This window comes from Zosterops lateralis (genome assembly GCF_965231275.1).
Source record: "Zosterops lateralis genome assembly, chromosome: 15".
NCBI lineage: Eukaryota > Metazoa > Chordata > Aves > Passeriformes > Zosteropidae > Zosterops > Zosterops lateralis.
In genome coordinates, this window is record NC_139775.1 from 8,164,923 (window position 1) to 8,308,265 (window position 143,343).

Genomic DNA, 143,343 nt, shown 5'->3' on the forward strand with positions numbered 1-143,343 from the left:
AACAGGTGGAAATGCTCAGATTCACCAGAAAGGTGAAGCATTAAGTACACCATTAATTTTTCAAAAGGGCTTCACAGTATAATAGTCTCGTACTATTGGCATCCACGGTGAGAAAGAGAACTGCTTCTTGCTGCAACTCTGCCTTTCTCTGCAGTGCAGTACAGTGCACGCCAGCTCTGCTCCACCACTGTGCAGCATTTCACAACGTGCAATTGCTCGTGAGCCCCGATTCAGCTTTTCCCTCTTGCAGGATGCAGTGCTTTTCAGGCTTCTGCCCAGGCTCTCAGGAATAATGCAAGCAGCACAAATCTCCCCACAGCTGCCTGAAGAGCCAACTCGTGCAGCACCATGAGCTGATCTGCAGCCACACTTGGCTTGCAGGTAACAGAACATCTCAGGCAGGACGGAGCTGTCTCACTGAGCAGAGGAGAGGGAGCTGCTGCTCCTGGAGCACCTTGCAGTTGGTGTGAGTAAAAGCACACTTGATCCTCAGCCAGCACTGTCTACACATCTGACATTCAGCTGTTCCATGAAGTTTGATTTTCAGAGACGTTGAAAAATTTTTGTGACTGAGTTGTTACAATGCTGTCAATTTAACTACGTAACACACTGCAGGCAGACTGTGACTTTCCTCTAAGGAGCTCTGTGTGGATTCCAAAGCTCAGAAAAGGATTGCTGCAGTTCCCACTCTCCTAAAAGCAGCATGGACACTACTGCTTTAGTTTATCTCACCATTTTTACCCTGGCTGATATTTAGGAGATATGACTGTTTGTATTGACAAAAAAAAAAAAAATTATTCTCCTGCTATTTTTCCTTGGACTTTCAGGACCTAAATATTTAAAAATCTAAAACTGGTTTAGGTAATGTATTTGTCAGATTGAAATTACTGCAAAACCTACTTGTTTAGAAAGCTGTCACTTAAATGGAAGTGCTCAGTTTGTATGTGATCTATGACTGTAGTTGGTAATATGTAAATAATATCTAGGACATTTAAGGAAGTATACACTTAATAAACAGAAAAACATACTGTCAATAAACAGAATATGAAGAAACAGCTTACACACACAAACAAGGACTAATGTAGCCCACGACGTAATAAATCTATGACAGGATGATATCTCTGACAGGAACTCAGATATTTTACTCACATACTGTACATAATGCTAGGAGATGTACATCTCACCTAGGAGATGTAAAATGCCTTAAAGATGTAATAATCATAAGGAAATTCAGGAGAGCAAGTTCTTAATGTCTTATATTTGTTGCTCTGTTGTAGAGGAATACTGTTCAGGAAAAGATATCCTCTAAAAGACCTTGAGGAAATGGAGCAGATGGTTGCACGTACTATCCCACTTAAATTCAAAGTGGCTTTATAAATACTCAGAAAAAATAAAACAATGTTTCCTTACTCTTTTATACGAACAAAAAAAAGTAAGGTAAAACAAGGTAAAAGATTATTTTTGTTGATATTCAAACTGGAATTCCAAAACAAAAGATTGACTTTTTTACACTAAAATGATTTTCAACGCAAAAGTGGTGGTGAACTAATGGTTCAATATGCATTGTTATTAGAATTATTTGTATGTTGGATTTCTGTACCAATACACCTCATAGGATAAGGAAAAATTCCAGTTTGGGATGAGACAAGGTAGGCCTCAATAGGGGCTGCAGCTTTTGTTGCTGATGGACAATGTTCCTGCTGGGCAGAGATCTCTGTAGATCCTTGCACCTGCCCACATTTTTAATGAAGAACACAGCGGAAGTCCCACGGGAGCTCCCCTGGGGGCTGTGCCTGAGCTGTGAGTACAACATGTTCTGGACACCCCGTGCTCTCAGTGCCTGCACAGATTGGCCACACGTCACATGTGCTCAGGAGCTGCTATGCCCAGAAATTAGTCTGTGGGGCCATTCAACTGAAAATTTTGTTGGTTATTGAATAGAAATTGGATTCTGCCATCAAAACAGTAGAATTTGGCAGGTATAGAGAGTATCTCCTCTAAGAATCCTTTCTAATTTTTAAGAAGCATACATCTGAAATACACAGACTACAGGATCTTGGCGACTGGTACTTCTCTGTTCTAGTTAAATACTGCTTTGCTCCTTGGCTTCTTTCCTATTTCCACAAGAGGAAATAGCATCTCTTTCCCTCTCATTGTTGGTGATTGTTTTTCTCTCAATCTGTAGCTTTATTATGGATCAGAGAGAGCCAAGGGCCAGGAGTGACTTGCAATCCTCAGCACATGCTGGTTTCTCCAGACACACAGCTTAGTTAGGAAATAAATTAGCGAGGGGTAAAAGACGCAATATGGTGCTTACCACCCTATTTCGGCACATTAAATATATACAATCTGCACTTCATTCCAACTAAAAATAACACTCAGATTAATGCAGCTTTCTTTGAGATATTAAATCGAGAAATCATTAGCATGAATTATAAAGCAGGAAAAGTGTGGTTCACAGTGTCTGTCACTCCAGAGTTGTGCATTAGGATGGTTGTAGGCAGTTTGATGGAGTGGACTGAGCATATACCCAGGAGTGAGACAGGGCATGTATCTCCACAAGTGTCATCGACTCTCTCTGAAGTTTAAGGCAGGTCTTTTAAGTATACATATTTCTATTTTGAGAAGGTCTGTATTGAAACATTTTATTTTTTATCAAGACTTCAGAATGTAGAGCTCCAACTGGTGTCTGTGCTGGCTACTCAGTATCCAAGGTCCAAACCAGAGGACTGAAATTTAGAAGGCAGTTTTGAAAATCCTGGCCTCAGCTTCCCTGGGTTTCTTAATTCCTAGTGTGATATCTGAATGACCTTATCCATCTTTGGCTGATTGAAATCTGCTACTGAGAAAATGCTGTAGGAATAATTATTACTCTATCTCACAAATCTTGATGAGCTTTTTAACTAATATCTTTAATGCTATTCAGACTTCACAATATAATCATCTTTGTAGAAACAAATCTAGAATATCTTTTATTTGGCAGCTATATAATATTTTACAGCATTAAGGCTGTGCACAAAAGCAGTTTAGAAAGCTGAACATCACTGATCCATTTTATAAATGGAGACAACTGCACTCTGAAGAGGGATCTGCATTAGACCACACAGACTGCAGCAAATTCACCACTAGAATACAGGATTTCTGATACAAAATTTACTCTACTGAACGCTAAATCAGTGGTTCTTAAACTCTCGGTGGACACAGGTAGTTATTGGTCTTAGTATCCAGGTTGCTTTCTTGCCTCTCCTTGCTAAATTATTTTGAAGTGTAGTTAAAAATACACTGCTAGCATTATCTTGTCCCTCAAGTGATTCATGTTGTTACCACTGAGATGCTACTCAGTAATGAAACTAAAAGAATCAGCTGCTGCATCACTGGGGCAGAGGATCTGCTTGACTTAATTGGGAAGGGTCAGCAAATTTGCAGCAGGTACTGTTGCTGTGCTTACAGAAAATAATTTTGTGGCATACTGTGTAATTCTGGATGTCCATCTCAATTATAAAGGACGGTAAAAAAATCTGTCATGGCTCACAGAATTGATTGGTTTTGCAAAATTAATTCACTTAAGATACACAAATACACATCAATTGAAACTCAGACTGATGGACAGGGGTCATTGCATGAAAGTGGCATTTTACTGTGATGAAGTCTTGTGGTACAATTTTTTTTTCTTTTTGTCCTGAAATTGATTTTGAAATCTCTATGTCTTGCAGGCATTGCTAACTGGCTGCAAGGCCATAGGACTGTATCAGCAGGATGAGGGCTGCCCAGCAGAGTCCAAGGGAGACGGCAGGATGCCATCTGTCTGAGGGAACACTCCAACAGAACTGTGGCATGTTAGGAGGGTTTCTAATATGGAAATAGGCACAGGAGAGATTCAGAAATCTCCTCAGCTCTTGCAGTAGTCTCAAGCCTCGGATATTGCAATTTAAAAAAGATTTTGATCTACTCATGTCTCTTTGACTGAATATCTGACCAAACTATTATGATTTTTCATAACTAAGGAATATTCTGCTGTCAGGAATTGGACTTAACAAATCAGCTAAATGTAAATTTCCAGGCCTTGCAGGAGAAATAAAAATATGCCAGAGGCAGTGTGCATATCTTTTTTTGGAGAAATGTCCTTAGGACATCTACCAAATGGAGGCCACCTTTTTTCTATCCTTAGAATCCTCTGCCTTCCTGGTAACAGACAGGCTTTGCCAACAGTGGGCACCAAATGCCCTTCCAGCAGCTGTGAAGATAGTTTTGGAGGATAGCATGGATAACCATGGTGATACACAGAAACGTATCTGGTCTTAGAAAGACACTATTTTGCTTTTGAAATGCATTTTAGAAGCTTCCTGTGAGGAAGATGGGGAAACCTTAGGGGTTCAGTTAGTGTTTAATGTGGGCCTGGTCAGCTTTCTGCTGACGGCCGCTGAACATCAGACTCCCTGTCACTCATGCAAGGGCAAATGGGGAGAAGCGTGGGGATGTGGATCTGGTCAATTCGGAGGGACACAGCTCCCTGCAGGCTCCAGCGAGGCCCGTGCAAGGGAAGGGGGGAGATGGCAACAAGGCAGAGTCTGCCCTCCAGCCCCGCTCAGGTCCTGGCACCCTCGGCTGATCCCGGGGCTCAAGGGCCCCTGGCTCCCCTCAGGACTCGGGGTCTGGGATGCCCCGGCTCCCCTCAGGACTCGGGATCTGGGATGCCCCTGGTTCCCCTCAGGGCTCGGGGTCTGAGGTCCCCTGGCTCCCCTCAGGATTCGGGGTCTGGGGTCCCCCGGCTCCCCTCAGGATTCGGGCTCTGGGATCCCCCGGCTCTCCTCACAGCTGGGGACTGGGAACCGCCGCTTTCCGCCATGTCCCGGGCACCCCGGGGCTCCTCAGGGTGCCAGGGTGCCCTCGGGGCCCGGGATACCCTTATCCTCAGGAGGGGAGGACATCGTCTTAAACTGTGCCCAGGGAAGGTTTAGGTTGGATATCAGGAAGAAGCTCACAGGAAGGATTAAGACACTGAAACGGGCCGCACAGGGAGGCGGTGGAATCACCGTCCCCGGAGGTGTTGAAGAAAAGACTGGACGTGGCACTCGGTGTCATGGTACAGTTGACGTGGTGATGTGTTGCAGAGAGGTTGGACTCGATGATCTCAGAGGTCTTTTCCAACCCCAGGGATTCCGCGATCCCTTCACGCCGGTGGCGTTGGGATGCCCCGGCCGCCCTGCCGCGCGGGCTCGCCTGACAGCTGAGGGGCTGTTACCGTCTCCCCGCAGGGCCGGGGGCCGACACCGCTCTCACCGCCCGGCGCGGTGCCGGCCGCTCCCGGGGGAGGCGCGGGCTGAGCGCAGCGGGGACCCCCCGGGCGGGGATCCCGTCCCGCGGCTGCCGGAGGCGGAGCCACCGCCCCCGCGCCCCGTGCCCGCCCTCCCGGCGTGCCCCGCGGAGGGGCGGGCGGCTCATGTCCGCCATCCCGGCGTGCTGCGCGCCCGGGCAGCAGCCGGAGCAGCCGCGGCGGCCGCGTCCCCTCCCTACGCTGTGAGACAGCAGCACCGCCTGCGGAGCGCGAGTGAGGAGCCGCCGCCCGCGCCTCTCCCCCCGCGTCCTCCTGCTCCTGCTGCTCCTCCGCCCTGTCCCGCGCCGCTGCCCGGCCGGCCATGCCGTCTCGGGCAAGGTAATGAGCCGCAGAGCCCCGGGGTCTCGGCTGAGCGGCACCGGCAGCAGGCAGCACTACCACCCGCGGGGCTGGAATGACTGGCAACCCAGGTAGGCAGGGCCGGGGGCCGGGGGCGCGGGGGGTCGGGGCTGCGAGAGCGGGGCGGGCGGCTCGGCCGGGCCCCACCGCCGGGCCTGGGGGAGCGGGGCGGCGGCGGAGCCACTTCCTGGCGGCCGGGCCTAGCGCGGGAGGGCGGGCGGGCCCAGGCGGCGGGACGGGGCCGCGTCTGCCGAAGGCGGGACGGGGACGGGTCTGTCAGCGCTCGGCGGGGTGGGAGCGCGCCGGGCTCCCCCCGGAGCCCCCGCTCCCGCGGCCTGTAACGTGTGCGGCCGGTGGCCGGTGTGTGGCTGCGGGCGGCGCGTCCCACCCTGGCGGCCCCGGGGCGGGCGGGGGGCTGCGCTGGCGGGGGAGCGGGGGTGGGCTCGGGTCCCGTATTTTCGGCCTGTTTTTCAGCTGGAACACGGCCAGGGAAGACCTGAGGCTGCAGGAGTACTCGTAGTTTTTTTTTTTTTTTGAGGGTTAGCAACATACTACATAGGTTTATTTTGGGGTTTTGATTTTTTTTTTTAATTTTTTTTTTTTTTTTTTTTTTTTTTAATCTGGGGAGAATTGTTGATCTATATAAGCTCTCACCTCGGCCTACTTAAAATGTGTTGTAAGGCCTTAGGTGTATTTACATCTGGCAGGTTTTTTTAGTAAAATTCAAAGTCTATTCACTTTCGTTAGATGTAGGGAGTATATTTCAGATCTTAATTATTCCTAATGTATCTCATACCAGTGTATTTGCTCTAGTGCTCAGCCTTGCTGTTTTCAGCATCAAAATTGTCATGTAGAAATCTTAAATTTGGTGTTTCTTATATTTTTTAAAAGTATGTGGATTTGAGGCTTTTTTTTAGTGTTTTTGAAAGCTTCACACAGCATGGGACCCTACTTACAAACTTTCCAGTAGAGAACAGACTGGCCCGTGCTTGGAAATACATTGACAAGTGATGATCCCAGTCCCATGTGGTTTGGACTAGAAAAGTTGTGTGGATGTGAAGGTCACTTCAGCAGTTCCTGTGAAAGAAGCTTTCCTTTTGCTTGAACAGCTAACAGCACATCCTCTAGGGCCAGTGCTAGAAGCTGTTCAATTTTTAATGGTGCATGGGGCATGGTTATTTAAACTCTTAATTTCTTCTGTGATTGAAATACTTGGTCACCTAACTTACTATTTTTTCCTCACTTAAGAACTTCATTGGCGACATTTTCTTAGAGCATCTAGATTTTTTTTTGGGAGAGGAATAAGAAGACTGCTTTTTAACTCCTTACCTACTTCTTCACTTCAGTTTTCTGGGCCCTAACTTATGACCTTTCCATCTGGAAGAAATTGGATGTTTCTTTGCAGTGGATGACTTTTATAAATGCATTTTGGTTGGCTATATGAATTTGTCATAAGTTCTGTCTTTTTATCTAAAAAATAACATCTTATGAGGGTTAGGAAGCTGATTTTATCCAGTGTGGTATTGCCTACAGTGGGTTCAGTAGTGTTAGGGGTGAAAGTAAAAGTGTAGCTGCAGAAATGCTTTTCCTGGTGTTAAGGCTGGTTTAAGAAGTTACCTCCAGGTGTGGCTCTGGTGTGTTCCCTGTAGTTTGGTGCCTCCTTAGCTCTCAAGTACATCTGTGTGACCTGGGCTGCTAAAATAATTATCCCCAAAGCCACAGCAGAACCAAAGCTCTGAGAGCACCAGAGAAAGTGTGGCAGCCTAAGGGAGCCTCAGCATGGATAGGGCCTCGATCTGTTTCCACCACACTGTGTGATCAAGAGCTTCTGCTGAGAAATAACCAACACCTCTACACTGGTCCTCACACTTTTCAGATTTTAACTTTATGCTTTCCTTTAAATATTTTTTTTAAATTAAATTTTGGTGGGGGATACCAGGAATCAGAAATGTTCACACAGTCCCAAACAGTACATTTTCATCTAGATGCAGTGCTCCATTTTTTTACATTTCAGAAAGATTGGTGATGGGAAACCTGAGTCCACACTATGAATTTAAGGACAGTGCAGAGATTAAATCATAAATCAGTCTTTGTCAGTTTGGTGTTAAATATTTTTTAAAAGTGATTCACCTGCACGGTTGAAAGGAGATATGTTATATAAAACTGACAGTCTGTGTTTCTTTCATAATTTGAAATACAGTCTTGGACAAATCCCACAACACAAATATACCCTCATATTCTTTCCTTCCCCTTTCTGCTGACTGTTGGTTTCATTTACTTCAGGTGACACTGCTGGTAAATGCTTTCTTGCAGGGCGTGGAAGGGGTGAAGGAAGTGACCCAAGTAGTGAAAGCTGTAGTAATTGTAGTCATTTCAAGTTCCTAAAGGCATAAAAAGGAACTGCTGGTACATGAAATTGTTTTCAAATGCACTTTTTTTGTGTGTGTAAAAGTGACTAGATTGATTTTCATTAGTAGATTCCTCTCAGTTTTTACTTAAGCTAATCAGCTCTGGGGCTTGTGGTGACAACAGTATGAAACTGAAAGTTGGAGCACAGAGCTTTTTTTAAGGAAAAGTAGCTTTTAACTAAAATTAGACTTTTTTGTGTGTGGATGCAGTCCTACACCAGATTCGCGTGGACTGTTTTTCCAGCAGTGTGTGTACAGATAGCGCTGTCTGTGTGTGCTGTTCTGTAGGGGTATATTAGTTTGTGCAGTGCTGTGTACCAGACTCAAGTAATAGCAACACAAAAACTTTGTAGACAGATGTTGGATGGATGTGACAGAGAACAGTGAAGGGTTTTTTGAGAAGGCTTGATAAGATCTTGTTCCCCCTTCTCCTAATCTGTGCAGCTCTCTAGACCTTTGCTTCTTTTTTCTTTTCTCCTTGTTTAACAGATCTCACTGCATTTTCCCTAGTACAACTCTTGGGGCAAAAAATAAAATCATTTCAGTGTGCAGGCCTTGTGTGTGAACAGAGTTAATTTGTTGGAGTGCTGAGGGCTAATTATGTACTGAAAGAAGCAGTACTGCCCTTTGGGAGGAAATGCAGGAGTGTGAGTGCAGGGAGCACCATGGCATTCTTAGGTGAAAGTGTGAAAAGGAAGATAAGATTTTAATTAACAGGACCTCTCTGTCTCTCCTATCATAAATGTAGGTTAGGAGGGGAGGATGTGAAAAAGTGTAAAACAACATCCTTCACATCTGAGCAAATTTCCAGAAGTGTTCTATTAGGTTTTAGTCCTGAAGTCATGAAAATGACGTGTGTCCTCCTCCCACAACATCAGTGTTACGAGTTACTAATTTATATTAGCATGGTGCTTGCCAAACCATGTTACTGCTTTGTCCTCATGGGTCTAGACTTGATGAGACAAGACAGTAAAATATGGTCTCCTTCCAGGTAGCTTGTGGCCTAAGCAGGAGAGCATATTGGCTGGAAGTTTGTAACTGAGGACAGTTAAGTACCTTGTCTTTAATTACAGACAGGTTGGGAGATATTGGCAGGGAGCAAAGAAACCCATTAGACCAAATGGCCCAGGAAAGTGCTGTTCAGAGCAGTGCTTTTCACATGGCTGTGAAGGGCAGAGGCATGTCTTTTACAAAAAGCAAGCAGTCACTGTGATCATAGTGCTGGATCCAGGCAGTGAATGACAAACGGGTGATAGTAGCAGGTGCTGTGTAAAAGGAAAGTTGAAACAGAGACTTTGTTTCTTCTGTGCTTGCATGTACAACTAAATACCTGTAAAACATTTGTTAGAAATAGGTTGAAACCTTAGTTGGCACAGGTGAGAGACCTGAAAGTTGGCAACGTAGAGTTGTTTGAGGATGTTGCTGTGATTACCTAAGAATGGGTGTAGAGTCCTGTAGGGTGAAAGTGGATAACGCTTCCCTGTCTTTTCAGAGGTAGCTGAGAGAGAGGAGAGCAAAGACTGAGATAGAGAGGGAGAGAGAAAAGTATTTGGTGATGTTGAAGGCAGCTTGAAAAATGAGATGCAGGATCAGTTGTAAGGTGCCATTGTGAAAACATCAGTGGAAACCTTGGGAACAGATTCAGTGGACTGCATGTGGGAGATACTGAACAGGAATGGATTCAGTTCTGGAACTGCAGCCATAATTCTTGATCACCTTTCACATTTGTGTTAAATATGCTAATAAGCTTGGGAAAGTTTGAGATCAAAGAGGTATTTTTGGGTTTTGGTAAAATGGAGGAGCTGAAATTTGTAATGTAGAAACCTTTGTTTTTAATGTGAAGACAGAGGAGAATGAGTTGTGAGAAAGATGAAAGAAGATGAAAGTGTGTCATTGGAAAGCAGAAGAAACTTGGAGTGCAGATCATTTTCCATACAAGAACAGCCATACTAAATCAGACCAAGGGTTTAGCTGGCTTAACATCCTGTACCCCAAAATGTCTGTTGGGATATACCTATGGAAAAGAAGAGGATGTGTATATGTGATACCTCTCCCTGACATTCCCTTCTAATAATGTCCATCATGGAGCAAAATGAAATTGGTGAGCTACTGTCTAAGAAGGGAGTGACACAGAATCAAGAGGTGATTTAAAATGCTGCTGTGATGGCAGGTAGATGTCCAGCAATGGAGATTGCAGGATTGCAGTAGGAAGATCGTTAATTAGTTATTTCATGAACAGAAAACATGACCACTTGTATTTTGTCAACACAGGAGAAGAAGCAAAAGTAGGCTTTGGGGTGTGCTCAGCCGGGCTCTGGCTTAGCAGGGTGGACCAAGTGATGAGAGGATCATGGCAGAAGGAAGCTCTGCATGCCAGTGGCAGAACAGTCAGAAACTTGGTGGGAAGCTGTTAATTTGGATGAATACAGTGACTCTTTTAACTTTTATATGTTTTACTGATAAAGAATTTCAGTAATGAAGAATTTATCTGCATTACAGCAAATAAACTTGGCAAACAGAGCAAATAAGCAAGTAAAATCAGCTGACTTGAACAATAATGGAGCTTACATAGTAGAGCTGTCTTGGAGTAAATCTTACATGTATGTCCTGTACTTGGAAATAAAATTAAATAGAATAATTAAGTGATTTCTGTCTCAAAATAATGTCCATATGGCAGGGCTTTCTGAAAAAGCTACACATAATGAACAGTATACACCAGATTGTAGCAAGTTTCTTGGACAAAAATTGTTAAGGCTGCCATATAACTAAAGTAACAATATATTTTTGATTGATCAGTTTTTCTTTTTTTCTAGATAAAGATTTTCTTTTAAACTAGCTGCTCTCAGCCATGCTCTCTTCAGTCAGACAAATTGGCAAGTCAAATATATACTGATACATTTGATAGAATGAGATAATAGACTTCTTCTTGAAAAGTCTGTTTCCTTCTATATGCTAATGGAAAAAAAAATAAGCAGCCTTTTTGGAGAGGGAGGACACACTAGTGGCCATTTCTGTTTATTTAGGTGGGTGAACTATTTTCTTTTTTTGATGGACAAAGGCAGGTTTAAAATCACCCTGCAGAATACTGAATTCAGTCTCTTCTGTTTAAGTGGTATTGCTAAAACAGTGTCTGCAGCCAGTTGGTGTTCATGGGAAATCTTCCACCAGAACCAGATACAGAATGAAAATTCTTACATGAGCTCTTGAAGTACTTTGCTTAGTTTCCATCAGTGAGCTTTTCAGGTAGAAGTAATACAGTGTAGTCTCTCATAAAGAGCCAAATAAACTTTGGAAGCTGCAGTATAAGGTAATCACAGTCATGTTCATCCTTGCAATTTCCCATTTTGACTTTGTCTAATACAGCATTTGTTTTTTTACTTTTGCTTACATGTTGCTAACATTGTACATTAAAACTATTAATGTATGGTGTTTGTTAGGTCTGTGTCAATGTCAATGCATGTAACTTAAATTTGTTGTTACGTGGGATAGTGCTGAGCATTAGGTCTGTCATGTAACCTCCCATCTGCTTGGTGCAATGCAACGTAAGTCAAAATATCACCATGTGAGCAGGAACAGTTCCCTTCTGAAAAGTAGGATGAACTGAGGCAACCAGCAATAAGGTTCTGCCCCTTTCGTGGTGAAATGGCTGGAGGGAGGCAGAAAAAGTCATTATTTGTAAGACTTTGGCAAGTACCTGAACACAGTGCCTGGCTTTGAGCTCTGAGGGGCTGTCTTTCAAAATAATGACCACATTCCTGACATGAAAAATGGTATCTTTCAGAAATGGGTTTGGAAATTCGGTGTCTCTGGCTGTGCGTGCAGCGAGTGTGCACAGCTGTGCCCGGTGTCACCCAGGTGTCTGGGCTCCTGGGGCAGGTGACAGGCGTTGGGGTCACAGCCCCAGCTCTTGATGAGCCCTTGCTACAAGTTCCCAGAGTGGTGTTGCAGGAAGCTACAGTACAGCTCTGGAATTCCCTGCCCACCTGAGGAGTGGCGTGTGTCACTGGGCAGCTGGCACAGCTCCATCAGGTCCTGGGCTCTGCTCCTGCTGTGCATCTCCATGCAAGCTCCTTCCCATTCAAAATCCTCCTTCCAAGCACTATGGACCATAGCAGTCAGTTGAGTCACAGAACATCAGCGTCTTTCTAGGATGGTTTTTGTCTCTGCCTCATAAAGATAGCCAGGAGTTTCTATCCTATCTAAGCTACACGTTTATTGTCGTGGGAACAATGTTGTCAGTGGGAATTTTTGTCTCTTAAATTGATATATAGGAGAACAATTACATATTTTTTACTAAAATTGGACTCACCTTTTAGTTGGTGATAAAGTGTGAGCAGGTTAGCTTGCAGATAGCTGTTCCAGAAGCCAGAATGAAGTGAGTGTGTGGGTTTTCCTGGGGAAACAATAGACTCATGTATTTTACCACAATGGAAAATTTTACAAAGCGTTCAGAGGCTGTCCTGTGGGAAGTGGGGTTAGCTGAGAACACGTGTAGCCCTTCAGTTGATAGGGATGCACAGAGCAGTGCTAAAAATTGTACATTTAATCAGCTTTTCTTCAGACGTAGGAATTTCAGCCTTAATGGTTGACAATTGGAGATGATTCAGTTTACAGCACATTGCCTTAAAAAAAGCGGTGCCCTTTGGGAAGGTAAATGTAAGAAGCCATCAGTACTTAAATTTGCCAGCTGAAAATTTGTCAGCCTGGTTCACTGAAAGGTTAAGGTAATTGCTCCAAGTGAACTGGGAGGTTTTAGGGCAGGGAGAAGATCTGGGGTCTCTGTGTATCTCTGGAAATTTGCGCGTGATTTGGGCACATTGGAAGTTCATACCGTGTGAAGGTACAGTGCAGAATTCTCCTGTTCAGCATAGCTGGGTGAATGATGATGGCACAATTGTGTGAAGATTTTTACAATCCTAGTTAACTGTCATGAATAAAGACTTTGAGTATGGGTTTACCTCTTGTGTAGCATAGCCTATTTTTTAAATAGTCCAAGCAAGTGTCCAACAAAGCAGTAGATGTGATGGCACAGTGAATACAGAATGAGGAAAAGTGTCTTGCTGTGTATGTCTAAAAATGAACTTGCTTACAATGCAAAAGGGAATAATACTTGCCAAGCAAATCTAATACCAACTTGCCCTGTGAGAACAGAGAAAAAGCACAATTTTCTTATTGTTCCAAATTGATAATATAATGTCTTTTTAACATTCTCAGGAGAATAAAATGTGTGTCCAAATTCCAGCTGGTTTGCAAGTGTCAGTGCTCACGGTATTCCTCTTCCAGTTGAACTGAGGCCAAGCTGTATTGGACAGTAGCAGACCTTTAGTACTTAAGTAACAACTGCTTATCCAAAGTTTACCTGTGTTTTTTCCCTTTTGGCCTTGAGATATATTTGACTCTCTTTTCCCTGAATTTGTCTACCAGTTCTAATCACAATGTTCTTTTGAAAATGAAAAATGAAAGACTTTTTCTTTAAGAAGAAAAATGTGGTGTTTATCCTTACACACATTGTAGTTAATTTACAGAAATGGTTGGTCTGTCCTGCTTTTTTGTTAAATGATAAAATGAATTATCCAAAGGCTTTAAGTAAAAATAGCAGATCTTTAGAGTTTGTGTAGGGAAAGCTTGCTGTAAATAATCTGAATAGTCTGATTCCAAATACACTTGAGTTGAGTGAAATTCTGCTGATTCTCCCTTTGGATGGGTATTGCTTTATTTGTTTTAATGTCAACCCTCTGTCATTGCTTGTAAGAGTGCATTTAAAGTGATTGGTTGAGTTTACATTCTGAAGTCTCATGAACACAAGTTTATTAAAGTCCTGTATTTTAAAAAATTAAACCACTTAGTATGTCCAGGGAAAAGACTTGATTTCATAATTTTAATCTTTTTCTTTAGAAGTTTAGTCTGAGCTATATCAGTTTTCTGATATGAGAGTGGTTTAAACCTAGTGCACTTTTTTTAACTCGCCTTTTATCTGCAGACGTTTACGCGTAAGGATCACAGCTCTTAATTTAATTTTTCACAGTAAAACCTGCTTTCTTGCTTTGCAGTTTTTCTTTTGTAAAAACTTAATATGTGATTTTTTTTGCTGATCATGCTTCTGTCTAATAAGAGGGTTTATGTTGCTCAATAAGGCCCGTGGCATATTACGTAAACATTCATCTGTGGATTAGTGATGACTTTCACAAATGGTAGGCACTGCATCATCCAGCTGTGGTACATACCTGGACCTGCTTGTGTGTTATTCATCACCTCTGGGAAGTAATTTTTTCCTTGTATAGACATCCAACTGAAAAGAGACTTGGGAAGGTCATAAGAAAAGGCAGTGGCACGCTAGAATGCATTTCCTTTGCATGTTGCTGTGATAATTAGTCAATTGCTATCCCAATGTGAATTTAAGGTCGCTTCCTAAGCAACAGGTTAGACAAACAGCTTTTTTGACACAGGGAAATACATTTGGGATTGTCATTTAAAGATGTATTTGTAAGGGACTGTGAATCCCACTCCTGTTATATCCCTACATAAAAAATATATATATTTTTCTCTTTGTAGAACTGACAGTGCATCAGCTGACCAGGACAATTTAAAATATTCTTCATCCAGAGATCGGGGCAGTTCTGCCTCCTATGGATTACAACCCTCAAATTCAGCTGTGGTGTCTCGGCAAAGACACGATGATATCAGAGTCCACACTGACATACAGAATGAAGAAAAAGGTACACAGATTGCTGTTTCATGTATGATTGTGAGGGGACATGCAGGGAAAGGCAGTAAACTGAAATGGTGGAGAAAATTTTATTTTGTTTTGGGATTTTTTTCCTCCCTCCCCCCAAAAAAAGGCAGCAAACTGATTTGTCTCGTTGCCACAGTATCGCTGTTTTGGGAGATTTGTCAGGGATCAGAGAAATGTTGTGGTTGATGTGAATACTGAGAAAAATATGCAGTTGCATTAGGAAAAGAATGCAAGAGAAGACTTGATGTATTAACAGAATAAGTACTTTTTTCTGAAGAATAATATTCTGGATGTATCTGGTCTTCAGGCTGCAATTTCTTCCTAATTAGTCTCTAGTATTTCTGGTATTGGATTAAATGGGCTACCAGACTGATCTATTGCCTGTTGTAGCTTTACTGCACCAAACTGGAATCTTGCTTAGTAATCAGATCTATATTTTTATCATTAATGGCAGTTTCTACTTTCATGTACCTCAGTCTGACTTCATATAAATCATATGATGTGTGATTCATACATTTTTACTGGTTTAGTTTTTTTTTATTTTTAAGATGGAAATACTATCTCTAGAAAATAGCCAAACAGTTCAGAATCATGTCTTTTCTGTAATTATGAAAAATCTATACTGTGATTTTTCTTTCTTTAATTGCCAAATACAGATAACAAATTGCATATTCTTATTTGCAGAGTCACTTTTTGACTGTGTAAATCCTCAGGCAGGCCAGACTCAAAAAAAAAAAAAAAAAAGTCACAGGAATAGTAATGTGGGAGTTTTTGTTCAGGAACCTAAAAAGTATTTGTATTTCCCCCACTTCTGTGGCCTGTAACTGACTGTAAATAATTGCTGTATCTTAGGGGAAGTTACAGCTGGATGCAAATTAATTTTTTTATAAATAGCAGGTAGTGTTAGAAGGTGGCAGGAGCATGAAGCATGTTTATCTGCATAGTTTGAGAACCTTAAGATTTGTTTTACTTCAGTAGAGAAACTATTAAGGAAGTGAGTGTGTTGTCTATCTGCTAATGTGGAATGTTGTACTCTGTTTAACACATTGGCATAGGAGGCTCTTATAATTTGAAGAGTGCTAGTATTTAAAGAATGGCAGCACAGTGAAATAGTAAGTTTTGGGCAAATTCAGAAAGGTAGTTTGTGAAGTTGCTGGGAAAGCACCATTTAAGAAGAAAAATGTACCTGGCTCTCCCTCCAGTACTGTACCTTGCAGGGCATGTCTCTGCTAGCTCAACACTGTTTTGCTCAGGTGTGACTTGAAAAGATATTCTAACTAAATAACCAAGTTCCAGGTATCTCTAGTTCATTTTATTATTGGAGAAATTTGTAAGCTTACAGATGCAGAGTAGTTTTTTTGTTTGTTAAGATTTTTCAGTTCATCTGTTGGGTGTCTGCCAGCATGGAATTCTCATTTGAGATTTTCTGGCCTGGCTTCCTTACACCCCCTACTCCCCTTCCCACAGTTTCTGGTGTTGATAATGAAAATTACTTACAAATTTATAATTTCTGGAAGTTTTTCAGGTTTGAAAACTTCCAAGGATGTGACTTATGTTTAGGCTCAAATGCATTAAATGCTGTTAGAAGTTACTTCCTTCATAGGACAGTGTTGGTTTGTTCTGACAAAATAATGTCAAGGTGGCATATTTGCTAGTTTAGAGCTGTAAAAAATAATGTTGTAAATCTAAATAGACACAAACTATCTTTACTGTTGTTGTAGTTATCTAATTACAAGTGAGACTTTGCACAGGGTTTTCTGTAATGATAGGGTAGCCCCATATGTATAGGAATGCACTGATGTATACTGATAGTTAATATCTGCTTTTTATCAAAAGCTTTGCCTTAAAGAAACATTCTTTACATCTACTAAGGTCCAGGTTCACCTCAGCATTTGAACTTACTCTTTTTATCAATCCTTTAGTCTCAGTAGGCAGCCTCTTGTGGGGAGCCCCCCCCTCCTTTTCCCCAGACCTTTTTTTATACATTGAAGCAGGTGGACTTGTAGATACCTCTTCTGAAAGAAATCTTGCATATTTTTTGTCGTTCTGGGTTTAATTTTATTAGTTGGTTCTTCCCTGTCTTGGGCAGGGAAGGCACTTTAGAAATCTTCCTTGGAAGTGAGCTCTAATACCCTGAGTGAAGGATTGAGCAGGCTCAGGGGACAGTTTCACTTCTGGACATTATTGAGGGGATGGCCTTGTCCCTCAAAGTGGTGTGGCAGGCTGGAAAATTTCCAGTCTCAACATTTGAGTATGTTTATTCTTGTGGATCTAGGAGCAAGATCAATTGAATTACTCAAAATTATGCTTTTATTTTCATTTTATGTTGTTACCAAAGATGTGTCATAAATGGGAGAATGTAGGATTGAGTTTAATTAGAGACAATGCTGGTATTAGTGAAAATGTTGACCTTTTTATGTTTGAGGAGAGTTGTTCAATCTGTGCAAACAGATAATATTTGTCTTTTCAAAAACTTTCTTTTTTTGGCCATTTTACTTAGCCTGTGTGGTGGATTCATAGCAAAAACAGAATGGAAATTTCATGTGCAAGTAAGTGAAAGTATCTAGCCATGGGTACTAGCAGTTTGACTTTGTATTTTACAAAGCCTTTCATGTCAAAGTAGTAATAAGAAAACATTACATACAGCACAATTGATGTTAAGCTTCATGGCAATAGTGTTTTTTTTCATGTACTTCAAAAAAAGACGGATGAGATTGTAAATCTGTGACCTGGAAACTTTCAAGATGTAACAAAACATTGATGTATGTGGAAGTGAAAAAAGAAGCTAAAGGAGGTGGTGGTAGAGGGTAGAGCCGCTAATTTGCATGTGAATTGAATAATTTACAACTCGCTACTTTGCTAAATATGTGGTCTGAGAGCCTGTTTTAATGTCCCATTGGTTTGTCCACAGGTGGCTACAGTGTCAATGGAGGATCTGGGGAAAATACTTATGGTCGGAAGTCGTTGGGGCAAGAGCTGAGAGTTAACAATGTGACCAATCCTGATTTTACCAGTGTTCCGCATGGGAATCGTGCTTTAGCCACAAAAGACATGAGGAAATCACAGGGTAAGGACATGGCTGATTTTCAGGGGGTATCTCTTCTAGCAGCGTTTCTTGTGTTCAGAATATGAAAAGAAGTTCACTATGGTTGGGCAGTCTGTATGGATTTTATTTTTTGTGATACATGATGGTGTTGATGGAAACTTGTTTTGCTTGTTTTGTCGTCTTGTTTTACTGTTCCTTGTGCTGAGGCTTCCACCATAGGTTGGGCAGATCTCTCAACTGCCTGGCTTAGGCTTTCAGTCTTTCAGTTTCCTTTAGATGGCTTTTGAACCCTTACTTAGGTTAGCCAGATTTGGCAAAGACATCTCTAAAAAGGAGAACTTCCTTTGGATTTGTTACAAATTGATGCCTGAGTAAAAAGTTGGTAATTAATGAGCCCCAGTGTGGGAAGAGCAGCAATGGTTGGGAGCAGCTCAGCTGTTCCCTGTTGTCCCTGGGCTGCAGGACCAGCAGTGATCACAGCCTGCCAGCTCAGTCCCTGTGTGTCCCCCTGAGCCTGCCACTGCTTGTGCTCCCTCTTGCTCAGCTGAGGAACAGAGACCAGGGAGGAGCTGGAGGCATCCTAAGAATGTGGGCAAGGTCTTGGGAGATGCAGCAGGAACAAATTTGGAGTTTCAAGAGGATGCAGGAATGCTGGGTTTGTGTTTTTGAGGAAGAAGGCTTCACTCTTCCCACTGTTTGAGGTTTGAGTCATAGTTAAAAAAAAAACGAAAACAGAACAAAAATAAGTTATTGCAAGCATTTTTGAATGAAAATAGAAACTTCATGACTAAGCACTGTCACTTATTGCATCACTTAGTCTAAGTAGTAGTTGAGGCACTGGTAAGAACTGCCTGCTTTATGCCAGGCACGTTATAAACAAGAGGACAGGCTGTTTCTTCTCAAGGATTAATATTTCAGAGGTGAAAAAGGAATGTTCAGTGTGCTTTGCAGGGTGGAAGAACTGAGGTGTAAGTGGTGACATGACTTGTTTCAGAAATGTGATTTTAGGAATGGGTTAAACTCAGACTTTATAATCCCATTCTAGATCCCATTCTGGTGTCCTGATATAAAATTATGTAGTCCTTTTAGTGTCTTTCGATGTCTATGTAGAGGATATAGAAAACTCTTCAAATAAAGAAGCTTTCTGCCATACTAAGTAATAGTTAATTCAGACTCTTCTCCTGGTTATGTGAGCACTTCTTTAATCCTTAAACAGTTAGGATATATAATTCCTAGAAGACAGAAGTTGCTGCCTGTGACTCGTATGTTTTCTCTCCTTGGGATGTCAGATTTCAAGAGTTTCTCCTTTTGAACTTGGCTGTCTTTGATTGTTGTAGGTTTCAGCAAGTCATTTTGGTTTTTCGTATCTTTAAAATACAATGGGATTATGTTGCAACTAGATTTTGGATTTTAAGTTCTATGATGTTTTCTTGTTAGTATATTCATTAAACAATATTAAGTACAGTCTTCTGTGAGTTAGCATGCGGCTGAGACCTTGCTGAATTTTCACAGAGTGGATGTCACAGGTATTAAACTAGTGCTTTGATTAGTGTAGCTTCAGTCGTGTTCTTGGTTAGTGTTTTTTGGTTCTGTTTTTTTTCTTAAAGTTGTGATTGTGACTTGATAATTAGCTGACACACTCGGGGAATAATGCCAATGTAGATTAACTATTAACTGAATAAAGACAAAGCTGCTTTAGTCACATCAGATGACTGATGTCTAGCAGAGTAGAGCAAAAAGCTGTCTGTAACTGCCTTGGATTTTCTCATTAAAGTCATGTTGACTAAGGAAACCTCATCCTGTTCCATGAGTCCTTTGCTTTGAACCACCATGAAGCATCTGATATTAAATTTATTGAAAGAAATTTTGTTTCATTTTTGCAAATCAGGGCAATTAATTATTTGTATGAATTCATAGGTAATTTGTCCCTAAAGTGGGTGAACTGTATTGTGACCTTCTCTGGTATTGAGTGCTGTTGGCCAAGTTTAATGAAGTGTTTTTTTAGTTCATTCTCCCCCATTATGATCTGCCTAAGTGAACAGCCAGGTTCTGTGGGTGTTCTTATTATGTTTTCTGTACTGTCAAAGTTCTCTGTACCCCAGTTCTCATTATTTCTGGGTGCTTTTGTTTCTCACTGAAGGAAGAGCAGATCTATTTTCCTTTTCTAAGCAGAACACTGCTACCTATCAGAGAGAAAACACTGTTTCTTTGTAGTTCCTTGAACTTAAATCTGGTTCTTTGCTTCAGGAAGCAGCTTGTTTTTTCCACAGGGTTTTCTCCTTGAATATTTTGAAAAAAATTCAAAATATTATTTGTTGAATTATTTTTGTTTATTTAATCAGAAATCTGATTTAATCTTAGCTCACACCACTTTTTTTAAAATTCCATTTATGTAGAAGGGAACTAAGTCCAGGTTTTTGTGTAAAAGTAAGATAGTTCTGCTTAGTTCTGAATGAGTTCAACAGAGTACTGGGCTGTCCACATGAAGAAATTAAATATTTTAATAGCTAAATTAGGTTTTACATTTAACTTTCTTTTTATGAAAATTTAAAACCAGTAAGAATTTACTTTTAATACTTTTCTCAGACAACTATTATGACTTATTGATTTCACACATACTTGTGTTGGACAATACTTGTACTGGACAGTACAGCTATTGTTGAGAAATGCTTTAGGAAAAAAGAAATAATTGCTTTTTTCAGAGCGACCGTTGTCTTATTCTGACGAGTCTCGACTGTCAAATCTTCTTCGGAGGATTACTCGGGAAGACGACAGAGACCGAAGACTGGCTACTGTAAAGCAACTGAAAGAATTCATTCAGCAACCAGAAAACAAACTGGTCAGTAATTCTTCCTTTGCCATAACGTTGGGTATTTCTTGTTTTATAAAACTGTCTTTTTCAAGTCTGAGTATTGGGACATGTCTGCAAGGATTGTCTTGTACACAAAGAATTTCATTCCAAAAGAAAGGAGAGTGTGTTCCTGGATTGTCTGTCTTGTTTCCATAATCCAGGAAATGTTTTATTAGGATGTGTTGCCTTAAACCAAACTTCTGAACACCTGAACTGTAGGAATTAACATGGCATGTGTGTGGCTTTCTTTGACTGCTCTTAGGAATAACCTCTGGATCCCTCAGAAAGGAAGCAGAGGGAAAGGGAAGTCAGGTGACGTTCTCTTGTTCAAGAACTGTTTCTGTATTTTAAATTAAAAATAAACAGATGTTCAGTCTTGTAACAGCTCACCTTACAGGTACTCAGCTTTCTAACTAAACATCTCTATATGTGGATTCCCTTCCATGGGAAGAGAACTAAGTAAATCTTTATTTTCATTACATCTTTAGGATTTTTAGTAGTTTGCTGAAGTCTCTAATGTCCTCAAGTGTTTTTTAAGGATATGAGGATGGGAAGGGAAGTATCCCACTGTGGGTATAAATTTTTAATATTACGTATTTTGAAATGAAATATTAAAGAGCATATTGTCTGACACATCTCTGCCACTGTTTCGGAAAGCTTAAGAGTTCTCCAAGTATTGAAAAAGCAGGAAGTGATGCTTTAATATCCTGCCACTCATTTGCAAGCAGTGCTCTGATACTTAAGCTGTGGGCTCTGTGTCTGTCCATATTTATAAGAAATTGCAAGCCTAGTTAACACTTCAGCTTTCCTCTTGTTGCTACAGGGGTTTAAGCAGTAAATGCTTTCCACAGTTATTCTGTGGTTATTTTTTTTTAGCTACTTCCATTATTCTCCATGAGGTTTTCCCAATTTTTAAATTCATTGTAACTGCATTTTGTTTAGGTTTATTGGTATCTCAGAACATACTGAAATTGCCATTCTAATGTCTAACTTGATGATGACAGACTTTGTTAGTGGTCAGAATGTTGAACGTCTGTCACTGAGAAACTTTTGGTTAGGCTTATCTGAACTCACTAATGAGAATAAGATCGATGTCAAGTGATATCAAGGCCAAAACTTTATATTGGGCAGTGTTTACCCCAGCAGTAGTTCCTACAGGTCTTGACACTACTGAGTGTAGTTTAACTGAGTTCTTTTCATCTTCAAGGTTGAAATATAAGTTCAAAGTAAAGTAATGAAGTCAATAGTCACTTGTCATCTGATGGAGTCCCACTTTAGTTTCTAAATTAATTACATAGCTGCCCTTTCCTTTTTAGCTTCTCTTGCAGATACCAAACACATTTTCAAAATGCCCTTGTGAGTTCTGAGGGGTCAAGCATGTGGATCTCTGTCCCTTCACCCTCAAAAGCATGATGTTGCTCAAAACTTACAACAAAAACTGGGTACCATTCACTGTGTTAAAGAGGAATGTCTTTCTGAAGAAAAGAGAATAAATATTTTTATTATTTTTATTAATTGTCAAGAAAACTTCCTGTTAATGTTATGCAGTTGCAGCTAATGTGTGATTTTTCAATCAGATCATTAATGTGGCAGGGGTTTAGTGCATATTAGGAAAACAAGTCTTTCTGGTTATGTTTACTGAGAAGCACTGGTTCATCAGTAATGCTTCATCCCCAAAATTGTATTCCATTTCACTGAAATGCCGGGTTGCCTAAGTAGAAACTTTAATACTTCTGATTATATTATATGTTCCATAAAAATTTTCAGTGGTACAATTGATTTATTAGTATGAAAGATTTGGTCTTTAGTAGATGCTACTCATGAGCTGTGTTGAGTCTTCCATGGTGATGTAATGTTATCAGCAAGAACTAAGCTTGGAACAGACCTTGACAGCAAGCTGCCAGTATTTTCATGGCTACTGTAAATAAATATCAAATATAACATCTAGGATAATATTGCAGTGTTGCTTAATATAGTTCATGCTAGTCTGCAGTGGCCATGGAAAGCATAATGGCATTCTCTTGGCAAGGAGAACTGGCAGTGTTGTCTTTAATGTGGGTGTAAACAGGACCTATTGTGGAGGCAGTATTGAGCAATTACTGTGCTTATGCCTTTTATTTGTCTTATATTACAGGTACTCGTTAAACAGCTGGATAATATCCTGACTGCCATTCATGATGTGCTCAATGAAAGGTAAGTTGGAAAAATGATGAGAGCATTAGGTTTGAAATAGAGAGGGGAAAGGTTGAGAGAAATTTGTTAGTTTTGTATCAGTGTCCCATTGCAGGAACAGAATGAAATTTGAGGGGAATAAAGACTCTTAGGCATATCAACAATACTGTTGGGCTGTGTAGAGTGCACCTGCCTTGGAGAGAATGTGAAGACACAAGTGTGGCTTGGATGCTGTGGGTTGTATGGAGTCTGTCTCAGGTGTGTTCACTCAGCTGGTGGAGCTGTGCACTGCTCTGGTGGTGTAGCTTCCAAAATGAAGTAAGTTTTTTACAAACTGACTCATTTACTTCCAATTAAGAGTGTTTGTAGAGGATACTGAGGTTTGTGGGGACTTTTAGGTGCTTAGGTCAGTGTTATTTCCCAGAGTCAGCTGCATATTAAGAACTATTTCTACTGGATAGTGTGTTGCAAGTAGAACAGCACATTTGCGTACTTTTATTCAAGTTGACTTACTCCATAGAAATATTTCTTAGAATTTTATTTTAGCTTTGCCACTGCTGCCATTAAGTAGGAGAGAAGCAGCTTCATTTCTGCATATATTTTCTTTCGCTTTAGAAAATGTTCTATTTTGTTCATGCTTCTGTTCTGCTGTCATGGCTGGAGATCTGAAGTTTCTTTTTTTTTTTTTTCTCCAAAAATACAGTAGCAAATTGCTTCAGGAATTGAGACAGGAAGGAGCTTGCTGTCTTGGCCTTCTTTGTGCTTCTCTGAGCTACGAGGCTGAGAAGATCTTTAAATGGATTTTTAGCAAATTCAGTTCATCCACAAAAGATGAAGTTAAACTTCTTTATTTGTGTGCAACCTACAAAGCACTAGAGACTGTAGGAGAAAAGAAAGCATTTTCATCTTTAATGCAGGTAAGACTACAAGTTAAAACATGATTATTAATAATTTTCTCAGTGCAGGGCTTGAATAAACTTTTTAAACTGGAATGAACAGCAAGTAATGCTATATTGACATAAGTAAATATTACTGTGGCTGGGAGGGAACTTTCTGACTGAATGAGATTCTTTGATTCTGGTTATGTTAGAAAAGAATGGCAAGTCTTAGTAGGATGGTACATGTTTTGATGCAACTTTCTAGTATTTATGGCAGATCCAAGAAGAAGAATCTTGTTGAGAACAAAAAGAGAACTTAAGTGGAATTGTACACAAAACCCAGCCTTTTGATTGTTTTGTGCTATCTCCTGTTTACAATTTCTAACTTGAATTATGGATAGATCTGAGAAAGGAGTAGGATGTGTGCAGACAAGATGAGGTCCCCTTGTTCAAGTTTTAGGGTTTCTTATTTTGGGTAGAACAGCTATAGCCAGGTCTGTGCTCCAATTTAATAGTTAGCTTAAGCAGGAGAAACAGGACTTAACTCATAACCCATAGTTCTGTGGCTGAAGAACTAAAGAAAAGTGTTCCCTGAATCTGCCATGTATCAAGCAAGTGCCCCCTTGAACTGATTGTTTTCATGCAGTGTATGTGATGCTTTTTACATTTTGTTCCTGAAGAAAGAGTAGAGTTTTGTTGATTGAATCAAAGTAGTTTGTTAAAGTGTGTTCTCTTATGTTCTAATGAAGTGAAATGTGTTTTGTGCTTTGCTTTACTTTTCAGCTTGTAATGACCAGCCTGCAGTCCATCCTAGAAAATGTTGATACACCAGAGTTACTGTGCAAGTGTGTCAAGTGCATCCTCTTGGTGTCTCGATGCTACCCACACATTTTCAGCACCAATTTTAGGGTAAGCTTTCTTTGTGGTTTGTATTTTCATTCTACAATAGAAATGCTGGTGCAGAAAAATTGGGTAATGACTCTGTTTTCACAATTGCTTCCCAGGACACGGTGGACATACTGGTTGGGTGGCACATAGATCACACTCAGAAACCTTCTTTGACACAGCAAGTCTCTGGTAAGTTTGGCCAGAGGAGCTCATGGAGAGTCTCAGAGCCTGCTCTGGCTTGCAGATGTTGGGAGTTTACTTACATGGGTTTGGTGCTACTGATGTGGAAGTTGACATAAAACCAAATTGAGTTTCTGGTTATATAGCTAGATACTTTGTTCCTAACTTTTTAGTAAATTTGCATTTGCTATTTCATGCTAATTCTGGAAAAATGGGATACTTTATTCAGGGTACATTTAAACACCAATTATTCTGTGCAATTTTATAACAATCTTTAATAAATTTATAGGTCTTAGTATATCCTCTGTGACAGGATGTATTTTTTCCTACGTACTTTTAGAAAATCTTTGTGGTAAAGATACTGTACTGGCATTTAAAAATAGGGAAAGTTTTTCCAATAGCTTTATCAATTTTCTTGGGAGTTATTCACAGAAGTTTATTATATTTTTGTGTCACAGTCCTAGATTCTGTCCTTGGTATGTAACTGCTGTGGGGCAGTTAACATGATTTTTGCAAAAGGACAGAAGAGGGAGATACAATTTATATTTACTTTAAAAATATCTAATGTTAATATTTTCATGTAGATGATCTCTTAGCTCAACTTTTCCCTCAGCAATATGCAACTAAAATTTAATGATTGTATGTCACTCTGTATTAATTGGCTTGGTATTTTTATACAGGATGGCTGCAGAGCTTGGAGCCCTTTTGGGTGGCTGATCTAACTTTTTCTACCACGCTCTTGGGTCAGTTTTTGGAAGATATGGAAGCTTATGCTGAGGTAAACAAGATTTTATGGTATATACCAGAGTTAACTGTTACAGTTTTCTTAATAAATCTCCAGCTGTGATTTTTATGGCTGTATTACTTTGGTAGAAAATAAAATTACATGGCTTTCCTGGGGAAAAGAGAACCAAATTATGGAGTATGCTTCAGTTATTTACAATGACCAACTGCACAAATACTCATTAACTATTTAATTAGTATCACAACCAGGCCTTCAGCCATTGTTGATTGAGAATATTGTGTTATAATAAAATATAAACAATTGACCAAACAGGAATGCCTTTATTTTTAAAGTGCTGATGTGAAGACATTAGTGTTTTCTTTAATTGTCCAATGTCAGAATGTTCCAGAACTAGTAACTGTTGGGAGGAGAGAGGAAATCTTAATGCTTCAAAAAATGGATGATAAATCTGTCCTTTTAAAATAAAGCAGCAGATTATATAGTGCAGGAAATAATGCAGCAGGAACTGATGGAAAACTAGATTATATTCATTTAATGTACTTAATTTTGACTTTGCAACCTTTGCTTTGTTAACAGGGCATAGAGTTTATCTGATGCTGTCATTAAAGGAAGAGCTTTGGGATTGGGGGGGAGTGCTGTTTTTTGAATATGAATACATAACTTATAGTAGATTATACTGTATGGTGTATGTTAATATGCAGGTCCTGTAGGTAAAATTGTACTTGGAGCATAATTTGTTTCACTCAGAGCAGAACCAATGATTTGGTCAGTGTCCTCTGTACAGCAGGGCCTTTGCTGGGGCAGCTTTGGGATTCACAGGGCAGGGCAGTAAATCACTGCTTATCAAGCTGGCTGCTGCTCTGGTCAATGTGTGTATTCTTAGTCACGGAAGAGTTTTAAGATAACGTGTGCTAACATGGAGGAGGTGCCTCCAGCCAATGTGTTTATCTCACAGTGGGGTAGACCAAGGCTAATGAGATCAGCACTTCTGGGAATGTTCCCAGGCACTGGTGCCAGCTGGCATGGAGTAGGCTGTTAGTGAACTCTTGGTCTCCAGATCGACGTAGTTTGCATGTGTGATGGGAATGGCCAGTCAAACATCTCGACTCCAGTTTGGGGATGGGAATTTTTGGAAGAGTGGTAAAAGTGTGCAGACAATTGTTGTAACAGTGCAGCAATACAGATGATCATGTTACATAGACCAGGAACTTCATAAGCCTCAGGCTTAATTTACAAGATCTAGTCTTGTACTTTGTGACTTCTCATTGCCATTGTGTGCCTGTATCCCACCTTTGTATGTGTGTGTAGTTAAGAGATATTGGATAAATCCATCTGTAATTGGATTGTCCAGTTTAACGTGTGGAAAAGAGATAAGTATTTTCAGTCTCATATTTTGATGTTTTAGCCATGTGTAATTAAGGGTGTGTGCTGATACATAAACCTGGTGTGCTGCAGGACCTCAGCCACGTGGCCTCTGGGGAGTCAGTGGACGAGGACATCCCTCCTCCCTCGGTGTCGCTGCCCAAGCTGGCGGCGCTGCTGAGGGTGTTCAGCACAGTGGTGAGGAGCATTGGGGAGCGCTTCAGCCCCATCAGAGGACCACCCATCACAGAAGCTTATGTAACTGATGTAAGAACCCAGTTTGCTGTGGTTTTCTTTGTTGTTCACCTGTTCTGTCACCATACAGCACTGAATTTATTTAGGTTTTACGAATGTTACATGAATATGTGTACTCTCAGCTTTGAGTAAATCTGTTTTTTCCAAGAAATATGCTGCATTAATTTTATTGAAGTATAGATCATGATAGTGGCACATGAGAATTGTAGCAGAAACTAACTTTTTTAGGCATATTGACTTCATGTGGTTAGGTTTGCTTGTTATGTTTGAAACCGTGTTACTGTTTATTCAGATAACTATGCCACTGTAGAAAGTTGAATTCCAATTATGGGATTGATTTTATAAAATGTGATGGTTTTTATTCCTGTTGAAATTGTATCTACTAAATTGGATAGGAAACCTCTCTATGTCTATAGTATAGGATGGTGTAAACTCAGAATAAATATTATATAATATGGTAAGTAGCTGCTATAGTTCTGTAGTGGGTGAGGAGATAAAAATACCTGCAGTCAAAGTCTTGTGGCTGCTGGGATGACCTGCACAACTGGAATTTATGCCCTTGCAGAATTTTCTGAGGGACACAATTTCTGGGTATATAAGTGTATGGATTTCCCAGCTGAAGACAAGACAGTTATGTAACTTCTGCCTTAATCTGCAGAGGATTCTTGTGAGAGAAGCTCAAGAAAACTCATCTGTCTTTTGCAAGGGGAGTTTTCTTGACGTTAGGTGGAACTGAACAAAACTGTGAACAATGAACTTGGGTTTTGTAGGTCTCTAACTGAATTGGAAACCAAGCAGTTGAAAGTTTATTTTTTTCTTGCACTTCTGAAGTGTAATGCCAATATGACATTATTCAGAGTAGAACTGACCAAGCTGCAGAGCAGGTGATGGGACAGATACCAAATGGATGTGAATAGAATTAAATTGCATCTCTTTTTAATGGAGTTTAACTCAGTTGTGCTTTTAATTTTGCAGGTTCTGTACAGAGTAATGAGATGTGTGACTGCAGCAAACCAAGTGTTCTTTTCTGAAGCTGTGCTTACAGCTGCCAATGAGTGTGTTGGGGTTTTACTTGGCAGCCTGGATCCCAGTATGACCATACACTGTGACATGGTCATCACCTATGGATTAGATCAAATGGAAAATTGTCAGACCTGTGGCACTGACTATGTCATTTCGGTCCTCAATCTGTTGACACTGGTTTGTACATGTTTTTATTGTTGTGGGGGAATAGAAAAACAGTATTTTGATTAATATTTAATAATTAGTAAAAATTAGTAAAGTTACTTGTTTTGGTTTTTATCCCCAGATTGTTGAACAAATAAATACAAAACTACCATCATCATTTGTAGAGAAATTATTTATACCAGAGTCTAAACTACTTGTTCTTCGTTATCATAAGGAGAAAGAGGTAAGAGTAACTTCTACAGGTATATTCCAACAGCCTTCATGCACTTCCTAGAATATATTAAGCTGTAAAACTTAGCTCATCTTAAATATGGATTTTAGTCTAACTGAATATCTGAAACTTCTGAGAAGGTGGATACAGCTACTTCTGGTTTTAGCATTTAGATTTGATAAGAAATTAAGTTTGCCACCATTCTTGGTACAAAAGTGCTTAGTTCATTTGCTTTGATACTTAGTGTGTTAGGTGGATGATCAAGAAAATAACTCATAAAAAATTAGTAGATTCTGTAAGAGGTACAGAAAACTGAAGGTAGCTGTGGGTATCAGACTAAGCTATTCATAGATAAAGAAGAGTGATTTTAAATTCTTTGTTGCTGATTAGTGTATTTTATCATCTATTCTAATCAGTTACTGCTGTAATTATGTTCTCAAGGTTGTTGCAGCAGCCCTTGCTGTATACCAAGCTGTATTGAGCCTGAAGAACATTCCCGTTCTGGAGACTGCTTACAGGTTGATTCTAGGAGAGATGACCTGTGCTTTAAATAGTCTTCTCCATAGTTTACATCTTCCTGAAGCCTGTTCTGAAATCCAGCATGACTCTTTCAAGAAGCTTATATCCAATGTGGATAATGCCAAGTTTGTTGTTATATTTGACCTCAGTGCTCTAAGTACTATTGGAAATGCTAAAAACTCATTAATTGGGGTGAGTAAAAGCTCAACAGACAGTTCATGCAATAAGTGTAAAAAACACTTGATTACTTAAAATTAATGTATTACACCAGTAGGGCACATCTGTATAACTAAAATTATCATATTTGAACTTCCTAAGTTTTAGAAAAACTTCCAGTATTAAAACTGAGGGGAAACAGTGGGTGGGTTGTATCTCTAGTTGATGCATAATGAAAAACAGTTTATGGTGAAGAGCATCCTATCAGGATTATTAAGAGTTTAATGCTAAGATCATCATAATAATTGCCTTTGAAACTCGAGACAGATAAAAGCAGCTGTATGTGTCCTTTGGTATAATATCAGCTGTATGAGAACACTTGCCACATCTTTCCCTATAAAAATAGGAACTACTTTTAACAGACTTCTAAGAAATGAGAAAGAAAATAGTTAGTTAGAAAATAAGAGTTACATTATTTCTTGTGGGGAAGAAGGAAAAAAACATTAATTAATGGTATGAATATTAGAGTTAAAAGTAGATCCTACTTTTTATGTCTCTGTGCTTGTGTTGCTATTGTTTTATAGATGTGGGCCCTTTCACCAACTGTGTTTGCACTGCTAAGTAAAAACCTGATGATTGTTCATGGTGACATAGCAGTTCACTTCCCTGCTGTCCAGTATGCAGTGCTCTATACATTGTACTCACACTGCTCCAGGTAGGAGGCTTCATAATTCAGCAGTTTTTTTCAGGGCACTAGGATGGACTGATTGGAATATTGTTGGAGGGATGAAATTTAAATAAATAGACTGTTACAATCAAGCTTTCTCCCAAACTTCCTTAATTAGTTTTCACTTTCATTAATTGCAGGGAAGCTGTATCTCAGCCAGGAAAGCATATCCTGGCCTAAAGTTGGCCTTTTATTCAAAGACAGATTAGAAGTGTTGTGTTTGAATAGAGATAACTGAGGCAGAACTCTACTGAAAGTAAATGAGGAAAGATTATTTACTATTTAGCTTACTGAGAGATCTAGGAGAGGTAATGAGATGTAAACAACAGATGTAAATGTTTTAGACTTTATTAATGCAAACTGTTGTTAAAGTAAAGGAATATACCAGTTTACCTGTTTGCATTCTTAGTTGTGGTGATTTTTCACTAAGCATATTTATTGGATACCAGACACATTTGAGAACTGGTTACTGGCCTGAATGAACTGATGGCAAATTGTAGCTTTGTTCTTTGAGGCTACGGATCAAAATATTTGGATTTTGGCATAGTGTGGTTTGTGTGTGAATGTGTTAATTTAATTTTTGCTGCTGATTGTTGATGTCTTCTCTGCTCCTGTAAACTTCAGGGAAGTATCTCTAATCTTGGAGTAGTTTTACAGTTTGTTTTTCCTTGCCTTTTCAGGCATGACCATTTCATATCCAGTAGCCTCAGTTCTTCCTCTCCCTCTCTGTTTGATGGAGCAGTTATAAGCACTGTAACTACGGCAACAAAAAAACATTTTTCAATCATACTGAATCTTTTGGGGCTACTCCTTAAGAAGGATAACCTTACTCAAGATACCAGGTAAGGAAAATCTCCTTAGAAATTGGGAAATATTTTTTTTGTCCAGTAGTATACATTAATTCAGAAACCAGGGTAATTTGAATTTGTAAAACTTGGGGTAAAATTTACCAATCAAGTATTTGGGGTTTTTTCAACATTATTAGTGAAATTGAGGAAAAAAAGTAGCTGCTTGTTTTTATACATGAAAACTAAAAAAGTTTTAACCATCCTAAGATCTATCCAGTAGAAGCAGAGTTATCAGAGTTTACTGAAAGAAAGGGTTTGGTCACTGAAAGGACCCTTTTGCAATAGTTCCCATCCTGTATTACCAAAATGCTGTGAAAACTGGGGACATATTTAAAGTTAAGAAATACCTTGTTTATAAAAGTATGAGTTACTACATGAAGTAGTTCAAGTTCTGTCAGAAAGTACCTCTGTAACTGTGTAGAGTGACTAAACTCTTGGTTTTTGAAGGAAACTACTTACAACGTGGGCTTTGGAAGTGGCTCTTCTGATGAAGAAATCAGAAACATATACACCGTTATTTTCTCTCCCATCTTTTCATAAGTTTTGCAAAGGACTTTTAGCAAACAGTAAGATATTGCATACTTTTACTTAACTGTCTTTACATTTCAAAATTAAGTACCTAAATAGCCTTGACCCACTGATAGTAGCAACTGTACTTGTTTCATTTACTTTAAGGATGCTTTAGGGTTGTATTGTGCAAGAACTTATATTCTTCTTAGGAATTTTTTTTTAAGTGGATACCTGCCTGTTACTTAAACAATTTGCTTAAAATAAATTGCAGTCTTAAGAGACTGGACACATTACTGACATTTTTGGTAGATAAATTTCCCAGTCACAAACCATTATTTATCAAAAGCAGTGGAACAGTTCTGTGATGTATTCAGTTACAAAATCTGTAAATAATATGGGAACAAATGTGGAGCAGTGCAGAAGTTACCTAATTCCAGCAAGAATAACTTATTTTTTCCTCCTTTCAACTCCTTAATTCAGCACTTCTGGAAGATGTGAACATTTGTCTTCAAGCATGTAGTAGCCTCCATGCCCTGTCTTCCTCCCTTCCAGATGACCTTTTACAGAGGTACTTGCACAGAGTTCTGTATATTACTTGAATTATGCTGATAATGGAGATATGAACACCTCTTTCCTTTTTGGTGCTGCAGGTGTGTTGATGTGTGTCGTGTACAACTAGTCCATAGTGGTGCTCGTGTGAGACAAGCTTTTGGAAAACTTCTGAAGTCAATTCCTTTAGATGTTGTGTTGAGGTGAGTTGCTCAGACCCACTTCAGTGTAAATAATGGTTTCGTTTCTTCAGAGATACTTAACCTGAAAAATGATGTCAGGGGACTGTCATCATATTTAGTTCAAAATCAAAAAGCATGAGCTTACAATGGGTAGTTTTGGGTTTATGGTTGGGCATGATGATCTTTAAGGTCTCATCCAACCCTCTATGATTCTAAGTGTCTTGCTATCTCTCCTATGCTTTTACAGGTCTAAGAACAGTATGTAGTACACAAAGTAATAATTAATAAATTCTATAAGCTGTGCTTCACTTCTTGAAGCAAACACTAAATACTTGTAAGGTCCATGTTATCCAGAGCTTCAGCAGTATTATGTCCTATAATTTGTCTTGAAGACCTGAATGCTGAAAGCACTTGGTATTAATACCAAAGTGTGTAATTAATTCTAGTCATTAGGTGTATATATATAGTGTGTGTGTGTTATTCTCTTACACAACATCTTTTGGTTTGTTCAAGTACGTTATAGCATGGGTTGTTTTCCCTCTCCTCCTGCAGTAACCGTACCCACACTGAAATACAAGAAATTTCTTTGGCTATAAGAAGTCACATGAGCAAAGCTCCAAGTAACACATTCCACCCACAGGATTTCTCTGATGTCATTAGTTTTATTTTGTATGGAAACCTCCACCGAACTGGGTAAGAAGTCCTTGTAGAACTGAAATCTATGAATGTTGAATTTATAGCAACCAAGTCCAAGTTATATTTAGTTTAAAATCTGTAATTATCATTACAAACTACATTGCTTTACTTTCAAACTTTTTTTATACTTTTTAGTATTTATAAAAGTCTTACATACCTTTGGGCATATTTTCCTATATACATTACTTCTTGGAAGTTAATTTTGTGAGAGATTTGTCTGTGAACAATAGGGAGATGAAGTGTGTACAGTATAAACTTGTTACCCTGTGAACTTAATGCACTGATGTTTCCTTTCAGGAAGGATAATTGGTTAGAAAGGTTATTCTATAGCTGTCAAAGACTGGATAAGAGAGATCAGCCAACCATCCCTCGGAACCTGTTGAAGACGGATGCTGTGCTGTGGCAATGGGCTGTGTGGGAAGCAGCTCAGTTCACTGTTCTCTCAAAGCTACGGACTCCTCTGGGGAGAGCCCAAGATACATTTCAAACAATTGAAGGTAAAGTAAAAAATACACTCTATTTTAATGAGATTTTTTGGTAAGATTGTGAAGCCAAGGTGTTCATATCTAAGGCAAGAGGAACAATGGCTTTATTTTTCAGTGCTTATAGATTTTAAAGGTGCTGCATAATTACTGTTAACTTGTGATAGATTTTGAAAGATAGCATTTCTATCCCTTTGCACATTTAAATACAATACCATCTGGTAACTCTTTTCTCCCCCCATGTTTTGTAAAATGTGTAGGTATTATTAGGAGCCTTGCAGCCCACACGTTAAACCCTGATCAAGATGTCAGCCAGTGGACTACTGCAGACAATGATGAAGGACACAGCAGCAACCAGCTCAGGCTGGTTCTCCTTCTGCAGTATTTGGAGAACTTGGAAAAATTGATGTACAATGCATATGAAGGATGTGCCAATGCCCTTACCTCTCCACCAAAGGTTTGTCTGTCTTGCAGTGCTGATGTGGCTTGGAACAGTCTGTTGAATGAAGAGTGTTTTCAGGATTGTTCACTTCTTAACCATGGAATTTCAGAAAAACCGCTCCAACAAAGTTTGAGACTCTTAAAAAACCTCTGGCTTTGACTTTGGTGTATTCCTACAGAGCATGTTAAACCAGGCTTTGTTTCTGGAGTACCACCTTGTATAGTGGTACAAATCCAGCAAGCCTGTACTACCTCTGATTTGTAGCAGTCACTTATTTGTAGATTGTCAGCAGTCCAGTTATAAAATAACACAGATATTTAAAGCTTTAATTGCTTTTTGGGGAATGTAGTAATTATTATAAGCAACATACCCTGTTGTGTAGTTCTAAGTGCAAAACATTCTTCAGTGTTGAAATAATCTGTTTAATCACCAGACTTTGACAGTAATACATAATTTATAGTCAGTTCATATTGAGACTTCTGGCTCACCAGTGTGCCTGGCCAGTTGCATGCTGCATGTGATTTCAGACCATTAACATTAATAAAATTAAAGATTAATTGAAAACTGGAGAAAAGAAACCTTCCTGCCTTTGTTATCAATCTTAAGTACTTAACTATTTTGGTTTGTGCAGAAGAATGTTGTTGTCAAACTTCTTTCCTGTCTCTGAAGGTTATCAGGACGTTCTTTTATACCAATCGCCAGACATGCCAGGATTGGCTGACACGGATCAGACTTTCCATCATGAGGGTTGGATTGCTGGCTGGCCAGCCTGCTGTGACTGTCAGGCATGGATTTGATTTACTCACAGAAATGAAAACTAATAATAGTATCTCTCAGGTACTCTCTTTCTCAAACTCTGTAGACTATTGCAGAAGTAGTCACCATGATAGTCTAAAAGAACTAAGCTAAGGAAATCAGTAATTATTAAACCAAGTGGTATGTAAAAGAATGAGTTATTTAAAGCCACATTTTAAATTTTATTTACTGTGGATTGGAGGTTAGGAGGTAATATTGAAGTCAAATACTACACAGGAATGAATCCTATAGTTAATTCACAGTTTCAATTGAGAAGTTTCTAATTTAGTGGAAACCTTGTGAAACTGGTACTGCATTAGCGTGAGGCCATCCCAAGCTTGTGGTAGTGTGACGTCGTTGCTTATCTGTGGCTATGAGGAGAAGTAGGGCTGTGTCATGGGGGTATTTTTTCTCTTAACAAGCAGTTAAGTTCAGGGTGGGGTGGGTGGATAAACTAGTTGAAGCCTTCTTGAAAAGTTTGAATAGTTTCTTCAGTACATGACTTCATTTGCTTAAATGTTTTACCAAAGATGGTTTGATAGATATTTGTTACTTCGTGCTCCCTTATGAGTTCTTATATAGGTACAAAACCACCACCCAGACATTGCTAACTATTGATGTTCAGGCTGTGGATTCACAGCACAAACTCTTCCTTGGCTCCCGTGCTTTTCAAAAAGCAGTGCAGTGGATGGATATGAGGAGCACTTGTAGATGTGTATAATGAAATACTGCTTCACCCTTTCTGAGTATTTCCCACAGTTATGCATTAGATGAGTTTTATTAATTAACACTTTTGGTTTGGATTTAGGGAAATGAATTGGAAGTGACAATTATGATGCTGGTAGAAGCATTATGTGAGCTTCACTGTCCTGAAGCTATTCAGGGTATTGCTGTCTGGTCTTCTGCTGTAGTTGGGAAGAGCCTCTCCTGGATCAATTCCGTAGCTCAACAAGCAGAAGGGCGGTAAGTTTTCACTGATAATTGGACACTACAAACTTGGACTTTTTTCCTTCTATGGAAAGTTCTGCTTCTGAGTCTTTTAAACTGTGGCATGAGTCAAGGCTGCTGATGAATTTTGTGTCAATTACAGTCAGTGAATCTTTTCAGAGATACAATATGTATTTAATCAGTATTCAGCTCTACTCATGCAGATTAAAATTGTGACAGTCAAATATAAAACTCATTTGTTTCCTTCTGTCTCTACTTGATTTGAAGTTGACATTAAAACTTTTATGGACAAGCTTTTATCAAATGCTATAACCTGGAAATTCAAACAGTAAACTCTTATCCTGTCGTAATCCCTTTCTTTTTCTGAAGGTGATATGAGCTTTTTGAGTACTGGGGTAAAATAATGCTCAAAATCTAGTCTATTTACAAAAAAAAAAAAACCCAGCCTGGTTGTTTAAGATGCTGACTGAAATATTGAACTGTTTTAGGTTTGAAAAAGCAACTGCGGAATACCAGGAGCACCTCTGCTCCATGACTGGAGTGGATTGCTGTATAACAGGCTTTGACAAGACTGTTCTCAAGTTGGCCAATTCAAACAGTGTGAATAATGCCAGCCCAAAACATTCCTTGAATGGTTAGTGTTCTCTTTTTAAGAGAAGTACAACTGTGTAAATGTGTGTGTGTAAAATGAGAACATTCAATGATACAGCCGTGGTAATGTCTGACTGAAATCTGAAAACCTGTTTCTGTCTGCAGTTAAACTGAACCACTTAATGCCTCTGAACCCCAATATTATGTGTAGATAGGAGGGTTTGAAGTACTGAGGTCTAGCTGAATGAAACTAAAGGTAATAGGTAAAATATTTTGTAAGTTACTAATTTAAATCTAGTTTATTTTAGATCATCATAAACCTTACTGTTTATGACACAACTGTATCATAAGTGCGCTAGTTACACAGAGGTTTTTAACTACTAAGACTTAGTTGCAGTATTCTGTTTCATCTTTGCAAATGAACCTCCTTTGTTCCTAATATAGTTCTTCTGTTTTTCTGTTTTGATGCTCCTTTACAGATATGAACTAAATTTTTTCAAAACCTCCTTTGAAAAGGTTCTTTTTTCCTTAGAAAAAGTCAATGGAAGAATACTGTAAAAGTTGTGTAACTATTTGATTTTCTTAAATTAAGAGGTTTTCTTGAAAAAAGACATAGAAATACCGTTTGAGTAATAGAAATGCTGTTTGAAAACATGTATTATGTGCATGTTTATATAAAATTTTTGCATTTCACAGGAGAAACTAGAAAAACTGTTCTGACTAAGCCTAGTGACTCTTCACCTGAAGTGATAAACTACCTGGGTAACAAGGCTTGTGAATGTTACATTTCCATTGCTGACTGGGCTGCTGTTCAGGAGTGGCAAAACATGGTCCATGAACTGAAGAAAAGCAATAGTAATACCTCAATCAATCTGAAAGCAGATTTTAACTACATAAAGTAAGGGTATAATTAATTTATTCAACAGTACCTTAGAGTTCATTGTTTTACAACTGAGATATTAACGTTTTAATGGATTTTAAAAATGTCAGTTTCTCAGTAGAGGCATGCAAAGAAGAAAGGTGTGTTTTTGGGAGGGTGAACACTTGGCCATGGCATTTACAGATAAGTGAAGAGGTAACATCATTCTAAATTGCTGCTGTAGCTTTCTGGCTGCTGAGGCTGCTTAGTATTCAAGGAAAAAAATCTTTCATTGAAGAAAAAAGATAACAAATTTATTCTGCTTTTCTCAGCAGAAGATGAATCCTTTTGCTAACTTTAAATAAAATGTATTTCAATGGTTCTTAAAAATATCTTAATTTACTAATCTAATGGGAAAGTATAGGAAAGAAGTGGTCTTGGCTGCTGAATTTTTTTAGTTTTGTTTAGTTTTTTAAATGAAATTTAGAACTGTAGCTTGTACATTTATTTCCTGACCTTTGATATTTTTCATGAAAAAATACTTGTGACATTGAATAGACCTTCAAAGACATTATAGACCATACTTACTTTTTATTTGACAACTTGATTGCTTTCCATTCCTGCATGATTGTGGTAATCATAGTAAAATCCTTTTGACTGAAATACCTTGACTTCAAAATAAAAGCACAGAAGGAAGCAGTGAAATAGAATCTTGCAGGTCTGAAGAGGTGACTGCTTCTGTCAGAGAAAGGGGCTCTTCTTCCCTTTGGTGCTGGATTCATTAATTTGGTGCAGAACTAGTGCCTCTTATTGCTGTATGTGGTAATTGAGTTTTTTGGTTAGAATTAATCATAAGTGCTCTGTGGGACTTGGAGTTAGTCTTGAGTCTTTTCTGTTTGCTGTATAATGCACTTAGCAACTGGAGTGAAGTAAGAAATATGAAAATAAAACTATGAATGTTGAATTGCAGATCTTTGAGCAGCTTTGAGTCTGGACAACTTACTGAATGCACTGAACAACTAGAATTATTACCAGGAGAAAATATCAACCTGCTTGCAGGGGGATCCAAAGAAAAAATAGGTATAAATGTATAAATTAACATTTATTCCAAATGCAAAAGTAAATATTTCTTTATGTATCTGTCTCTGTAAATGACAGACTGAAACTTCTGAGTGCAGTTTGCTGTGTTCAGTGGACTGACCATAACCTTTATGAATCAAGCTTCAAAATGATTGGCAGTGGTCCTAAATTCTAAATGTTGATGCAAGTGTGTTTTCTGGAGTTAATGTGACTGTTTGTATGTAATCTGTGATGAACTTTTTTGAATACATACACTTATAAAATATATGTATTTTTAAAAGAGGGGGTTCTTTTTCCTAACTTCCTTACTGTCAAAAATGCATTCTCAGATGGTGAAACATGATAAAATTTGGCAGTTCTAGTTGGTTTCAATTGTTTAATCTCCATGTAGACATGAAGAAGCTCCTTCCTAATATGCTAAGTCCTGATCCAAGAGAACTTCAAAAGGCAGTTGAAGTACAGCTTTTGAGAAGTTCAGTATGTCTGGCAACAGCTGTAAACCACATAGAACAGGAGCAAAAGTGGCAGTCAATATCTGAGTAAGTGGAAATGTGCTATGAATTAATGTAATACACTGTGAAAACCTGTGCTAGTTTGTTAAACGTAACTTTGTGTAAAGCTTCAACACCATGGCAGTTCTAGCTGTTGTGAGTTATAAGCTTACTGAGGAAAAATGTTTTGTTATTGTTTAGCTTGGAGTTCATAAAGTATTTGAGTTGATAAAGTACTTCTGTGTGTCAGCTTAATAATGTATTGTAACTTGTGTGATATTACAACACTTTCTCATCATCCTTCTAAAGATACTGAATGTGGTTTTTTTTCTTCAGTAATTTTGATACCACTATTTACTCTTAAAGTCTAGCAAAGAAAAATGACTGTCCTGATCCTTTAATTTCAGAAATCTTATTAAGTACTTAAAGCAAACATCCCGCATTGCTATTGGGCCTCTGAGACTTTCTACACTCACCGTGTCTCAGTCTTTACCAGTGCTGAGCACTCTTCAGTTGTACTGCTCTTCTGCTTTGGAAAACACTGTATGCAACAGGCTGACATCAGAGGTAATTCTGTGTGTTTAAAACCTAAATTGGGATAATGTCTTTAGCCGTGTCGTGTTGTGGAGGATTAAATATAAAAGATATGTTAATTGTTTTGGCTGTTAATCATACTGCACAAAGACCTCATTTAGTTTTCTAATGTGCCTTGACCCAAGTTTTTTTATGATTTCACATCTCAATTGGACTTGTCTCTATAGTTATAAATATACCTCTAAATTACACTTATAGTATCTTTGAAGTGTAATGGATAGTTGCCTTTTAGAGTGTTGGTATTTCTTCTCTGAATACATTGTAACATGCACTTAATTTACTTTCAAGGCAATTTAAAAAATTCTAATAAAAAAATCACTTCAGCAATTAAAAACCGAATGCCAGACTTCAACCGCTATGAATGTTCTAGATGTAATTTCTAATCACATTGTACAGAAGACAATTCTGGTTGATTTTGAGCAGTTTTTAGTGTTGTCCTCTCAAAATCAACCATAAAACATATTTCTCTTAGTCGATGGTAAAGTGTAGCTATTAAAATAAATAAGAATGTTTTCTCTAAAAATGCTCTTTGGTTTTAATTAATGAAAATGCATTGTACTAAAGTTGTCTCTCATGACAACTCGGCAACTTCTGTGCCTCTTCCAGGACTGTCTTATACCTCTCTTCAATGAAGCGTTGAGGTCATGCAAGCAGCACGATGTAAGGCCATGGATGCATGCCCTGAGGTACACAGCGTACCAGAATCAGCTGATGGAAAAGCTTAAAGGTGTGTAAGCTCTCATTATGGTGTTAGAAGAAGCAAATCCAGAATTTGAACTTTAGCTGTGTGCTGAAGAGCAGCAGCTGTCTTTTTTTATTTAGATGGAGTACTTTTTAAAAGCCAAGTTTTTTCCTTCAGGTGTATTGCTTTATACTACTCATTGTCTTGATTAGTGCTGTGATGTAAACAGTATCAAAAAGAAAAATAACATTCTGAAATGTTTAATACTTGTATACTCCTCTCCTAATAACCACTTACTTGCTCATCACTTTATACTTTAACTGCTTTCACTTTTGAACACTTCAACATTATGAAAAATAGGTCTTCACAAACAGTCATGAAAGCCATTTAAATGTCCAGTGTGATAAGAAGTAATGGGAGAAAAAAGTTCTGTTTGAGACAAGTAGGCTTATTAGCTAAGAAGAATGGTTATAGTGGAAAACATCTTTTGTCCAGCAGCTAATCTATGGATTTAAATTTTGTTTGAGATGGGGTATATAAATATTCTAGGCAGAAATGAAGCCATCTAAATTCCTGAAGCAATTTTTACTGATGGCCATGTACACAGTACCTTGGGCAGAAATTCTCTGTGTGTCAGACAGTGGTTTAATACTTATATTTACAATGTCTTGCTCCCCTGTTTAGAACCAACAGTCCCCATCAAAAGCCATCTAATGGAACTGGGCTTGACAGCAGCGAAATTTGCACGGAAGCGAGGGAACATCGCCCTGGCCACGCGGCTGCTGGCCCAGTGCAGCGAGGTTCAGCTGGGGAAAACCACCACTGCACAGGACTTAGTCCAGCACTTTAAAAAATTGTCTGCACCAGGTCAGATAGACGAAAAATGGGGTCCTGAACTCGATATTGAGAAAACAAAGTTGTTATACACAGCAGGTGAGTGTTGTGTTGTAGTGACTTGATCTTTTTTTGTTACAACAAGGCTAATTCTGCCTTGAAGTCACAATAGAACAGTATTATTAGGAACTGATTCCATCCCATCAGCTCTTGTCTGTCTGAAAGTGTTTTCATAAGCTTTTTCATGCTTGTCATTCTTCTAAAGACAATCTCCTGTGTAAAAATATATTGCTACAAGCTGTATCTGATTGTGCTGAATTTCAATATCGTCTTAAATAATAGCATTTTACTGAAGATCTGCTTTTCATGATGCACAGGTCAGTCAACACATGCCATGGAAATGCTGAGTTCTTGTGCCATATCTTTCTGCAAATCTGCCAAAGCTGAATATGCAGTTGCTAAATCTATTCTCACACTGGCTAAATGGATTCAAGCAGAATGGAAAGAGATCTCAGGACAGTTGAAACAAGTATATAGAGCTCGACAGCAGCAGAATCACACTGGCCTGTCTACCTTGTCTAAAAACATATATAATTTGATTGATCTGCCAGCTGTTAATACACTAGAAGATGAATATCCCAGGATTGAAAGTGAATCTACAGGTACATTTGTTTTCATTGTTCTTTTCCAAAATCAGTTACTGATAATTATACTGAGGGATAACACCGGTTACATTGATAAAGACTTAAGTAAGTGCTTCATCACTCACGTATTTATTTTCCTAATACATGTGTCAAGGATGTGTATTTTCTGCAATAGGTAACTGTACACAGTTAAAAAACCCAAACACTTTAATATTCATATTTCGTATTTCTGTCACATTTTTCTCATTCAAGAAATGGTGGCCTGAAGAAGAAACAGGGAAATTTATTTTGTATTGAGGATATCAGTTTATTGTCCTGTGTGCTTGCTTTCAGCTTGTGTATTTGCTAGAGTTTGAGTTAGGTCTTTCAGGTTTACACATGGACAGGATTTATGTTATGAAGGCCCCCATAAGTGTTTAAAGTACTTGAGTTTTTTTTCATGATCTTTATATATAGTAATCTGAACACTTGCTGGTGCTGTAGAATGTGCCCTCAGTCCTAGTTTCCAGCAGACTTTTCTTTAAATGTTAAGATAAATTCTGTTTTTCTTTAAACACAGATTTGATAAATAACTTAGCTCCTCTCATGCAGAGTTAGAATTATTGTAGAGCTGTGGGAATGTTAAACATTAGATACATTCTGACTTGATGGAATAGAAAATAAATACATACACAAATAAACACAACAGTGCCCCTGGGTACTTCGTAGAAGTCTGTTCTCTGCATTATTGTGCTCCTTTGGAGGTCTTGAGTTCCTTGTCGCAGCTCCACCTCTCTGTGAAAGAGGAAGGAACTGTAGAGTAACAGCAGTGGTTGTTGGCAAATGGGCTTTATTTTGAAGCAGTGTCAGAACTGAAAAATAATTGCAGTTTGGAAAATTTTGCACTGTTGGGTATTAATTTTACTAAAAAATTAATGTATACCCATTATTTTTTTGTGTTACTTTTTGTGCTAAGGAAGGCAGGAGTGGGTTTTACACTGTAACATATATTACTCTGTTTCTCCCATCACAGTAAACATTGGAGTTGGAGAACCAGACTTCATCTTGGGCCAGCTGTATCACTTGTCTTCAGTACAGGCACCTGAAGTAGCCAAGTCTTGGGCAGCCCTGGCTAGCTGGGCTTACAGATGGGGCCGCAAAGTAGTTGATAATGCCAGGTAAATACAGCCTCATGGTTGAATTTGAATGGTTGAATTGAAAACTAACAGCACAGTTGGTTTTCTTAAGATAAACCTTTTCTGTGCATTTATGATTACTGTTGTAAGTAGTCTGAAGTTTCACGTGAGCAGCGAAATTAATATTCTCTTGGTTACTTGCCCTCTGTAAAACAAAGCTAATTTAATTCTGAGATAAAGATGATTTCTTCCTTCAAAAAGTTTTATATATGGACTTGCAGTAGCACAACAAATACTGATGTAATGGGGATCAATAATTCATTAAATGTTACAGTCAGGGAGAAGGTGTTCGGCTGCTCCCCCGGGAGAAATCTGAGGTTCAGAGCTTGCTTCCAGACAACATTGCAGAGGAGGACAAAGAGAAAATCTATGGCATTCTTGGGCAGGCAGTGTGTCGGCCAGCTGGGATTCAAGTAAGTGTAGATTTGTTTGCTTAAAAAAATGTTCAGCTTCAGCATGAACCTTGTTTTCCTCTTCTTGCAGTTCATGTTAACTCTTGTAAAGTGTCTTAAAGTTAAAATTCAGACAGTACAAGAAACCATCTTTTAGCTAAGTGGTTGCACACCTGTTGGATGAACTACAGTAATGTGATCAAGTAATGCAGTTGCATGAGTTGCTAGACAAAAACTGACTTAGAAACTAAGATTGCTTGTAGAAGTTGTTGGAGGACTTAATCAAATCTGCTTTCCCTTTATTTGCATTTAGGATGAAGATATGACTCTGCAAATCACTGAAAATGAGGACAATGAAGAAGATGATATGGTGGATGTGATATGGCGTCAGTTATTAACAAGTTGTCCCTGGCTTTCAGATCTTGATGAAAATGCAACAGAAGGATTAATTAAAGTCTGGAGGAAAGTTGTAGACAGAATCTTCAGTCTCTATAAACTGTCTTGCAGTGCATACTTTACTTTCCTCAAACTCAATGCTGGTCAGGTTAGTGTTCATGTTGATGTGGAAACCAAGTTACAAGCTTCTCTAAATGATAATATGAACTAAGCTTAGAGGAGTATTTCTTTGTTTCAAGGTTCCACTTGATGAAGAAGATCCTAGACTTCACTTAAGAAACACCTCTGAGCAAAGCACTGATGATGTGATTGTGATGGCAACCCTTAGACTGTTACGATTGCTTGTGAAACATGCTGGAGAACTTAGACAGTATCTAGAGCATGGGCTAGAAACTACACCTACTGCTCCTTGGAGAGGTAAGTATATGTTATCTAGCTGTTAAAATTGATTTTTGAGGCATTTTCTCTAAATCTAGAAAGCTGTTCATTTCACTTTGATAAAGTTTTTATTTAAGTGTGAGGAAAAGCCTCTTTTACTAAATGGTGTCATTGAAGATGTTAAAGTCTGTCATATGCTGATTGTAAGGTAGATAAGTAGCACAGATTTTGATACCCTCCTTCCCCCACTTGAAGACATAGGAAGGAGAAAGGAGATGTGGTTTGTGAAGTATTACATCATATGACTACTTCAAAAACAAACAAGGTACTTTTTTCAACTAGCTGTAGTTGAGAAAAATGTGTTACTAAAGCCACGCATTTCAGAAGTAGTTGTTTGTCACCGCACTGCAGTTTCTGGTTGTTCAGGGACTTTCCCTCAAAGGTTATGGACTTAGTGTGGGAGGCAAAGAAGAGAAGGCCATGTGTTGTAAAATCGCACTTTCTTTTGGACTTTTTTGTAAATTAGTAATTTTCTACTTTGATTTACGTTCTCCCTATGCAAAAAAAAAGAGATGTTTTTCAAAATAAAATTCTATCTCATTTGAAGAGGAATGAAGTGAAGCAGCACATTTCCTTTTCCTCTCTCTGCAGGTATTATCCCCCAGCTTTTCTCCCGCCTGAATCACCCAGAAGTGTACGTTCGTCAGAGCATTTGCAACTTACTCTGTCGAGTTGCTCAGGATTCTCCTCATCTCATCCTCTACCCTGCAATAGTGGGAACCATTTCACTTAGCAGTGAATCCCAGACTTCAGGTATGGAGAAAAGGAAAAAGTGTTCAAATAAACTTAAGCTATTGTATTTTTATATACTGGATAGGATGACACTGAGGTGGTTTTTCTTTGTTTTCTCAGTTTTGATCTTAAGAAGATTTTTATTATGATACCCTCACTGATACCCTTAATCTGACTTACCAGATTTATTTTTCTTATACTTCATCTGTACTTAATGGGAACCTGATGCTAAATAAACCATGGAGTGATATATCTTACTGTAGCTAATATTTTATCATCTGTTTGTAATTTAGGGAACAAGCTGCCTTCTGCCATCCCTACTTTGCTGGGTAATATTCAAGGAGAAGAACTGTTGGGTGGTGAATGTGATGAAGGGAGCACTCCAGCTTCCCAAGAAAGTAGTAAAGATGATACAAAAGCTGGATTAAATGAAGATCAAGCAATGATGCAAGATTGCTACAGCAAAATTGTGGAGAAGCTCTCTGCTGCAAATCCAACAATGGTTTTGCAGGTAAATAATCCAAATGTTGGATTACTTGGGAACTTGAACCACAAAGATGTAATTTGTATGTCTTAGGTGTTGGCCTACTGTAAGCTTTTTTTCCAACTTGTTTATCTACTGAAACAAATCTGAATTTTAGTTCTTTTACAAAGTGAATCTTGCTTTCTCCAGGTTCAGATGCTCGTGGCTGAGCTGCGCAGGGTTACAGTTCTCTGGGATGAGCTTTGGTTGGGAGTTCTACTGCAGCAGCACATGTACGTCCTCAGACGGATTCAGCAACTGGAGGATGAAGTCAAGAGGGTCCAAAATAACAACACTTTACGGAAGTAAGTCTGTTCAAATAGTACAAGGGATAATCAGAACAAATGTTTGTTCTTGGGGAAGTGTACAGTCAAATGAATCAACAGTAGTGTTGTTCCTGAATGCATACTATCCCAGCTGCTACTCTGTAAGCCTGGGACCCTATTTCAGGAGCATTTTATGCTACAGCTACTGTTCCAGTCAAATGAGATACAGTCTGCCTTTGATCCATGTTGTGATTTCTTTAGTAATAATGTGTTAGAACCCAATGTATATTGTATTGTGGGTAATGAGATCCTGTAGTTCATTATCAGCGATTGAAGGAGAGACGGGGAGACTGACCATGATCAGAATCTGATTTTACTCAGGTTTTCCAAGAACTTACATACCATTTCAGTAAGGTTAATAATTTCTACTACAACAATTAGGTTAAAAGATCATACAAACAACTCATACATTTTTCAACATATCCATGTAGGGGGTTGATTGAATCTTCTTGTTCTAAGCAGGTTTCTAATCGCATCTTCTCATGAGCTCAAAGTTCTGTTTGTTCTTTCCAGGGCATCCTAGTCACCAGACTAGATATGCTAATTAAGTCTGTCTTACTCTCATGAATCCCCATAGTCTTGATTTCCAAGTCAGATGACATTAGTATAAGCATGATGATGGGTGTAATCTATTTAGAGATTGCTGTAAATGCAGATATTTGGAGCAAACAGGATGTCTTCATCTTGTAGTTTTTAGTGTTGGACAAGTCTGTCTTTTTTCCTCACCTGGGCTCTCCTGTGAGCATAGTATTGGAAGAGCAGATCCATTCACTGGGCAACTGGCTAAACTTAAGAATGCCTCTTGTGTTCTGTAGTCAGGACTGACATAGATTGGGAGAACAGAATTATCTGAATGGTAAAAAGGTCCTTTATTAAAGGAAATCAGTTGCTTAAAGTGATTTCTGCTCGGAGCTTCTAATGAGGGTTTCTGGTTGTGAACAATGCATTTCAGATTTTTTTTTTTTAAACTGTGGTTCAGAGGAACACTTACTCCATGTGGAATGACATACTCTTCATTTTAATATGATCTTAACTGAAGACCTCATTTTAGAGAAGTAATCCTTTTTATAAGTTTTGTCTCAATTGTTTTTTAATGCTGTCATTATGAGCTAACTTAGTTTTATGGCATTAAGTGGAAGTTTTTGTTTGTTTTCTATAACAGAGAGGAGAAGATAGCAATCATGCGTGAAAAGCACACAGCTCTGATGAAGCCCATTGTGTTTGCTTTGGAGCACGTGAGGAGCATCACTGCAGCTCCTGCAGAAACTCCTCATGAGAAGTGGTTTCAGGATAACTATGGAGATGCAATTGAAAACGCACTAGAGAAACTTAAGAATCCTTTGAACCCTGCTAAACCTGGAAGCAGCTGGCTCCCATTTAAAGAGGTATTACATGCAAGAGAAAGAGTACAATGTAGAGACATTTGCTGCAGCATGTGCTTGACCCTCTCTTTCTCTTGCTGTTCTCTTACCATATCAAAATTGCAGCCTGAAGCTGTCTTCTCGGCAGTCAGCATAGGCAAACTGGGAACTAAAGCACCATAAATCTTGCCTCTAGCCAGTCCTATTGATTTGTTTGTTAGTACATTTTCTACCCATTGAAATTACATTTTTCAAATCTTGCATCTTCGGTCTGGGATGCTGTCAGCTTTGGGAGCAGAGGGCTTTATTTCTTTTAGATACTGTATTTCTGAAACTCTGGTATTTAGGTTTAGTTGATTTAAATTTTAACAAGTTAATTCTGTTTATCTAAGCGTAGTCCTTGGGCTGTGCAGCAGCCTTCAAATGATCAACCCATCCCAGAGGTCTTTTGTCAATTGTGTCATCTTCTCGTATGAAGAGAAACAAAATATTCACTTGTCTATCCAGAGCCAGCCTGGTATTTTAAAAACGTTGTTACACACAATGGAGGTTTTACATGCAAATAGATCTTTTTTCCTTGTACTTCCTCCTGTGCTTTGCAGAACAAACAAGCATTCAGATCTATAAACAGGAGGCTGCCAAATGTTGCTGCCTTTGACCACAGCTCAGATATTTATAAATACAGAAGCAAACCTCTTGAGGAATATGATTTGTTGGGACTTTGGTTCTTACCACTGCTCAGGGTATACTTGCTGCATAAAGGACGTTGTTTAGTTTTTTTGTAATCCTAAACTGTATCTGGGTTAGCAGCATGGCAAGGGTGCAAGGGAGTTTAGGGAAAATCTTTGTTTTCTGGAAGATGACCACCGTTAAGTCTGGTTTGATGGTGTTTTTGTTCTTACTGCTAACTGTTAAGGTGAACGTCAACCTAAAATAAAAAGGTGTCTTTGGAATAGGTAATGCTGAGTTTGCAGCAAAGAGCACAGAAACGGGCCAGTTACCTCTTACGACTTGAAGAAATCAGTCCTTGCTTGGCTGCCATGATGAACACTGAAATAGCCCTTCCTGGAGAGGTGTCCACCAGGGACACAGTCACCATCCACAGTGTGGGCAGCACCATCACCATCCTACCAACCAAAACCAAACCTAAAAAGCTGCTTTTCCTGGGTTCAGATGGGAAGAACTATCCCTACCTGTTCAAAGGCAAGTAATAGAATTTTTCTCATACAAGGTACTGTATCTCGTTATAAATTAAGACTGTATTAAAGGTAGGAAGATTGAATGGTGCAAGTCTAGTTTTATTTGCCTGAATGATACAGAGAAAGAGGAGTATGAAGCATTTGCTCTCTCTCTTCCCTACCTCCCACTTCACCTTTCAAGGAATTTTGCCTTGTGAAATTGCAAGTCAAATCCATTCTTTACAAGGCTTTCATCAGAAGCAATGCTCTGCCTGTGTATTGATAGGATTAGCTGGATGCAGTTTTGCAGAAGCTTTACGTAGCCCCTAAAAGAGAATTGTAGAGACTTCTTGTTTTCCCTGCAAGGGAAAGGCATATTTCTTATGTTGTAACTATTGTGTGTACTGCTCACACAGCAAGCTGGCATAAACTGGTAGGTAAATACCACGTAAACATTTTGGTTTAGGCCAAACAACTCATCCTTAATTTACATATTATAAATATATTCATAATCTAAAATGTGGTAAGTTTTAAAAAAAAGGCTAGATTTCGGGCTTCAGGAGAATTTTTTCATCTAGAAGCTAAACTTTAAACAAACTTATTGCAGGTTTGGAAGACTTGCACCTAGATGAGAGAATCATGCAGTTCTTATCCATCGTGAACACCATGTTTGCCACCATCAATCGGCAAGAGACACCGCGGTTCCACGCGAGGCACTACTCGGTGACACCTCTGGGGACAAGGTCAGGCCTCATCCAGTGGGTGGATGGAGCCACACCTTTGTTTGGGCTCTACAAGCGCTGGCAGCAGAGGGAAGCTGCTTTGCAGGCACAAAAGGTAACGGCTCTCCTTTGTGCTGGGTAGAACAAGGCAGAAGGGAAATGCTTATTTTGATTTGCCTTGTAATTCTAAGTCACGTAGTCTCACAAAGATTGTGTTTTGTTCATCATGTTTTCGTTCATGCAGGGAAGTTCTGTGTATTCATGTATCTTGGGACTTCACCAGGAGTCAATAAAATTGCATCTCTGTTATTTATCTATAATTACAGTATGTAACATAAAAGTGTTGTTCTGGCATGATAATTCAAGAAAGTTGTTTTTTTACAAATAGAATTAACCTTGGTTGAAATTATTTTAGTTCCATATTTTGTTTATTCATTCTCATTTCGTGCTGAATACAGTTTTTGCAGTTATATTTGAGATCTACTTTGAAAGTAGAATTAGGCCAAAACAATGTGTTTTCAGTTTGTTTAGACTTAACTACTGAATTTTGAAAGCAGTCTGAGCTGTAGAAGTCATGCCCAGTCAAGGCATTGATTTCATATTTCATTCTCACCAAAACTGAATTTGGGATATTCTGTGCTAATACATCAACCATCATTCTTATCTCTGCTAGGCTCAGGACTCTTACCAGACCCCTCAGAACCCCGGAATAGTTCCTAGGCCCAGTGAACTTTACTACAGTAAAATAGGACCTGCTTTAAAGGCAGTTGGGCTTAGTCTCGACGTGTCCCGTCGTGACTGGCCCTTGAATGTCATGAGGGCTGTTCTGGAAGAACTGATGGAAGCCACTCCCCCGAATCTCCTTGCTAAGGAGCTCTGGTCATCGTGTACCACACCTGATGAGTGGTGGAGGGTTACACAGGTGAGTTATAATAACTGTATTTTACATAGAAGAAGCTGTAATTTTAATGGGATGAGGGGCAACAAATGCCTGAGGTGTGGTACTTGTGAGTTTGGAGAGCTAGTGCTGCTGTGAGTTTGAAATGTTGGCAGTTGTGCCATCTGGAATTAAAGCATGGGTGTAGACCAGATAAGTCTACGTTATACTAGAATTACCAGTCTAAAGAATGAAAACTCTTGTAAGATACCGTCAAACAACAAATAGAAAACTGCTTGGAATAAGTTGGGCTTGATTTGTTTTACACTTACACGTAAAATAATGTTTTAAGATGGTAGTCAGTCCAATGTGTTGGCAGAGGATTCCCACAAATAATTTTTTCCTGAAACTCTCTTTTAAGTCTTATGCAAGATCCACTGCAGTTATGTCCATGGTTGGCTACATCATTGGTCTTGGAGACAGACATCTGGATAATGTTCTTATAGATATGACTACAGGAGAAGTTGTCCACATAGATTATAATGTTTGCTTTGAAAAAGGTAATTTAAAAAATGCTCTATGTTATTCAAATAAAAGGTTTTCTTTCTTGGCAATTAAAAGAAACAACTTAATTTTTTATCTTGAAGGGAAGAGCCTTAGGGTCCCAGAGAAGGTTCCATTCCGGATGACGCACAACATTGAAACAGCACTGGGAGTGACAGGAGTGGAAGGGGTCTTCAGGCTTTCTTGTGAACAGGTATGGTAGGAGATTTGAAAACTGAGGACCATCACTGGCCAAATACTGGTTTATAGATCCTTCACCTTTCTGCTGTGATTTTAATTGGACTTACTTTAGCTATATCCTATGGTAGGTATTTAAGAAACATGAGATAGATAAATGTGCATGCAAGTAGTGCTACAACTGAAATTTAGGGTGAAAGGAGGACTTGTAGTTGTAGATAAAAATGCTAGGCTTTTCCTGAATTCTTTTTCTTTTGAGATATTTTGCTTGCCCTCTTCCTTTGGGACTCATCCTGTATAAGCATGACAGATATGTTTTTAAAAAGAAAAATGCTCTGAAGAAGGGGGATTTTTTCCTCAAGGTCTGTAGCTTGTGCATAGAGTGTGTGGAAGGCTGGATCTTCCCACAGGCTTAGCTGGATTTGTACTCACTGTGGTGTTTTTTCTGTCCCTGTAGTAGTTAGGGATACAGTATGGATTTCTGTACCTACTCAATTACAGTGTTTTGCATCTAAGTTTGCACTGTTCTACAAGGATAACACAGAATCAGAATGAGTCTGTTTAAAATACCATGCAGGTCCTTCATATTATGCGGCGTGGGAGAGAAACTTTGCTTACACTGCTGGAAGCTTTTGTTTATGATCCACTGGTGGACTGGACAGCTGGAGGCGAGGCAGGGTTTGCTGGGGCTGTCTATGGTGGTGGTGGCCAGCAGGCTGAGAACAAACAGAGCAAAAGGGAGATGGAAAGGGATATTACACGGAGTCTCTTTTCCTCGAGGGTGGCCGAGATAAAGGTGAGTTTACTACAGTAATTTTCTATTTTTAAACCAAAGTAGGCTCTGTGCTTTCAGTTTATTTGTTTGCATTTTGGGAATGGGGGAAGATATGGTTATATGTCAGCAACAGTTCATGAATTCTATTGTGATAAATTGAGTTTGTATGAAGGGAAGTGTTTATATTGACCTTGCAGGTATTTAATTTTCAGTTTCTGCATGCTTAATTCTGAAACATGTTTTAGTACTTTGCCTGAATCTGGGCTAGGAGAATAAAAAGAGAGGTTTAGAGAGGAGTTTAAATAAAGAATGTTAAGATTTGGCAGTTGTAGCACTGGAAGCAGTGCTAGATGAATGGCATTGTTGAAGGGTTACATTCTGCTGTGTCTTTCTTTCTCTTGCCAGTTTGATTTAGTGCAGTTCAGTAACATCTGTGTCTTAATTGCAGGTTAACTGGTTTAAGAACAGAGATGAAATGCTTGCTGTGCTGCCAAAACTGGACAGTAGTTTAGAAGAGTACCTGAACCTGCAGGAGCAGTTAACAGATGTAGAAAAGTTGCAAGGAAAACTACTAGAAGAGATAGAATTTCTGGAAGGTGCAGAAGGAGTGGATCATCCCTCCCACACACTTCAGCACAGGTACAAAGGAGCCAGGAATTCTGTCAGAACTCTCACAGTCTGATACAGATGATATTTTAGCAGTGTATTTACGAGTTAAATGTTAGAAATTTGCATATGAATGAATAGCTGGGTAAAAGCTATTCTTGCAGTCAGCAGGTCACTCCTCGTACAGAAGAACTACTGAAGCCTTTTCCTATAGAATAATCTGGTTTATGTCCTGCACCTCATACTCTATCAATATAACCTGTGCTAATCAAGTTCCACACTTGACCCTCAAGACAAGAGAGGGAATGTTCTGAATGTGGTGTCCCATCATAATAACCCACATAAGGGAGCTATTGATAAATAGAGCAAAAATCTTTTCTTCTAAGTTTCTAATTCTTTAAGTTAATTTTCAATGTTATTTGAAATTAATCAAGTATTTCAGAATTGCATGAATTGGCACAGGCATTAATTATTTTGTAAGAAAACAATTAATAATGCAACATTACTAGTTTCATATAATTGGTGAGAACACGTTCATTTCCTGGTTAACAGTTGTATTGTTCAATATTGTTCTGTATTCTGTAGTGTGAAGTATTTTCTTTCTTGTAATACTTACTTGATTCTGTGGCTTCAATAATTCAGGTATTCTGAGCACACACAGTTGCAGTCTCAACAAAGAGCTGTCCAGGAAGCCATCCAGGTGAAGCTGAATGAGTTTGAGCAGTGGATAACCCATTACCAAACTGCCTTCAGTAATTTAGAGGCAACACAACTTGCAAGTCTGCTCCAAGAAATCAGCACACAAATGGACCTAGGTACAAAATAGTATTTCTGGGGGTGGTTTTAATGGTTTGAAAATAACCTGAGTTTATTATCAGGCAGCATTATGAGTATCCTCTAACTTAAAGGCAGTGATCTGTATGTAATAAATTAGAAAAAGGGGTTTCTTCAAAGGGAGATTTAGAGCACTTCAAGGTTTCAGTGCTAAGCTGTCTGAAGGAATTTGTCTGTCTTATCCTACCTGGGCATGAGATTCTCTTAACCTTGTGCTCAAAATGCTCAGTATGAGTTCTCTATGCTTCCTTTATCACAAGTGGGGAAAAAAATATTTCTGAAAAGGTGTTAATGCTCAGTATTTGTATGGTATAAAACATGTCTTCAGACACATCTTTATTTTTAACCTTCTTTCTTAAAAGGTCCTCCAAGTTATGTCCCAGCAACAGCATTTTTGCAAAATGCAGGCCAGGCACATCTGATCAGTCAGTGTGAACAACTGGAAGGAGAGGTTGGTGCTCTTCTGCAGCAGAGAAGATCTGTGTTACGTGGTTGCCTGGAACAATTGCACAACTATGCAACAGTAGCTCTGCAGTATCCAAAAGCTGTGTTCCAGAAACACCGGATAGAGCAGTGGAAAACCTGGATGGAAGAACTCATTTGTAACATGACAATAGAGCGTTGTCAGGATATCTTTAGGAAGTAAGTTGACAGAACGACTTGTTCAAAGAATGTAACTTTCAAGCTACTACCCTAATTTTATCATTAAAATAAATACTTTTGCAAGGACCTGTCTAATTGTAAAGCAAACCAAGATTAAGTTGTTATTCTAGAAATTAGGAGTTAATACGAAAAACTGCTTTAAAAATACCATTCCAGAGTTTAATCTGTGTACTTCAACATGAAAATCAAGTGACATTGTCTTGTAAGGAAATAGAAAATTCATCTTTGTAGCTTCAGTGTAGTGATATTTCAGGTTTTAGAAACTTCTAGTATTTAAAAATCAAGAAGGAAAGGATTTTTTTTTTTTAGTCTAGTAGATTTTCAAGGAGTTTCTGGTTCTTTTTTACTTCTAAAGTCAGGCTGTTTCAACATTATTATGGCTTGGCTTATAAGATCTAGATTATGCTTGAGAAATCTTTCTTTTTATCTTCTATTCATTCTTTGCTTCAAGCACAATTTTCTTGTGTCCTTGCGAATAGGTGTGGAATACAGTGCATTTTAGGACCTTATAAAAGCATTGCCAGGGTAATCATCAACCTCTTGTGGTAGAGTTGAGAAGGAGTAGGTGATACAGGAACGATTTTTCCTACCTACAGAGCAGAATGCAGTTTCTTCCCTGGGCAGGGGAGATGCAGTCAGTGTGGTTGTGCCTTGCAGGTACGAGATGCAGTATGCCCCTCAGCCGCCCCCCAGCATGTGCCAGTTCATCACGGCCACGGAGATGACGCTGCAGCGCTACGCGGCCGACATCAACAGCCGCCTGATCCGGCAGGTGGAGCGCCTGAAGCAGGAGGCCGTCACCGTGCCCGTCTGTGAGGAGCAGCTCAAGGAGATCGAGCGCTGCATCAAGGTCTTCCTGCACGAGAACGGCGAGGAGGGCTCGCTCAGCCTGGCCAGCGTCATCATCTCCGCTCTCTGCACGCTGACCAGGTGAGCTGCCTCCTTTGAGAGGCCACAGGAATGTTCAGTGAGGTGATTCTGTGAAGCGTGCAGCAGTAGGCGTATTGTCTAAGTGTCTCAATTCTTGTAGGCGAAACCTGATGATGGAAGGGGCAGCGTCCAGTGCTGGAGAGCAGCTGGTTGATTTGACCTCCAGAGATGGAGCCTGGTTCCTGGAGGAGCTTTGCAGCATGAGTGGGAATGTCACCTGCCTTGTGCAGCTGCTGAAGCAGTGTCATCTTGTACCCCAGGACTTGGATATTCCAAACCCCATGGAAGCATCAGAAGCTGTTCACTTAGCTAATGGAGTATATATCTCACTTCAGGTGATTCTTGTGTGTTACTTTTCCCCCCCATCCTTCAAGGCTTCGTGAAGTCATTCTTAATAATGGGCTAAATGTTTGTTTATGATGCTGCTGAGATTTTTCATAAGTCTTGCTCCCGATTGCTGTATCTAATTGAGCTGAACAGGCATTTGCTTCTGTCATTTACATTTTTATTGGTTGAAAGGAACGATTTCAATCTAGACATGACAAATTGTAAAAACTGCTGTCTAGTAAGTAACCATAAGGAAGAGGTTGGTATAAGCTTTACAGACACACCAGCTTCATTACTCCTTTTCCTTTTTCTATTCTGTTGCTGGCAGTCCAGAACAACTTCTAAACTGTTCAAACTATGTTCTTTCTGTTATCTGCTGCTGCTAGACTTTACTTTCACCTGAATCAAATAGTTTCAAATATTGTACAGGCCTGTTGTACAGGCCCCTGTCTCCGATATTGAGAAGGAGAAAAATGCATTTGTAATTTTGTGGTTCAGAAATGTTTCCACATTAATAAAACGAACAAAAAACCCATGAAGGGCAGTCAGAGTGAAGTATCTGTGAAGACTGATGTGCTTTATAAACTGTGGCTGGATAAATAAAATTTTGAGGTGTTTGGTATTTGAGAAATATTTCTTATTTCTGCATAAGTGCATTTGGATATTCTTCATTTTATATTTTCCCCTCTTTGAAGTAGTAACGTTTCAGAACTGTTTCAGAAATGTGCATGGCAGCAGTTTCACTGCATTGCAATGGGGATCTTTCACCCACACATTGTTGTCCTTCCTGTGAACTCTTAGATAAGATGTACTCACTGAGCTCACTGGGCAGTCAAGATAACGAGTTTTTTTGGTGTGTTTCATCTCCTCTTGGAGACAGAGCACATTGGTTCTTTCTGTAGCTGCCTTTAGCCCTCTGCTGTATTCTGCTCTGTGCTACTTAAGGTACTGTTTTTCTTCCCTGCATTGATTTCTGTGGCAAAATTATCAACTACCTGGCAAGTTTTTGCTACTTTTTCTTTGTCTAGTCCAATCAGTTTAGCAAATCATAAATTCAGCAAATAATTTAATTTGCTCGTAGTTATGTAATGGAAAAGAAAAGCTGACATTGATTAAACCAATTCACAAATTATGAACTCTGCCCCCCAGCTTCTACTGAGGATGGCTGTCAGGTATTGCTGCTGTGGAGATGGTTGTTGCTACATTGCTACAGATATCCAGCCTTTGGCTTTGTACAGGGTTTAATGTATTCCTGATTTCTTCAAAGTTAATCAAAAAGTAGACTTTTGACTCTTGGCTGTCCACCATCACGTTATATTTTAGATAATATCTGCTGCATGGTGGTGTAGTACTAAAATGACAAAAGATGTTGCATGTGATACTTTTTGAGAGGGAAAATGTCTTACATTTTCATACTTACTTCCAACAGGAATTGAACTCAAACTTCCGACAGATCATTTTCCCTGAAGCACTTAGGTGCTTAATGAAAGGAGAGTATACATTAGAAAGTATGCTCCATGAATTGGATAATCTTATAGAGCAAACAACTGACGGAGTCCCTTTGCAAACCTTAGTTGAATCCCTTCAAGCCTACTTAAGAAATGCTGCTATGGGTATAGAGGAGGAGACACACACTCATTACATTGATGTTGCAAGGTAAATCACCTTTTTTTTTTTTTTCAGTTTAGGTGTGAGAGATTGAAGACTGAAGAACATTAGTTTGTCTAAAATTATTTTTTGTTTGATATCCAGGCTTTTCTTGCCTGACAATGCCTTAAGCAGAGTGTAGGGTCTAAAGTGTGTGCTAAAGTTTCCTCTCTGCATGTTTGTGTGTTTATTCACATGCAGAAATATGAGGCTGTGGCAATTTACACTTGCATCTGCTTAAAGCTGACTTTTGGTAGTCAGCTTCTTCCAAAACATCTAGTTGTGATTTTGTATTTGAAGTTAAAGCATGCTAAAAATAGGAACTAGTTCATTAGTTTGTGGGAGGAACCTGTGAAAGGGAGAGCTTGTAACCATGGAACTCCTCATCAGGAGGTTTTGATGAGCAGCTTTTGCTTAATGAGTCAGTGACTTGATTAAAAAGCAAAATGAGACAAATCACCGAGCAAACAGAAAGGCTTGTGGGTCTTGTAGTGTGGGACAGTACATTTCTGGGTAGGTGCTTGGTACACAACAAAACAATTCTAAATCTTCAGGTGGTGTTTCCCTTGAGCCACTTGTGATGGCTCCTTCAGTGGTACAGTCAATCTGTGGAATCAGTCAGTTTAAGAAAATTCTATTTATTGTGGACTAAGCAAAGCCATGTAAATTTTCTTTCTTTTTTTCCTTTTAAGAGTACTTCATGCTCAGTATGGTGAACTGATTCAGCCAAGAAATGGTTCAGTTGATGAAACTCCCAAAATGTCGGCTGGTCAGATGCTTTTGGTAGCTTTTGATGGAATGTTTGCTCAAGTGGAAACTGCATTTGGTTTATTGATTGAAAAGGTATGGATTTGTTCATTTTGGAGTACTGTTTGAGTCAGAATTAGGAAAGCTTTAAAAAACCCAAACTAATTAATTTCCTTTACATTTCTCAGCTAAACAAGATGGAGATACCTCTTGCTTGGCGTAAGATTGACATAATTAGGGAAGCCCGCAGCACCCAAGTTAACTTCTTTGATGATGACAATAATCGGCAAGTTCTGGAGGAAATTTTCTTTTTGAAGAGACTGCAAACAATTAAAGAATTTTTCAGGCTCTGTGGTACCTTTTCTAAGACACTGTCAGGTAAATAAATGTTATCTAATGTTCAGTATGCCTTAATCCACTTCTCATCCTGTTCAGAAGAATGTAAAATGGTCACTTTTGCTATAACTTAGCCTTGATATGTGGTGAGGAAGCAGAAACTAAAAATTAATTCCTGTGCCTTTGCTGTGTTTGTAGGTCAGGTATTATTCTTCTGGATGCATCAAATGTTTTGTTTATAACAAAAATACTATTTCTCTCCCTTTAAAAGGAATCAGTTCACTTGAAGACCAGAATGCAGTAAATGGACCTGTTCAAATTGTCAATGTGAAAGCCCTTTACAGGAACTCTTGTTTTAGTGAAGATCAAATGGCCAAGCCAATTAAGGCTTTTACAGCAGACTTTGTGAGGCAGCTTTTAATTGGCCTTCCCAACCAAGCTTTGGGACTGACCTTGTGCAGTTTCATCAGCGCTCTGGGTGTCGATATCATTGCTCAGGTAGAGGCTAAAGACTTTGGAGCGGAAAGCAAAGTTTCTGTGGATGACCTGTGCAAGAAAGCCGTGGAGCACAACATCCAGATTGGCAAGTTCTCACAGCTGGTGATGAACAGGGCCACAGTCCTGGCCAGCTCCTACGACACGGCCTGGAAGAAGCACGACCTGGTGCGCAGGCTGGAAACCAGCATTTCCTCCTGCAAGACCAGCCTGCAGAGAGTGCAGCTGCACATTGCCATGTTCCAGGTGAGAGCCCAGCACGGGCTGGGGATATCCAGATTGGCTCTGGGAAAACAGTATCTAGGCACAGCAAACATGGTATTTAGTTGAATAAGTTTTAAGGTATTTTAATGGACTTTATAAGGTCTTTTGGTTTTAATTATGCTATAAATATATAAGGAACAGTGTAATTGCTAACTGTTTTTTGAAGACTAGTTGCTTTACAAGAAGCAAATTCTGCAACGTATAAATTTTTTGAATCAATACATGTAATTTTTTTCAATAGCCATTAAGTCGATTTTTAGAAAATAGGTCATTCACTGGCTTTCTTACAAGCAATGCTGTCCCATTCTCTCCCTTTTTCTCAAGCAGATTATGACTTTAAGGTACTTTCTAAGTCTTCTTCTGAGGAGAAGTCTTAGAATAGAGGGTATGAGTTGCTGAATGCCATTTTGGGCCTTTCCCTTCAAGTTTTAATGCATGGACTGTTTCCTTGTTCCACTCTTTGCTTCATTAAAAATACAAATAGTAGCAGTATCAGTTCTGACAAATACTCTTCTGAGGCTTTAGATAAATGCTATTGTGTACCTTTACACTGGTATCCAGTTGTGTTATACTATCAGTGATCTTTATTTTATAGTGATTTGTAGGTTAAGGGACCAGGCTTTCTCCAGGTCAGTTAATAAACCATTTCATAGACTGGTAAGCAAAATCCTCTTGGTTTTAATGTATCACAAGTGAATTGTTTATGAATATTGATGGCTTTTCCTTTAGATAAAAAAACTGTGTGTAAATCACTTCTAGTAAGTTAGTGGACTAATTAATGGTATAAACATCCAAAACAGCAAAAAATAATTTGCAACTACTTGTATAATTTAATGCTCTCAAATGATTTATAACTTTGAGCTGTGCTGGTGCTATCTGACACACAGCCCTCTTAAGTGCCCTTACTTATAAAGGCTACCAGAGCATTGGAATTGCTGTTTGTGATGCAAAGTATTTTGTGCTGAGCAATATTGATAATCAAGTGTTGTTGTTACTTATTTAAAGTGGCAGCATGAAGATCTCCTCATCAGTCGCCCCCAGGCTATTTCTGTCACTCCTCCACCTCGTTCAGCAATTTTAGCCAGCATGAAGAAGAAACTTCACACACTCAGTCAGATTGAAGCTTCCATTGCCACGGTCCAGGTATGACTCTTTTGGGGAGGGCTGTTCAGCAGCACCTCGAAATGTGACTAACACAAGCTGCAAAACCATCTGCCACCTTCAAATTACCTTATCTGACTTGCTGTCTTACACAAATGTGGGGGTATTGTCATTGATCTCTTTCAGTCTGTCTGATGGGTACTGTTGCATTGTTTGATTTTGCTGTCTCATCCAAAATATTCTCTTTGGAATAGCAGTAAATCGCTTTGAAGAAATATGTACATCTATGAAAGTACCTTTCTTTCTGAAGGCTGGTAATGCTCCCTTTCTTGAAGTTTGTCTGCCTTAGATCATCCTTACTATCATTTTTGCTAGCTAAATGTCAGAAGTTCCCTTTGTAGAAATGGGCAAATTAATTCTTCTGTGTATTAAGGCTTGTATGCTGTGGCTTTGCTCAGTATTTTAGATTTCTTTGGTGCCAGTGATATAGAATGTTTAATTGTTTATTAAATATTACTTAGCTTTCTGAATTTTAATTTCCTTTTTTAGTTGTGAAGGTACTGTTTATGAGAATTTAGTGAATTATTTGCAAAATAACAGGCTCCTATGATGTTATATAATTCTTAGTCTAGAAAACTGATTACTTTTGCCTTTTTTTTTTTTTTTGGTGAGCTAAAATCTAGGGAGGTAGACTTTCTATAACAATCAAATCCAGTTGTGGTGTGTGCTGGAAATAAACTTTAAACAGCATAAACTAACATTTGTCAATCATGAATGCCACAGTATTTTACATATATGGGCATAAGAAGCTGTCTGCATGTGTTATATATGGATTGTTTATTTAAAGACAGGCTTAGAATGGTGTATATCGCTAGGAGTTATCTATATGGGTTTTTCTCTTCCTCAATGCAGGAGAAACTTGCAGCACTTGAAGCAAGTATTGAGCAGCGTTTAAAATGGGCAGGAGGTGCTAATCCTGCACTGGCCCCAGTCTTGCAAGATTTTGATGCCACTATTGCTGAAAGAAGAAACCTTGTACTGAAAGAAAGTCAAAGAGCAAGTCAGGTACTACAGATAAGTACAGTAATCTTGTCTCCATGAGTGTGTTCACTCTTCATTTCCTACTCAAGGTTTATGTAGAAGATACTTTTCTGCTCTGCATCTAAAGAGCATACATGGATAACCAAATACTTTTGGGAATCCCATTTGAAAGCAATAGGAATAATCTTTGTGAGAATTGCTACAGGGTTGGATGACCCTGGGATGATACTGCTATTGTAACAGAGCAGTATCTGTGGATTTAAAATCCTCACTTCAAAACACATGAAAAAAACGCTGTTTGTCTAACAGGAAGTTGAAGTGGAATAATGTTTCTCACTCTTGCTTTGATTTTCAGGTCACTTTCCTTTGCAGTAATATCATTCATTTTGAAAGTTTACGTACAAGAACAGCAGAAGCCCTGAACCTTGATGCTGCATTGTTTGAACTCCTCAAACGCTGTCAGCAAATGTGCTCCTTTGCCTCCCAGTTCAACAGCTCAGTGTCTGACCTGGAGCTTCGCCTGCTGCAGAGAGTGGTAAGCACAGGGCAAAGCAAAACATGAAACGTTTCAGAATCACTGCAGGGAGTTTTCAGTTTTGTCTTCCATTCTCAGTGTTATGTACATCTTCAGATATGAAGTGTGGCTACAGAGTTTATGATGTCACTTAAATACTTGGCAGTGTACACTACACAGCATGTGAATTTTATCTCTGGGTACAGATAAAGAAGTGTTTCTGTTATTTTTAGGGCACTGGTCTCGAACATGCTATTGGCAGCTCTGAATGGCTTCACTCAGCTCACAAGCAGTTGAGCCAGGAGATATCTACACAGAGAACAGTACAAACAGAAAGAGAACAGCAAATAGAAACAGTTTGTGAAACAATTCAGAATCTGGTGGATAGTATTAAAACTGTGCTCACGGGTCATAACAGACAGCTTGGAGATGTCAAACATCTACTGAAAGCTATGGCAAAGGTATGCCTGAAACATCCTTAAATTTATTCCTCAAACTCATGTCAGTACAGTTTAAGAAAAATGACTGTTGTAGCTTTTTGCTTTGTAAAGTAAATAGAAACAGTAAAATATTTGTGCGTATGGAGTTCAAGACGTAAAGTTCATGTTTAAGAATTCACAAAATTTTCTAGCATTAGCCTTAGCAGGCTTTGGGTGAACTGAACCTTTTCTCAATCTTGGCAGTTGAAACATTGTGTTTATAAATCCTTTTGGTTCTTAATCTGTAAAAAAAAAAATATAATTTTAAAATTTATTTCTTCATATATAACTAGAGAAAATTATAGTTATTTGTAATCAAATGATAAACTGAAGGGCTGAAAGGGCTAAGAAATGGCTCCACTTTATTCTCTTAATACAAAATACAGCAGTTGACCTTTTTGCACATCTTGGTTACAGGATGAAGAAGCGGCTTTGGCAGATGGTGAAGATGTTCCCTATGAGAACAGTGTTAGGCAGTTCCTGGGTGAATATAAATCGTGGCAAGATAATATTCAGACAGTTCTGTTTACATTAGTTCAGGTTATGGGTCAAGTCCGCAGTCAGGAACATGTTGAAATGCTGCAGGAAATAACTCCCACCTTGAAAGAACTTAAAACACAGAGCCAAAGGTAAGAGAGTTACCTTGTCTCAGATAAGAAAAGGCATTTTGCATACCTGCTCTCATGTAGCAGGAGCACATCATGGGGCACATACTTGATGATTTTCTTAGAACTCAGAAATCTTCTTGCAAAATTTGAATTAATTTAATTTTGAGGTTTTCAGTAAGCCAAGTAGTTGCATGAGTATTTATCAACTCCATTATGTTTCCCAGTGTCTACAATAATCTGGTGGGGTTTGCATCACCCTTAGTCACGGATACAGCAAATGAATGCTCCAGCCCAACTTCAGTTGCTACATATCAGCCAACCTTTGCTGCAGGTAATACTTACGAAAGTACAAACATGAAACCACCAGGAATTGATATTAGAGCATCATAGCTCTTACTGAACTTTGAAATGCAGACAATTTACTTAATATAAATAAATTCTTAGCAGTGGAATAACACTTCTTGTTAAGATGAAACTTCTTTCTATTTAGAAAAATGGAAAAATTGAAAACTGGTGCAGAATTTAAAATGCAAATTTAAAATGCATTTATTCTGAAAAACTGATAGGTCTATTTGATACACATTTAATTGTGCTTTTTCTTGCCTCTATAATATGCTATTTTGAAGATTTTAAGCACTTTTAAACTTTCTCTACAGCTGTACGGAGCAATACAGGGCAGAAAACTCAGCCAGAGGTGATGTCACAGAATGCAAGAAAGCTAATTCAGAAAAATCTTGCAACATCAGCAGATACTCCTCCGAACACAGTCCCAGGAACTGGCAAAAGTGTTGCTTGTAGTCCCAAAAAGACAGCCAGGGACCCTAAAACAGGAAAAGGTAAATACAAACACTAAGGAAAACAACAACACTACCACTGACAGCAAAAAAACCCCAAACCTCAGCGGGTTTCTGTGCAGGAATGTCAAGTTGCATTGACTTTATTTTGTACCTGTAGCTGTGCAGGAGAGGAATTCCTACGCGGTCAGCGTGTGGAAGCGGGTCAAAGCCAAGTTAGAGGGCCGAGATGTGGATCCCAACAGGAGAATGTCTGTGGCTGAACAGGTGAGTTGAAAATAAAGTTCCAGTACTGGTATTTTCTTTAAATGCATGCTAATTAGCAGGCTGAAGTGTGCCTTCAGGGCTGAAATCCTGTTGTGAATGGGGGTTCCTTTGGGAGTGGGAGCTATTGTAGTGCAAATCAAGGTTGCTGCTGCCTTGTATTGCTGCATTCTTTCTTTCTTTCTTGTTTGTTTGTTTGTTGTATACTTTTGTTTTTCATATGGGAGGTTTATGTGAAAGCATGAATTAGATAAAACTGCCTTTTGTCTGTCAGTGAGCTAACATTTCTTCCACAGCTGCTGATAGCCAGTGAGAACAAGAGATCTGTACAGCTGCCCAAGGGACAGAACTTGTCTGTGTTCACTAACATAACACAACCACTCCTGTCTCTGGGGAGCGGGGTCAGGGGACACAGTTGTCCACATCTATTTGAGAATGGAGTGGCTACTTTCAAGATAGGGGCTGTGAATGAGATGATATATGATCTTTTTTTTTTTGCAGTATAGCTTCCTGTTTCTTATGTGGACTGCACAAAGTTATGTCTACAGTTACTTTAGATTTTTTTCAGTGAAATACTTGCAGGTGACATTCGACAGTAAATTCTAAGATCACTTAAACACTTTTAAAATTCCAGCTTATTTTTAATTCCTTGTTTGACCTTTTTAATAGGTTGACTTTGTGATTAAGGAAGCAACTAATCTAGATAACTTGGCTCAGCTGTATGAAGGTTGGACTGCCTGGGTATGAGTAGGGAGACAGCAGCTCGGTCTGGTTCAGCGAGGTCAGACATCCACCAGAATCAACTCGGCCTCAGGCATCCGTAGCCGCACCACAGTCGGTGGTGATGCATACTGGGGCTTAATCTGAGGAAACCTAGGAAATCTCGGTGCACTGGGAAGTGATCCTGCAGGATAGCTGCACTCAGGGATACGCTAAACACAATGGTCTGCAACCCCCACGGTCAAGGGTGAAAGCTCACCGCTTGAGCAACACGGTTTGTCTTTCTGCTACGGAAGAACTGCAAACGTGTCTGGGGGTCAGCTGCAGAAAGAAATCAGGATGCTACAAACCGCAGAGTGATTTGGAACTCAATTCCACCTGACCCTGTGAACAATTCAGGAAACACCGAACCCTGTTCAAAGAAAAACAGAAAAATGGGGCCATGAAGAAATCACAGCAAGGGCAGATTTGATGCATTCAGATTCTTGTTCCTCTTGTTACGTGGCAGCAGTGCTGGTTGAGTTGACCAGTTAGTACGGGAAAAGGCTACAAATTCAGAAATGGACTGAAAACAAAGAGCTGTACATCAGATACACGCTGCATTGGAAGAACTTCTGAGATAGAAGAAGAAGCCTTTGTTCTCTTCTCCCTCTCCTCTTTCCTTTCACTCCTCTCTCCCAGCCTCTCCTTGCATACACCCCTCTTGGCTTATTCTTGTAGGTTAGGCGTACTTCCAATATACTTTTTATTTCAATCCTTCTACTTCACAGTTTAGTCAAATTAACAACTTAAATTCTGTTTGGTAAACAATTTTTCCAAAAGCACTGAAAATATAGAACATCAATGATTACTTATGAGTTGGATGGTCAAACACAAAATGTAATTTTGGTTATTTTAAAGTCATTTTTGTGATTCTATTATGTACAGTTTCTCAAAATTGTCACTGTGCATTTAAAAGTAATGATTCCTACAGGCATTTGATTTAATGTGCACTTCCCTCTGCTTGCAGTGTACACTTTTTTGTAATTCAAATTGTCCCTCCAATCTCATTCTACTGTGATTGCTGTAGTTTCTTTCGTACTACTACGTAGCTAATCCAATGTAATCTTTACCTTTTTAAAAACCAGGATAGAGTATCTAGTAGAGTTTTACATTGTTGATGACAGGTAAACAATAAAGTGATGTTCTGGTGGAGGTAGAGTGATATGCTTTTTACTTTATTTTCCTAATCCTTTTAGTTCACACTTGTAAATTCTAGTGCTTCACTTCACAGGGGTATACATATAATCCAAGAAATGAAGGACTCTCAAATTTTTTGTTCAACTAGATCTGTAAAGATTTCTGCAAAGTAGTTTTCCTTTGCCATATTTCTTCTATAGGTGGTTGTTCAGTAATGCATCCATAGGGAATCTTCCACCAAGGTTTTTTTTAATCAGTTCTCAAAGTGTGATTATAGTCAGAAAAGTCTCTCTAAAAATGGCATCATCTTCCTTAGATCAAGGTCCTGCTTGTCTGCTGGTTGTCTAAAAGACTTCTTCCTTCATTTTTTAAGTAGGACACCTTTAGGAAAAGACAACTTCCTTTTCTTTGAGGGGAAACAAACCCCACAGAATTCACCTACAACTGCAGAATTGTAAAGGTGCTGATAGCTAAACCAGAAATGCACCCTGGCATTCTCAGCCCAGATAAATTCATGGTAGCTCTGTATAAAAAGTTTCTCGTATGTAAACTTGGTGAATTCATTATGCACAGTTGCTGAAAAATACAGGAAGATCCTTAATGCCATTTTAGTCACTTTTCAGAGTAAAACCACACTTTCAATACAGCATTTTTTCCGTCAAAATCCAAGAATTAAAAGATTTGAGCCAAGCCCGCTACTGGCATAAAATTAATTTAATTGAAAGGGTTTGCAGCAATTCATCTGAGTAGGAAGCTTGGCTGGTGATTTTTGGATAATGCCGGCAAACTTCTGTTCCTTTCAGTATTTGCACTATGCTGACTGCTCTGCCTCCGCAGTAGGTCTTAGAATTCACTTTCTCCTCTGTTGCCAATTTTTTGTGGACATGCACTTTGAAGTGTAAGAGTTTTCAACAGTCATACGGCCTTCCTTGCACTCTGATTGCCTGATTACCTCTAGGGAAGTCACAGGCTTTGCATCTAACAGTCCCTGTGCAAACGCATTCCACTGCCACTGCTCCTGACCCTCTGCCACGCACGTCGCGGGAAAAGCTGTCGGAATGTTGCAGTGAAGAACATTCATGTGCAGAACAAGACACTTGACACTGTTGGTCCTTTTCATTTTTTCTCCAGTTAAAAAATAACCTTACGAACAATCTGTTGGAGAAGCGTAGTGGCAGGAGTGTGTTGTACCTGCTGTTTTGTTTCTTGGAAGCTGGGGGGGAAGGGAGGGGGTAATGCACTCACCTGTGGCTCATGTATTATACCTCTTGCCATCCAGAAATGAAACACTTGTGTGGAGATGGGTTCTTACTGCATAATTTAATAAAGTTTTAAAAAATAAAAAAAGAATATGTGTTTTTAATTTTCTTCTATGCAAACACTGCGTGGTTGTGAAAATTACAGAGTAGAAGAAGGTGCCTGATACACAAACACATACAAACCAAACCCCAAATTAGAGCAGGATTCTCCAGAGACTTAAATTTGCATAACTAATGCAAAGGAGACAGCTCAGATGTGCAGGTGTTAGTGGGACTGTCACTGTCGACTTGGGTGCTGATGCATTTTTCTTGGAAACATTGACAGTATGGGAGGTTGGTACAGTCTTGAGGAAACCTAAAATTCAGATTCTGCTCGCACATCCTGCATAGTAAATAAGACTGTGTTAGTTACATTTTCTAAAAGGTGCTTCTTAAAAAAACAAAAGGGTACTTCCTTTATCTTCGGTAAAACTGGTGTTTGTTTTCTCTGCAGTGAGGCATATCTAGAATAATGCAAGTCTAAAATCACCTCTCTAAATACAAACCAGCTGAAGCTATAGAAGTCAAGCAGTTCAACTGATGGCAATTTTTTGCCTGCTGCTTACCTGCAGTAAATGTTAAGAGACCATGCTATAAAGCAATTTCTCAAATATTCCACATATGTTCAGCAGTTTTGTTTCCCCCTCACAGTTCTATAGGCTCATGGTTGAGATGCCCTTTGAAAATCGAATTTATTTGTTTGCCTCTCCTTTCTCCCCTTTTGTAAAGCCAGGACATGAACGTGGCTCTGCCAAATGGGTCGCTGGGATGTGTTAAACTGGAGTCACTAGCAGTGTCTTAGATTATTTTGTTAGGATAATGGCACTGTCAATACAACAAATTGAAAATGCAGCAGATCTATACAGTTAACAGAAATTAGTTTTGAATTTTGTAGGGTCTTCATGGTCTGGTTTTGCTTTGCAAAAATTAGTTTTGCCCTGAAAAATTATTCTCTTTAAATAGTAATATTTTGTCTAATTTTTCAAATGTCTTAAAAGACTCAAGTCCCCCAAGTTGAAGCTCTTTTTCTGAGTGCTGTAGTCTTTAAGGTTAATTTACTTCAATTATTCATCAATATGTTCTGTGCCTGGTACATTAGTCATTCTGTTTTAGTACACTCAAGTACTTCAAAGCTTTCTTTGCTTTCTTTTTTCCTTTTTTTTTTTTTTTCCCTTTGGTCAGGCTTTTCCTAAAATTAGCAGACACAATTTATGCATTAAAGAATTTGACTAGGAAAAAGTTTGAGATGACACCTGCCACCTGTGTGTTTGTTAATGTGGTCCCAAATTATCGTATGCTTTTTTTTCTTTAGTGGAAAAGTTATGAATATACTGTTAATATTTTAGCTAAAGAATTTCACAGAAATTATGGCTATTAGCTACAGCTACTGCTGTGTACATAAATGCATTGCTGATTAGAGCAATTCTGCCCTGCATCAGGCTAATTTTTTATTAATAGCATAATAAATGTGTATTAGGTATGCTGAAAAGGAGGAGGCTTGACATGTAAACTTTGTGTGCCTGTTCTGAGTGCACAGAGCAAGTGCCCCTTTTAAAGGTGCTTTCAAGCCAGCTTGGGGATTTAATTTTCTGTGCATCTGCTAAGAGAACCTTGGTGCAGGAAGAATTGATCCCATTGCAGCACTGAGGCAAGCAAAACAGTTGGGTGTAGCTCAGGTAAGGTACAGGAGGTACTGAGTGGCTGCTGATCCTCTGCTTCCTACATCCCGGCTGAGATTTTATCAATGGAGTTTATACATATGGGGGTGTGTAGGCACACAGTTTTTTAATTTGATGTGGTGCCTCACAAGGCCTGGCTGCTCAGGGAGGGAGGGAGGGGTGGGCAGGGCCCTGCCCTGTGCTGTGCTCTGCAGTGCAGTGGCCATCTGGCATTTCTGGCCTTGAGGGCACCCAGCCACACTCCCCTGTCCCTCTGCCCCTCTGAGTTATGGAACAACACTAATAGGAAGGAAAGGCATCTCTGCATCCCTTTTCTCTGGGATGGAGAAAAGCTGCAAGGGCACCTGACTGGGGAGTTGGAAAGACTGGCTGGAAGATGGTGAATGTGACGGGCTGGAGATGATGGCAATGCCTGCTTTTTCCATTGGTAAGCACTTGAGGTTTTAGTGGGGAGAGTCACATAAATGGATGAAACCAGGAACTGGCTGATGGCATCTCATAGCCAGAGCAGTGTTGCTGCAGAGCACTGCAAATATCTGTACAAACTGTTATGCATGACACAATGGTGAGGGGTTGGAATGGACCGTAAACACCTTCTAGTGCCAAGCCCCTGCTGTGGGCAGGGACGTCTCCCAGGACTGAATCTGCCCTGGGCAAACCTGTTCTCACCACCCTCAGTAAAGAATTCCCTCCTAGCATCTACCCCAAACTTCCCCTCTTTCAATTTGTCCCCATTACTCCTTGTCCTGTCACTACAGTTCCTGATGTAGAAACTCTCTCCCTGTGGGCCCCCTTCAGACACTGGAAGGTTGCTGTGAGGCCATGCTTCTGTATGGCTCTGTACTCTTTTAAAAGACTAATAAAATTATTTTCTGGCATCATCCCTTCCTTACGAAATCACCTTTTGTGTGAGCTTTACTATGGTAAAATTATAGATTTTGAGAATGAACACCATTTATAAGTATGAAATGTTACACAGAAATACTGTTAGCTTTTAATGGAATGTGAATTTGAAAGTTATTCAGTACAGAATCTGTTTTTTACATACGTTCTAGGGTGAGTGAGAAGCACTCTGTGAAAGACCAAACCATTCAGGATGGTCATATGTTTGCTTTTACAGTGTCCTCCTTAGTCCTTCTCCCTTTTTGTCTCCATCAAGCTGGTGCCAGAGCAGTTTTGGTGCTCGAGATGTTTTCTTTGTTCTCATTATAACCTTGTGTTGCATTGATCACGCTCATTAACACACGTGCCTGAAGCATTTAGAAAGCTGAGTCAGAAACAATATTTATATCCCAATGCCTTTCTCCTGTATTTATTCCCATGCTGCCACAAGTCCTGAAGGAAATAAAACACATCGCTGGGCTTTGATGTCACCAACAGAATTTGCCCAGTGCCGAGCACAGATGAGGCCACACGGCGGGTGTTGTGTCCTGTTCAGAGCCCCTCGGTTCTGAAAGGACATTGAGGGGCTGGAACAAGGCCAGAGCAGGGCCCTGGAGCTGGGGAAGGGGCTGGAGCACAGGTGTGATGACCAGCCGAGGGACTGGGGGTGTTTATTCGGGAGAAAAGGAGGCTCAGGGGTGACCTTAAGAAGCTGGGAAAAAGGAGGCTCTGCTCCGCTCCCAGGAAACAAGTGACAGGACAAGGGGGACATAGTCTTAAGCTGAGCCTGGGGAGGTTTAGGTTGGACATTAGGAAGAATTTCTTCACAGGGTGATAAGATATTGGAACGGGCGGTACAGGGAGGTGGCAGAGTTACTGTCCCCGGAGGTGTTTTAAGCAAAGATTCGATGTGTGTCACACAGCGTCATGGCGCAGTTGACAGAGTGGTGTTCGGTGGCAGGCTGGGCTCAGAGGTCTTTCCCAGCGCAGCCCATGCTGTGGGTGTTTTTTGCGGCGTTTCCGCCCCTTACCCGGGGCCGGGCACCGCTCCCGACGCCGCCTCAGCCGCACTGCGGTGCGCGAGGGGGGCGCGCGCACGCCCCTCGCTGTTCGAATCCCAGCGGCCAATCAGCGGCCGGCGGGGCGCCGGGGCTGGCCAATCACAGCGCTCAGGCGGCCCGCGGAGGCTATAAAAGGCGGCGGCGAGGCATGGTGAGGGAGGGCGTGGCCGGCGGTGCGGGAGCGGCGCAAGATGGCGGAGGGTGACAACAACAGCGTCTACCAGCTGGTGAGGGCGGGCGGGCCAGGGCCAGGACTGGCGGCCGCTCGGGCCTGCTGGGGGCGGCGGAGCCAGGCCCGCCCTGCCCCGCTCTGTCCTACCCGCAGCGGTGGTGCGGCCGGCGAGGGCCGCTCGGCCCCGCGCTGTGTGACGCGGTTTGGCTGCGGGGGGTTCGCTGTGGGAGCGGCGCGGGGCCGCGCGGGGCGGCGGCTGCGGGGACAGGCCCGGGGCGCGGGGGCGGCGGCTGCGCTGGGGCTCGCGGGCCTCAGCCCCCGCCGGCGCTTGTCGTTGCCTTATCTGCGGGGGTTACCCCGGCTGTGTCAGTCCGCGTGTGTCTGTCTGTGTGTGTGCAGCCTCCCGCTGCGGGACCCAACGCCGCAGCGATACGGGAGAGCGGCAGGCGTTGGTGATTAGCTTAACTAAACGGGCTGAGATAGGCTTGAATAGTTAAACAAACGCAAGGGTATATGTGGAATTATGCCTCAATTGGTAAGCGGCTGCCCTGGGAAATGGGAAAAATCGCTGTAAAAAACCTGTGAGGGGGCAGAGGCTGGAAGCGTTTGAGCGCTGCGGTGCTGCACACCCGGGCTGGGCACGGGGAACAGCTCCAAGAGCTCAGAGCTTGGGGGGAGGTTCCAGAGTTTGTAGACAGTCCACGGAGCTGTCTCCTTGTTATTCTAGTTTGTGTCAGAGTTCTCACTGGGATTAAGTGTAGCATATAGCTGAGAGTGAAACCTGTTCTGTTACCTCTGCACTGCAGACGTGCCTGTCTTCATGGCTTTTCACCTCTGACTGCTCGGGCAGCAGTCGGTTCTTTTCACCGTTTACCTGAGTTTTGTAATCTCTGAGATGCCGTCTCCCACTGACGGGAAACTGTTAAGCTCTGTTAAATGTGGAACACCTCAGGTGAACTGCTTAACAAGCTGATGGCAGCACAGGTCCTCCTTGCAGGAGAGGTGCAGGGAGGAATGTAGGAATCACGTAGGAAGTGGAGTTTAAAAGGCTGTCTCGGGGACAGCTTGTGGGAAAATTTGCTGTCCAAATGTGATCAGTTGGATAATTTTACTGTGGATATCTTTATCCATCTCCTTCATAAACTGGCATAAACAGCAGCTAGAAAGCTTCAGTTTAATCTGGTAGAGTTGTCCTGGAAAATACATTTATTTTAAAATAGTTCTCAAATTACAGTTTTCTAGTTATTGACACTGAAAACTTGAGAGGCTTTAGTTAGGCTTTAAAACCTGACTATCTAATTTGGGGGGATGGGGTGTGGTAAATGGGAGATCAGGGGAAAACACCTTGGCAGAATCTGGGAGGAGGTATTGTTTGGCCTATATGTGCTGCTAAGGATCTTGACTATTTAATCATCCTCATAACGTCACTACTACAATGTCTTAGTACAGAACTGACATTCTTATTGCTAATTTAATTACTCATAAAGATTTGTGGCTGGGATCTTTAATTGTCACACTGGGGTATTTTTTTTTTTTTTAGCTATTTCAATGTGGGATTTGTTTTGATACTCTGGTTAGTAAATGAGTTTTCCTCTCTTTTTGTGTAGGCTGCTGAAACTTCAAGCTTGGAAGAGCAGTTGCAAGGATGGGGAGAAGTGATTTTGATGACTGATAAAGTTCTTCGCTGGGAGCGAGCCTGGTTTCCTCTGGCACTGATGAGTGTTGTTTCCTTTTCTTTCCTGTAAGTACTTTCTGGAGGGAGCCTGCAGCATCATTGCATCTTCATGGTACCAAACCTATTAAGAAAATTAGCAGGACATCTGGAGAAGCCTAATAGAAAGGCTTTTACTCCAGGTCATTTCTTAAAACGTATGTGAACTTTATTGGAAGTTAAAAACAAAAGTAGTGAAAATAGGAAGTAACACGAGTCACATCCTGCTCAGTGTGGTTTCTGCAAAAGCTGCTTGCCAGCAGTAGTTGCTGATGTTTTTACTGTGCTCAGCTGAATGTTCTTCAGTGGTGCATTCACATTCTGCCCTCATTCTTTGCACCCTGTTACTTAGTCAGACCTCATGGTCTCCTTCGGCTTCCCCCCCACACCAACAGGAATATTCTTACAGAAAACTTGTTTCCATAGGGCAAAATATCCTATTCTGCCTCTTTGCTGTGGTGTTTAGGATAAGTTCAATTTTTTTTGCAAAACAATTTTTTTTTTTAATATTATCTATCATGTGTTTTGAGAAAGGGGAGAAGGGAAGACTGCAGGTAACTTCCAGTGAGCAAGGTGGGAGGATGTTTCCTGTCTGATTGGAGGTGCTGGAGGCACTTGGATGTGCCTTTATGTGACATAGTAGTAAAGATGACCTGAGTGCCTTGCACAGACACCTCTTAGTGCCAGCTGTGCAGTTTGCCAGTTGTATCAGACACTTGGGAGATCATCTGGTTCTTATCAGTTGCCCTTGTGCTGTGTTTGGGTGATGGCAGACTGAATATGGAAAATGCAGCACTGCTTCAAGTGGAGATTGATGGCCTCTTGTCCAGAACAGGTTTGGCTGGCTCTCCCAGGAGAGACAGAGCAAATGACAACCTCTAATGGATCTGAGTTCTGTGACTTGAGCAACAAAATTAGAGCTTTTACACTGGTTATTTCATGTGTTCACTCACTCATCCTCATCCTTCAATCAGTGTTAAAATCACTGTGTGTCAATTTCTGAGAGAATAATAATGATGAATTTTTACTTCTACTGAACTTTGTACCTTATTTGCTTGTAGCATATTCTTATCTGGTATATTAAGAGAAAAAGGCATTTTTTGTCATTTTTTGGAGGTTAGTCAAGAGAATAGGTCTACTGTTGGAAGCTCTGAGCTAGTCTGAAGAAGTCACCAAGCATGTCTAGTATTTAACAGTTTGAGTACTCAGAAATATTTTCTTTCTACAGGATGATCTACTACTTGGACCCATCAGTTCTCTCAGGTGTCTCCTGTTTCGTTATGTTCCTCTGTTTGGCTGATTACCTGGTTCCTGCTCTTGCTCCTCGAATCTTTGGCTCTAATAAGTGGTGAGGAAAGCTTCAATTGAAACAATTTCTTGAGTGTAATTATGATCTTTACCAAAATGGGTATCTGATTTGCAGATATCAAATGGTTACTTTGTAGAGTCATTGGAGTGAGAAATCAGCAATCTCTATAATACATGAAGTGAGGACAGTAGCAACATACTCTTCATTCTTTTTCTGGAAGATAACTGCTACAACATACTTTTATTGTTCCTTTTCTTCTGGAAAAAACAGATTTTTTTTTTTTTAAGAAGTAGGCACTTTGTTTACTTTCCATTAAGCATGCTAGTTAGTTCTGCTAGACTAGTTTTTAGTAATTAATGGATAATAGATACTAAGAAGTAAAATTATGTGGAAGAGTATTGATTGTATGTTTGGAAAGAGGCAGTAGTAAGTGTGATAAAAAAGAGACTAATGCAGAGGGTATGAATTTGATTGTGATTGAAGCAAAATTGAAAAAAGGCGAGGCTTGTATAAAAGCAATAACTTGAAGAAGAACCCAATTTGAACAAAATTTTCAGTTAAAGGTGAATTTTAGTGTATCTACTTTAGGATGACTAATGTATAAATGTTCTTATGTAGATATGCATTATTTGTGTGTATCACACTGGTATCAGATTAGGGTCAGTAGACTTTGGCTTGAATGTGGTTGCTCTTTAGGAGTCAATTTACAGGAAAATTACAGAGTCAGCATGCAGGAAAATTACATGAGCACTTCCACTGCAGTGCTCAATAAGGTGTCAAACTAAGTAAAGCAAATGCCAGGATAAGCATTGCGTATATTTTTACTGCTGGAAAAATGCCATGGGAGATTTTTTTAAAATTTTAAATTAAATCTTGAATTCTTATTTCTGGCTTTTTTCCCCTCCCTTTAATAAAAGGACCACGGAACAGCAGCAAAGATTCCATGAGATTTGCAGAAATTTGGTGAAGTCTCGTCGCCGTATTGTTGGCTGGTGGAAGCGCCTCTTCACTCTGAAGGAAGAAAAGCCTAAAATGGTATTGAGTTCTAGGAATTAATCTCTGTTGTTTTGAGGTTTTGTCTGATTTAGCTTTGTGTGATGTATTCTGGCAAGGCACATGCCTGAATGAACTGGTATTCCAGACAAACAACAGGGAGTTCAGGCTGTGACTTGATACTGGTCACACATTTATTGAGACCTGGAGTGGTAAGATACAAGACTTAAAAACTTGCAGTTCTGTGCAGTTTAGGAGCATACCCTTGATGATAAATAAAGGAAGACTGGATTTCTCTGGATAGGTAAATTTTTGTAAACAAACTGTTTCCAGTGTGCACAAAGTGTCCAAAGAACTGGGTCTTTAGTAGTGTGTCAGCTGGTACATAAGCTACTGAGCCACTCTCCCAAAAACTGCTTTGGGAGCAGCACTGAGGATGGCACAGTCTGGCACTAAGGGATATCTGGGCAAAAAAGAATGTGCCCCCTGTCCAGCTGATGGTGTGGAAATGAGAGAGAATAAACAATTGCAGATCCTATAATCTCAGTTTTCACAGCCTGTACACAGGTATCACGTGTGGAAGAGCCAGATAACTTCCATTACTTTTAAATGTTGAAATATTACCTAATACTGAAGGGAAGGGAGAATCCCCAACAGGTCTGTGCTAACTCTCCCTTTTCACTTTTAGTACTTCATGACCATGCTCTTCACTCTTGCCGTGGTTGCCTGGATTGGACAGCAGGTTCACAATCTCTTTCTGACCTATCTTATTGGTAAGTGTGGGCATGCAAAACAACTCTTTTTAGCTGTCTGAAATGGATTGAGACTGGTAGAAGCAATTTTTGATTAAATGTGGTGGGGTGTTTTTGTTGCAGGGTTGTGCTTTTCTCTTTTCAAGCAAGTAATGGGGCTTAAGGGGGAAGCAAAGAATTGCAGTGTGACAGAAGCTTGTTAAGGGAGTATTAATTCTTTTTTTTCTCCCTCTCCTCTCTAGTAAGCTTCTTGTTACTGTTTCCTGGACTAAACCAACATGGGATCATCACAAAGTACATTGGAATGGCAAAAAGGGAGATCAACAAACTCCTCAAGCACAAGGAAAAGAAAAATGAATGAAGACTTAACTGCTATTCACTCTAGTAAAAGGTTTCCCTGGGAACAGTTTTGAGAATTAATGTATAATTAAGACAATAGAAGTTGTACTGCTCACTCACTTTTTTTTTTAATTGGCTCCCTGATGAAGTGAAAAAGTCACTCCAGCAACTGCTGTGGGTCTGTCTCTTGCTGTGCTGAGTAGGGTTCTGCAGCTGATCCTGTCTGAGGGATCCTCTCCTTTGATGTGTGGAGCTTGTTAAGTGTCTTCATCAAACTAAGAGACCCTGCATAAGTACCCGGACAGCAGAGCTGAAATGCCTGATAGTACTTCTGTAACTGTGTTAGTTTTGCTGATCATTAATTGTGGCTGCGGCAAGTGTGAGAGGCAGTTCTGAAGGCTGATGCTTCGTGGAGGCTTGTTACTACTGATCCTTGTGGCAGGAGGACAATTAGCTGAGTGAGAATGGCCATGGCTGAGGGTGCACATCTAAAATGCGGGCAGGAGGTGGTTCCATTGTCTCACTGAATTTGTTTGCTTCTTTTGGCTGTGTGTGCCTGAGAATGTGTTGAGTAGGGGTCTGGAATATATAAATTTGTAGTTCAGTTTATTTAGCTGTAGTGTAAACTCATTGCACTGAGACTGTAGAAAATGAGTGAAGGTGTGTGTAACCTTAACAGCTGATTGTTCTGGAAACTGCTGTTGTCATGGAGCCTTGTAGCACGTTTGGTTTTATGAATGTTTGTCTGTATACAAAATCACCCTGAATTTGCTGAGTTTGATTCTGTAAATAAGCCTGAATTGTTTGTGCTTTTCTATGATCTCTCCCTCCTTTTTTAAAACTGACCTTTTTTTTCTTTTAAAAGCTAAAACCTGTGTTAATGTTTTCAAAGTTTACTGTTTTAAAATGAACTCTCTTCAGTGTCTGTTGTAACTGTTGAATAGGTAAATACAGACTAAAGAGAAACTTCTTGAAGACTTGTTCCTTGTCAAATGTACAGAAAAGGGTGTCAATGCATTCTTCAGTGACGCAGGAGCTCTGGGAAGGGTTGAGGAAGTGCCGTGCTGAACTGGCACAGCCTGTCTATGGGGGAGATCCTGGATGTGTGAATCCCAGCGGGGACACGGTGCAGTGTCCCCGAGCTGTGTTCTGAGAGTCGGGGAATACACTGACACCGGGTTCGGTGCTGCATGTCTGCTGTCACAGCCCCTTTGCCGTGTGCCCCTTTGGAGTTCGAACTCAGTAGAGACATAGCCCATCCATCAGCCGGGGTTTGCTCAGCGCGGCCCCCTGTCCCCGTGTCGCCGCTCCGCTGTCCTGGCCCGGGGCTCAGTAGAGCAGCGGCGCGCTCTGCCCGGCGGAGCGCAGCTTTTTGTCCCTCGCGCCCCGCCCTATGCGCGCGAAGCGTCCCCGTTCCTATGGAAGCCGGGCGGCGGCGTCGCTCCGGAAGTGCGGCTCGCGGCCTCGGCCAATGGGGAGGGCCAGGCTTGCGACGCGAAGTCTCGCGATATCTCCCCCCGCCGCTGGCCCTCCCATCACCCCGCGCGGCCCAGGTTCTTCCTTTTCCGCCATCGCGCTCTCGGTGAGTGGGGCCGGAGCCGCGGTCGCGCCGCATCCGTCCCGTCCCGGCGCCATCCCCGCCCCGCGCCCGCCCCGCCCGCGCCGCCGGGGGCAGCGGGCGCCGCCCTATCCGCCTGGCCCGGTTTGAGCCGCCGGCACCGGCCCTGGCGCCGTCCGGAGCCCCCGGAATGCGGGGTGGGGGGCAGCACCTCCCGCCCGTGGCCCCGCGCTCCGCGGCGATGGGCGGCGGGAAGCCGGGGCGGCGGCCGGGCCCCAGCCGGAGCTGTGCGGAGCTGGGCCAGGCAGGGCGCGGGGCAGTCGCGGAGCTGGTGCACCGCAGGGCGTGCGGATCGTGCGGCGAGGCCGGGGAGGAGGTAGCGGAGCGCGGGGAAGCGGGCGCGGTCGGGGCCCGGAGAGGAGGCGGCCCCGGCGCGGGGGGCTGGCGGCTCTCGCCGGGGGCGGGAGTTGGCTCGCGCGGTGTTGGTATCGCGGTGGTGAAAGTCCTCGTGTGCCACCGGATCTGTGCCAGTGCCCGGGGCAGGGACACCTTTGGGGACGGTGCTCTGTCGGAGAGGGCTGGCAGTGCCAAGTCATGCCCGCCGTGCTGGGGGTGCTCCGAGGCTCCTTTCCGCGAGCATCAGAGAGCTGCTGCCGGGTTTCCTTTCCGAAGTGTTGTGTTTGTGCATCCTGCAGGATTTTTGCAGCTCAGTCACCCGAGCAGCATCTGTTAATATATTACCACGTAGGATCTAATTAGTGCACAGGATTAGTACCGTGCAGTTGGGTTTTAATTGGGTTTTAGGGCCAAACTGATTTACCTTTGGAGATGTCACATGGCTGACATGGTGTCTGGAGGGTGGTTTTGAAATCCTGTGTGTGCTTTGATAAAGCCAAATTTAACTGTGTCAGATTCCCTGACGTGTTGTGGTAGTGGTGACTCTCCTTGATCACAGCTGAGCGTGCGACTGGGTTCGCTTATTCAGCTTGAGAGCGCTTTTTAAAGCTTAACGCAACTTCCTGTCAGCGTTGGATTTTTTAGATGTAAAGTTAGCTTTGAGAGAAGCTCTGCTGAGTGTGTGTGTGTGCCGAGGAGCCGGTGCAGTAACCACTGCCCTCCCTGCAGGCACCATGGTGCGGATGAACGTTCTGGCCGATGCTCTCAAAAGCATCAACAACGCAGAGAAGCGCGGGAAGCGCCAGGTGCTCATCCGGCCGTGCTCCAAGGTGATCGTCCGCTTCCTCACCGTCATGATGAAGCACGGTGAGTGCCGGCCCTGCTCCCCGCGGGGCTCTGGGGGTGCTGCCCCAAAAGTGTCACCTTTTGGTTCTGTGATGGAAGATGCTTTGCCAGAAGATGCTTCCTGTTTGTGGTTGAAAAAGATGGGGGATTCTGGAATAATTAAGATGGTCAGAGTTTGACTTCAGATCACAAACTTGTTCCACATCATACAGAGGAAGGAGTAACTAAGTTTGGGAGGTGAATGGTAACTCTGTTCGTTTAAATTTCTACTTTGAAAGTGTTTCAAAACATCAGAATTTTGGGTAGAGTAGTTGCCATGCGGCTGCTTTGTATGTTAGCATGAAGAAACAACTGGTAAAAGAAGTGAATCCAGGAAGTTGAAGTAGTTTGGTGCACCAAATAGTTGATTAGTTGTGTGTTTGTAGCTGAGTGTTACACATGTCTGTGTCTGCTGGTCTCCTGCAGGTTACATCGGTGAATTCGAGATAATTGATGACCACAGAGCTGGGAAAATTGTTGTCAACCTCACAGGCAGACTCAACAAGGTACGATTTGTCTTCCTGAATTCAGTTCTCTAAAGAGGTCTCTAAATCAGATTTTTTTTTAATTTTATGTTTGTTGCTCCATTTCTAAAAGAACTGCTTGTAAAGAAGGTGGGATTTGAATCTGTGTACATAAGAGTAGCATGGATGTTATCAGTTAAAAGGGTGGTTAATTTGTCTGGATTCAGACTGGTATGGGTCACTAATTACATTTCTTTTAAAGTCTGAATAAGACACTCTTTTGGGGAAGTCTGCTTGCAAGTGCTGTGTATTTCTCTTCAAAGGCTCTCTGGGTACCCCGTGCTTTCTCAGTTTCTTTGATATTTAAGCTATCTGGCAGACTTGTCTTAAGAGATAGGACCTGAGTCGGTTTCCAGTTGGTGTTTGATACCTGCAGATGTGGAGAAGCCAAACCTTTCTCCTGCTGCCAGGTGGGCTTTGCTTGTAGTGAAGGAAAGTTGAATGTTACATGAATTGGTGCTTGTGAAGTTCCTGGGGCATATGAGGCATTCGTGTGTGTTTTGGAATTTTTTAAATGCTTATGTCTCAAACTACTGAGCTGTGCAGTTCTGTGGTGACTTGCTGTGCATCATTGTTTACAGTTTAGCTCTTTGGGTGAGAGTTGACTCTTCAGTAAAGAAATAAAAAAAACCTACTTGGTCAGAATATGTTGGGGGCTGTCCTGATGATGAATAAATATACCATGTGAAAATTGCATGAGTGCATAAGGCAGATAGTCCTGACACCCCCAAATTACTGTAGTAATTACAGTGTTATGTGTCTGTAATAAAAGTGATGTAGGTCAGGTTTGAGGGTAGTGTTCCTTGAACTCTTCCAGGATGTTTTTGTAATGGGTCTTCCAGGCTAGTGGATATAATGTTTCTCTCAGTCATTGCAATAAGGGAACAGTTGCTGAGTTCAGAAAAATGTGCATAGTGCAGGAAGAAGGTGTGCTTCTGGTTTGGTGTTGGATAGTTGTTAATAATTGGAGCCAGTGAGGTAACTGGTGGTGGTGCTGGTGGTCTTGGTCACTAATACAATTACCTTGAAAATTCCAATAACTTCTAGGCATGATAATTTCTTCCTGGTTAAAATCTACACGGGGTTCTTTTGCTAACTCTGTGGTGGTTAGAAGTAGAATATCCCTGAGCAATCCCAGGAATTTTGCTGATGTTAGAGCATGCTTTTGTGCTCCCCCAGGTGTGGGCATTACTTGGGTGGTGTAGCTTCAGCAGCAGTTTAAGGCTGTTGAGGTGAGGAGAGGCTGAGGAAGTAATGGGTGTGGAGTTTCTGGGTTGGAGGAAGCACTTGGTGAAATCCTTCAGGCAGGGAGCTGGGATCATACTTGTGCAAATCCATAAAGTTCTTCAGTTTGTAATGGAATCCTCTTTTACAGTGTGGTGTAATCAGTCCCAGATTTGATGTGCAGCTGAAGGATTTGGAAAAGTGGCAGAACAACCTGCTGCCTTCCCGTCAGTTTGGGTGAGTACAAGGAAGGGTCAAACGTGTGTTGTGTGTAAAAATGTTACACTCACAAGCTGCTTGAGTTAGACTCACCTGGACCTTTCCTCTGATCAGCCTGGAATTAAATTCCAGTCTAAAAATCCATCCTCCATATAAATGCCCTTTTAAACCAGTTTTAAAAGGGCAGTGCTAAGCAAGGATCTGTTTCTGCTTAGCTTTGGTAAAATTAATGGAAAATACGACTTCTGTCATACTTGTTTCATTTTTATAAGTGGCCATTTTTAAATGGAGGAGGAGTAATGTAAGTTACCAGGTCAGTGGAAGTAGATTGTACTACTTGAATTCACATGTGCAGGTTAATCAGATATAAAGCCATGAGGGACTTGGAGCCTCTGTTAAAGGAATCTCCACAGCACAGGAAATTTTAATATTATGCAGTGTATTTTTTTTCCCCCACAAAGTGTATGGAATCAAGAGCTGTAAATCCCAGTGCTCCAGGATGGCAGAGCTGGAAGAGCCTCCAGGGCCTCAGCCAGTCTGTCCTATCAAAGGAAGGATTAACAGTTCTGTGCTGTTTCTCTTCTCCAGCAGTAACTCCTGCTCCAGCTGGCCCTGTGTGGCTGCTCTGTGTTGCCATTGGGAGTTTTAAGAGTATTTATTTATAGAGAGGTGGGAGCAGAGGTTCTCAGACATGGGGCTGTGTGTGTGAGGTGTGTTGGTGATGCAGGTGTTGGCATCAGCAGTGACAGCTCCGCCCTGCCCCAGGCAGTGAGGCACAGATCCCAGTTGGGGAACTGTCTGGCACTGCCACCTCTGCCTGCACTGGGGAGCAGCATCTCTGCAGGGTAGAAATGGACTTGGTCTAGAAACCTTGGAGTCCCTGCTGCTGCAGCAGCTGGACAGGGACTGCCCAGTGGGAATATGCAAGGGAAGAGGCAGATAGTTGGAGAACAGGAGTCTGTCAGTGTCCTGTGTGTGCTGCAGAGCTGTGCTCGTGAGAGGAGCTGCTTTTGTGCTGTTGATGATGAGACCTTCCTGTGTTGGGTCTGTTCTTACAGGAACAGGCCTTGCTGTTGTAACAGATGAAGTTGGTGCTGTCAGCTCTGCAGCAGCCTGGAACAGGGAAATAAACTGAACATTTGCTCTCTCTTGGCAGGTATATTGTACTGACAACCTCAGCTGGCATCATGGACCATGAGGAGGCGAGACGAAAACACACAGGAGGCAAAATCCTGGGATTCTTTTTCTAAAACTTGTAAAAAAAGAGGATACTAATAAATTGTTCAAATGGACTCTGGTGTTTCCAGTTGGTATTTTAATGACTTCGAACACTGCCTGTGATAGTAGTGCTTGTAACAGCTCTTCAATAGTGCTCAAGTTCCAGCTTCACTTGAAATGATGTTTGGGTTCCACACCATCCCTGGTCACAATTCTATTTCTGTTAATGATATGATGTACTTCTAAAAATAACCACTGGAGTGGCAGTTTGGGGTCACTGTACAGGAGATGCTCAGCAGGGGAGCTCTGATGCTAAACTGCTGCTAATCCCAGCTGTCCTGCATGGGCTCACCTCACAGGTGGTCAGTACTTGTGTCTCCACAGTTACCTGTGTGCCATTCTAGAGTTTCACCTTTTTTTGGCTCAATAATAGAAGGTGTTCCCTGTTTATGGTTAAAAAGTTGTGGGATGTGGGATTCTGGAATAATTAAGATGGTCAGTTTGACTTCAGATCACAAACTTGTTCTACATCATACAGTGGAAGGAACAACTAAGGTTGGGAGGTGAATAATAATTATTTTCTTTCAAATTTCTACTTTGACGGTGTTTCAAAACACCAGAATTTTGGGTAGAGTGGTTGCTGTGCAGCTGCTTTGTATGTCGGCACAAAGAAACAACTGTTCTGGGATTTCTTTAGGGTTTCAGAGCGAGAAAATAAGGTTGTCTGAACCTACAGGTAGGGAATATTTAGTATTGACTCAGTTGGTGTTTGCTTTAGGCACATGACAGCACAGTGTCTTTGATGCAGAGAAATCAGATGTGTCTCAAGGCAGTACAACTTGTATTTCATGGCACAGTACAACTTGAATTGGTAGAGGATTTAAAGCAAGCTGGGCTGATGGCATTCCCCTTCAGCAGCTGGAACTGCCCTGCCTTATTTCACTTCAAAGTCTTAGCAGGAAGAAGGAGCACAGGGAGATGTAGCAAGCCTGTTTCAACACACTCTAAACCAGCTGTTGAATTTGTGGTTCTGATACAAGCAGTTGGAAACCAAGTTTTCCTTGTTGATACATCCCCATATGCCCACTATGAACAGTTGCTTGAGCTGGAAGTGTCCTGCCTTGGAGGTGATACTTCGTCCCAAACCTTGGCATGGAAGCGGCTCTCAGGCAACAAGTCTGAACTCAATAACTGTAACCTGTCTCAGTTCAGTCTGTTACTCTTTTTGGAGAAAAGGAGAAGGCGATACTGTTAAGTGAAAGGTCTTTACTCTGGACAGACACTGCAGTATCTCCTGATCTGGTGCTTCTGGAGGAACAAGAGAGCCAGCAGAGCTCTGGAAGTGCTTACAGGAAACTTGGTGGCACCAGTGTCGTGACGTGAGCCTGGCTGAGAGGAGCAGGGGCACAGGCTGAAGCTGGTTTACCTGCTGGGTCACAGCTGATGGTCAAGGTCACAAAGTGTGGATTTGAGACAGCATCAAAACATTCAAGTGGAACCACTGGTTCTCAGTTTGACTGGAAACAAATTGCTTAGCTGAAGATCTGTACACTGAATTAGAGTAGCTACAAAGTCAAAAGTCTGTTTCAACCCCTATGTTGTGGTTTGAAAGCAAAATGAGTGAGAGGCTCCAAGTCAGAGATACAATTTAATAAGAAGAAAGATAAAAAGGTAAAAATAAAATAAAATAAATGCAATAACACAAAAGACTACTGACAGAGTCAGAATACAACCTGAGCAGGATGGTGGAAGCAGTCCAGGTGAGGTGCTCTTCCTGAAGCAGTGATCCCACAGAAAGGTCTGGTAGCTCTGGTCCTCTGGGAATCCAGTGGGTAAGGGCTCCTTGCACTGTCCCACATATCAGCTGATATCCAGGTGAGAATTCTTGGCTCCTCCCCCTGGGCAGAGCATCTCACAATAGGATGAGGAGTTGTGAAGTGGGTCCTTGATGGCCCAATAAACAGAGAGAGCTCCTGGAGGGAGTTACCTGTGAGTCATGGGCAAGGCGTTGATGGGCCATGAGCAGAAGACAGCCGTACACTAGAGCGCTGCCCCACCTGGTTCCAACAGTTCATGAAGATAGTGATAGAATAAATACTTTGTGTACATCCCACACTAGAACCCAGGACACCCTATTTTATTGTCAAATTGAGCTATTTAGTGACAGGTGGGTTTTTTCCTATCCATAATGGATTTCATTTTGCAGTACCAGGCACTGACACCTGAGATTTTCTACTTCTTGCTCAGAGTAACCCTGAAGATTGTATCAAGATCACACTATTCTTTTTTATAGAATCTTGATTTTTATCAAGTCTAGAATAGAACACATTTCTTATACCTAGTGGAAGAAAACCAGTGACAGTTTTAAGGCTTCCTTTAGATGAATTTACTATGGCAAGCTTCCTGCTAGTTTGACAGTTGTGTTTTAAATCAGTTTCACACAGGACATGGTAGTTTTTCTGACCCAGCTTAGCTATGTGTGTCCTTTACTCCCACAGAGACTCCTGAGGTAACACTTTCTGGTGTTCTCAGTTGACAGATCAGTTGGGAATGAACTGTAAATTTATTCCACAAGCCAGCCCAGCAACTTTATAGAATTATTAAATGGAAATTAGAGCTCTGATGTAACAAGAATGACTTGGAGGAAAGAAAGCAGCAGCAGAAGCACATTTTCCACAGTGTATCTACAAAAGTAACTGCACCCAGGCTTACCACATGTGGAAGATGATGTGGCTGATTTGAGTTCATGAGATGACCCCTGAGCAGCTTTACTCCTCAGCTGCTGGCTGAGAGCCATGAACTTTGGAAGGTGAGCTTGGGAGCTGACGGGAGAGATCATAACACAACAGCTTTAAATGGGTTTGCAGGAAATCTTACTCCCAGACATGTTTAAAATCTGAAAGTAGTATTTTTTTATTTTACCTTGGTGATGCTTAGTGGGCTGAGGGCATATGCCTTGGGCAAGCAGTTTGTAGGTAAAAGTATTTTGGGTAAGAAAAGGATTGATAGAGGTGAGAGGGGAAATGGCACAAAGCTGAAAGTGCAGTGTGGATTATTACAACAGGTGATCAGGGCTGAGTGTTAGTTCAGAGAAGGGGTTTGGTAGCTGTGGGGCAGAGAGAACATCAGGGATGGAGGAGTCCCCTGTGGGACAGAGGCAGCTGACCTTCATGGGGTTAAACTGGCAGGGTGGGTGTCCCCTGAGGAAGCCCCTGAGTTACCAAGCTTTGCCCTGGTGCTGTCCTGGGCCCCCTGGTCCAAGACAGAACTGGAAGTGGTGGTGTCACCTGTGTGCCCTGCACACCAACCCTGAGCCCTCGCTCCGTGCTCACTGTGGAGCAGCTGCTCTCACAGAGCCCGTGCTGGGGCTGCACTGCCTGCAGCCCCTTCCTGCTGCTCTGCTGCTCACAGGCAGGTCTCAGCATCAGCACTCCAGTCCCAGGGGGTAGAATGGGCTCAGAACTTCATTTAGTTGTGAAAATGAGTCAACTGGAAGTAGCTGGGAGAGGGTTGGTGATGCCCTTGTGAGGTACAGCCCAGTCTCACCCCTGGGGTCAGATCACAGTTTTGGGGTGCCATTGCTCCTTATGCCGTGGCTTAAGAAGAGGATGAAGGATGTTCAAACTCACTGCCTGCTGCAGGTTCAAACATCTATTTATTGATGCGTGAGAAGGTGTCAACAGAGGGCAGCATCCGACCTGCAATCACTGGAGATTGAGGGAGACCGGTGTGAGGAGAGGAGCATCCTCATTTCTGTGATTCTGTCCACAATGAGAGTTTTTTCTGTCTTTGATGCTTTGAGCCTAGTTTAAGGTAGTACTGGAGGTGAAAATAAATGTGGCTCTTCAAAATACTGCAGCAGGCTAAGAAGCCTGGTGTGTGACAGTGGCTTCACTGGAAATCCACTTTTTCCTCCTCATCCTTTTGTCTAATGCTATTTTAGCTAATTTAGGTTTAAGACAAGTCTATGTCTTACTGCCAATTAATGTAAGTATTGGTCTCTCAGGAAATATCTGGATGGATTTAACCACAGTTTTATCTAGAGAACTATTCTAGGAAGTTGAGGGGTTTCAGAGGCTAGTGGCCTCCGTTCTTGTTCATGCCTCTGATGTTTTCTCTGCTCTGTTTCCTCTCAGTAATGGGCTGTAATTTTCCTAATCCTCAGGACAGCCCATCTGATCAGGCACTTGATGGAGCTGGGAACAGTGATATTGTTGGTACGTTTGTGCTGGGGCAGGATTCAAGTTCCTAGTCTAGTTTAGTTACATTTATTGAGGCTTTTATCTGCTGGTGCTGCGCTTAGTCATTGTATATGCAGTTCTGTGGCACTGGCTGCTTTTGGACAAGGTGCTCTAGTAGGATATGTGATCCACCCCCAACTTTCAGGCTGCTTTTTTAACAGACTGGGGGTAATTCTGTCTGAAGGCCATGGAAATGGAGAGAATTCCTGCTACTTTGTAATCCACTGCTATTTCCTCCTTACAATTTATGACTAGGCGTTGATTTTTTTCATATTTAATTCACTTGAGTTATTGTTCCCTCTCTCTGAACAAATCATGCTACACATTCTCCAGAAAACTCTTTTTCCAGGACCTTGCAATCCCCTGCCTGTCATCTCTAGATGTCTCTCTTGCCTTAACATAAGAAAATATGAAAAAGGCAAAAGTACTGAAATACTTGGTATGTGATCTTGGATAGAAATGTGTATGTGCAACCCTCCTCCATCTCCACCTCCCCAGCTGGATTAGAGTGGGATTGGCCCTTCCATTTGTGGGGAAGAAACATGGCACAACCATTCTTGTTGTCCATCACTAATGCAAGTTAACTCTGCTTTCAGCTGCACCAGGCTGTAAGCAGGAAGAGGCAAGGATTATATCTGGGAGTAGGGGAAAAGTAGGTGATGGATGAGGCTAAAGAAAAGCTGCAGCTGAAGCCCAGCTCTGGGCACTGTCTTAGTCTCACCAGCTCCATGGATGGAGTTCAATTTGTGTTTGGTCCACTCCTCTGTTTGTGCCAGTTCGAAAAGCAAAGTCCAGGAACATCAATGACAACTTTAGGTTTTCATTATCTTTACAATCAGGCCTTTAACAAAAAGAATGAAAAAAAAGGAGAAAAATTAAAGGTTATTTTTTCCTATTCTCCCTACACCTCAGCCATTCACATGGATGCTTGTCTCCTCACTTGCAGTAACATGCCCAGCTGTATTCTTGCATAACAGGATCCTCGACACATGATCCACATGTCTGTGTGGGCTAGTAATGAGCACTGGCCCTCCTTCAGTCCTTGGGATCCCTTCCTTAGGGCAGCAACATCAGCCCCTCAGTTGAGCATCTGCACTCCTCAAGTTTGAGACCATTTTTACCTGACTGGGGCAGGCTGTGGGGTCAGAGCTGACTGCACACCTTGCTGGGCTTGTGGATCTGCCCTTCTTGGGCACAAGCCAAAGCCTTGCTTAGTTCCCATGACTGGTGGTGATTTCTGACCCGGTTCTATTTCCAGTTTAATGTTCTAGTCCAGCCCAGGCAGCAGGAGTTGGGGTTTTCTGTGGAGCCTTGTGCAGTGTGTGTTACAGCAGGGGAAAGAGGAGATGTCTGTCACAGGACCACCAGATTCATCTGCAGGCAGGTGTTTGCTCTGGGAGGGAAGCAAAAATCAGGAGACTATTTTTAGCTTTGAAATCCTTTTCTTGAATGACATTCAGTCCTTGCCAGCCTTTGATGAGCAGAGAAATAATCCCTGAAGGGAAGAGCTGGAGGTGCCTGGGTCTGTGCTGGGCTGCTGGCAGCTCCTGGGGTGGCAGTGCTGGGCCAGCTCCTGGGACAGCAGCCACCTGCAGCCACCACCCAACACAGCCACTGGCTGAGAGCAAAGGGCTGCAGTGCAGGAAGGTGTCTGAGTGTGACCAAAAATGATTCTGAGCCCATTTCCCTGAGAAACCCTGTCCTCTGGAGCAGGACGTGGGGCTGAGAGGCACAAGCCCATCAGGAGCCAGCCCCAGGCCCAGGCCAAAGAACCCACCTTGCAAATTGCTGAATTACAAACCCAGTGATGGTAGGTGGTGGCTCCAGAAATAGATACAGAGATAGCACATAATGCTCCCTGATAGCTGAAATAAAAAGAATTAAACTGTACAAAAGTGTGCTTTAATTGCTAACTCTCTCCTGTCTGCTTAAATCACTAGAAATAAAGGTCTCCTCTTTAGTGATGAGCAGTTCCAGGCAGAACAGACGTGATGGGGGAAACATGTTTGGAATAAATACTGATGTGAATGACACTTATTAGCTACAGTGTGGCATATTTATTTCTCTGTAGTTAGCATAATAGCACAGCTTGAAATGAGAAGGGTTCTTTACTTGTGTCTGTGTGTGCGTGCATAAAAACAACAATGGGTTGTTCTGGGCAGGATGCAGATGATTGTGCTGTCTCTGCAATTAGCCCCGGTGTTTGGGTGGTGTCAGCGAGGGGCCAGGCACGGCTGTGCTTTGGGCAAACCTTCCCTCCCTTGTGTCAAACGGGACAAAACCAGAGCAGCATGAGCACCCAGCTGGCTCTTCTCCCACCTCAGTACCCGACAGTCGCCTGCCCTGTTTTTGGGTGCTGCAGAGCTCCTCCAAGGGCAAAACATCCCTTGCCAGCCTCCCAGGTGATACAGGTTAACACATGGTCAGAGTCTTATAAACCAGGTATAAATGCATCAATCTCTGAGGGTCCAGCCCCTGGAGATTGGCTTAAAATAATTTTAGCAAGACTGCTCTTCAGAGGTGTTTTGTAGAGCAACAGGTTTAATAAATGAAAAATAACAAAATAACAAACGTTACAGAAAACAGAAAAGCCATACACAGGTGTCCAAGAAAACCTCTGACACCCTGCTAGAAACACTCCAAAAAGCCTCTTAATTCTTTTGTGGTCCTGCCTAAATACTGAATGTTTTAGGAGGGACAACCTGGCCTGCTGCCAATAGGGAGAGGTGTGTGAGTTGAAGAACAGAGAAAAGGTTCAATAGGTGCTTCTCTCTTGGTACTGAGCCAATCACTGTCAGAACCACAAATAAGTTTCTGGGTTCTTTTCCTTATAAGAAATGAAAGAGGTGAGTCTTGAGCTTTTCCCTGTATGGAAAACACTTGCTGGAGGTGTGGGGTGCATTACCACACTCAGGACTCCCGGCACAGCCAACAGCCTTCACTGGAGTTGTGGCTGGAGTGGGAGGGGAGTGGGCACACTCTGATTATCTCACAGGAATTCAGCCCCAGGTGTGAGGGTGACTGGGTGAAAGCTTTCTTGTCTCCTGAGGAGCCAGGTGGAGATAAGGGTTACCTTCCCTCCTGCTCATGGGAACCTGCCCATCTTGGCCCTGTCCTGCTGCTCTGTGGCTCCTGGGGCTCTGCAGGGAGGTGCTGGGTGGGGCTGCCTGTGCCTGGCTCTGGCAGCTCTGCCCCTTCTCCTTCCACAGGGTTTGGCATTTCCCACCCTCAAGGACTGAGGGCCTGCAGCAATTTTAAAAGCATTGACCAGTCCAGTGAGGGCATCACATGCTATTGTTGCCATATCCTCCCCAAAATCCTGGAGCAAGGAGGGAGCGAAAGCTTTGCTGAGAGTCTGTGTTGGGCAGACACTGCCAGCCAGCACAGGGAGAAGGGTCCCCTTGCAAGAGCTTCCAGACAAATCTGGCATGTGAGTGGTTCAGTGGGCATCATCTTGGCATTGTTGCTTTGAAACAGCGATTTCTCATCTCTTCTGCATACATTTTAATGTAAGAATGTGTGGGTATGGACAGTCTTGGACCTCTACTGTCCTGCTTCAGCTTTGAGTGAAGGTGTCTGGTGGACTGCACAGACACTTGGGGAAGGGAAGACAACAGGGTGGACAGACAAAAGGACTGCTAGAACTCTCTTTCCTTGAGAAAAGTCATGAGGCATTTCAAATAAGAAGCCAAGGTGTTCTCAGGTGGGCTATGAATGCTGAGCACTGTCTCAGGAGCCATCTCACAGGCCTTTTTGTTGAGGGGAATAATTATACTGTGGTAAAAGTATTTAGTTGCTAGGTATTTGCCTGCCTTATTGTACTGTATCCTTCCATTGCTGAAATGTGAGATGAAAAACCTGGGAGTAACAAACTTTCTGTTCTAAGCCCACTTGATTGAGTGCTTGGTTCAGAAATACCATAAAAGTGCCAGACCAGAGCTTGAAATATCTCATTACCAGGTGTCAGGCTGCTTATAACTTCCACTCTGGGATTGTTGAGGATTTTTTTTTCCTGTTGGTCTTTTAATGAAAATGCCAAAGGGGGAAAAACTATTACAAAAAATAAAAAATGCTGCTTTGATTGAAAATAAAAATGCTGAGGCAGCAGCAACTTTCAGCAGTGCTTGGCTCTGTTGCATTGCCCTGACACAGATTATTTCCCAAGCCTGAGGGATGTTGTGAGGGTCTGCAATGGGCACAGCCCTGCTGGGTTTGGGTGTGTGGGAGGCACTGCAGAGTGAGAGATGAGCAGGCAGTGTCAGCAGAGGGAGCTGACAGGTTGACAGGGAGGAAAAACTCCCATGCTGAGGTTACAGTGCTGGTTTGGCTGAAGTCAGAGTGTCTCCTGCAGAGCATGGGCAGCATGAGCAGCAGAGGGAACCTTGCTGGATCTTTTGTGGCTGCTGGTGACCTGTGACAACATGAGGATGCTGCTTTCCTGCTCTTGCCTTCTCTTTGCAGGGTTGTCAGCTCTCCCAGCTGTGGGTGCCAGGGCAGTGAGGGCTGTGAGCAGCTCGTGGCACTGCCAGGCTCTGTGACACGGGTGTGTCAGGGCACTGAGGCTGCTGGGGACCTGTGAAAGGGGCTGAGGAGGCAGCTAAGGACGGATGCTCTGGAGCATGAGCACCCAACAGTGGTGCTGGGAAAGAAGTGTGGTCAGGGCTAACACAGAGTGCTGCTGGAGAACTGGGGAGGGCATCTCTGTCTGAAAATGCTTAGTCAGAGTTGGAGATTCGTGTGGCCCCTCCATAAACCTCCTGGGGTGGAGAAAATGATGCTCCAGAAGGATAATCTTGGCCAGGTCCAGTTCATAGCGACTTTGGGTGGCATCAGTGCCTTTAGTCCTGGGCTTCAGCTGTGCTTCCCTGCTGCCTGGGCATTTCCCCAGTGGGGTGGAGGATCTCCCTTTCAGGCTGGAGAATGTGCTGTCAGGGATGGAGGTGTCACAGCCTGTACAGCAGCCCTGGAACATGCTGGCTGCCGGGAGCCTGTGGTCCCCTTGCTGTCTGGCAGGAGCTGTGCCCTGGAACAAGAAGGTCCCCCCTGCCTGGGACACAAAACCAGAGGTGCTTGAGGACACCAGGAACCACCTGGGGAGGCCACGGTACCCCAGACCAGCCTGAATTTGTGGGGGTTTTCTGTGGTCCTCCCCAGGGCTGAACAGATTGTTCCTTTGGCCCTGCCAGGGGCTTCAATCCCCTCCCTTGAGGAGTGCTGGGAACACACAGCAGGGAAAGGGAAACTTGGAGACGTGGCAAACAATTTGCAACAGTTAAAGCTACACCAAAAGCATCTTGCATGGAAAATCAGACAGAGCAGGAAAAACAGCACTTACTATCAATATAACACAGCTGAAATCTCTTTCTTGGAGATAATCATCTCTGACTCCAGCAGTAAAAATAAAGGACAGAAACTGGAAGAAGCCAGAAAACATGGTCGTGGGAGTGAATCTCGGTGAAAGGAAAATTAAAAACACAATGAGAAGCATAGAATTGCCTTAAGTAAAAGCAGCAGGCTGCCCAGAACAACAGCCGGGATTATCTGGGGAGCACAGGGGGTGTGGGGAGCGAGCAGGGCTGGGGCTGTGCCAGGGCTCAGCTGGGGGAAAGCAAAGGGCCCCTGCCCAGGCTGGGGACAGAGTGAGATTCCAGGTTTCCCTTGCAGTCCAGCAGACATTCAGGCCCTTGCCTTTAGCATCCAGTCCCAAGGATCAAACAATTTATGGCCTGTGTGAAGCACAAGGGCTGATGCTGACTCTCAGCCTGTGCTGAGCTGCCCTTCCTCAGCAAACCCCCCACCCTGCAGGGCTGTGCCAGCCCGGGCCCATCCCCAGCTCCAACAATGAAGGGAAGATTTCTGCTGGCACAGCTCCAGCCCCCACCAGGCTCTGCTGGCTCAGGGAGGCAGCGCTGCCAGCTGGACTGAGTTAGGAGCAGCCCATGGCTGCTCATTGTCCCTGTGATGTGGGAGCACGGACTTATGCAAATCAGAGCCACAAAACGGGGCTCTTTATGCTGTTTCCTCCCTCATTTAAAAATAGGTATCACTTTTTAAGTGCTACAGGAGATGCACAGCCTTTTATCAAAGGATGTCAGTGTCTGGTGTGAATATGCATGTCTTCTGACTATTTCAGGCTGACCTTGATGTGTTTGTTATGCTAAGTGTCATAAAAATCAAACTGCTAAATTAACTGGCTGCTATTTCCACAACACCAAGGAAGCACCTGGGGCCCTTTTGCTCCCTGTAGACAATGGCTGAGGGAGGCTTATGCAACTCCTGCTCTGCTGGTGGCTGCTCTCCTCCAGAGCTGGCATGGTATTTTTAGATGCAAAGGAGAAGTCTCTCCTAACTATATGCTAATCACATTTTCAAAGCTTCAGCTGATATTAAAATGATTCAGCCGTGTCCTGAATTCACATACTTTTGTTTGTTGCCTTTTGTGTGCTCTGTGTAGCTTTTCATACGACTGTGCCTATTTCCAACCAAAATCATGGTTTGGGAGCTGCTGTGTGACAAAGGAGGTTTTTATCCTTTTTTGAAGATCTTTTGAGTTATCCGTAGCCTCAGCTATCTGAAGTACAGACTCATGCATATATATTCTCTCTGCAGGCAAAGAACAGAAGCAGGAGTCGACTTTACAGCTGTGATTCTCAAATTTTATTAAAGGGCTGCCTGACCTTCAGGGGAAAAGAAAGTATTTGAGACCCATCATATCTGATGTTGCCACCCTGATGTTCATTTATGGCCAAATAACTTCTTGATAGGATTTTTTTATTAGTTTTTCTTGCCCTTTTGTGTACTCTCTTGCCTGATGGGAATGTGCTCAATAAATATCTTTGTGTGTGTCTCCCATGGCACCCTCGGGCCCATACTGAGCGCGGGTCTGCAGCCCTCGTGGCCTCTGCCCCATCAGTCTGATGTGCTGTGTGTGTCATGGTTTGAAAGCAAAACGAGTGAGAGGCTCCAAGTCAGAAATATAATTTAATAAGAAGAAAGGTAAAAAGGTAAAAATAAAATAAAATAAATGCAATAACACAAAAGACCACTGACAGAGTCAGAATACAACCTGAGCAGGAAGGTGAGCAGGTGCTCTTCCTGAAGCAGTGATCCTGTAGAAAGGTCTGGGAGCTCTGCTCCTCTGGGAATCCAGTGGGTCAGGGCTCCTTGCACTGTCCCAAATCCCAGATTATATCCAGGTGGGAATTCTTGGCTCCTCCCCCTGGGTGGAGCATCTCCCAATGGGATGATGAGTCGTGAAGTGGGTCCTTGATGGCCCATTAAACAGAGATAACTCCTGGAGGGAGTTACCTGTGAGTCCTGGGCAAGGCATTGATGGGCCATGAGCAGAAGAGCCCAAAGGAGGAGGGGCCTGGGAAAACACTGCCCCACCTGGTTCCAACAGTTCATGAAGATGGTGATAGAAGAAATACTTTGTGTACATCCTACACTACAACCCAGGACAGTGTGCCAAGCTGAGGAAAAAAATCACTTTATTGCACATAGTCTGGTGAAATTAATCCATTTCTTAGCAAAAAGGTGCCACATGCTCAGCCCAGGACATTGTCTGGTGCTCAGGAACTGTTCCCAAATTCAGTCCAGCACACAATGAAGTCACCAAATAGTGATACAAACAGGAGCACAACAAGAGAGTGCAACAGCTTTTCCTGGTGAGGACTGCAGCTCAGAGCAGGGTCCTTGCTGGTGGATCATTGGGAATGAATGGGAAGACTCAGCTGGGCTTTCCTGGTATTCCTGAACCCATCTGGGCTTTCCTGGTCTTCCTGAACCCAGCCAGGCTTTACTGGTGTTCTGAACTCAGCTGGGCTTTCCTGGTGCTTCCAGCCTGTGGCTGAGGGGACACTGGGCCCCTCTTGCAGGGATTTTGGATCTTTGCCCTTTCCAGGCTGCTCTCCTGGTGCTGTGTCCAGCCTGTGGGCTCAGATGGGCCAGGCATGTCTGGAAGCCTCTCCTCCTGAGGAGGCTGGGCTGATGGCCCAGCACAACTCCTGGCCCACCCGAGGTTTAAGGGGCTGTAGCAGGACCCCCCCACCCTGCCCAGCTGGAGCTCCCCCATTCCTGCTGTCCCAGCTCCCCCATTCCCTCATTCCCAGCTCCCTCATTCCCAGATCCCCCATTCCCTCTGTCCCATCTCCCCCATTCCCTCTGTCCCATTTTCCCCTTTCCTGCTGTCCCATCTCCTCCATTCCCTCATTCCCAGGTTCCCCCATCCCCCCTGTTCCAGCCCCTGCTGTCCCTGTAGCTGAGTGCTGCTGAAGGATCTGTGCCCTCTCTCTTCCCTTCACCACTCTTTCCCCTCTCCTCCTCTTTTAATCCCCATCTTGCTTGGACTCAACTTTTTTATCCTGATCTTCAAGGACCAAAGCAAAATGCTTCCAACAGCTCAGGAAGCTGGTCAGATTTGCATTTAGCATATTTAAATATTTAACACACTTAGGGTTGAATTAAAGCAAAGGGAGACAAAATTGGGAGCAGACTGAAGGATGGGTGTGTGTGTGCATGGAGGGAGGAATAAAGGCCATGTGTGCAGATACACAGGGAAAACAGAACATGGGAAAGGAGACAGAGAGAGCCTGGTCCTTCTTTGTTGTTGTATCAAGCACACTGTGACTAATGGTGATAATTTCCCATACCCTCCCAGTACCATAATAGAAGAAAAAACCTAATTGTCATCTACCACCCACTGTTTGTAAAGCAGCTTCTCTTAAATAGTTCTTATGTATTGAGTTCAGCTGTCAAAAGGAGCAGCTTTTTTTCATGGTCTGCAGAATGCATTTCAGTATGAACACAGCTCGATGCAAAGGTCACCCCATCAAAAGTGTTTCCCTCAGTAGTCAGCATAATGGCAAAACCCAGCATTTTGCAGTCTATTCTGACCATTTACTTCATATTTCTTAAATGTTAGACAGCTGGAGATTAAATTCCCTTTGGTGGGCAGAATTTGAGGGAGAATGTTTTGTGCTGTACTTTGGGTTTCCCCCTCCTCTCTGCCATGCTGTGGTATGGGCTCCTTAATAGCTACTTATGACAGGTAGCATGAGCCATAAAAAGAGCAGAAGACAGGGGAAAATTGCCTATTGTTTTTCAGATTGGCTGTGGTTCCTTAGGACATCAGTATATGTTCCTGAGTGTGCCAGTGTTTTAATGGTAGTTTGGATTTTGGATGCTGAGATTACTCTCCCTGACAGTGTTGCCACTTGATACGTTCTAAAATGAAAAGCCTACAGTGTGAGGGAGAACACAACAGCAAATGTCACTAGAGACAGTAGGCAGGGGTCACACAGCAGCAAGAGGAAGCATTTCTGCTTACATGTCCTCAGGAGCTCTGGGGTTAGGCAGATGAAAGTTATATTTACAGGGTGCCTGCTCTGTGTGTGTACTCCCCCACATAACCTGGCAGGGAAAAATAAGACAAGGTCAGACTGTCTTCTGCTGGACATCTGACAGTGGGTGTTACATCTTCAAGGATATAACTTGTATGTTTCATCCGCATTTTTATACAACCTTTGCCGTGTTATTGAGTTGTGGAAGGGAAGATTGGAAAAGGTTTTATTTTCCCCTGGAGGAAATGTTTTCTGCTGTTGTGCTGCCTGGATTAACCCGTGATGACTCTTGCCCAAAGGACTGTGTGCAGACCATGAAAACAGTGCTCTACATCAGCTCCTACCAAATATGTGTCGAGTGATCTTGTGGGAAAAGCTTCTGAGACAGCAGGGACAGCTGGGATAATGCCAACAACACCTTATCTGCAGGAGAGACCACCCAATACACCCTGAACAAATTCCCTGGCAGTAAGGGGTTGCATTTTCTCAGCCATGGACTGAAAACTTCATTTCTCTCCAGGCCTTATTCTTCTTGTAAATGTTAGATTTCCCTTCTTTAAAGGGCAACTGTACCACATGTAAAAAAATCTTAGTTACAAGAATGCAGCAGAACCTGCTTTGTTCTGTTGTACTGGCAAAAATGTCTTGACAGGAACAGGCATTGAAGTCCTGGCCTGAATAAACTGGCCTGAAATTAGGCAGAGGATGTTTTGCAAGGGCGTTCCAGCTGAGGAAAACTACAGAGTCTGGTCTCTTCTTGCTTCTGTGCCACTGCAGCCCAGATAGCTGCTTTGTTTTAGGCTGTGTTGTTCATGGCTGAGTGACAGGGTGAAGGGTCCTCACTTGGTCTCAGGGCCCCTGTGAAGGTGACAGTGCCACGAGGTGGCAGTGGCCACCAAATAATGTCTGGCCAGAAGCAAGATGTCCAGTCAGTGCATTTGCTGAGCTCTTTGCTCTGTGATTTAAGAGTGGGAGCAAAATCCAGTCCCTAAATACTCTGGCTGAAGCTCTGCTCTACCTTATAGTTGTCCTTTGACTTTCAAGACCCAAATTCCAATTTCTCCATTCCCATGTTTTTTGAGCACCTCATCAAAGTCAGGGTGAGAGGAGACCAAATTCTTGATGACCTGTGCCTTGCTCTTCTGTGTGGACCCTTCAGAGCCTTGCTGCCCCTTGGGGGGGGGGGGCTCGCTCCTGTTCAGGCTGCAAAATCCCTGCAGGATTATTTTGGGTTTTTAATGTAATTGTGCTGCTATCCTTTTCCCAAGATATTCTATTTCTGGTTTACAGTTTGCTCTCCTGTGCCTGGGCTGCCTGGGATGGACAGTGGGAATTGCAGAGCAGATGAAGGCTACATCACTGCAGTGATGGTGGCTCCACTGCCTTCTCACAGGTCTCTGCATCTGAAGGGGTGGAGAAGTTTAGAGGCAGACAAAAGTTTAGGGGCAGACAAAAATTTTAGAGTAATTTTTTACTGGGACAGAAAAATTCCCCCAGTTTTCTGGGACAGAATTTTAGAGTAATAGAATCTTTTAGGCTGGACAAAATCTTTGAGATAATTGAGTCCAACCATTAACACAGCACTGTCAATGCACCACTAAATAATATCTCCCATACATGTTTTAAATAACTCCAGGGATGGTGACTCCAGCATTTTCGTGGGCAACTCTTTCAGTTAAGAGATTTTTCCTGATGTCCAACCTAAAACTCCCTTGGTGCAACTTGAGTGATAGAAACATCTTCACCATGCAGTTGATATTTTTTGCCACCTTTGATGTAACCAATGTAAAGCAAGAATCAGTCTCTGTGAGGAGAATGGCTGAGAAACACAGGATGGCTTTTGCATTCTGCAGTCAAGTTACTGAATAATCTGAAGGCAGGCCAGGAGGGTGGAAAGAAGGCAGGAATCACCCCTGTGCTGTTTTTCTGCTGATAAATCAAGCACAACAACACAAAACCTAATAAAGCCCTGTGACATTTTAGGTAGAATGTTGCACATGGGTTAAATGAGTTGCCCAGCTGTGATGGGAGGCCTCACTTTCCAACAAGGGGCTCTGTTGCTGTGACATCAGGGGGGCTGGTGGATTCTGTGTGCTGTGGATTTCTGTAGGCACATGCCCCAGTTCATGCTCCTCTCTGTAAAATTTTGCTTCACCCAGCAGAGGTGATGTGAGGATATGTTTGTTGATGTTCTTGGGGTCCTCATCCATTTTTGGGAGAGCGCCATGAAGGGCTTGAATGGCAAATTCTTCCTGTCAGAGCGTACCCGTAATTAAACCGCTCTGTTTACCCCTGACAGACAGGCTGATTATTGCTTTTTCTAACCTTGATCTAACAAATTGTGCAATGTGGTCTGCCACACATCTGCTGCTCTGTGCCTGCTGGGGAGGGTGGACACCTGGTGTCAGTGGAGGAAGAGTAATGGAGTGGAAACAGTGGCCTCGCTGGGAATTTCTTTTGAAAGTAAAAGCCCTGCATGGCTGTTTGTGAAATGCTGCAGCAGTATGGGTAGGTTTGTTGTCAAGCAAGAGACACTGTAAAAGCAAATAACTGCAAATTGGCCGAGTGCTGGACGAGGATCTGTGAGTTGTGACAGGTGAGCTCATCTGGCAGCAGCCTTGGCTGTGTCACCCGCTGGTGGCTGTGACATTTGTGCAGGGTACCTGGTGCATGTATTGCTGCTCCTCAGAGCAGGGCATGGGCTGCTTCTGCCACATTGTCTTGTGGGCCAGACAGGAAAAGGACACTTGTCATCATGTGCAAGGACCATGACTGGTTCTGCTCTCCTGAAGCTGAAGGGAGAAAGGGGAATGTCCCCCTGTGGACAGAGCTGGGTAGGAAGGGGGAAGCAACTGGTTGGAAGAAGGGTGGATGCCAGAGAGCTGCATCTGAGCATACACTTGAGCCTTTGCAATATGTAAATCATGGCAAATGGCTGTGCTTTTCTCATTGTGTCAGAGTCAGAAAGCCCTGACCCAGCTGGAGGAAAATAACAGTTTGAACAGAGATGTCATCAAGCAAGATGTTCCAGCTCGTTAGAAAACAACTTACAGTATGCTCGAAAGGCGCCTGCAATGCATGAAAAGAAACAGCTCACCCTTGCGCTGGAAAATCTAAAAAAGAATAGGCAGATATGACCTCATCTCTTCATGCTGGAAAATTACTGCTTCTTACCTTGATGTTCTTGCTGTCCTAAAGCAGTTACTGGGAAGTCAGTGGTTTAGGAGCAGTGTAAATGTGGCTCAGTTGCTTATCTAGCTGGAGCAGTCTCTTGGTTTTAAGTTGCATTGAAGGCGACTCTGGTCTTGCAACTCTTCAACTCTTCAACTGAACTGGTGTTTGTCAACATTAGAAAATTCCCAGCTAGAAAATGTCTTCAGGCTTGGGGAGGCTCCAGCAAAGTGAGGAAACAGGAGCTGCTCTCTCTCCTTTGGCTGGACTTTTGCTGCCTGTCAAGGGAAAGGTGGGGATGGGGATGTGGAGGGGAAGTTGTGCCTGATGCCCAGCATGGAGGTTTGGGAGGGCTTGGTTTGGGTGTGTGAGGGTTTATAGGCACTTCCAGAGAAGAGCTACAGAATGTGGTTCAAAGCAAACATCTCCTGTGGGCAGGCTGTGCTGTGGTCCAGGGGAGCCACCTGTGGGGTTTTGATGAATAGTTTTCCTTCGCTGTAAACCCTCTTTTATTCAGCAACTTACAGCAAGAATTGATGAGCCTCTTGAAAACTCTCAGAAGATGGGTAGCATTCCCAGGGGTTGATGTTTAAGTAAAGGTTAAATTAATGTGTCTGCCCCTTGTGAACAAAATCTAGGGGGACTGAAGAAGGCCAGGTGTCTCCTGCAAGACCCAGTTTGCAGATCAGAATAGTACATGTCTGAAGTAATCCAACAGAGCTGGAATGAAATGTAGGTCTTGTTCTTCCCACCTGTTCTACATCTCTGCTGTCTGCAGTGTCTGAGTATCACTAAAGCTGCTGGGATTTCAATGCAGTTCTTGGCCATATGCACAGCTTCTAATTTCTCAGATTTAGGAGGGACTTGTAAGATTTAGGAGGGAATGTGAGATCTTCCAGCAAGAAAAAAGGTACAGAAATCCAAACCAGATTTTTTTTTTTAAAACACAGCTTTTATTTTCCTGTTTAAATGCAAATATTTGTCCTTGACACCCTGCTTGAGGACAAATGAAGTGATTGCTCCTTGTGGCTGTGCTGATTTTCTCATTTGAGAGTCTGCTGCTTTAATGGCAGTCAGATTGAAAAAAAAATTTAAAAATGGGAGACAACTGGGAAGAGATGGGATGTTAAATGTTGTGGAGAGCATGGAAACCCTGTGTCAGGCCAGGATTTGTAAAGGGAAAACCATCTCTTGGCAGAGACAGCTTAATAGGCTTGTAAAGTCTGGCACCATCAAAACCACGATTTGGGTTTTATCAAAGCATGGCAGTGGAGCCTTGAGAAATGACAGCTGTATTATCTGTCTTCAGATCATTCTGAGAGCAACATCAGGAACAGTCTGGAAACAGTTCAGGAAATCATTTTATACTGAGGGTTTGCTGGGGGCAGAAATGTATAGGGAAAATTGAAATGAAAGAATTAATAACAGTATCAATAACCTTCCTACCACAGCTATCAGACGTGACATGAAAATGACTTGAAAGTTGTCAGCTACTGTGCATTTTATTCCCATCAGGAAGATTTGAGGGATGAGAGGAGAATTCAAACGCAGCAATTAGAAGACTGGAGCATGTTGCGGGAGGAAGAATTGACTAGTGTGGAGAACCTTTCAATGCAAATTTCCCTGCCAGACACAGAGGCAAGGCCAGATTCTGGTATAGTGGAGCAAGCACTGGAGCATGCAGATTTATGGAGTGGCAGCAGGGACTGCAGTGTCAGCTGATGTGCACAAGGGTGGTCTGTGCAAGATGTTGATTGTTGCAGCAGAAGATATAATGCAGCTCTCCCTGGAGGTGGATCCTAGAGGCTGAAGATTCTAGCTAGGGCTTCTCACTCAGCACCAAAATGATTTAAAATCACTGGAGTCACTGCCAAGATTTCCAATACTTTTTCTGGGCTGTGGACCAATCCTGCTTAGTGCAGTCCAGTTTGTGTGAGTGTAGGGGATGCTAAAATGTCCTACTTTTTTTTTTCTATCACTCTGTGTTGACTCTAAGCCATTTGTACTCATTCTTTTGCTCCAAGATGACTTGACTCCCAGCCAGGAGTTCAGTGTACTTGTCTTGAGCTTTGGGACTCTGGACCCAAACTAGGATGGTCCATAGCTACTGGAAAAGAGAGCCCAGCACGTAGGTTAAACCACTTATGAATGATGGCATAAGAGAGGCAGCCAAGCTCTATTTCTGCAAGTGACATAGTCACCTAAGCAATGAAACCGCACTGGAAACGCTCCCCTTCCTGTGGTCCAAACGCTTTTCAGACATTACCTAAGCCATGAGGCTGTGAAAGGACAGACTACTCTGATCCCATTTGCTGGTTCCAGGTCATTAATAGCCAGAGGAGAAGGGATTCAATTTCCAGACTTTCCCAGAGACAGCAAGTTTCTACTGGAGTTTATCTTTAAACTTAACCTGTAAATCATCCGGAATCGATGTTGTTTCTTGACCTATATTTAGGTACATTTTTTTGCCACACAGCTGGCAAAACTTGTGGTGTTCCCAAGGGAAAGGGGAAGAAGTGAAGCTTGCAGTCTCCATTTTCTGAATCAGCAATTGTATGTCTGAGAGGAGCTAGTGAAGAAGAGAAACCACTTGCAGGAATGATGGTGAATACCAAGGCACAGGCTTGGTTGCACAGGGCTGAGAATACAACAGTCTTTATATACAAAGGAGAAAAATTATAGCTTGCTTGTCACTTTAGAAAGCTGGTCATTAGTTTTTTGTTTGTTCCCAGAGCAGTCTCTCTAAAATTAATTGGTTATTCCTTAATAATGGAGACAGATAAGAGGTTTATGCTATCAGGCAGAGCATGGGCGCTGAGCTGAAGAGCAGGTCCTCTCTGAGGGCTGCCAAGAGGCTGGAAGTCACTGGGGATGCAGGGGAGCAGTTTGACAACTGCAGGGAGGTGGGACACCTGTCTGCAGCTCAGTCCTGTGCTGCTCTGGTGACAGAACCTTGGGCTGTTCATCCCTAGCCCTGGCCCAGGAGTGGGAGCCTTGGAGGTGCTGATGCCCAGAGCTCTGATATGCACAGACATCCCTGAGGGATATTTGTGCTCCTTTGGAGCTGGAGTTGCTCACGGGGAGAATGTGCTGCTCTAAAGCAGAACAGGGCTTTCTCCATGTCTATTCCTGTTCCTGTAAGCTTGCCACAGCAGAGAAAATGCCTTTACAAGGGAAAGTACTCAGTGTTTGGTGGGCTCATTTGCCAAAATAATCCATGCATGCCCAGAGTAAGAAAAGACTGCTGTGGCACTGAGTCTGTGATTCTAGGTCCTTTCTCCCTTTGAACATTTGCTTTTCTTCTGCAATCTGTAGTTGGTTGGGACTTATTCAAAGGTAGCTTCAAAAGATCAAAGGCAGATGCAGTCTTTATAGCATTCATGCCTCTGCCATTCACTTCATGCAGATATTAATGAGGTGTGTTTTATATGGCCTGACATTCATGTCTTTCTGTTCACCCTAACGAGATTGTTCTGCTGTCCCTCTTGTTTTAATAAGTAACAGAGTCTCCAGGATCAAGTTTTTAAAAGATCTTTTTCCACTTAAAGATTATCAGGAGCAAAACTAGGAATGATAATTTTAAAAGGCATAAACTACCAGGATCTTCTGTCTGATGGCTTCAAAGCAGTGCATTCTCCTCTACCTCGTCTACTTTGAATTATCACATGTTTCAGGCTAACACATAAATTTCTTGGCCTTTTATCTCTCTAATTGTTTTCACAAGTTCATTAATGATTTTGCAAAAGCTGTAGTGAAACTAAATGACATGCTCATAAACCTTTAAAGGAGAGTATACCCGCCTAGTGATGGGAAAAGTCTCATTAGTCTTTTCAAATTGCTCCCAGCAGGTTTTTCTGCAGATTCAAACTTGTTAGGTGCATAAATATGCTTCTCTAATTCAATTGGCTGTGCTGATTGTGTGACAATTGAAGTTTGCTCTGCTTTAAAGTAGCCACCAAAATCACCTTTCTAAGGCAAATGTTTTGAGAGCCAGAGCTGTTCTGAAATCTGAGTTTTGTTTTTTTTTTTTTTTTTTTTTTTTTTTTTTTTTTTTTTTTTTTTTTTTTTAAATCTGTGGAAGTTCTTGGGCTACTGATGTCACCTATGGTTTTTTTCCAAGAAAATCCTGTGCTGGCTTTTTGGAAGAACACTGGGTTTCTCACTGGGCTGGGAATATTGAAGTGATGATGATAAAGTTCTGCAGTGTATCCCCAGGGCTGAAGACGGTGTGGGATTTTTGCTGGGACAAGAACTGAATGATGTGTTATTAATCACCAAGTGATAAGAGGTCTCTGCAGGTGATGAGTTCTGACACGTGTGGCAGGGCAGGGAGGAGAGCTGGGTGTGGATGAAGCAGCAGCTCTGGGGAAACATGTAGGGTGTCCCAGGGGGGACAGCACAAACCTCAGTGGGCAGGGCATGCCCGACCCCACCAAGGGGATTAACCAAATTAAAGGTCTCTCAGAGGTTTCTTTTCTTCTGCAGGGCTTTGAGCATCCTCAGTGGTGGGAGGGGCAGCCTGATAGAGCAGTTTCAGCACAACAGGATGTGGGGGCAAGGGGGGAAGGTTGGCCTCAGCCAAGGAGCAGGAGGAGAAGGAGAGGAGCAGGTGCAGATGAGCTGAGGGGAACCAGGGCCAGAAGGCTCAGAGCTTCTGCAAAGCACTGGGGACACCCTGAACTGCTGGAGCAGCACATCTCCAGCCTCTCTCAACTCAAATCTGTTCTTTCTGTGCTGAGATAAAGAATGAAAATGATTTTCAAGTCTTGAGAGTGCTTTCCTTTGAGCTCATTTAGATGAGGATGTTTCTACCACACAAACCTTAATTGAAGTATTTGATTTCACTTTTGTATGTGGAGTTAATTTATGTGACACGATTAAAATACATGTTATTTATACAATAGGAACTTAGAACTGCAATAGATGATTAAAACAACTGAACAGCCTCTTCTGAAATTCTAACTTTGCTTTTCCTTTGACAGGATATTCTAGTTGAGTGTTTTTGAAAGTTAAGTTAAATATAAGGATGCATTTTAGATAAGTACATTACCATGCAAGCTCTATTTTATGCCTAACACTAGAGGTCTCAAAAAAAAAATCTTGATTGGTGTAAGCAGAGGATACTGATACAAGTTTTGGGCCTTATTGCTCACAGTTGCCTGAATGAAGTTGAACTGTCTGGTAGTGTTACTTCAAAGGGGTGAATCCCCCTCTGGCTGTGTTCCCTGTGTGTTGTGTTGTCACCTCTCCATGTGAAGCTACACAGCACCACCCTGGCATTCTCACATTAGAAGGTGAGGAGACCTTGGTGACACGGAGGAAAACAAATCTCTTTCCTCAAGGAAGCAAAATAGACACATCCAAGCTCAAAGCTAGAAACCAAAATGCATTGAGTCAGGTTTGTGTCACCACCAGTGGCAGAGTGCTCAGCATGTAGCTGAGTAATCTGTGTTCGGTAACAGGGAGTACAGCTGTTATTGTACCTGTGTCATACAGGCTTCTCCTGGAAAGGGGACTCAGCTGTAGCTCTATTTTTAAGGCCTCGCTTTGTGTGAGACTTTGCTGGAGTAGTAAAGGCTATTTTTGGTGGCTGTGACTGACAGCTGCTGTCACCTGCACTCTTGCACAGCTCTGTGGATCACGGTGAAGTGCAGCCATCAGCCCGGGCTGGCCCAGGAACACAGACACATCTATTTGTGTTTAAACTCCCTCTATTGCAAAAAGCAAAGCCTTTGCTGGGGTTAACTGCTGGGCTGAAACGTTTTGGGCTGGATGCTGCCTGTGCAGGGCTGTCCTGGCTATGGAGGGCTGAGCAGGTGGGGCTGCAGATGACCTGCACCCTGACTGTGCCCCAGCATCTTCTGCAGGGTGCAGGGCAGGAGGGCTGGGCTGGCTGTTCTCTGAGCACAACTGGGCTTCTCCTGCTCTGCAGGGCTCCCTGTGCTGCTGTGACCCCTGTGCTGCTGTCACCCCTGTGATGCTCCCACCCCTGCCTGAGAGGGTCAGAGAGCTGCAGCCATGCTCACCCCACCCATCCCGGCTCAGTTTGATCAGCTGGGTGGTTCTGATTGTGTTCTAAAACTCTGGAATTAGAGCAGGAATTCTGTTTTTCAGAAAGGGACGCCAGAGGGAAGTACTGGTTTCTGCAAGTCTCCCAAACCAGATTTTGCTGGGGACTGCCTGAAAGTGCAGAAATAGGATTAAAAGGGTTTTTTTAAAATATGTGTGGCAAATCTGCTTTATTCTGCAATAGAGCATTCAGGATAGTTGATGACACTCCTCAAAGCTAGTTGGTGTTGTTTGTTTGTTGCTTTGTGAAAATGTTGAAGTCTTGACCTGACTTCTTGGGATTAACTAGGGAAGGGGAAATGTCTTTTTTTTTTTTTTTTTTTTTTTTTTTTTTCCTTTTTTCCCCCTCTTGCAGGACAAGAAATGCTTCCCCCACAAATTTTTTGATCTCTCATTATCTGAAAGTCACAATTTCCAGTTACTCTTTACCTTGGATGTTTTAGTTATTTTTCAGTGCCTAGCTTTGGTTCATGGTTTTCAGTTTCTATAACAGAGCAAGATTCTCTTTTCTGACAGTGCAGTTGTGCTGCTGCATTGCTGTGTGCAAAGTGTTCTGAAACCTTTGCATTGGAGGTGCAGCTCAGTGGAAAGTCCTTCTGTTACACATGAGAAATTAATTTGCAATTATTAAAGTTGTTGGATGAATTCCTCCTTTGTTCTGTTTAAAAATGGCCTGTGAGCAGATTGCTAAATTCTCAAAAAATTCATTGCAACAAATTTTGAGTTTCTTCCCTAAATAATTCCTACTCTGACCAGAACAAACATTTCATGATGTGGAAGTGGGATTCATAATTTCTTAGTCTCTTGAGTGACTGATACATGGACCTCGGTTCTGCAGACAGTGTGAGCTGCAGGTAGCACAGGATAGGACCCAAAACTTGCTTTTAATCTGTGCTTTAATACTGAAGCGTTGGGTTGTGACCTGAGTTTTCATTAACTTTGGGGGCTGAGCCCAAAGACTGGAGGGGTGTGGTGTTTAAACCCTGCCTTTGGGTGGATATTTGCAGAGGGCAGGTGGCTGCCTGTGCAGAGGGCCCATATAGGGATTTTAGGAGGGTGGGATTAGACCCTGGCAACAGATAATTTTAATTTTAATTAAAATTAAATTTAATTTTAATCAGAAATAAATTTAATTTTAATCAGAAATATTACCAGTGGAAAGAAAAAAAAATATGGATGGTTCTTTGGTGGAGGAGGGGAAAAGAGCAAATGGGAGCTGAGGTCTGAGGCAGCCCCAGGCCAGGGAGCTGGATGGGAAGGCAGGACAGCCTGGCCATGTAGCTTGTGTCTGGTAGTGCTGGTAGGGGTTGTGTGGCAGAGCCCTCCAATGCCAAGTCATCACCCAGCCTGTCCAGCTAGTAAATATTAGAGGAGCTGAAAAAATGAATGGGAGCATAGCAGCAAATGCCACCAGCTGTGCCAGCAGCTGCAAAGGGCTGGACTCAGCACTGTGGAGCTGGCAGCCCTCTCTGCCACTGCTCCCCCGTGCTCCTTGCAGGCAGCTGCCACACAGCTCCATCTGCATCCCTGCACTCCTGGGCTGTGGAAACACCACAGGATGTTAACAAAGAGACACCACTTTTTTGCTTTATTGCACTGTGTTGCTTTCTGCCTGTGGCAGTTTTGTTGCCTAACTCAGTATAAAGGCTTTGGCACTACCGTTTTCTGTGCTGCACTCTAAATTTTGTTTCCACAGCACTACTCCTCATCTTACAAAGATGTGGCCCCACTGCAGCCTGCCTGTGCTGGCTCGGGATGCGCCGTTCACACAAAGGCGAGCACTGCTGATGCAGATGGAAGTGCTGCATTCACCTGCTGCTGCTGCTGCTTTCCTCTTCTCTGCTCCCCCTGCCTCTGCCCCCATCAGAACCAGCTCGGCAGCATATGGCACTGCTCACTTTGGCAAAACTTTGGCTGTCCTTCTGGAGCAGTGCAGCTCCCAGACCAACCGCACAGGCATCACCAATTAGTTCATTCTGCCTCTGTTAATTAAAATAAGCCACGTTATGGTGGCTTTCAAAAGCATAGGGACATGCTTGTGTCTATCAGCCTGTTCCCATAGCTGAGCCTTGGCTGATTTGTGTTGCATCTGTGCAATGGTTGCTAAATCTGGAGCGAAACAGGAGCAACAATTAGTGAAACCCAGAAGATTTCCTGCTGCTCAGCTGCCTGTGGCTCAGTGGCAGCCTCTGTCCCCTGGATTGTGCCGGGCAGAGCAGGGAGAGCGGGGCAGGGTCAGTAGATGGCACTGTCAGACCTGCCGTGCAGGAAAGGTGGCTGTAGGTGCTCGGACTTTGCTCCTCTCCCGGGCAAATTCCCTGTAAATGACAGCTGGACCTTGTGTCCCCGCAATCCCCGCTGCCGGGCCGGGAATGTGGCATTCCTGTTTGCCGGGGATCCCGCTGGAAGGGCCCGATCCCAGGGCTGCTCTGGCCCCTCTGCTCAGGCACAGAGCCAGGGGAGGCCCCACAGAGCCAGGTAAGGCCCCACAGAGCCAGGTAAGGCTCCACAGACATCCTCCCCCAGGCCCTGAGGAGCTGCCCCCGCAGCTGTGATGGAAGTTCCCCCAGACATGAGATGATGGGCTGTGTGAGGGGAGAGCTGAGTGTCATTTCTGGTGTCCCTGAGGGTCCCGGGGTGTTTCCAGGAGCAGGGAACCAGCAGTGTGCTCTGAGAGCAGCCCTGGGCTCCTCTGGGTGAGCCTGGGGTGTGCTGAGTGCCAGCAGCTCTCCAGCACTTCTGAGCTGCAATATGGCTTTACAGAGTAGCCAGAGCTGTGCTGCTGATGAGATAGCATCATTTCCTAAGGGATGATTCCTAGAAAACTCTCTAGCATAGCTGTGAAATGAGGATCTGTGGTTTAATAGTTATCATGGGAGCAGCTCCAGGAATCCCTCTGCAGCACAGTCACCATCCTGCACAGGCTTCTGTTCTCCACACAGGGCTTTTCTTCCAGCTTCTGGAGCAGCCACGGAGCTTGACATCATGTTCATCTGTCCATGTACCATAATATTGCCAGTGACATTCAGTACTTCAGGGATTTTTGGCTGCTGACTTTCAATGACATTAGGAGCAATCTCCATAGCCAGTGTGAAATCCTCCTCTGTGCTGAAGAATATAAAAGAGACTATTGCATTTAATATATTGGAGTACATGAGACACAGCAGCAGTTTGTGTGATTTATTGGGGAGACAAAAATGCACCATAGCGTGTTCTGTAAATATAAGCACAAACATATCTTGCTACATCCCACTGTAAATTTCCTTTACTACGAAAGTGTCTAAATTAATGAGTGCAGGAATAATGGATTATCTTATACAATAGGTTCTATCACAAGGTACTTGGTCATTAACATGGGAGCACAATTGACTGTCCTGACAAGGGCTTCAGATGATGGTGACATGGAACAAAGCAGCATGTCCCTTAGGGTATGGCCTGATGCCCTTGAGCCTGCTAGGGTCCTGGGGAGACTGGAAAAGGGCTGCCTTGGTTTCTGTGCTGCAGACCACCCTCTCTCAACCACTCCTGCATCTTACAGACAAGACTGACTTGCATCTCTCACAGGATACCCTCCCTTCACCTCACTTTTTTAATGTGTATCAGACACAAGACAAGTGATTCCTGTGTTGTAGTGTCTGAATCCCTCTCATATTGGATTCTTAAGTCCTTCTGATCTCCTTTAATCTGGAGCTTGGGAAAAGGGAGAATTTCTCTCAGTTTCTTTGGACAGATTCCCAAAGAGAAAGAAACAAATAGGTAAATAGATAAATTTTTGAAAACATTAATTTTTACTTGTGATGAGGCTGACAGGAGCTGGCTGATGGGAGGCACTGTGGCATGTCTGTTATCACATCTCCTATGAAGTTTGATGGAGCCAGCTGGCAAATACCAGCGACTCTCCTGAGTTCATAGCTCACCCTGTTTGTGTTGACATTTCTGGCAAGGAAAGGTAAAGAGTTATCCCAGCTGCAATAACCTGTGAGCTCTCCCTGTGCATTTCTCTTCATTTGACTGAAATGAAAGCCTCACTCAGCAGGAGTGAATTGAGTGCCAGCATTTGCCATTGGGACTGCTTGGCTGGGGGACCTGCAGGAGGGGGATGCTGTGGGAGATGGCACCTATGAGATCCAGCCCCAGATCCATCAGTGCACACCAGGGGCCTCATAGCTCTCACTTTCCTTTCCTCCCTCTTAAAACCTGACTTAGCTGTCACCTGGCTCCCTCCAAGCACAGCACAGAGCTGCTGTGAGGTGCTGCAGCCCCCAAGGCAGCAGCAGGCTGAGCCCTGCCCTGCTGCTGGAGAGGCAGATGCACACACTGCTGTGCTGGATTGCACCAGGGGAAGGGCTCCTGAGGGACTGACACACCTGTGAGCAGCTGATGGGCCATGCAGGGAGTTGTGCTTGACCACTGCTGGACACACGCCTTGTGAAGCCTTTGTTCTCTCTGAGAACAAAGCAAACAAAAAATACTTTCTCGTCCTTATATATGACAGTTTGCCTTCAAAGAGAGGAGAGGAAATTAAAAAAATTAAAGGAAACCCAAATGATTTGACTCTCGTGCCAGCATCCTATGTTTCCTTAGGCTTTCCTCCAGTGTTTGCTTTGTCTGTACTATTAATAATACTGTGTTTCCCTGGAAGTTGCCTAATTTGTTATTCTTGCCTCTTTTAAAAAATTTGACCTTTAGCATTTGAGCTTTCATAATTGTTGTTAATCTGTTCAATAAGGAAAAATAATTTTAAAAAGGCAAAAATCATAATCAGGTCTGTCTTCACTCTTTTACCACTATTTTCTCTTAAGACATTTCCCCCCACCCTTGGGAGTGCAAACCCCTGGCTGCAGGACTACTGGGAGCACCTGCCTCCTCCTTTCTGCATCCACTGCAGCCTTGTGCAGAGGCAAACACGCCTCTTGTTTTGCATTAATCCTTCATGTCCTGCCCTTCCCATTGCCTTTTTGACCTGGTATTTGCATTCAGTAGCCACAGTCATTGTCCAGCTCAGCCTCCCAAACCCAAGAGGTCGCTGTGTCACATATTCCCTGGAGATGTGCCTGGGGTGCAGCTTTCTTATTCAAAACCTCAGGTGTGAGATGATATTCCTGTGATCAAAGCTGGCCTTTGACTACCTTGTACTTTGTTATGTAGTTTACAGCTTCAGAGTTTTAAATCTCCAGATATCTGAGTGATGGGAAGTTGTTTTTTTTTCAACCCTTTTCAAGTAATTTCACTCTGTCATTGTGCTTTTCCTGAGCTGGGTCCAGACCAGTCCCTGTCCACTGAGTGTCCTCTTCAGAGACACCTCATATGGTGCAAAGTGAACAAACATTGAGGAGAAAGCTGGAGGCCAGAAAATGATTCCTTTCCTCTCATTTTAGCCACGTATAAGATGAAAGAATCTTTCCAGCACCTGATGCTTGAATAATTCTCCTCTTTAATGCCTGAAAGCTCTGCTCAGCTCTGCCTTGCTGGCTGACTGAACTCGCGCTGCCTGCGTCTCCTTCCAGGATGACAGCCAGGAAATTATTACAGTGCAATTTAAAGAGCATAAAATACAGGATGAGCAGATGGCAGGTCACGTCTCCTTGCCGTGAATAGCCCATGTCACCGTGGCTCTGCCTCAGCCCATGCTGGGCTGTGCTCACTGGCTCCAAACCAGAGGCATCACCAGTGGAGATGATGTCTGTCAAGGCAACGTCCCAGCAGCACAGACCTTACCACTGTGGCAAAGAATTTGGGCACTGGCAAGAAGCTTTAGTGACAATGAGCTTTAAATACCTGCTGTTAAGATAATCACAATAATCTGTCTGCCAGCTTTTTTCCTAATATGCATTTTCTAATTCATTGTGGGAGGCAAAATCCTTTGACTGGTGGAATGAAGACATGGCACTGTGACTATAATCTACATTGTTAAATAAGTGGAAGGAGCAGCTATCAAGAGCTGAAATCCTACCCAAAGCAGGATAGCTGCCTTCACAGACTAATTTTTTTTTTAAAAGGCAAGAAATTAGTGTTTTCATAGGAAGGAATTCCTTGATGGGAGGAATCCTCACTTCCATGAAAGGGATTAAAAAAGTGAATACTGCAGTTGTAGGATTTGCTGAGGTCCTGATCTTTTAGAGTCTGCCCTTGGAGCAGGATATATCTTACCCTCTGCTTCTCATTTACTGCTCTCTGGACTGCTGTGCAAGAGGCTGAAATAGCCATTTATGATCTTTCTTGTCATCCCAAAGAGGTGCTTTTGAGAAAATTAATTTCTCTTCTATCTAGTTGGGAAACTCAAACAGAGATCTGTCATGTATTGGCCCTTGGTGGAGCAGTCAGGTTGATCCCCCTTCATCCTTTCAGCATTAATTACAAAACCCCTCTGCTCCTGTGAGCAGCACTTTGCCCAAGAAGCCTGTGTGCTTCCTATTAATCAGCAGCACAGCTGGGTGTGTCTGATGCACAGGGACACACCACAGTGTCAGTGCCATCCTTCCTTTACTACTGGTGGTGCTGGAACAGAAGACAGACCTGGGATTCACAGAGAATGGAGTAGAATTTGATAGGAAAGCATCTTCTCAAAAAAGCAATTGAGGAAAACATGACATCTAAGTGAAGCACTGAGCCCTGACAGCAGGGCCAGCAGGTAAGTGATGTGCACTGAGAGAAGCACAGCTATCCAGAAATCATTCCTTGCACAGTTCATTTTCAATTAATGAAGGTGATTGGGTTTTTTACCTTTCACACTCAAAGCCCTCTCTTGTTTCCTGTCCCCCTGAGGTGAGGGAGGAACAACTTGTCACCCTGCCCAGGTGTCAGCTCGGATCCTTGGTCCACCAGCAGTGCCTGATTTGCACGAGACCTGCTCATGCAGATTTGGACAGAACCTGAAACACACCTTTTCTTTATTCCCCTTTAGGTGAAATCTGCTGTAACCTCACCCCATTCCCTGGTGAACACATCTGTGCCCTGCAAAGGCTGCATTTGACACTCCTGTGGGCAGAACCCTGTGAGAGGCAGATGTTTATGGAGCTGGGACTTGCAACTCCCTGGTCACCTCTGGAAATGGCTCTTTCGAGGACGTTTTCAAAGCATGTTTGCAGAGGCTTGCATTGCTGCTACTCTGCTCATGCTGAGGAATAAATTGGATTTGACTATCTGCAGCTGCTTTTGGCACCTTTCACTAGTGAAGAAATTCCTGTTGTGATTTGTGAAGAAATAACCACCCAAAATCCTTAATTTTATAAGAGGTATTCCTGGGGGGGGAAAAAAGGCACTTTTCATATAGTCTGGCTAAATGTAGCCAGTTTATTCAGCTGGGAGCATTATAGTTTGCATTTTGCATTTCTAAGAATTGAATTTGCTAAATGGAGCACTTCCCACTGACAGAGTCAGCACTGGGCTCTGCTGTCTTTTTTTTTCTTTTCTTTTCCTTGCAAGTGGAAACCATTTTCACTTGTATCACAGAGCTTCTTAGCCCTGTTGAATCTGGCTTAGTGTTTCTCAAGGGACAGAGGCAGGATTACTAACAGCTTCCCAACCCACTTTAGTCTCTCCCTTCATAACACAAACTCTCAGCAAAACAGGCTCGAGCAAGGTCTTTGTCCTGGATGACTTTTTGCTAAATAAGTTAGCAATGCTCTAGTTAGCAAAATCTCTTATCCCCTGTGGATGGGTTCAGGCTTGCTGGTAGAGTGCAGCAGGGCTGGGACCAAGGTAATGTGAGCAGTGCTGACAGAAAAGCTGTGGCAGGTTTAAACCTTGGTGCAGCCAATTCCCAACGTGTGTCCTCAGACCTGCCGGGGAGATAAAGAAATATTTTGATCTGAATCAGAAAAATCTGTCATTTGCTCACAGGGAAACTGAAACAGGTCCCTCTTTTTCTCCCTTTCACAGATGAACAGACAGAATAAGCTGTCCACCTTCAGAATGTGAGTTGACTTTGCATTTCAAGAAGAACATTTGTTTCTTCTCCATGAAATTTATTAATAAATATGTTTTTCACAGCAAGCTTAGTTTCTAAAAATATGTATCCTAGGATTAGATAGATTTTTCTAAAGACTTCTATGGAAGTTGAATGCTGTAGGATCCTGCAAAAAGGAGCAATTATATGTGAAAACTTATTGTAAATTCTTCCAGATTAGACTCTTTTCTTTAAAAGAAAAAAAAAAAGGAAAAGCTTTTTCTTATTCCCATCATTCAGTGAAATGAATCTTTAGATGACAGATACTGGACTCTGACAGACATCTCATCTTGTATTGAGCCTAGTGACAGTCTGAAAGAAATTGCTCATCTGAGTCAACAGCCAGCTTCCCTGACTGTGTTTGTCTTCAGTGCTAATTTCATTTCTTTGCTCTGTTTTCCTGGAATCTGGGCACGCACACTGACCTGATAAATAACTGGAGCTGGCAATAAAGATAAAGGAAAGTTCTACACTTCAGAGGTCAAGCTAGCCTCCAAATCATATTTGCCCTAATGGAGAACAAATTCAACACCACCAAAAGTCAAATGAATGTTTAGTCACCTGAGAAAATACCATTATAAGCTGAAATGAGCTCTCATTATTTTTTCCATTTTATTTCTTTAATTTCTCCTTGGCTTCTTCTACAAAACTAAAAATAGGGGCATTAGTCACAGGGTACTTCAGAGGCGCCCTCAAGGCAGAAGGAAGGTTCTAAGGTAAATCACAGCTGGTGACTCTTAAAATGGATGAAATCGCTTGCATTAGGCCTTCAGGATGCATATTTTCATTTACTTGATTTATTCCTATTGTTTAAGCTGTGATGTGAAGTGGCACAGGCACGATGGAGCCAGGCTGATGAGGAACTTTACAGTGAGCTGTCAGGGCAGAAAATCCCATTGCAAAGAGATCCTTTCCTCAGGGCTGTTTGTGAGGGTGGTGCAGCAGAAAGCTGAGAGAATGATTTAAAAGGGAAAAAAAAAAAGAACAGAAGATGGGGACGTGGGCAGGTAAATTACCTGACATGCTGCTGGCACCAAGGCACTGGACCACCCTGGTGCAAACAGCTGCAGAGCTGGGCACAATCAGAGCCAGGTTATCCCTCCCAGGAGCTGAGCAGGGTGTCTCAGCCCCTCATCCTGCTCCTCACAGGAGCTGATTTGTCTGCAGAGGTGTCCCTTTCCCACTGAAGCTTATCCCTTCCCTCTCTGCCCAGCCTGGGAGATGCTGGTGACCTGTTTCCCACTGATATCTGCAAGCCTCCCTCTGCCTTCTTCCACCCTTTGAGTGTGTGAATGTGAAGGCTGAGGGCTGTCTAATACAGTATTTCTGACAGCCAAACCTGTTTGTTTTGGTGCCCAAAAGGACATTAGTAAATACCTTTTTTCTGTTGTTGCTGATGCCATCAAGTCACATTCTATGTCATTGTATCACCAGCATCCTACAAAGGGCCTCCTGGGTGAGGCACCTTGGCAATAATAATGTCTTTTATTGATAAAGATGCTTCCTTCTGGAGAAATAATGGAGCTAGCAGGGCCAAATAGTACCTAAATGGCATGTCCAAGGCCTCCTCTTGCAATTTATATCTGAGAAATTCCTTAAACCATGTTTATTTTGCAAAACATTGAAAAAGAGTAAGGAGTTACTGTGGAAGTAGATATTAGCAGGGCCTGGGGGAAAGCAGAGAACCTTTTATGTATCTCACTGTGCCCCTGTAAAATCTCAGCACTCTCTTACCTCACTTGATATATATTTTGTGGGCATACAAATCTTAATTTGTTATGAAAACTTTTCTGTTTAAATGCAGTTGTGAAATTCATCAAGGGCACCTGCAGAGCTTAAGTGTGTACACAAAGGATGGAATATTTTGTGTTCTGTGGGTGTCAATTATTTATTATAGAAATATCTTCGTAATGAAACTTCATCTGATTTGTTCATGATGGCAAAAGTGATTCTGGATGATTGACTTGCATGTTAATGTGGTACATGAAAAGTGTGGACACATCAGCAATGTTTGAGTTTCTCTGCTACAAAACATATGTGCACCATAATAGAGCTGTCAGCAAGTTGTAATGAAGCTGACTTTACTTAAACTGATCTTTTTTCACCTATGCAAGATAGTGTGTGGGTTTTATAGTAAGTTACATTAGATCAGCTAAGTGAGGGCTGCCTTACTGTATTTTGTGGCTTTTTAAAAAATTCGTTTGTGCTGCCTTTGTAGTGGGAATTCATTTGGTAGAACTTTCCAGTAAATTGCAAGAGAAAAATCCTCAAACTAAATCCCCAAGCAACTCCTTGCTCCTGCTTCAACAAAATAAAAATAAATTCGGAAGAAAAATTTTATATGAGTCAGAATTATTTTCTCTTCAGGAAGAAAAATCCAGGGGATATCGTGGTTTGTTTCAATATTAACAGGTATTGATTTATCAAACATCTTAGTTTCTAGCCAGCTGTATACAGAGGCCAGCAAGAGTTGTGGTTTTTTTTCCTATTTCCCCCATGAAGAGGTCAAAGACAGCTCCATGTAAGAATGTGATTTCCTAACAAAATATATCCTTGAGGACTAAAAGGAAAATTCCTTTCTGGACAGGCAGGCTTGATGTTTTTCAGTTGTAATGACATATTTATTTCAGGCTAAATTTGGCCAAGTGTTTATAAGTGCACACAGCATCACAGATGTAAATGCAATGTTCATTGTTTGGCTGGGGGAGAAGGATGCTCCTGGCATGAAAACAACCAAGGGGAGGACTCTGGGAGTTAATTTGCTATCCTGGGCACTTCTCCATATATCAGTAGAAGGAAGAGTACTAAAAAGGCTGCCTCTCAGATTTTAATAAGAAAGTCTGTGAAGATTGCATTTTGGCTTACAGTACAATATTTCATTTTCCTCAATCCTTTAGAATCTTTTCCAATAATGCATCTGTGTGTACATTTTGTGGTGGCAAACATGTTTGAGGTCACTCAGTCAAGCGACATTAAAAAAAAAAATTGCTAACAACAAATCTAAAATGTTGCTGGTAGATGGGTGCAATAGCTCATCTGGTAAACAAGCTGTTACTGAAAAAATATTACTGGTACTGTGGATGACAGTCATGGCAACTGAAAAGGTTAGTTCAGCTCCATGTCACCACTGCCATCAGGAGGCAGATGGTTTCCAGGTAATCCCAGTCTGACTGGCCGTGGCTGCTCCAACAGCAAAGTTAAAGCTGTTTTTCCTGTCCCTGTGTTTAGCAAGCTTTAGCACACCAATCCAATAGCCTGTTGATAACTGGTAATAAATCTCAAAACCTCAACCATTCAAAGTAAATCCTTAGCTCTCACCCGGCACTCTTTCTTGATCTTAGAATTTTCTCTAATCTTAGTATGGAGCTGTGTTAAATGCTGAGCTCTTATTCCAGCCATGCAGTAGAACCAGAGTTCCTGGAGGCTCAAGGCAAGAGAAATTCTTACATGGTGTTGATTTTAATTTTCTTCCCAATATTCTGATCCTGGCTGATCAAGTATTTACTGCACCAGTGTTGTGTTTCCTGGGAAATATTTGCAGTGGTGGGAAAATATTCTATCAATACCTGGACTTAGCAGCAACACCTGTGTCAACACTCCCACTTGGGTAAGAAAGGTGCATTCTCTGTTAGCAGGCAGCAGGACAGGCAACCCAGCAAGTGCAAACTGCATCCCTGAAAATTTCTGTCACTCTGTCTGGGGTGGCAAAGAGAGACTTTGTTCTCTTGAGCTGAAAGCTCAGAGCTGGCCATTGCTGCTTTAACTCAGAGTGTGCAGAATTGAGTAGAAAATGTCATTACTTTTATGTTAAGTAAGTAGAAAAGTGCAAATAAGAGAATATGCAGCGGGTTTTAAACTCTTGAGGACAAAATAGGTCTGTATAAGCTCTGCTGTAACTTATTTGCCAGTGAGGCCAAATTTCATCAAAAAAACAGCTCACAGAAATTATTTAAATTTAATTATTTTAAACTTCTCTAAAGGATCTGACTGCCCAAAGTTTTTGTGCTGAGGTATTTGCTATAAAAAGTATCATGGAAAGGTGACTCAGAATAAAACTTGTTGGTGGGTAGAATTATGGATTTAATATGTTCAACGCCATTAATTGTATCTGCTGTTTACTTAGTGTTTTACAGGGTCAAATCATCATCCTCACTGATTTATGCATCCCTTAAGTTCTTTTATACTTTGTGATCTTGAAGCAGGACACTGAGATGATAAACCTGATGTTACCCAGAAAGTCAGAGGCAGCAAGGTTGGTCCCACAGTCACCAGAGGCACTTGGGGCTTGCTCCTCCTCCATTTTACTATTCATGGACACCTCTATTGCCAAAGCTTAATTTAGGTCATTTTTCAAGAAAAGACAGGCACTTTCTGTGGGTCTGATGAAACAGAATATGTATAAAGCACAACCAAAAATGATTTTAGGATGAATCAGAAATGTTCAGTTCAGCTGGGAGAATTGACACCCAATAGCCACTGACACACAGAGATAAACTCAGAGCAGCAAACAGCCACCAGCAGTTTAGGTTCTCTTTATATCCACCTTGGGATTTGTCTGTGTTCTTGAATATATTAAGCACCTGTGAGTAATGAACAAACATGTAAAAATTACTATGTTTTTTTGGAGGGACAGTTAATGAGCTGAAGAAGGGCTAAATTTATTGAACAAGTCATTTATTTAATGAACAGTTTGACTCAAAAGTATGGTGCCTCTGTTGTAGCTTGTAGCTGGACCTAAGGGGGCTTTTTATATTTTACTTTGGTATAAACTGCCTCCTGTGTATTTTAGTGCTGCAGCAGCATTCTGGCCTTTTCAGCAGGGTGTGAACAGTTAGATAATGACAGCAAGCAGAATGGAAACTGTGGGGTTAAGTTCTGGAGCAGCCCCACTGCAGCCAAGATACAGAAAGAATAAAAAAGGGATTTGAACTTGTAATTGCAGTAGCAAAAATATCCTGGAGACTGATGGAAGGGATCTCATGTGCTGTCCTTCAGGCTGTGAATGAAGCTTTGTCAGTGGCTCAGGTGAAGCCTTTTTGGAACACGAGCTCCTGTGCCCTGCTGCAGCCTGTTCTGGATGGGTCTGAGGCTGCCTGGTGTCCTGTGGCTGGATCTGTGCAAGCCAGAGGTTTGATCTGTTTGGGCAGTTCTCATTCACCTTTTACTCCTTGTAGACACTCCCAGAGCAGCCATGGTGCAGACAGGAATAGCAGAGTGTGATGGAGAGGCAGCTTGCCTGTTCTCAGGACAGGTTGTTAATTATTAGCTTTTCCTCAGGTGTCTGGGACTGGTCAGCAAATGCTTGACTTGGCTGGTGAATCCCATGCAGTAATTCCTATGCAGTTTCCAGCCTTTCAGAGCTTAAAGCTAGATCTTCTGGGAGAAAAATTTAGGTTTCTGTCTATTTGCTGATGCCTGCAGTGGTGTTTCAAAGGAAATGGCTGACCATAACTGACACATACAAAAGAGGCAGAGCAAACCCACAAATCAGCTATGTGATGTTGTTCCAAGGGAGAAGGCACCTCCTCAACCTGCAGTGTGTGCAAGGGGGCACAGCCCTGCTGCCTCACAGCCATGGGAATGCCTGCTCCAAGTTGGTAAACAGGATTAATGAATGATTGCTTTGTTGATTAAAAACATGTAGCATCTGTGGACTGTGGAGAGAATATCAGGTGCCAAGATGGAAATGTACTAATGTGCTTTGAGCCCTGAGTGGAGGTGCAGCCTCTGGAACTGGGAAAGGATCTGGTAAAGAGTAGAAAACCGATCAATAAGGGGCTCTTGGGGAGGAATGTTTGGTGCTGGTTAAATGGTCAACCTGCAGGGAGCTAGAGAAGGAAAAACTGTATGCAGAAGGATGAGCAGAGCTGCTAAAAGAAAAAGTGATTTAGCTGTTAAAAACAGGACCATACCCATTTTTTTTTTTTTTTATATTAAAAAAGAAAAGAGAAAACCCAGAGTGGATAAACCATCAATTTTCCTACATTTTAAATGAGATCTAAAAGAGAACTCAGTAATGGTATTGGTTGCCATGGTGTTTAAAGGTGCAGCTCCACAGACACTTCAAATAACAGGAGATGCTTTTATCTGCCTATGTGGCTGAGTTAATTTTCATCTGCTGGAATTATTCATTTACTTTGCTTTAATTATCCTATATTGGCAGTACCATAAAAGGGCCTGATCCTGCCATTTAATACAGACAGTACTCTTTCTGAGTCCAGAGGGAGAAAGAAGGATTAGATACAAGCTGAACTACTCAGGAGATGCAAATGGGAATGCTGTGGCTCTGGGCTTGCAGAGATGCCCCAGAAGTCTGCTTATACAGTGGTTAGGGCAGAACTGGGCAGAGAAACATTGCCCAGGCTCTGGGATGTGAAGGTGAAGGCAAATCCACAGAAGAGCTGCTGTGTCCTGTTAGCCACAGGTGCTGATGCTCTCCCAGTTCTGTTCAGGGGGACTGTGGGGGGTAGAAGAATCTCTCTTGTGTCCTACAAGGTTTTTCCCCTGTTTTGCTAAAGCAGTCACATCCCCATCTGGGCCAGGGGACCTTGGTGAAGCTCACAAAACCTGTCCCTTGCTTTATTCACCTCCAATCCTGCCCAGCCAGGCTTTTGAGCTCACTCCTTTTGCATGCCTTCTGTGGCACTGGCAGTGTTTATTGACCAAATAAAAAGGCTACTGGTTAGATTGCCAAATCCCTGAATTGCTGTTAGATTGCCAAATCCCTAAACTTTGGTTTGGGTTTTGAAGTGCCAAGCACTTGACTTCTCCCTTGGCCTCCTCTCTTGGTACCTGCTGGGAGGCTGTTGATAGCAGCACCACTTGGGTGAAGGCTAAAATCCCTGCACTCCAGATTGCAGTAGCATCTCTATGCCCACAAGGAGCCTGTTTCAGATCCTGGTTCATAGACAAAGTGCATTGATCCTGTGCCTTACTACCTTTGGATCTCATCAGCTTAACTCCCTCTGTCCCCTTGTGTTTTGGCTAAGAACAGCCATCAGTACTGGCATTGCATCTCTAAACACAAATATCTCTTTCCTGTGCTTGGCTTTATTTAAAAAAAAACAGGAATGACCCAAAAGAGGAAAAGCTAGAAGCTGATGATGTGAGATGATGCAGCCCTGTGTTACTATAATAGGGCTGTTGTTTGAAATGGGATATCAATAAATACATTTATAGTGTTTTCTCTCACAATAACAGTTGTCACATAATCTGCAATGAAATGGCATTCAGAGTCTCAAGATCTTTTCCAGCACCCTGTCTATGCTTTATTTTATTGATGTTTTTCCTTGTTCTCCTTAAAAGCATGAGTCAGGAACCCTGTGTTTTTAAAAGCAGTCCCAGTTGAACATATCTTTCATTTCCTTTGGATTACATTAATTGCCTGACAGCTAAAAGTGATCTGGGTTTTTCAGTCTTCAGCTCTGGACCGCAAGGAATATTTACCAGCTACAGCAGATTTATAAAGATGCCACCGAGATGCCTTGAGACTAACAATCAGAAAACACAGCAGCAAAACAACACTATTTTTCAAGGTTAAATGCTCAGAATGCTAAAAAAGGAATTGCACATAATAAAGCCAAGCAAAGGTTTGGATTCAGCCCATATTTTCCTCTACTTTTGTCCCATAAAAACGAAAGTGCCAGTGGTTTAAAAATTATTGCACAGCATCACACAACAATTAAAAATTTAATAACAGAGCTTTAATTTTAATTTAGTTTTGGTTTTGTAGTTCAGATGTCTGTTAGTGTCAACCCCCCTGCCTCTATTGCACACTCATTTCCTTGTGGTGCAGGCCTGGCTCTGTGTCTTTATAAGACTGGCTGGAAGATGCAATGTAAAGACCAGCTAAATGGAAGGAGGGATTGACCAGGCTGATGTTAGCAATTTGGAACTTAAACCTGTCCTGCATGACTTTGAACAAGCCACTTAGTCTCCCTGCACCCCTTTTCCCTGGTGAAAAGTGCAGTAATAGCACTCCTCATTCACAGGAAGATCACTCCTTTGGGAGGTTCCCAGGCACGGTGGCAACAGGATCAGGAAAGGGGTTTGGACAGAGGGAGTACCCTGCAGGTGTGTGCTGGGGAGGCAGTGACACCAAATTTGCAGGTTTAAATCCATCATCAACTTTGCAGCTTTGTTTCAGTGACAAAAAGAAAAGGCCTGATTCTCATTCAGCCACAGCCACCACTTCTTGTGTATAAAAAACCCCATCTTAAGGCCCTGCATCACTGGCAGAGATGCTGCTCTTGGGCTATAGATGTTTTTGGGTCTGTTTCCCTCCCTTGAAGCAGGGACTGAGGTTCCCATATACACAATATGAAGATGTTCCCTGCCTTGAAGTGACTTTGTGTTTGCGAGTGAAAAATGAAACTTTAACTTCAAGAAATAGACATTTACAGATCTCAGTGTAATTTATAAGTCAAAATGTTCTGTGTACAAACACTATAGAGCTGAACCATCTAAATCTGGTCTGCAAAAGCAATAGTAGCCATTATTTACTGATACGCAGTGAGAAGAGGTGAAGTATTATGAATTCTTGTCTGAGTGACCTTGTAGCAATTGTTTGCCACTGTTCCAGATAAATGCTGCACACTTGCATATTTATAAATGATTGTCATTTGAAGGGACAGGGCTGGCTCACAGGAGATGACTCTTGGAGCAGCACACCTGATCCATCCTGCAGGTCTGAGAGCCAGGGAGAAGTAAACTACTTCCCAAGGTCAGTTTAAGTAACAGAGGTGTCCACATCCTGGCTGTACTGGTCTTAGTTTGGAGGCCATCAGCACAGACTGGCAGCGGCGGGGGAAAATCTGGAACTGGTAGTTTTTTCTTCCCATCAATGCCTCACTCTGAACCTAAGAGAGGCTCTTGTGGACTGCCAAGCTGGCCAAGTAAGCCATCTTCCTGGGGATAGACAAAACTGCCCCCAAAGGTAGCTCAAGCTTTCTCAGGTGAGGAAATTGTTGAGTCCTTTGCTGGTGCCTGAACTACATCTTTGTAGCACCACAAGCCTGTGCTAGGAGCAGGTTTGGACACCACCTTGACGAGGAAAAATGGAGGAGGGGGGGGAAGTTCCACAGTGCTTTAGCCTTCCACTAAGAACAATTGAGACATCACTGACAGGCACTGCTGTCTTTCCAAGCCTTCCATGAGATTTCCCTTAGGAGGGGGATTAAGTGGAGTCCATTTGCTGGCAGATTTCCTGCAAGATGCCGTGCCTGCCGCGGGACAGACCATGGAGGAAGGGCAAAGCAGCTGATTTGGGGTGACCTGTGCCTCAGCAGCTCCCTGAAATTGGTTTGCAGCAGGCATGGGATGCAGGAGCTCCCAGCAGGGCTGAGGGAGAGCTGCAGGCTGTTTGCAGCTCAGCACAGTGGGTGGTGGTGCTGACAGCACTCAGAACAGGGTCAGCCCTGCCCATCACACAGGACAGAGCAGTTCACAGGGAGCTTTACACTCTGATTAACATCTGTGCCACCTGCCTCTGTGTGTGTGTGTGAGGATGAGGTGTATAACCCAACTATTTTAAGGAAATGCATCACTACTATGAATTAGAAATCCCTACAGGGGCTTGAAAATTTGGTTTAAACTCTTGTATATATTGCAGATCTTATTAATTTTGTGTGGGTATATCATGTTGTGACTCCAGGTTTATTCTTCTGTAATGAATATGGAAAGCAGATTTTCAGTTCTCAATGCACTAGAACATCACACCTGTTATTTTCTTATTTTCCTCCCTCTGCCTTTCAAGTTGGAATGAAGCCCTCTACCTTGGAAATGTGTCTGTGTGGGCCTTCAAAGCCTAAGGCTGGCTGCAATAATCCTGCTATATCCATTTTTTAACCCCTAGGAAGTGCTAATCATGTGAATCATTGCTCATGTGAATCTGCAGTACTGATTTTGGCATTGTTCTCAGTCCAAACTTTCACTGCTTTTGATGATTCAACTCAAACTCTTATCACATGTTCACATTTAAGGAGAGGCTTTGGGGGACTTAAATTCGTCTTTAATCCTACCTCCAGCTAACAAAATACTCTGAACCTTTAGAACAGAGGAAGACAGAATGTGTGTGTGCATGTCTGTGTAGGCTGACCTGCTGCAGAGATCATTTCTTCAGGCTTTGCCTTATCTGTTTACAGATTCAGTAAGGCCAGAGAAGGATTACACCAAGTGATCTTTGGCTCCAAATGCTTAAGTCATCTCTAAACTGGAGGTGCCTTGGCAGTAGACAAGGGAATTGAACCATTGCTTTTGCAAATACACTTTAAATGGTCTATTTTCCACATAATTCATTGCTAAAATAGATTTCCAGGCCAGGTACTCAGGAAGAATACTTGTGTTTATGGAGGTCTGCCCATGGGGACTTCCATTTTGGTATTTTTTGTTCACTTGTTCTGTTAACCTAAAACCACCATCTGAATTGTTTAATCCCTGTGTATTTGGGGAGGACTTAAATGATCTTTAAGTTTTGCACAGTTAATCAAAAGTTCTCTGAGGCTTGGAAGAAATCCCTAACTTTGAGGTATCCTCCTCCTTCACCCTGCACACAAGCAGCAGAACAGTCCAAGAAGTCAGTTGTGTGCTCTTTGGTGCTCTCAGCAGCCTCACAGCAGATCTCTGCATCATTCCCCTTCTCCTCATCTGTGCTGTGCTAGGGAGGAAAGGAGAAATCATTAAAAGGGGGGAGATGCCCAGGGGAGAGGGCAGGGATTGTCCCCTGTGTGCCAGCAATGGGGGAAAGGAGCAGCAATGCCCTTGAGGAGCTGGGAAGGGCTCCACAAGCAAAAAAAAAAAAAAACAACAACAAAACAAACAAACAAACAAAAAAACCCACCCAAAACCAACAACAACAAAACAAAACCAAAAACAAACAAAACCAAACCAAACCAAAACAAAACAAAACAAACAACAAAACAACCCAGTTGTTTATTCAGTACATTTTCTCTACTTTAAGAAAATTAGGAAAAGGTAGGAGATTAACTTACCTCCCTGTCTGGGAGGAACAATGCTCCAGGGAGAAGAGACTTAGTCTCCAGAGCAGCCCTGAGATATGAGGGCTGCTTCTGATCTTTCCATTAGAGCAAAGAAATCATCCTTCCCATTCTGAAGCAAACCAAATGAGCATCTCACTAAACAAATTGAAGCAAATAGCTAATAAAATCTAAAACAAATGAGATTACTGAATCAAATCATAGAATGCAAAATATTTGTGTAATTGTGTAATTCAAAGCTGTTGCAATATTAATGAATTTTATAATAGAATGATTAAACACAGGATTCATTTTCACTTTGCAAGTGTGCTTAAGCCTTTAATCTAGCAGGGTATTACAACATAGGTAAATTTTGTTAAGTCTTTCTGTGAAAGTATTTTATTTCAAAAACCACAACAAACCTCTTCCTGTTCAAAGCCCTCATCATCACTCATTGTTTTCTTCAGTCTCCTTCTTATTGTTTTCTTTATTCCGCTTCTTCCCATGGTTTCTGGCTCACTTACTGAAGATAAAATGAGACAATATGCACCTGACACACTGAGCAGGGCAAAGCCCAGGATATAGCTCAGCACAGCTGAAGTCCAGTTGCCTAAAGCATCCTCTTATTCAAATCCTGACTTTTCCTATAGTCTGACACAGCCTCTTGTATAAAGAGATTTTTCTCTGAATAATCTTGCTGTTCACCATGAACTGTTTCAGGAGCAAGGTCCTCCTTAATGGCAGGAAGCGTGGCAAAAAGTAGCCCCAGGAGAAACACAAAACTCTGAACTCAATCCTCATTTATCTCAACCACTATTTATTTAAATTTTGTTTATACGTGCTGAAGAGCCAAGCAGAAGGGCAAGCTGTGGGACTTTTTCCTATGAGGTTTTTTGACCATCTTCTCTTCAACAGATTAAAAAAATGATGCTCAAACACCTTTGTGATTCTTTTGAACCTGAGGAAAGTTCCAGAACCTCAGTCCAGACTGAGCAAAATTGATTACTCCTATCTTCTGTCTGGTAACTAATGGAGCCTTGCTTAAAGTTGCTCTGCAGAGCTTTTGTGCTGCTGTAAATCACTGCTGTTGTCAAAGTTTTGAGTTTTCCTGTTCAGCAGTGCAAGGCTGTGGGCTTCTCTGAGCTCTGCCTGCTCCATCCTGGCAGGGAGAGGCACAGGTTCCATTTCTGTGAGCACATAACCACAGGCTGGGGGTTTGTGCCCTGTGAGGGGGTAAAGCTGAGGGTGCCCAGCCCTCTGGGTGCCCCTCCTATAGTTTGTGTTTGACTCTGCCCTGGCCAAGCCACAAAACTGGAGCAGTGTGTGGAAGCTTCTCCTGGTTACTGGAAAATCAGTGAAGAAGGAACAGATGTATCAGGCCTAGAAGTGCATGAACATTTTTGTTGCCAGGGAAATTAATTATTTGAACAATTTACGTTGGATTGTGCTGGATTCATGTGTAGTCCTTAAAACTGGGTGCCTTTTCTGAAAATAAGATCATTTTTGTTGAGATGATGTCTGGTGAAGGACTTTCAGGGGGAAATCCTGCAAGGTGGAGAAATCAGTGACCATTCTAGTCACTTTTAACTCTAAAATTGATATGGATCAGTGCTAGGGAGGTGTGTGAACCTCTCCCACCCCGGGCTACCCAGAAATTAGGTGTGTGGTGTCATAATGATGGTGTGAGGTGTCTCTGTTCTTTTCACTCCCCACACTCACACCCATCCTGCACTACTGCTCCATCTCCACTCCTTTGTGTCCTCATACACCTACAAGGAAGGGATTAGTTGTCCTTTTTGTGCACTATTCCTCCAAAAATACCATGTATCATAGAGATGACTAATATCGCCCCATTTATCTTTGTAACATTGCAATCACTCCACCATCTTAAAATGGTGTGGGCACCTGTATCCAAGACAGGCTAAATCATAACAATTCAAATAATACTCTGAGTGCTTTGATGCAGGAGAATAAAAACCTTCCTATAGCAGCTGTAATACTCACTGGGAATGTTTTTTGTCATAATGGAAATACAGCCCATTGTTTTTAATACCAGTAAGATGATGTGGTAGGATCCATTCTCTGCAGGTTGATGAAAGGATCCGTTGAACTAACTTGATTCCCGAAACAAATTGAGATATTTGTAGATTTAAGCTGTGCATGGATCTGCATCTCCCCTTTCACTCCTCACAGTAGCAGAGCAGAGGTATCTGTCATTTTCTGTCATACACAAACAGGCTTTTGTGCATCCATTTGTAAATGTAAAGCAAGATTTTGGTTTCTGGCTTCAAACCCTGAACACATCAGCCTGAGGTTCCTTGGTAGACAGTGGGTGCTATAACCATGATATTGCCTCTTACAAGGACAAAATTTAAATATTAATTCTGGGAGAAATTCAGGTAAAAGGAAACCCAACATAATTCCAACCCAGATGTTTTATTCAGCTTAAAATGAATAAGTAATTTTATTTTCAAATGATCTAAGGCTTTTACTTTTTGCTGCAAAAAAAGAAAAGAACAAAATTTCTGTGGAAAGCAATAACAGTAATGAATCTTGAAAATATAAAGTAAGGCCAGCAGGCTTTCAGTGCTTCTCCTTCTTTGATTAAGTGCTTGCTGAATTCAACCCAAATTTACAAAGCATGAGTTTGCTATTAATTCAGTTTTCTTTAGCCCAGCTTACAGCACTGAATTACAGGTGGTAGTTCAGTGCTTGCTGCCAGCAGACAAAGAGGTCAGGGAGAGTCTGAGGCTGCTCCTGGGTTGTGGGGACACAATGAAGAGTGAGCTTGGCCACTGCAGAGGTCCTTACTGAGCATTGTGTGCATCAGCTTTTAGGATCCTCTGTGTGGTTTTGTGGAGGTTTAGGTTTAACAAAGGTCTGGCAATGCAGGTAAGGACTGTCCAAGCTGCTTTCTGGGTGAGGTTTGACTGCACTGTGATGTTTGATTTCCCTGTCCCATCACTCAAGACTATGGTAACAGCAAATCCTATTTCATAACAAAGATTTTCTGAAACAACTTTTTCTTTTTTCCCCCTCAAGCTCAGTTTTGCACCAGAAATTACACAAACCAGTAAATGAGTTGCAGGAACAGATGGGGCTAATTGCACCTGTCTGACAGTGCAGATTTTAGCTCTCTGAGCCTTCAAAAGGCTGTGGATCCAAATCACAGTCTGCAAAACAACTGATGGGAAGCCTCTTTGAAAGTCAGGTGTTTACTGGGTATGACTGAGCTCTTCCTGAAGCTGTTAAATCAGTGGCAGGTGATGAGCACTGCTGGAAATGAGGCTGTGAGAATTTTTGTGTCTTAGCTGTGGGAACTCTTACAGAGAGGCCTCTGGAACAAATGACCCACCCTCAAACACAGCCACCACCTCCTCAATGCACAAATGCCCATTTTGGATGTTTTCCTTTCCACACATATTTTGTATCCAAGACGTACTTTAACATTCCTGTCATTTTTTTTTTTTTTTTGCACTTTTCCTCACTGTGTATGCCCACCTTGCCTCTGCAATTTTTGTTGGGTGGGTTTTCTTGTCGTTTTTCCCTCCCAAACCAGCAAACCCCTTGGGTGAGCTGTGTCATTTGTGCTGTTCAGCTGCAGCAGAGGAGGAGAGATGAGCTCAGAGAAGAAATTGTGGAGATGGCAGCAGGGGGTGGGGACCAGAGTATAACCTGAACAGACTCAGGCAATGGTTTGAAGGAGGCCAGAGCAGTCAGGCAGGGATTAGAAGAAAAGGAATTGAAAGGAAAAAATTCCTTTCTCTTTGTGGCCAAAGTGATCCTCCAGAGTGGCCCCATCAGTGTGGACACAGGAGGGATGGCTGGGTGGACCATGTGACAGCAGGACTGGCCCTAGAGTGAGGAGATGTGTGGTCAGCCTGAAACCTGGCAAGAGAGGACTGGCATGAAAAGTCAGAGGTGAACAGAGCCCTGAAGGTGTCGAGATGATGTGTTTGTCCATGGGGATCTTAGAGAATGAAGAGGAAGAGTGATGTGGTCAGATCACCAGGTAGCTGCCTATGGGGCCAAACTGAGAAGACCTTTTTTCCCTGCATTGGCTGTAACTAACCTATTTTATTGATGTTCTGTGGTTTCCTGGCAAGGGGATGTGTTTCTCTTTTGCTATGGTTTGTGTAATCCTTGCTGAAGTACTCCTGGGCATCCTACTTAGCTGACACTGTATTGTCATGTATTTGTGTGAGCTCCACAGCTGGGAATACTGGGCATAAATCACTGCTGGGTAAGTGCTTGTTTTGTGTGTGACACTGGCAGCCAAATGAGGCTCAGCTGGGCCCGGGGTGAGGGGCTGTGGTGTGGCTGGAGCAGAAATGCAGTGAGGGAGAAAGAGCAGGAATGTTCCCAGCCTGCCCTGCCATGCGAGCTCTCCTGTAGGCTCTGATGGATCCTATGCCTGATGCTGGCTTGGGGCCAAATCACCCATCCTGAGACTCGACATCTGACACAGAATTTACATTTTCTCAGCTTCTCGAAAGCTTGTGCTTTAAGGACAAATACAGCTTCACTGTAAATATGGCCCAGCCATCATTTTGAATGGGAATAGAGCACCTTCAGGATGAATTGCATTCTGCTGCTCCATTGAGGTGTTAAACTGTTTGGTGAGCGTTTCAAAGCTGAATCTCTGCCATGGTTAGTGCCTCTGCACATAGATCATGCCCTGTGCCCTGTCAGCAGGGCTGCTGCAAGCTCCAGCTGCTCCCTCATCCAGTGTGGCTCTTCCACCTGGAATTCCTCAACTTCCAGCTTGCTGCTTGGATTGCTGAGGGTTCAGCATGACTCTGCATTTGGGTCTTCAGTTTTGAGATGGCCTCTGATGTTCAGACACACATCCTCATGTATTTATCCCCAAATTATGTGGTCCCATGGCTGTCTGGAAATGGAGCTGTTAGTGTTTCCCAAACCTGGGAACATCTAAGCACACAAGTCACGTTGGAGAGCACAGGCTCTCATCCAGTTCTCCCTGCAGTCATGCTAAAATAGCTAATTAGTGCTTCTTTCATCCCAAAGTTTTGAAAGAAGATGCAATTAGTTTAGGAGCACCCTGACTGTTCTACCTGGTATGAGGGAGGGATAGAGAGACATGAGGGAAGGATTGCTTCCTGCTTGTGTTTTGTCAGAGCCAGAACAGCCTACAAGGGCTGACAGGTTTGGGCAGGAGAAGAAGAGCTCAGTGATAAGAAGGAGCAGTGACAGCCAACCACCTCTCAGCACTCAAGCAGAGGAGCAGTGACATCCACTCTTCTTTTCTGAGGGAGAAGTAGGACAGAATGTCAGCAGCTCGTTGGATGACCAGAGTGCTGTGAGGGAGACACAGGATTTCCAGGTGGTGACACCCTGGAGGTGCTGCTGCAGGGACAGTGCAGCGAGTGCCTGAAACTCCTGCTGCCTCAGGAGAGAAAAATCAACCTGTTTGCTGCAGAACTGCTCTGCTGCACTGGGCTAGCTCTCCTCCCTTGGAAGTACTTTGATTTTATTGACAGCACAGTAAGACCCAGCATTAGAAACACTCAGTCTACCTCTCAGCCAGCATTCTCCTAGTAGTGGAAGCAAGCATCTGTGTAACCACCAAAGTCTGACTGTGGAAACCGTGACCTCATTTGAGATGATTTCATTTCACAAAGCAGACGCCGTGCCTTTCTCCATGGCAGTGCTAATTCCCCTTGAAATCCTGTCCCTCAGAGCTGTGTGCCTCTGCTCAGGCTGTGGGCTGCCTGCTACAGCTGGATTTGCTGGGAGCATTTGTGTGATTGTTCCCTCATTCCCAGGCCCTGGCCCGAAGGCTGCCTTTGTCATCCACAGTCTCATTTGGCATGAAGATGTTTTCCTCTCAATTCCCTGGTCAGATATTTACCACTGTACGTCTGGCCACAGGAAGGCAGAATTAATGTTTCCTCTTGATGTTGCGTCAGGGTATCACATAGGAAGCTGAGAGTGAAAGGCTGGAAGGAGCCTCCAGAGCCTTTCTGGCTCAAGGTGCTGCTCTGAGGAAGGATCAAGTCAGCCCACACAGCTCCCATGACATATCACAATTTAACTGCTCTCCACAGCTGCACTGAGGGGATTTTTGCACATCCAAAGGCAGTGAATCTCAATCCCCTACTACCTTAAGAAAATATTTTTCTTACTATCCAAAAAAACCCCTTTGCTGCTAATAAAGCCCTTTTTATTTCTTATCCTTTCTTCCCACTTCCTCAGCCAGTAGGGCATAATAGAACCTAGAATTCATCATCCTTTAATAATGATATTTAACATATAGAAAGACTATCAGGCTGTCCCATTGGCTTTCTTTTTGTAGATCAAACAAAGTGAAGCCACTCATTAGTGCTGATTTTTCCAAATCTTTCCCCATTTTGGACTTTCCCAAAAAGCTTAACTCTCAGAGGACGATAAAAGGTGAATGAAACATCACCTCTCTTGGTTACTGGGCCCCATTCATTTAAACTAAGACTTCTTTTTCTTTTCATTTTGGGATTGTTGAACCTATAAATATCAAAGGGAAAATCTGGAAATGCGAAACTCGCAAACTGAAATCTGTCTGAATTCATATGAATTTTTTGACAAGCAAAGTTTGAGCAGCTCTTCTTCCCATGCTCCAGCTCTCTTTCAGACACTGCAAGGAAGTTACTTAAGGCAAGAGCTATTTTTTTAGTCAACTGGCTTCTTTCTTGGAGCCTCCAGCTGCAGGCAATGCTGTCTGCAAGCCTCATGTCTTCTTCAGCCTTGCTCCTAGGCATTAACTGCCAAAACCACTTGTTTGTTTCTTCACATAATCCATACATGCTCATTTTGGAATGACACTTTAAAAGCAAAGAGACACACCCTAGCTGTGGTAAAGGCATGATTTTAACATGATGGATACCATTTTTCATTCCATATGGTGATATTTCTTGAGCATCCTCATCGTCAATGGAATCTTAAGAGATTTGCCGGTGTGCTGCAAACACTCCTTCTACTTAGTGAGTGCACTCTGGGGGTCCAATCCTTTTGAGTGACAGTGATGGATAGCCTTATCACTAATCCTCCCACTGCATCCCCAGACTGGCTGAATGCACCACAGAGTAGTTAGAAAATTCTTTGCTGTGGAGAGGAACAATTATAAGGCATTTTTAAAACAGTGGATGGAATGTTTTTCACAGCTGGCAGTTCTTATTTTATGACAAGTAATAATTGCCTCAGCTGGAAAAAAGGCTCTGAAAATGAAAAAGGAGGTGTTTTTAAGGGGAATTTGGTGTCCTTGGATTTACAGGTTGGATTCTGCAGGTGCTGGGAAGCTTCAAGCAGAAGAATGGTGAAGGTGCTGACGGGGAAGGACTGCTGGGTCTGCAGCAAGGCACTGCCTCCCAGAGCTGGTGCCAGACCTACAGACAGCTGCAGCCACACCTTCACTAGATGAGGACGAAAATAATTGGATTTTTTTGGTGTTTGTGTTGGGTTTGTTGTTGTTCTGGTGTTTTTTTGTTTGTTTGTTTGTTTGTTTGTTTTTAATGGTGAGGTGAGGATGAGGGTTCTTGGGGTTGGGTCTCTCTAGAACATCAAGGCATAAGAGAGCATCTGCTATAGAGTAGTGTACAGATCCCTAGGCTGCAGAGGGTATAATTACAAAAATTCCCTCTGAAATTGAAAGAATTAGACACTAACATGATGCACTAATATCCAAGCCTGTGTTTTCTCTTAAAGAAAATTATAAAGTGTATTTGCAGCTAATGGATACATTTTAGTCATTGACATGTAAATAAATATATGTTGGAGTTCAGAAGACGTGAACTCCTGTGGCTTCACATTGATTTTTTTTTCCCACTATCACTCTCTTAAACTACAATTTTCCTTAAGAAATTATAAGACTTAAAATACATCTGTAATGTAGGATTATAAATATCATGGCCTTTGAATTTGGACTCAGTAGAACAACTGTTTCTGTGTATTGTTTCTCACTTGGATGGGTTCTGTGAGTACTGTTTAAAATAGAACACATTTTAAAGCGTCCTGGCAAATATTCTTATAAAAAAATTTCCCAATGAATCACCTGACGACACTTACAGCCAACAATGAGCAAATGAGGAGATTGCTTTTCAGGGTGGAGATTAACTTTCTCCAGTCCTTTTGTTGAGCTTCTCTTGGTGGGAAGAGAAAATCTACCAAGGCATGTTGTCCATAGTACCTCTGTAACTTGTAAAGGTCTTTTCCTTTCTGCTAAAGACTATTTAATTTTGTGTAGAGAATGTTACATAGCCTATTTTAAATGGAAATCATACTTTTTTATATTTCTTTGCTGTATGGCAAGCATGGGTTCCACATAACCTTGGCTGAGAAGAAGGGTCCTCCAGCTCCCTGGCAAGGAAGACAGAAAAGAACTGCCAGGATAATCCTGCAAATGCAGGAACGCTCAGGGAGTGCCTCTGTGGCTGGAAACTCTGTGTTTCAGGCATCAGAGTCTGACTTTCTTTCCAGGCTCTGCTGTGTCTCTTCCCATGCACAGACACAAAGAAAAGGACAAGATCAGTGTTTCTTGCTTTGGCTGTGGCACATGGGTTGATCACATCTGAGAAGTGGCTGGCAAAGTGTGAGCACCCAGTGAGGCACTTGGCTGGGCTTTTATTTGGACTGTGAATTATTCTCTGCAGAGATCCTGCATCCTATTGTGTCATATGACATTCTGGGCAGCATGTCAAGACAAATAAATAAATAAATAGAAACAGTAATAATTCCCTTGCACTTTTCTCTCAGCTGCAGGCTTTTGGGAACCCCCAGAACACATTTCTTCTTGGTCTTCACTTCTGAAAGTGCCTAGAACAGTGAGAAGAAAAACAAGAATTTGGCTCTAATAAGAAAAAAAGGACAAAATATTTCCATTAGATCTCACACAGACAAAGCCCAAAGCACCCCAATTTCACATCAGTAATAACAGCAAGTAGTTTCCTGGAATCTAAGACCCTTTGGGCTCTTTAGAAAGAAGTCAGCAGGACTTTCCACATGCTGCAACTAATATGTTTAATGTGCTTTTTCGGGCTGAGGAGTCTCATCATTGTTTTCTGCTGACACCTTGGAGATTTTCTGGATCTCTGTGTTCCATTGTACAACTGACTACTTCTGCAAAAACCATTATATTGACAGTCTATAAGGGCTATTCTTGGAAGAGAAATAAGGGACATGTTTGTACACCCCTCTGTCTGCAGAGCTGTGTGTAGGGTCACACAGGGACCTGGGGTTCCAGGGCTGTGAAGACACATTTTCATCTGACATCCCGTGCAGGAGTCAAAGCAGAGCTGTGCCTGCTCACATCAGCTGAGGATTCAGCCTTTATAGTGAGCATAAGAAATTAGTTTAAATCTCATGCTGCTGCAGCTGCAGAAACAGATCAAAAATGGTCAGGAATAATACTCTGCTGCTTTTTGTCTTAGGCTGCACAGGTCTGGGGGCTGGAGTCTCAAACAAAAGAAACCTCCCACTGACTTTCTCCCTAGAGCTGGATTTTTAGAGGCAAGAGAATCCCAAAACAGACAAAGCACTCTGGTGGAGGGAAGGAAAGATAAATCTAAGGGCCCAAAGGGTCTGAAATATTAATGTTTTTCTTTTTCTTTTTTTTTTTTTTTCTGTGAGAGAAATTTCTGTTAGAAAGGGCCCATAAAATAATGAAAGGTTCTCCAGTGTACTAGCATGTGATTTATTATGCCCAAGTGTGCTTTGTATCTCCCTAAATGCAGCCAGGCAATGGCGTCTTATTAGGATGCAAAGGTTTGATCATGAAAAAGAGGTCTGAGATGGATTTTGGAACCTGGAAAGTAAAAACGAGCTCTGAAGGGGGTTCTGTGTTTTTGCTGAGAAAGCTGGCACAGGGAGGTGGGGCACAGGTGGAGAGAGGGGAGCAGTGCCTGGCAGCAGAGGTGCAGCTCCTGCCCCTCCAGGGGTGACTGGGATCAGGCTTTGCTGCTCACTCAGACCTGGCCTGGGAGTGCAGGGCTGTTGCAGAAGGAAGATAACAACCAGCTGTGGTAAGAATTGCCTTGCTGGAGGGAAAACTGTGAAAGAGTTTTAATTGTACCTCAGGAATCAGATATTATATGCAGATAATGTTTACCTACTGCACTGGGGTTTTCCTTTTTTGCCTAATAAATACTATTTTGCGACATGGGTTGGTTTTTGGCAGTGGGGAAAGAAAGTCACTGAACATTGCAAGGAGTTTTTTACAACTTCACAGGTTTCTGGATAGAGACCTGAGCCAATGGTTTGCTTGCAACTTTTATAAACACAACCTTTTGGCAGCCAGTCAGGTCTTGGCAGGAGACTTGAAGTTACTTATGACAAAAGTTTTCATGTAAGCATGTCAAATTTAACTACAATTATTTTTTTTTTTAAATTTTGAAATCTCTCCAAATAACATTTTTTTAAACTTCTGGCTAACTAAGTCTCCTGGGTAATTATTTGATTACGACTTAAATATAATTTCTCATGTAGAACACATACAGTTGGTTTGCACTTGATCTAAATGTCTGTCACATTTCTTTCTTGCTGTGTTTGTTGTTGTTGTTGTTGTTGTTGTTGTTGTTGTTGTTGTTGTTGTTGTTGTATCTGCCTCAATATGACTTTGTGTCCTTTTCAGAGCCAATACTAATAATTCATCAAGGATCACAAAAACATCAATGCACAAGTGATGATGCAGGCTGACAGTTGGCTCTCTTAATAAAAAGAGCATCTCCTTGGAAAGGTGATGCTGAGGTTGGTGCTCTTTTTTTGCCTTTTTTGTTTCTCCTGTTTCCAGGGGAAGAATGTGCCCATGTGCTGGATCTGGTCTTCATTCAGGGGTTCATGCCTGGTTTTGAGGGAGAATTTGAAATGGTTGGAGGAAGGGTGTGTGTGCCACCTGCCTCGTGCCTGTCTGCATAATCCACCTGTAGCTGCTCCAAGGGAGAAAATGTTGATAAATGCCAGCAGTTTCTCAGAGCACATTGTAATATAAAACCTGAAATATATTTGCTATTGTTTTCTGCTGCCCTGGGTATAGGTCTGTTCCTGGAATATGTATCAAGAGCAATCCCTCTGTTTTACAGTTTAAACATGAGCTATGGAGTACTTACACCAACTGCCAGTTTCCTGGGAAAAAGGTTTGCAATGATCATCTATTTTCTTGGCTGCAAAGAAAGTAAACTCTTAAGTGCATATGAAATTAAGCGATTCTTTTCTAGCAATTGGAGTTTGGGGTTGGTGATAATAAGTGTGGGTTTGTGATTTAATAGGTCATTACTTACTTTGCCCATAATCACAAAGTAATAAATAACTATTGGCAAGATGGATAATAGCTAGGTCTGAGAGGTATGAAAAAGATAAAGCAATAGGCACAAAACCATAATTTATATTCATAGAAAATGGATGCTAGCCAAGAAATGCGATCTAAACTGATAGGAGAGCAGATTTTTATTAGATGCCTCTGGTTGGGGGAATGGCTGAAACACCTACTTTCACAAGAGCTACTTGTCTTTCTGGTTTATAAAATGTGTTTTGGACGTGTTACATGGGAATATCCCTTTCTGAAAAGGTAATTCCATCTCTCACGGACTCAGACTCATGGTCCCATGGACCTACACTTTCCTCTGAGAGACCACTCCAGGATTTTGGGCTCAATTAACCAAAAGTTGTCAGTGCTTCACTGTTCCTTTGCTGCCCCATTCAACATCTGTTGCAGCTGCCTTGAGTTGTTCTGATTTCTGGGGCACAAGGTGCAGCTCCTCACCCCATCCTTTCTTGTGATAACTTACTCAGTTCATGTCAAACAAATAGTGGCATCATTTATAATTTTATGTTTTGCCAGCCATTCTTGTTCCCTGTGCAATGTAATAGTCATATTATTGCAGCATATCATTTACATCAGTTGTGTCATAAACTCATCACAATTTTATTACCTCCAGATATGCTGTGCAGAGCTCCAAGCTTGCTTTGTAGTGTGCAAGAGAATACATGAGAAACTGAAATCCAAATGTGGGAACAAACTTCCCCAGGGCTGGGCAGGGAGGATGGTGTGGCCATGGTCCTCATCACCAACTCTTGAGCTCACCATTTGTTTCTTCTCTGCCTCTGCTCTCCACTTGGTTGGTGCCAGAAAACGAAGATGGTGGCAATGTGCAGATGCCTTTGATCTGGTCTAGTTTTGAAAATGTGAAAATACAGTTGTGCAGTTCTGAGCCTGACACCAAGGTCAACTGGCAGCTTTGTTCAAATTTTTGGATTAATCAAGAGGAAGTACCCACCCTTTTCCTTCTTGGAGAGGTTCAAAGAGAATATGCATGTCTGCATATTTTAAGGAGGTGAGGAGATGGGGGCAGTTGTGAGATGCCTGAAAAAGTGCCAGTGGATGTTTGTTCACTCTGGAACAGGGAGAAACAAAAAAAACCTCTTCCACGTTTCTCACCAGCCTCCCCTGTTTCCAATACGTTCGCTTTATATCAGTGAATTTTAAGAACAAAATGTGCTCAGGGAAAAGAGATTAAAATTGCAAAGCAGTTTCCTTTCCTATCAACAGAACTGACAGAAAAAAAAGACAAAATGCTTGTGGGAATGATTAGAGAGAGTGAATGTTCTCATTCATGTCATGTCGTATATTGCTAATTTATATGTATTTGTTTTCGTACAAATCTGGCAAATTTCAGGAAAGAATCTGCCAGGAATCAATGGGAAAAAATAGGCCTGTATTCTTTTGGAAATTAATAATAAGTATTTGCTGTGTTTTATTTGGATTTTAATGACATGTATAAGGAGTGATGGATACCAGGAATGGAAACAGCCAGTAAGGGGAGGGAGAAGGCTCACAGCAGGACCCTGGAGATTTGGGACCTCTTGCTGTTTCTGCTGTTGGCCTGCTGGGTGCCCTGGATCAGCCAGAGCACCCTCCTCCAGTGTTCCATTTTTTTCTACAGAAAATGAGGAGGTGAGGCCTCCAAATATCTTCCATGAGGGAGGAAGGCTCCCAGGCTTTCCATACCTGTTAAAAGTGCTCTTGACTATTGACTTTTTGGTGTTCCCTACATTCTTTCCTCTCCTTGCTCCTTTCTCCTTTCCTGTCTCTCAAGAAATGGCAACCGAGTGATAGAGCAGTTAATGAACACAACATTTCACTTGGGTATAAAGATTTCTTCACTTGTTTTCCTCACTCATCTTTTGGCCACACCAACTTTCAATATGTCACTATTCTGCAAATACAAGATTTTCACCTTATGCTTTGACATTTTCCTTTCAATTTTACCCCATTATTTGGTAACATTTCCATTGATCACTCTAAACGTCCTCTAATTTCTTCAGCTGTAATTTTGTTGCTTTTTGCATAACAAGTAGGGAGCTATTTAAGGTTCCAGTGACTCTGATGATTTCAGTGATTTGAAGTCAAAATAAAATTCTCCTCAAAAGCCTGAGGAGAAAAAAATTAATCTGGCATGTTCACTTGACTTCTCAGAACCATTCAGGGGCCCAAATCCTCTTGATTTCTATGTCTTTGGAGAGTTGCCTTTAATGCTTCAATATTCTGTAAAGGTACTGATTTAATTTAATTATCACTCAGCTTAGTTGTACAGATAATTTTTTTCGGTCTTTCCTGGTAAAGTAGCTTTTTCTTAATCACTTCTGTTACTGATTTTATCTCCATTGCATCCCAACCTGATTTTTTTTTTTGCAAGGTTGTTGCCTTTTAGGTTTTTTAGCCTGATTGTCAGGAACAAGTTATGGCCAAGAATAGACTGGAAAATATGGTTCTCGCTAGTCTGTTTCTACAGAGAGGAAATTAAATTCAATGCAAAGAAGCACTTGCTCTCTAGCAGAACTCAGTTCATGTCATGAGAAAGGGAGAAAAAAAAAAAAAAGGCCTGTGAGGGTTAACAGTGAGGAAGTTAATGAGAAGCCAATATGGGAACTCAAGAGAAGCACCAGGCAGATGGTGTATCATCCTAAATACTTGGGCTATTTTCCTGTCTGAATCCACTAGTTTGATCTGAGGAATGTGCTGTCTCTAATCTGTGCAGCTCTTTTTCAGAGATGCTTTGACAGTGCATCTCACCTTGTGTTTGCATCATCAGAGCTGGGGCTGCCGAGGTGTCTGCAGGAGGGCTGGGGAGCTGCGGGGCACAGGGAAATCAATTCCCTGCAGGATCAGCTTCTGGTTCCACAGGAGACATCTGCCTTCTTCACTGGCCAGACTCTGTCTCACAGAGCACAAATGTCCTGTGGGGGTCCTGGATAATCCAGCCATGGATGGATGGGTAAGTATGGATAATCCATACTTATTTTCACTTGGATAAGTAAAAAGATAATCCATTTTCTTATTTCCTTGGCAACAATGAGAAATCTCTCAGGTAACACAGGGAAGGGCTGGGAAGGGCCCAAGCAAGAGCTGCAGACACCAGCATGGTTGAGAAGGACCCTTTCCATCACCAGAAATTTTCCTCTTTCCAAGGGACTTAAACTGTAAAGATATGTTCGATCTAATGGTGGAACTCCTCCATCTCCCCAAACCACTCTGTGGTGAGTGTTAAGGTTTTTTTTCCTCTACCCTGTGGGGTTTTCCAGAGTTGGATGTGTCTGGTATGATCTTGTCATACTCTGAGGGTGGAAGGTGTATCTGCTCAGCATTTTCAGTGGAAGCAGAATTAACCCAGCTTATCCAAAAGGTTGTGTATGGGAAAGGGTTGAGGAGGAAATCTTGGATTTGGAGGGCTAATGGATTAATTTACTGGACTGTTTGAAGCCTTTCTGTTTGGCCTGGCTCTTCCCTGCCATGGTGGAACACAGGATTCACCAGCCAGACCAACCCATGTGCTGAGCAAAAAGGAGAGGATATTAAGGGACAGGATCTGTGAATTTTACCCAGGTTGTTTTGGAAGAAAAAGTGTTGTAAAGAGAACACAAACAATTAGGGCATATGCCGAGTTTGTTTATCTTCAGAAGCCTGTGGTAGGTGTGCCAGTGCACTGGTGTTCAGCAATTAACAATAAAGGCAGACAGCAATTAATCACGTGTCTGCTGTGAGTGGTAATGCAAGTTATTTGTATTTAACCTTCATGATTCATGAGCCACTTTCATTCTGGGAACTAAAGAGACAGGGAAGGAACATCTTAGAGCCTGGTGTCACTATGTGAAAAATGATCAGACTTCAGTAGTCAGTAATGAAAAAACTCATATACGTAAATAAAAATATATAGATTTTTTTCCCATTATTGGCAGATGAAATATAATCATTTATCATGCATATACACGTATATGTGCATTCACACATAGCGATGTACACTATTGTTTTTTGTAATAGTGGAGTTCTGTTTCTGTGAATTTCAAGTTTCATTTGCTTTTAGGATCTCAGCTCTTATATATACTGAAACCAGGGGGAAAATCCTTATCAGTATCAATGGCTGTTGCATTTGGATTGCTGGTATAAACACCACCATAGGAGCTATAGGCTTTAGAAGGTGGTGGTGTTTGGTTTTTTTTTTTTTTTTTTTGGTGTGTGTGTGTGTGCGTGTGTGTTTGTCTTTTGTTTGTTTGTTTGTTTGTTTGTTTGTTTGTTTTTGTTGTTGTGGTGGTGGTGGTTGGTTGGTTGGTTGGTTGTTCTTTTTCCCCATGTATTTCTGAAGAAATCAGACTAATTTTAAAAAAGCAGACTTTATAGGATTCCATATTCAAAGGAATGTGATGGAACACCCAGCCTGTGGGAATTAGGCCTGTTCTGATGCCATATCTTCTTCAAGGGTTTTTGAATTGACAGATAGACTTAATGTTTTTTTCTCACTAGGACAAGTAGAGAGCTGGGTCTTTTATGAAAAGTATCCTAGCCACAGGGAAAGAAGACCAAGAAAACCAAAGGACACCTGTGTTATTCTCTGTTAAAGAAGAAAGAGCCACTGCATCAGGATTACATACACTCTAAGATCACTTTTTCCCTGAACCAGAGTTCTGTCACAAAGCCTGTTTTTGGTGGAATGAGGTTTAGCAATAAGTTTGTCTCATTATAGGTAAACAGATACATTTTGGACAGTTTTCCATTGAGCAGCATATAAATCTAGGCTCAAATGTAATGAACTGGCACCAAAAAGTGCACTGGAATATTGATTTTTGTGAATTAATAAGACATTGTTTTCAGTTTTTTATGGATTAATACTTAGCGACAAGCTGTTCTGGATTTGGGTAGAGAATATCCCAGTGGCAAAATGCAATTTTATTTTGGAGATGGAAACACTTCAAAATAGAACAATTGGATTGGTGGACAGATTGTATTAAAGGGTAGCAAGGGAGAGACACAAAGTGCCTTTATTGCTTATTCTTTCAATACAAGTAATAAGTATTGATGACCTAAAAGAAATCCAATGAAAGGGGCTTTTGAAAATAGAATTTGGAGGGCTGTTAGTTTTGTCTGTGCCTAAAAGTGTCATCTTAGAAAAACCAATTAAAAAGAGGTATTTTGGCAGGAAAACAATATTTTTTTTAGCATAAAAAGAAATAATTTAGATTGCTTTTCCATTTATGAAAATGTATCACTTAGCTTGGAATCCAAATTTCATTTAACACTTCTAGCAAAATGAAATCTGCTTTCCTCCTGCTGCTCCTGTTTCCATTGGGAGCTCCAAAATTTTCCAATAAGAACTTCTTCAAAGGTGAATTTTCTCAGGGGGATTTTCTTTCAAATCCATCTAATAACCCGTGTCAGGAGCACTTCAGATGTTCTACAGCGAGATGAAAAGAGGTCGGGGCATTGTACAAGGAGCTGAAGGATGAGAAGAGTGATTGGAGCTGGAGGCTGCCAGATTTGTGGCGGCAGCTCAGCAGTGGGCTGAGCACCATGGAGAGGTTGGGGGGCAGAAACAAGAACATACTCCAGCACTGTGATCACCCTGGGAAGCCCACTGTGCTCTGGTTACCTCTGAGCTGCCAGGCTCTGGAGCAGAGGAAGGGCAGTGGTGTCACCTGGCATCAGTGGGAACAGTGTTTTCAGTTGTACTCCTCCAAAAGGATCTACACCACAGCCTTTGGGGGAAAGCAGCAGAGCTGAGGAGTTTTGCCATCCTTTACTTGGCTGTAATTACTCAGCTCTGCTAGTGCCTGTTCTGATCTCAAATGTAACTGCACTGGTTTCACAGGAGTTAATCCTCGATTTTTCAACTGAGAGCAACATCAAGACAGTAATCTCTGCTGCAGAGCAGTCACAAACACAACAAGCAGCCACTGGCATGGCTTCAAGAAACGCGTTCCATGAGTTGTTGTTCTCCTGCCATGGAAAGACCTGTAACGAGGCATTCCCTGTAGGGAACAGGTTGCACTAGAAATGTAAATTGAGTTCAACATCCACAGACTTGTCAGTACAGTCTTTGGTGCTGCTTGGTAAACAGCCAGCACATGGAGCCTTGACACCTGGCTGGTTGGGCATTCATGGAGCACTTGGTCAGCATTTTAACTGGGAAGCAGTGAGCAGAGAGCCTCAGTAGTGGGTGAACACTCCTCTGTGTGTACCTCAGGAAAGATGTGAAAACCTTGAGTGTCCTTCCATTGCAAGCAGTCTTTGCTGGATCTCAAGGACAGGAGTATGAATGTGAATACATCTCTGCTCCTGAAACTCCAGCCACAGTGTGCATTGCAGGTCTGCAGGAAGCACAGCTGAGCACAGCCCATCAGGCAGAGCGTGCAGCTGAGCTCTGGGGAGGGATTTGGTGTGCAGTCACAGGATTGCCTGTGAGAGCTCCTTGATCAGAACAGAAATATTTAATCAGGTCTGTCTCCTGTAACTGTCATGTAGAGAAAACAAGGCTACAAATTGGATTTGTGTGATCAATGGGCAAGAAAGACCACTTTATCCACCTTAGCAGTGCTGATGTACAGCACTAGGCTTTGGTGACAGCAAGGTGCCCATATTCTGGCAGGACAGACTCTCTCCTGTCTGGGGACACAGGCTGTTCTGGAACCATACACTAATCATTTTTAAATTTTAATCACAGTTTTCTCTTCTTGTATGTCAATAGAAAATCAGCTGCTGTGTTTAGAAAGAGTATGATTTTTCTTATAGTAAAATCAAAGGAAGAATTTGCACTGATTTCTGAAAACAAGTTTCAGAGCTGATTGGTCAGATTGCACAGCAATATTCAGGTACATAAAGATATGGTTTGGAATTTATTCATGAACATGAGTGAATTAGGAACCTGCACATAGTTTTTTGAAGTTCAGGGTTACAGTGGAGAGCATGGTACAGGGGTCTGACTCAAGCAGAAAGGGTCTCAGAGCCTGAGCAAATCCTTTGCAGCCAGGTCTGGCACCACAGAGCCACTGTTAAAGAGATCCTCCAGACTTGACACTTCATAGTTTCCAACATTTGCAAAACATGAGCATCACAGCAGGTCTTAGTGAACCTCATGGCACAGTAAATAAATAAATAAATAAATAAATAAATAAATATATAAATAAATAACATAGAGCAGAGCTGATGGGAGCCATGTCTGAACTTTGTGTCATAACCAAGAATTGGTGTGGTGACTTGGCAGGGTCTTTGGAAGGTTTTCAGTGACCTTGATTAATAAAAAAACTATTTTTAATTTTTTTTTTCTTTTTGTGTATTATAAATAGACTTCTAAAAGAGGGACTGCCAGTTACAGTCTGTCTGTCTCCCTATGAGTCTGGAAGAGGTTGATAGGATGAAGAGTCCAGCTGTGGAACACCCCTCCCCAGGGCATGAAGATCTGTAGAATCCATTTGGAGAGGGGCACAACTGATTCCAGGTATGAGAGGGAAATGGGTCATGGATACCAAACAACAGCTGCAGCAGCATCAACCTCTGCTAATGTTTGCTCTGTGGACTAAAAAAAAAAACAAACCACAAAAAACACCTAAACCCCAGAGATTGGGATCTACAGTGACAATTCCTTACTTCAGGAAATGAAGCTTTTCTGAACAATACCATCTTCTGTCATGCCTAATCAAACTAATTAAAGAACACTACCACACTTTATTAATGTAATTTATCTCTTGCCTGAGGTGAACTATATTTATGCTCCAGTTACTCAAACATCACTGTTCTGTGTTTGAAGGAATGATATTATTCAGGGATGTTTGTGTTCCACAATATCAGGCAGTAATTGAACAAGTGCCTGGGAAATTGGGTATTTCCTGCTTCAGAAAAGCTTCTTTGGGGAATGTGTTGTTGCACAGGTATGTTGGTGAGCAGGCTGGACTGGGGCATGTCCTTATTTGAATGGCAGCTGGAGGCCTACACAAGCCAAACCTTTGAAGCCAAGCAAGCCAAAATTAATCTCTAAGCATTAAGCATGTGAGTGGCCTGTTTAACTGAGCACACATGTTCGCACCCTTTAATGAACCAGGGTTGGGAGGCCAAATTTTTTCCAGCTGAAGATCTGGCAGGGAAAGGCTAATATGTGCTGAAGGAGGGAGGAAGGAAGAGATTAAAAACATTGAAGAAAATGTCAATAATAAAAAAAGTATTTATTTTAAAAGATATTGATGTCTTCCATGGATGTGCCTCTGATGTAGCCACAGTTGCAGGGCTCACAGGCACAATATCCAACCCCTTTTGTACCAGCTGGTAGAAGCAGTTTAACGTAATTTATGGAGTAGGACAGCGTGAGACAATGGAAAGCATTGCCCAAAACTGACTGAAGGGTTTTCCTGGTGATTGCTTGCAATTTGTTGCTGTCTGCTTGATTAAAGCAGAAGATGGGAGAGAGCAAGGGGAGCAGCACAGAGCTGGCCTGGGCAGAGGGTGAGACAGCTCTGGGCGTGCAAGGCTGGAGGCAGAGGGAGCTGGCAAGGGAGGTGCCTCCTCCTTCCCTACAGACCTGGCTTTGTACAGCTGAGCCCAGCTGGGCTGGCTCAGGGCCATTCTGGCCACCTGTCCCTGCCATTTGCCCTCATTTGAAGCCAGCCCTGCTGGCCTGACAGCAAACCCCTCTGGGGCTTGGTCTTAAAAGTACACTTGGAAAGGACATTGCAGATTGTCTACCCTTCCTCAGCCACATTTTAGGTGGTAAGGTGGGCCCTTCCCTACCAGGAACTGACTTTACCTGCTTTGAGGGCACCTGAGATTTGCAGACATTTGATTCCAGAACTGGTCCAAGCTCAGCTATGTCCTGTGCAGAGTCATGGGAAAAACTGGCACAGGGAAAACAGTGGGAAACAAACCTGGTTATGGCCATGGAGAACCAGACATCTCACCTTGAGCTGCAGCATATTTCAGCTCAGACCTGCAGACCTGCAGGAGCAATTGCTGTCAACACTTTTCAGTGGCACTGTGCTGGCTCTTTTCCAGCCCATACACGGGGCATTAATGCAGTGACTGTGCACATTTACTCACTAGATTTAGAGAATTTCATAACTGAATTTAAAGCGCTCTTAAGTAGGATGATGTGTGGGGAACAGTATCATTCTATTTTATCTTTTTTAAACTTGGGTTATGTATTTACTGCTTTCCTAAGTGGGTTCTTAAAAAATATCTGACAACTAGATTCTGTCTTGTAAATAGGTCCAGATGAATTTTATTGAGATTTTTGTGTAAATCTTTTCTACCCTGCTCCCAAGTAGATTTTGGCAGTTTAAAAAGCCTTCTAAGAACAAGGAAAAAGGATTTTTTTTATTCTTTGTGAATAAGTGAACTGCAAATTTCCTTGGATAGTGGTTAAAACTGTTTTGGATTTTCCTAAAGAGAACAATGACTCATATCCATTGATAAAGTACACCTTAGCTCTGTATTAATAACAAGTGCAGTGGGCTGGATCAGATTGCATCTGCCATTGAGAACACAGAGACTTGTTTGGAGGACAGAGCAGGACTGAGCTTCCAGTATGTTGTGTTTATGGCTCCAAAACCAAAATACAGATTGGAGATTTGTCCCAGGTCAGAGTCTCCTTGGCAGCCTGTTCACTCTTGCATATCAAGTGCTGCTGCGTAAAAGTTGGATGGCAAAACAATACATCTTGGTGTTTAAGAGTAAA

The 143,343-nt window shown here is 42.2% G+C and overlaps 3 protein-coding genes across 3 annotated transcripts; all 3 read left to right on the forward strand.

Annotated features, from left to right (window-relative positions):
- Positions 1–5,656: 5,656 nt before the first annotated feature.
- SMG1 (SMG1 nonsense mediated mRNA decay associated PI3K related kinase) lies at positions 5,657–65,714 on the forward strand (the record flags this gene model as incomplete). The annotated part of the gene is made up of 63 exons (XM_083872574.1): positions 5,657–5,745; positions 14,635–14,798; positions 17,727–17,882; positions 20,564–20,700; positions 22,847–22,905; positions 23,588–23,801; positions 24,546–24,671; positions 24,767–24,839; positions 25,511–25,608; positions 27,031–27,204; positions 28,168–28,392; positions 28,502–28,603; positions 29,033–29,302; positions 29,851–29,981; positions 30,674–30,835; positions 31,289–31,407; positions 31,832–31,919; positions 32,002–32,103; positions 32,635–32,775; positions 33,076–33,275; positions 33,521–33,717; positions 34,372–34,539; positions 35,306–35,460; positions 35,934–36,079; positions 36,733–36,934; positions 37,866–37,975; positions 38,367–38,514; positions 38,874–39,033; positions 39,667–39,787; positions 40,427–40,675; positions 40,954–41,238; positions 42,233–42,377; positions 42,670–42,808; positions 43,101–43,331; positions 43,423–43,600; positions 44,213–44,374; positions 44,647–44,864; positions 45,027–45,181; positions 46,365–46,587; positions 47,520–47,766; positions 48,349–48,578; positions 49,137–49,385; positions 49,762–49,900; positions 49,988–50,097; positions 50,659–50,877; positions 51,305–51,495; positions 52,105–52,277; positions 52,659–52,938; positions 53,617–53,889; positions 53,990–54,224; positions 55,646–55,872; positions 56,556–56,706; positions 56,799–56,988; positions 57,218–57,687; positions 58,711–58,848; positions 59,719–59,871; positions 60,203–60,382; positions 60,595–60,822; positions 61,258–61,469; positions 61,673–61,779; positions 62,105–62,284; positions 62,403–62,509; positions 63,176–65,714. The coding sequence occupies 63 exons, from the start codon at positions 5,657–5,659 to the stop codon at positions 63,251–63,253; spliced, it is 10,989 nt and encodes a 3,662-aa protein (XP_083728700.1). The 3' UTR covers positions 63,254–65,714.
- Positions 65,715–69,462: 3,748 nt separating this feature from the next.
- Positions 69,463–75,571, forward strand: ARL6IP1 (ARL6 interacting reticulophagy regulator 1). Its single transcript, XM_083872158.1, has 6 exons — positions 69,463–69,552; positions 71,105–71,238; positions 72,437–72,556; positions 73,435–73,552; positions 74,199–74,283; positions 74,505–75,571. Exons 1-6 carry the CDS (start codon positions 69,517–69,519, stop codon positions 74,621–74,623), a joined length of 612 nt encoding a protein of 203 aa, XP_083728284.1. The 5' UTR covers positions 69,463–69,516; the 3' UTR covers positions 74,624–75,571.
- Positions 75,572–76,116: 545 nt separating this feature from the next.
- Positions 76,117–80,699, forward strand: RPS15A (ribosomal protein S15a). The gene is made up of 5 exons (XM_083872794.1): positions 76,117–76,183; positions 77,285–77,422; positions 77,867–77,946; positions 79,340–79,425; positions 80,564–80,699. Exons 2-5 carry the CDS (start codon positions 77,290–77,292, stop codon positions 80,655–80,657), a joined length of 393 nt encoding a protein of 130 aa, XP_083728920.1. The 5' UTR covers positions 76,117–76,183; positions 77,285–77,289; the 3' UTR covers positions 80,658–80,699.
- The last annotated feature ends 62,644 nt before the right edge of the window (positions 80,700–143,343 follow it).

Coding starts and splice junctions, on each gene's coding strand:
- ARL6IP1 (XM_083872158.1), top strand. CDS start 69,517: ATGGCGGAGGGTGACAACAACAGCGTCTACCAGCTG. Junction 69,553..71,104: donor ACAACAGCGTCTACCAGCTG/GTGAGGGCGGGC, acceptor CTTTTTGTGTAG/GCTGCTGAAACTTCAAGCTT. Junction 74,284..74,504: donor CTTTCTGACCTATCTTATTG/GTAAGTGTGGGC, acceptor TCTCCTCTCTAG/TAAGCTTCTTGTTACTGTTT.
- RPS15A (XM_083872794.1), top strand. CDS start 77,290: ATGGTGCGGATGAACGTTCTGGCCGATGCTCTCAAAAGCATCAACAAC. Junction 77,947..79,339: donor TCACAGGCAGACTCAACAAG/GTACGATTTGTC, acceptor CCTCTTTTACAG/TGTGGTGTAATCAGTCCCAG. Junction 79,426..80,563: donor CTGCCTTCCCGTCAGTTTGG/GTGAGTACAAGG, acceptor CTCTCTTGGCAG/GTATATTGTACTGACAACCT.